A 144,179-nucleotide genomic window follows, 5' to 3' on the forward strand; every position below is an offset into this window, starting at 1 on the left:
ACTAATTAAACAGTCTTCCTAAGAAACCTTGCTTATCTGTCTCTGGAGCTTGTTTACTTTTTTTTTTTTTTTTCTGAAAAAAAAATAAAATATATATATATATATTGCTGTTTTCCCTTTTCTTTTAGTAGTAGTGATCGCTAAATGACAAAGTTCACTTTCACCTAAATTCCCTTCCGCTCAGCCAGTTCATGCCTACTAGTCAGCAGAAGATCTAAAATAGCCACTCCCTTAATAGTTTTCTTCACCTTCTGAAGAAAAAGCTGTCCCCAGCATATTCCAAGAACTTGTTGGACTGTCTCTGTCGTGTATTTCTTTTCCAGCAGAAAAAAAATAAAATTAATTCCAAGACGTAATTAAAGCTGTCAGGTTCTGTCCTTTTGGATGCTTCCTTTGCTTGATCAAAAAACAGTCTTCTCTCCACCCAATTAACTAGTGTATAATAAACTTCTATCATAATATACCCTGTTTTTTGCCTTTCATCTTCTTCCAGAGTTGTTTAACAAATCTTCATCTTACCCATTCTAGTTCTGCACAGCAACTTTTCTTGATATACAATGCACCTTTCTTCCTCTTTCTTTTTATTTAACTTTCATAAATAGTGGTGGTAAAGCATAAGGAAACTAAAAAAAAATGTTTAAATTCACTTGTTTGATAGTGTTGCTCAGTCAATAAATCTCGTGTTGCCAAAATTACAAGGATAAAATATTTCCTCTCACTACATCCTTTTTTTAAAAAAAGCTACATCATTCTATATCAATATTGTTCTCTCATCAAATACTTTTGATGCTGATTCAGATGTATTTCTAGTTCTGTACAAGATCTCCACATTTTTTTCCCTTTGCAAAGCAGTCTGGAATATATCACATTGTTTTATCATAAGCTTCTGATTTGAACAACTGAAAATAACAGCTAAATAACAATCAACAAGATTGCTTTAAGTGCACTTACCAAACATGTAAATAGCATATAATCATTAAAACACTGGGGGCAACTAGATCTATGAGAAATTAATAAATTATAGAAAAATAAAAATACATTTCATTTTCTTGACTTTTCCAGTCCTTTATGCAAAACAATTGTTTTAAAGAAATGAAGTTTCACAGTTTACCTTTATTTTGGCAAATAAGTTTGGTAACACTATTAAATAGTTAAAAAACAAAACAAACAAACAAAACAAAACAAAATGGCCAAAATATTTCTAGATGTTACTTCTGCAAAGTACTCTATATCTAGATTTATAAAATTCTGCGTATTCCTTTCATTTACCCAAGTAATGCAATCTGTACGTGGTTATGTTCGCACAATCAAATTTTGCTTGGATCTACGTAGGAGTTTGTCTGTAAATGAATGAAAACAGCTTCATTAGATTCCTGTTTATATTTATCTTTGAGTGTCTGTGCAGATCGACACTGAAGATTATCTGAGCTGTCATATTGCTTATACTACATGAAGCAGACAGCTGTGGCCATGATTTTATGACAGGTTTTTTATATATTTTGAAGGTTGTTTAAATTAATAAAGCAATGTGGCCAGTGTTCTTCCTATGGATGAAGAAGCAACTTCCTGAATGTTTGTTGCATTCGGTTCTCTTCAAATAAATAATAATTCAATTTGAGGACTAAATCACAGATACATGTGTATTTTTTAGTCATACAGTTTCAATAGGGATAACATGGATGCCAATACAAATAGAGGAGTCCTACTTGCAATAGCGCAAACTCAAATGACCTTAAATTATGTAGTTTACAGACAAATAGGCTTTAAGCTGATAGGTTCCCATTTAGTTAGGCTGAAATGTATTTGCTCCTGTAAAGAACAATTTTAAATTTAGATTGGCTTCTGCTGATAGTAAAATAAGTGAATGTAAATAGTGTTTTATTCCTTCATTATTTGTACATTTTCTCTTCACTAGGATCAATGATTACAAAAAATCTAGACTTTCAAATTCCTTGCAGGATATTTAGGTCTAAACAGTGTTTTTTTTGTTTTGTTTGTTTGTTTGTTTGTTTTTTCTAACAGTCCCATACGTGTGCTCTAACACTGTCTCCCTTCTTACATCAAGCTGTTGATTAGTCATTTTTTGAGTCCTATAACCAGGTACCTGTGTAAAGGTTTCTCAGGATTCTCCATCTAGATAAGAGTTCTCACACCTACTTGCTACCGGAACACAACCACTGCCTTTCACACAAAGATTCAGTCCTATGAAATGAATATTTAACTAAGAAAACTGGGTGGAGTACTTCTAACACCCAGGTGTGGCTATGGAAGCCCATTTTGATTCTGTGTCAAATTACTGGATTAAATGAGTTTATTCTATCACTGCCTTTGCCATATTCCTGAGACAGCAGATATACAGATCCAAAAGTCCTCCTGCCCTTTAACTCGTCTTACGAGATGATAAGCTAGTCAAGGTCTAGGATATTTTCAGTTTCAGATTCCTCATGTACTTCTTCAATTTCATTTCTGCCTTGCTCAGAGTAATGTTAGCAATCCAGCCCAGGTCCTCATAGTGTTTCTCCTTACAGTGTTTTATTTTCTCAAGAAATAACAAAACTGCCAGTTACAAATTGTGCAAGCAAAGCATTTTATACTGCTGCTTGATAAACTTCCAGTACCAAGTAAGCGAGAAAGCAGGTGAAGAGTAAGACAACAGAATTATCAGTCTGTGGATAAGTGAGCGGAGCCTGCCCTGAGGAGTGCAAGTCTTTGTCGTAAGGTTCACCACAGTTTTCAAGAGATAAGGCCTTTCAGTGGTTAACCAATCTCCTCCCAAAATTTCAGACGGAAAGAAGAAAAGGAATCCTTCTTTAGCCTGGAATCGAAAAGCTAAACAACATCCTATAGCCAAAGTCCTACCATTGAGTCATGCAAAGCCCAAGCGTATTTGCTTTTGTGTATTTTCTAGATGAGAAAAAAAATCGAGAAAGCACTTAACCTGCTTTGTGCAAACACTCGGGAAAAAGGAAGGGGAAGTTACATGACATTTTAGGACTTTTTTCCTTTGAGCTGAAGGGCAGGTACAGCAAGGCAACTACTAAAGAGGAGACTGGAAGGTGTGGATGGGCTTGATCTTGGTTTTGTTTTGTTCTCTTTTAAAATCTGGATAGGTCCTCAACTCTTTGGAATAAGCTATACCTTCCTAGCGGAGCAAATGTTGGAGCAGGACAAACTCTGTATTACCAAAACAAATAGTAATAATAAAAAAAAAAAAAACACCACCAGGGAAAATATTCTGCTTGGTGTTGTGCTGGACGTCAGAATTCTTTCTGGAGTTTCTATCGCCTTAATTATATTTATGCTCAATTGTTGTGTCAAGTAATGTACTTTAATTGTACTGAATTGTGTGTGTGTGTTTGTTTGTTTTCTCCTTCCTCTTCTTCAGTATAACCGTTGTGTTCTCTGCCTGGTAGAACTCCTGTCATTCCTAGCATGAGCAATATAGCAGAGGTCACTAAATCTGGGTTTCATGCCTCACTAGTACCGTGTGTTCAGTGCAGATAATTCACTGCTGCCGCATGATGCTTCCAGTCACCCTCCTCGCGACGGGTGTGACTTGTTTCCTTGAAATAATGGCACTTTCTACCCCCGAGGCTTAACGAGTTGAATCATATTCCTCTTCCCCCCACCCCCGTTACTAGGAAGATAGGTACAAAATCCCATGACCATCTCCACATAATATTCTTCAACAAAAAACTGGCATTTACTTATTCCCTTTTCAAATAATCATGCTTGTACTTACTCCAGTAGGCCTACTTTTTAATCATGATGCTCCCCAGTGTCACTACAGCAGAGATGAGAGTAGCCTCCCATATTTTAAATTTTAAAGCATAACTTTTAACCTCCGTAAATAACCAGATTTGTCTGTGATGGCCACCTGCATGCAGTGGGCCTCTAAGGCACTAATTTATGGGAAACCTGGAGAAATAAATTTCTATGCTTTAAGTGAACCAAAAATACAGCAATAGAGATTTTTATAGGCTAGAAAGGATATAAGTTTTTTATTTATATTTTTATATATCTATAGATGGATTTATATGTATTTGCATGTATGTATGACTTTATTAAAATTTGGGGGAAGTTTTCCATGAGCCATGGATTTGGGATCACCCTCTTGATGTATTTGTACGAATTGAAGCGAAGAGTGTACAGAGAGAATGGAAAAAGATCAAATATGATGAAGCATGGATCACATGAGAGTTCTCTTGACAAAATTTAGAATAGCTACATTATTCATTGTCTGTGTGGCTTATAATATGGATTTTAATAGGATGTTATTGTGCTGGCTGCCCAGCACATAATTCCTTATTGTGGTCAAAAAGTCTAGGAAAACATGAGAAAGTTATAATAGTTCATCTGAGTTGCTTTTTTTTTTTTTTTTCCTTTTATCCTATCTATGTAATTTGTACCTATTCTTAGGCTTCAACCATACTGTTGTTTGGGCAAGAAAGTGATGTTAATAGGAAAAGAGCACTGAAGTCTTTGCTTTGAAATTCATGGAGGAATAAATAAAAAAAAAAAAGTAATCAAATTTTCAAACCAAACCAGTTGAGTAGGGTGGAGAGATGTGGGAAGGGAAAAAGAATGCCTCATTTTGTCCTAGCCCTGCCAGCATTTCTTATATGGTTGACAAAGGATTTATACTACACTTGGCAAATATTTAATTTGCTCTGTCTGTTGTTTAAACTTTTAAAGTTTTTATAGGATGCTTAGCTCTGAGTCATGTTATGTTTTGCAATAGTTCAAGATGATTAATACTGAAATATTCTTTCAGAATGATTTAGTTGATAAATATGCAACTCATAATTAAAAAACCAACAACACAACAACCAATAAGAAACAAAATGTAAATAGGACTGAAGTCATCATGGAAGCCAGAAAGTACAGAACTGGGACAGAATTTAAAAGCTGACCACTTAAGTCACACCGATGTCTCCCACAGACACTTGTGCTCAGAGAAGCCACTGTATCTTAAATTACTTTTCAACAGTATTTGGTGAGTAGTGTCGTAACCACTAACCCAAAATGATCTGGTAAAGTGTTAAGATCAACAAAGGACTGCAGGGAGAGTAATTTGGAGATAGGTTCTGTCAGTAGGCTTTCCATTAAGACAATATTTAAGAGCACGGTCTACAGATGTAATAGCAGTGTTGACTACCATGAGTATACCTGACAGAAAGGGATGCTCAGTGTCATGTAGACGAGGCAAAACTGGCCCCAGCATGTACCGACAGCCATTATGTAATACCACCCGCTAGCAAGAACCCACATGTTGCCCTCTTCTTCCTAAAGAGGATGTTGGCCAGGTCTTCCCAAAGAACAGTGCTAAGTAGCAGTGGAAGACTGAACTGCATTTTTGTTAATTCTGTACTGTCTTTTAATATAAATATTTCTTAGCATTCACACTAAGAGCTAGAGAAGTAGCAAAGCCCCTGTACAACCAATTCACTTCTCGTAGCACAAGGGTACCAGCGTACCTGCAGGAAGGCTGAATCAGGGCAGCGGGACAGCCACCTGCAGCTGTAAGTCAACACTGGCGATGCTTCACAGGCTGATGGATCTCAGATATTGTGTCTGCAATAAAGAAAAAAAAAAAGATAAACACTATGAATGTGTGTACATTAGGCACTTCTGCTTTTGATGATTGCACTTCATTGCTTTATCTGTGTCTGTGCTTTGACAAGGCCTAAGTAAGACAGGAAAAGGGCACAAGAGGGATACCAGAGAGGAGAGAAAGAAAGGGTGGAACCAAAGAATGCCCGAACCAAAGTAACAGTAATTACTTGTTTGCAGATTAAATTCATAGCAGATAGGAAAGATAGCAAAACCAAAACCAAAGCAGGAGTGTTCAGAAGACACAGTAAGCTGTTACACTTCTCTAGGACTCTTCCAATAGGGTCTTAATGCAGATCTGATTTATTTTATGTCTCTGGTTAGAAGAATTACCATGGTAATTGCATCCCCAGAAATGTAAGCCACGCATACTAGAATTTTCCTTGAAGCATGATTGATGCGAGGTATACAACAGAGTAAGAATTACTGAGATAAGAGTACCCATAATAGTATGTGCCTTTGGTTAAGCATCGTTCCGCCTAGATTTCCCAGGACACAGCAAGCACACATAGTACTGCAGCAAAGATGCTCTGGATACAAAACTGTGGTTCGTTCACAGAAAAAAAAAAAATTGCTAGGTGGCCTCTATTCAACTGCATTTGTTAATAATGAAGGTAGAGGAATCCAGCAGCTAGGTATATACGCTCAGTCATACGTACTGTGTAGGGAGAGGCCGAAATTCTGAGAAGTCCTGATATCAAAATGCTTGGACACCAGGTGCACTACAAAACTATCTGATTATTATGAATTGGCTTTGTAACTGAATTGGCTTTTGCACACTGAAGACTTCTCATCCTTTTATCTTCCAAACCTCTTGAAATTTAGAGGTAATTAGAGCACAAGAGAGGTTCTCAGCTATCTGTGACAGAAGCTCTCTGAGCATTGCTCAACACAATTACTTCTCTGCTTAATAAAATACCATCCTGCTGACTAGATGGATGGCATCATTGCAATTTCCTTGTCATTCCACTTTTTTCCATATTCACAGCTTGTTACACCTTTTATCCCCATTTGAACCACAAATTCGTTTCTGTATTAACTTTAAAAGATGTTAATTTTGCTATTTGCAACCTGGCTTAAGACACTCTTATTTCCTAAAAGACTCTATAAGAGTCTCTTATTTCCTAAAAATAACCTTTAGGTTATGTCCAGTTCTTGCAGCTGGTTGAGTCCTTGAAAACATCTTACATGCTGTTTAAAAGAAAAAAACAGTAACATGTATCAGACAACATACATTTATTTACTCTTGGCTGGCAACTTAAGACAGGTGTCACTGAGAGCACTCTCCTTCCAAACACTTAAACACTTCTCCTCAAAACAGGAGAATTGTAAAGAAGCCATGTCCAACTTCACATTAGACTTGCATCACACATAGTCTTTGTGTTGAGCTATGCTTGGAATTTAATTTCATTTTAGTTATTACATGCGCCATGTAATGCTGTGAAGAAATTTAGGAGATGCAATGGGTGAAAATGTGTTAGAGATAGTTAGCAACTGCTTAAAAGGCAGCCACACGAGCAGTCATCCAGAATGTCTGATAGTGCTGAGTTCTTCAGAACCGAAGCACTGGATAATATGCAGCCTGTCCCTAAGCAGGGAGCCATTCATGCCTTGCAAAGCGGTGAGGAAGTCTGTCGTCAGTGATCAAATATGGACCGTACGTAATGAGCCTGGTAATGGTGACGCGGGAGCGCACGCCGGGCAGTCCAGCGTTATCAGTGGGCACCGTTTATCTACCCCACCTTCATGTATCATCATGCCAAACACCTAGCTGGGTAGCATTTCAACATCCCACTGGTGTTGCTCATGCTACCATATAAGTCTTTCTTAGGATGACACCAGGTGCTTTTCCACCTTCTTCCCAAAGGGCATACTCCTCCCTTCTCTTTCCCTCGGTAAGTACAGTCCTGTGAAGCTGCTGTTTGATTCACTGGGAGTTTGTCTCCGGCCTCCACGCGAGGCTATTGTGTAGTGATCCGTGTGGAGAGCTGCAGACTGCTTTGCATCATGCTTTTCTTGTACCACTTCCACACTTGTGCAATGTGTTGGAAAGGTTTTCGGGTCCTTGGCAGCCAGCTGTGCTCTCTCTCTGGGTGTAACCATATTTCCATTTTGCCATGGTACGTGATCAGGTGGCTCAGCATATCCACAGCACACCTGTGCACCCTCAGATCTGCAAAGATTGCAACACAAAGCTTTTAGTACGAGTTCACTCCTCCTGACCAGGCTTTTGCTCTGTTACACTCTATATAGTGTCTGGGACAACTAGGAAAGTGTGTGTATGTACGTAAATGATATATGTGTAATTTATTGCTCTGTAGTTCCAACTGCAGTATAATAATGGGTTTGCACAGGGCAGTCACAAAAAACTTCATCTTTCTGGTTATATCGTCCTGAGAACTGAATTATAGTGAATATGCCGAAATGTTTCTTCACTTATCCCTTGTGGGGATCCCAAGTGGAAAGAGTGATCCAGTTTAATTAAGAATTGCCTAAACTGTTTGAGTGAGATTTAGGGATTTTAAAATAATCCCATTCCTACAAACTAGCTTTATTCAGATAATTTTCTAAAGCAGAGTGGGTTACATTTCAACAGATAAGTTTTGAGTTTGTTGTGGTTGCAAACAATATCTGCAAATTTAAATAGAATATAATGTTTTATTTTATAAATGTTGCTTTTTAAAATGGGACATGACAAGGTAATTTCCTCTAAATTACACCTTATGACATGCAAGGAAAAACACAAACCTCTTTTTCTTTCCCATCTTTACCTCCCCCTCATTTTTTTTATTCTCTTTTTACCTATTTAATTTCTAAGGTATATTTGCTGAAAAAGAGAATAAGTTGTCTAGGAGGAGTATTGAAGAGCCTAGCTGTTGAGATGCCTTAAAAAGTCTGAACAGACTACATGGTAAATGTTTAGAAACCAGTATTTAGATAAAAAGAACATCAAGATCTGTTTACTTTTTGGTATTTCTTCTCGAGAAACTTGTGATTTTCAGAAGGCTTATCAGTGGTAGTTCTGAATGTGCACCTCCCCTCTTCTCCAGAGGTGTTTTGATTATTTTGCTTCTGGGAATGCTGAGGGTCTGTTTTTTTCTTTGGCATGTAGGACTTAATTTTGAACATGCAAGTTTACGACTTCTGGAGCCGGGGAAAAAAAAAAAAAAAAAAAAAAGAAAGAAAGAAAAAAACCCTTTCCAAACATAAGAAAGGTATATACAATTTGTGTCCTGTTTTTTTTTTAAGCAGCTACCCAGCGACAGAGCAGCTCACCCTGCCTGTTGCTGGCCACTGTTCAGGAGAGACTCATCAGGCTCCTCTCCTCGTGTGGCTGGCTGGGAAAGCCCGAGTTGCAGCAGAGACAGAAGCTGGAGTCACTTGCAGACAAAAAGGTTAGGTAGCTGGGGAAAGCTGCATGGCATAGCAGAGGTTTCTCTTCCCACCCCTTCCCAGCCAGCTGCCAGGAAGGCGTAGGAGGGGAGCGGTGGAGTAGGAACAGGAGAGAACACACACGCTCCTTGCTCCTGTGGACAGGAAGAACTTGGAGCCTCCCAGGTTTTCACCGGGCTGTCCCAGGTGCCTCCTGTGGCCTCAGGCACCGAGGATCAGTGGAGGGGGCTCGTACAAAGTGGTCCTCCCAGAGGTGCTAAGGGAGCAGTGCTTTTACCAGACATTTTTTAGAAAGGTTCTCAATCAGTTTGGGCTGCACACAGTGACTCTGGTGGTTAAAACTGTATTTGCTTAACCCTGATGCTTTTAATGGTTAACACAAAAAGTGCCTCTTGTAATGCCTCTTTGTTCTAAACCACAGGCATCAATGCAGTCCCAGAGCATGCTGGATTGGCCAGTGTCCAAACTAATATCTTTATTCAGAAATTGAAGTGTGGAATCAATAATCCTGTGTATTTCTTGACATTTCCTGGAAACGTTGGTATTTGTGAACTGCACAGCTTAAATCAGCTTGATGCACTTCCCTATTACATGATTCTCAATCAAAAAATATACACGCACCTGTTTTTTTTCCCCTCTTTTTAAGAATACCAGGTAGGAATATTTAACACTCATCCAATTATCCACTAGTAATACCAGTGAGATTCAGGTGCTGCTGTAGCTACATCTCTTTAGCAGTTAGCATTTAGTAGTCTGTGTGCACAGCAGGTTGATGCAGCATGTCTGTAATAATAGATCCTTAATAGCAGGAAGACATGCATCTCCCTTTTTCTTCAGAAGTAATAATATATCTGTTTTCCAGACAGGCACATATTGTTTATTTTAATGTTTTATATAATAATTACATCTGTTTGGAGCCTAATATAAACATACCTAAGAATATAAGTGCATTTCATTAAAAAGTTCTCTTAGAAGTTCCTGTTGCTTAATGGTAAATATTAAGTGATACTGATGTAACCATGGGATTAAGAGCAAAGAGTTGCCCACTGCAGGGAACCAGTGGGTCCTGAGTCACTCCTATCTTCTCTGTACTGGTTTTATAAAGTTTACTGTAATTAATAATAAGGCAATAATCTGTGACAATTATTATAATAATTAGTTTGAGGGAATTCTGGGAGCCTCAGGTGAACACTGTTATTTAGAATAAACACTAAATTATAACATTTATAACATTGTAATTCAAATGTAAAATGAGATGTCCAGCCATTTTTATAAAGTCAGGATAAGGTATTTTAGTAATAATAGTTCCCTGTACTTTAATACTCTTCATCTGTGCAAGATGAAAACTCTGTACATCAAAGAAGTTATCAAGGGATGTAAACACTCCTTATGTTTTAGAAGAGGTCTCTTTGAAGCACATAGACTATCAAGCCCAGATTTTCCAAAGCACCTGCTACGTTGGGTGCCTTCATACTGGGGGGGGGGGGGTTGACTTGAGACACCATTCAGTTGAAAGGTTCTGTTTGTTTAAAGATCCCAAATGGTACCCTGGGATAATTTGTAATGGAAGTTACGTTGCATGATTTTTATCTATTTAATGAGACTGTCTGTGGAGAGGAGAGATTCTATTAATTTCACACTTAAATACCCTTTGATTAAATATTGTCATTTTTCATCCTCCTGGATCGTTTTCAGTCATAAACATACACACAGCGACTTTTTCCTATTTCAGGACCATCACATCTACTTCCCAAAGCAAGCATGCCAAACATGCGGTTCTCTTTGTTGTTAGCTTTATGAAATTTGGGCTTGGTCAGATTAGCAGTCCAATTTGCAGTCCAATTTGTCTTTATTCTTTAGCAGTTTTACAGCCTTGCAATAACAAAGCAGAGCTTAGAAGGACAGCTTTCTGTCTCTTGCCCTGTGTGCCTCCGACAGCCTGTTTTCTACAGTGCCTGAGCTGGGGAAAAACCTTATGATGCTAGCAAAAGGACTTTCAGTTTTCTAGGTATTGTTTCAGACTGTTTCACACAGTGAACAGAACCCCAGTTTTCCAAGTTTCAAATGACATCACAAGTTATCATCACTAGGTATTCAGGACTAGTGCCAGTGGAAGACTAAAACATTTAGGTGTTTTAGTGTAACTCCTAGGCATATTTTCCCTAGGCTGAATTAGAACTGCAAGGACTTAGCTCTCCTACATAGTACAAGCAGAAAGTGAGCCAGCCTAAGTCCTTCATCTGGTGAGCGCTCAGGGCTAGCTAACAGCAGGTTGAGCATGGGAGTGCACTAGAAATGGAGCTACATGCAGGATCACATTGAGATGCCTGAGCTAGCCCAGGAGGAGCCAGCTCAGTTAGCCAGCACAGGGTGGCCACCATCAGTGCAGCGTTTGGCAAAGGCTTTTGCCAAATAGTATTTGTGGCTCCTTTATAGTATTTGTGGCTCCTTTGCCCAACAACCATTGAATATAAAAATGTATAAACTCTCTTGAGAAAGTGTTTTCAGTGTGCTTAATTTCAGAATCACACACGCACACAAGGGTTGAGGTTGGAAGGGACCTTAGGAGGCCATCTGCTCCAACCCCCTGCTCAAGCAGGGACACCCAGAGCTGCTTGCTCAGGACCATGTCCAGTTTTGTAGATCTCAAAGAGAGAGACTCCCCTTCTGAGAATACACATTAGTTTTACTCTGTGCTTAGCAAAGAAATCCAGACTGCTACTTAAAATGCCTTTTATTTGATTAGCAAGATACAGAATGGAAAACATAGTGAGTTGTCACTTGTACATTTTTAGCTGACCTAACTTGTGGGGTTTTGACCGACTGTAAGCTTGGTGGCACTAGTGAAAACTGCAGGTCTTTTTTTTTGTCTTTTTCAAAAGTAGCTGACTTTTGGTTGCCCATAGAATTTACTGATACTTTTATGAGATTCTTGTACATGCCCTGAAATGTTGCAAAACTTGTTCAAATGCCATGTACTTTCAGAACTGTGAAGCTCCTACTGACAGCAACAATTTTACATGAAAGCAAGGGGAAGAGATCAAGAGCAGCATTTGATGATGCTTAAGGAAGAAATGATTTCCAGACATTCATAGCTTAGTCTGTCGCAGACATGCTTAGATGTGGAGCAAAAGAAACCTGTTTCCAGTAATTACACATAAATAGTTAATCTATAAGGAATTGGGAAGTGTTACAGTGAGCTATCGGTCTAAATTAGACAGTTTATGGTAAACCTGTACTTACCAACAAATTATTTAGAGTTAGTGACAAGACGCTGTGCCTTCTCTCAAAACAGAAGAAAGATTGTAAAAACATTTACACATCAGATTCTTTATCTTTCTGAACTACATTCAGAATTTAAAAAACAAAAGGAAATGGGTTGTATTTATTAGCTGTGTCTTCTGTTTCCAGAGACCAAAGAGACTTCCAGGCCACTGTCTCTTCCCCTCCAAAATGCTTTTGCCATTTGTCCTCTATTGCTCAACAGACAGGCACTTTCAAGTTCCTGTATCTTAAAATGAAACACAGATAATATGAGTTTATTTTCACTCTTTACTTCAAATGCGGTGATGTCTTGCTGAGTCTTTAGACTGATTATCTAATGGTACAGCTCTGACCCAGCACCAAGGCTAGAAATGCTGAGAGCAAAGATGTGAGGTTAACTAATATCAAGCTTTCTCACCTTCTCCTACATTCAAACACAAGGACTTACTACTACTATAATTTATGTTAATGCTATTTTTTTTGCATATAATTTTATTTCTGGATGTCTTCCCAGTTCAGGAGAGTTTAAATGTTCTCTCAGTTCTTTAATGTTGAATGATTCCTGCTTGTACTTTTGGAGCTGCTTTTTTTCTGCTTTTTCAAATCCCTTCTTAGTTTCATTTTTTCTTGATACCCTAGAAAAATGCATAATTAAAATACCAGCTCAGGAAGGTGAAGAACCAAGGATGCCTGTATAAATCAATCTCTTACTGAATAAAGGCAGAAGTGATTTTTTTTTTTTTCTTTAGCCATCTTAAATGTGGATGAGAAAACTTGAATCAAGTTTGTGAGAACCAACGTGTGTGGTATATTTTTCCTGCTGTTGCATATCTACGTTCTAGTATTGCATGTTAATTAATGCATGTGAGGCTTTTGCCCAACACTAACTTCAGAGCTCTTCGCAACAGGTTCTCTGCGTCTGCTGAGGAGCTTGCTGAAGGACTTGCTGCCACCCCTCTGCAGCTCTTCCTGCTATCCTCTAATTGAGTCCCTTTCATAGCTATAATTTGTCTGCCAAATGACTTATCAGTTGGAAAGGCGCATTTCAGATACTACTTCCTTTTTTGCTTGTTTTTAACTGAGTGCTGCCAGAAGAAAGAAGGGGTTAAAGCGTGGGAGGATTGCTGAGAAAAAAAAGAAAGGGTTTGGTTAATGACACACAGGACTGCATCTCACACACCATAGTTTGTTTATTCTTCTGTAAACAGCAAAAAGAATTATCATCATCATGGTAAGGCGAACGGTACTCTTCTTTTTTCCCTTAAACCACCAGAAATCTTTGGGTTCCTATAGGATTAATTTTTTAAAATCATTAAATCGATTTGATCTCCAATATTTTTATAGAGTGTCTCTTTAAATAACAGATGCTGGTGTTGACAGAAGGGGAGGGGGTAAGGATTTTAGTGTATGGAAATAACTAGCTTTGGGGAAGAGGAGATGGGAACAGGCATGCCTTTTCTGACAAGCCTGTCTGTTTTTTTATCAAATTCCTTTCCTAAATACTGATGTAATGATCTGTTCAATTTTTATTTGTGCTTCTTTGCCTTTGCTGAGCTTTTTAGAAGTATTTCTATTTATTTGATTTTACATGATCTGCTTCTTTCAGGCTTACTGGTTGTTGTTGTTGTTTTGTCTGGATACATTCTAAATCTAAATCTCTCCTTTTGGCACCTAAGAAGTAATACGGGACTTACACTTATATTTGTGCTTCCTGAGCTGATTATTTTCATTCAAAAAACAAGTTAAATCTGTAGGCTCGGTGTTCTCGTTATTCTGTATGCTGTTCCAAAATAGTCAATTTTTACATTTGAACTAAAAATTTAGTTATACACTGAAAAAATAAATTGGAAATAGGTCCTATTCTCTTGAATACATGAACTGCTTTGCTAAAATATCCTTAGTGGAAAATAGGATACATAAATAGTTTGTGGAAAAATATGACTATTAGGAAAACTTCTGTTCATTTCACTTCACTCTGCTCAACAGTCTTGTATTTATAGCTCCTTGGTTATTCAGATAAGTTCCCCAATCAATTTAACTATGCTCCCTTTATACAGAGCTCAGGTAAAAATAAAACTGTTTAAAATCCAACTATTGCTGTTTCTATCCTATGTAAGCATACCAGTCAAAGAGCTGGCAGAGGGAGGGAGTAAATTCCATGCTCGGATAGACTTGTTAAATTTACAGTGCATTTCTTTCTCTGCCTCTGAGGAGGAAACTGTCAACCTGAAATCTGATACATTAAAAGAAATTCTAAAAATGTTTAGTGTTCGTGTGCCAAACTTTTGTTACTTGGAGGAAGGCAATGCATGGGCTAGAGGAACATAGTCTTACTTTTTAAGAAAGTAAGCCTTCTTTTGTGGCGTTGGGAAGGGTCAGCATAAACCAGGAAAAATATTTTACTGAACTGAATTAATTCATTCTAGTTTACTGATGGTAAGGTAACTAGTTAAGAATAGAAATCACTTAGGTTAACTTGAAATAAATAGCTTTCTTTTTGTCCTCTCGGTAAATTTCAAGAAAAAAAAAATTAGATCAAATGCTTTGTTATTTTTTCCCATGCGTTTTAAATAGGAACACAAGCAAAAGCAGCAAGCTTTTATGTCTGTCTACAGCTCCCTCTCTCAGTAGTTAGGGCACTCACCTGGGAAGTGGGAGAGTGGCATGAAATCTTCTCCCTGTAGGACTGGAAGCAGGGAATTGACTGGATCTTGTGCTGCTCAGACTTTTCTCCCTTAGCTTTTATTTGTACAGATTTCTCTCCAGTTTTCCTCCTACTACTTCTATAGCACATTGTGCTAGCAATACTCCAGCAGAATTTTCAGCCTTAATGAAGCCTGGCGCTGCAAGCATTGAATATTTGACTCTCAGTCGCTGTGCAGAATGCTAGAGCCTGAAGAGTTATAGCTTATTTATTTAAATGGTTTTGGCTAATGCACTTCTTGGGGTATCACATGACTGCTAGAAGTCAGGCTTTCTGTTTCTCATGATTGTGAGAATTATGACACTGTGATTTGAAGAGATCCAAAATTCCTGGCATTCCGGTATGAAATTGGGAGGTTCCTACATTGTTAGAATTGTTCAACATAGAAGGGTATCTAAAGTTCGCATGTTACTTGAAATCCAGTTATGTATGGTCTTCTAGTGAATGACAGAGGTCAAACCTACTTTTCACTAAATACTGTTTATTGCTTTTTTTCCTTCTGAAAGTGAACATATGCTAGCAAATGCACGTTTAATTTGCAGAACTGTTCATACTGGGTATTTCCACCTATTAGCTACCACAGAATTTCTAATGACTACTGAAAATACTTTTTTTTTTTTCAGTAATGCATGCTCTAAGAAGTGTTTTCAGTCATATTCAATTTACTCAGATGAACTAATCTGACAAACTAACACCCAATTGATCCCTCAAGACACAGCCTGAAGTTCTGATTCAACGAATCAGTCAAAGTTGCTTATGCTTTCTATCCGCTGGAGACCAGCAAAGCACATGTTTAATTACTCTGTTAAATTAGGGGTTTGGTTATGGCAGCTTACATTAGCTAATGAGAAAAAATAACCAGCCAAAAACAGAGGAAATATTTTGATGCTAACATAAACAGGTATGAATATAAATACAAACAAGATTTACATTTCTTGGTTAAGAAGAAGGCATTTTGCTTTCAGATTAGAACACAGCTTTAAAGATTCATGCAGTATACTTGAAACACCTTCCTGCATTCTGTCCAAGGAAAGAGTAGGCAACTCCTCTCTCTCTCTCTCCTTTTTTTTTTTTTTAAAGTTGGCCAAAGCCTTTGATCAGGGATTTCTGAAATGGCTAATTTCTCAAGGTTAAGACCGCTTAAGCTGAAACACATTGAAAGAGCCTGTTCAACAGCAAAAGGATACTTCTTGCCCTCTGAAAATCAAACATTTATGTGCTGTGCTCTGTCAGGTTGGGCCCCATGTTCTTGCATCTTGAGAACCCTGGTCTCTGTGCCCTCTTGCACTGGCAATACTGGCTCATCTACATTTATCTCAGTTAAAATACAAGCTCTTCAGGGCAAGTGCCTGGCCTTTTATGTGTTTTGAAAGAGCTGTATATAATTAAAGTACTTTGTATGAAGAAATTACTTCAAAACAGTTTACATAGGGCAGCTATTTCAAGATCAAGCAAAAATTTCTAGCCTCGTTCCCTGAGGAAACAAGGCTTATGTGACTGGACTGGCTGGCTGTCCCTCCTCCCTTCCATCCAACACCTTTTGAACTTGTTGGACAGTTTAAAGTACATTTGAAAGGGGGAGACGTCTCAAAGATAATTAAGTTCCCATGGACTTTATGAAAATCAACTGCTGGGAAGCAAGAAATCCAGATCCACAGTTCAAATAACTAATTTTTTTCCAAGTGTAATCTTGCAAACCCAAAGGTTGACTGCAAGTGTAATGACTGTCAGGTTGATAATGCAATCCCAACTAATTTAGAGGACTGGCAACTATTATTCAGTCAAATATTAAGATGCAGATTGGCACCATAATAAAGTTAAATTTCCCCTATTTTGGTATTTTGGCAGTTTTGAATATGACTAACGTAGTGCATCCTCCACACACTTGCAATTACTATGAATTTTCAGACGGTATTACTCATTGCTTATTGGCTTGCGTTAAGTGTTTGTGCAAATTTCACATTATTACTGTTTTTTAGCTAGCAATGTTCATTACTGTCTCCTTATGCCTTCTCTATAATTAGCTAGTACTGGCAATACATACGTAGAGTCAAGAAATTAGATAGTAATTGGGCTGCATTACTCATGATAGTTGTATCAGATATAGGGAAATTTGTAGTTGTTTTTGTTATCACAAAAGCATTTTAACTGTCTGAGCTGTATGAAGTTTATGCCGTCCTTGACGTTCCTCTTGGAGTGTTTTGGTTCTACCAGTTTAAAGAAATCAGTGAAGGGAGGGAAAGAAATTACACGAAATTTTCTCATTTGCAGATTATTTCATCAACTCTAAACACACATACACACAAAAACAAAGTAGGAAAAACAAACTTGAAGTCAGGGTCATGATCATTGACTTGGCTATTTGTCGGGCACTGGGGACAAGACCTTGCTGCTGGTACACTTGCTCACCAGTTGTATGAGCAAAACGCTTAAGAAAGGTGGGCAAAGACAAAGGATCACAGGTATTTTGTTTGGTTGCAGTATGATATGCTAACTATACGTATGAATTTCCTCGTTTGAGGCTTTCTGCATGTTTTCATGTGCTTGGGCAAGCTTAGCTGCTGCACATCGCTCCGCCAGCGTTAGATAGGGGCTCCCCAGGGGCCGAGACCACGTTTCCTAACTCCCGCTCGGAGGAGTTTTTATTCGAGGCCAGTCGCTGGCCTGCTGATGATGCAAAACCAAATAACCTGCTGCTTTTTCACCCGGGGGAGGAAGCGTAAAAAACGCCCCATCTCTTCGGTAGCCGGAGGCCCAGACTCGCTGCGGGCGGTTGACCTGTCGTCTCCGCCGCCCCCGCGCGGGGCCCTCAGAAGCGCCCGCGTGAGAGCGGCGCGGTCCTTCCCGTCGAGGCTGTTCCACTTCACAGCAGCCATTAAGCCTTAATTAGAAGACGACTACCTCAGCCCTCATTAAGCATTCGATACTAATTGAGCGCCCGGGGAGAGCGCCGGCACCACGAGGCGGCGGACTCACTCTCACGCCGCCCGGACCGGGGCCACCACCCCCCTGCAGCCCGGCCCCCGGCGCTCGGCCGCCCTCAGCATCTCCCTTCCCCCGGCCCGGCCCGGCCCGGCCCGGCTCGGCAGCGCCCCTCCGCGAAGGCTGAGCGCCCTGCCCGGCCAGGTGGAGCCGCTGCCCGCGGCACAGGGGCGGGCCGAGCCGGGGCGGGCCGGGGCGAGGCGAGGCGGAGCGGAGCGGGGCGCAGCGGGCAGACGGCCGGCGCCGGGCTTAGCGGCGCGGTGCGGGGCGGCAGCGCCGGGCCGGGCGGTGAGTGGCGAGGCGAGGCTCAACCGGGCTCAAAGGGGCTCAATGGGGCCGAGGCAGCCGCCTCGGAGACCGGGAGAAGCCTCCCGAGGCTCCGCGGGGAGGGGAAGGGCGCCGGCAGCAGCCCCCTTACGGGGGAGGCTCCCCCGGTAACACCGGGCGTGGAGGGCGCTGGGGCAGCCCGAGGGGCAGGAGGCGCGGCTGGACCCTGCTGCGAGGGTTCCCCAAATCGCTGCTTGGCGATGCGCGGCTGGTAAAGGCGGTGCTGGTCGCGGCGGCGTTTGCAAAGTGCTCGGGTATTAAAATGCAAATGCCCCCGTGCGCTCGGCGGGGCGGTTGCGTGTTTCCTGTTTACCGCGTTAATTAGAAGTTGCGAGGGTAACTTCGGCGAGGGTGATGCAGGGCAGCGCTTGACCCAGTAACGCGCGCTGACTGATGGACCGACTTTTCGTTGTTTTCGGCTTTCTGACCCAAAGCACAAACCAAATGCTTACAGGGCTTCGTTAAGGAAAAACGAAAATAGTGTAGCACGGCTTACACCTTTGAGATTCCTCTCTATAAGCAGAAGGCTCAAATCTAGCAGCCAACGTGGAAAGTTCATCTCCCCTCTCTTTTTCTAACGTGTAAAGCTTCAACCAAGCAGTACGTGTCCCCAGTCCTGCAAACTCAGAGATGCTTTCCTCTATTGCTTTGCACATTATTAACCAAATTGTGCATTAGTTTGAGATCTGGGACATATAACACAGGTGTTGTAAGACAAGATGAGCACACCTGTAAGCAAACACAGGCTAAGACCTACCGAATCCTGGGATCCTAACTGTTCCTGAGCTGGTTTGTTTGTTTTGAGAACTCGTATTTTTCAGTAAGCAGTTAGGCTTTTTTCTTGTTTGTTTTGTTTTCCCATTTATCATACCCTTTTAATTTCAAGGTGGTATTAGTGCAAACATACTTATTAAAGAAACGTGTTTGGCATTAACCAAATGTTTTGTTTGTTTGTTTTTATAGTCCACCTCGCAATTTCCAGATTGTTCGAGAGAAGAGCACAAAAAGAAACCGGTTTTGGAGAGACTTGGAAATCTGTTTGGTACAGGGAAAAGGAAAAATGTCAAAAGTTCGTTAGATCACACTTCCCATTGGAAAGGGGAGAGGTTGGTTTTGCCTCACAAAGTGCAGCCAATATACTGTAAACATCTAAAAGAAGGACCTGAAGCTCTTCCAGTACAGAAGCAAGTGAGAAACGTGAGTGGCGTCTCTGAGACACAGGAATATAATTTCAGTGGGGAAGCAGGAACTCTCTATCACGATACGATTTCAGAATGGAGTGGTAGAGGAGTCTCTTCTGACAGCGAGTGGTCACCAGACTGGAGCAGCAGCAGTGAAACCATTAAAAACTCTTTCTTTGAGAGTAACCTGAATTTGGAAACGTTGGAACCAGAGAGGGAGTCTGTCCCAGATATAAATAATTCCACAACTCCAGATTTTATAAAAAGCTTGAGGAATTTGTCTAGTGAAGATTTAGAAAAGAGTATCTTAAGCCACAAGCAGCTAGTGAACACGTGGGTGTCTGAGGAGCCTGGGCATGCAACGCCAAAGGATTTGCCATACAAGCTGGAAACTGTGGCAAGTGAACGCCCACATTCTGCTAGAGTGCTAACAGTTGATATCTATCTTAGAAAAACAGACGAACTCCTTAATGAACCTGTGACTGTTATATCAGAAGAAAGTTGTGGTGATTCGGACACGATGGATAAGAAATCTGCTAATAAAAGATCTGGGAAAAGAAGAAAATCTCAGTCATCTAGTGATATTCCAAATGGAGAGAGAAACCAGAACGAGAACACTGCAAGAGAAGACTCCGTTTTTGAGGATGATGTCCCTTCGGAGGTGTTTTCAGACAAGGTTATAAACTCGGAAAGAAAACTGAAGTCTCCTCAACAGACTCCTGAAAGGAATTCCTTTTCCCCAGGTAATAACCCGGACCTCAAAGCTGTATCTTCTCACAAAGGCACATCCAAAAATGAAACTGACAAATGTAAACAGCAGATCTCAACCACGACCCCCACAAGGAGAAGGTCATATAAAAAGAACCAGTTGGATGCTGTCCCCACTTCCCCTACTGGTTTGAAGAGTCAGATAAAAGATTACTCCTCGAAAAAGCAACCTTTAGCATCAACGGAGAGTACCCCAATGACAAAAAGAACTTCTGTGGAAAAGGGAACTACACCTGGCGCTTTTGGGGAAGACAGCTTGGAGTCTCCCAAAGCTTCTTTGGCCGATAAGACAGAAAACAACGCCTTGGTGTCTGCTGAAGGCAGAAATGAAACCAAGACAGGAAAGCATGGTAATGATTCTGATGGAAGAGCTTTCTCGCGTACCGATGGGATTAAAAATGGAGACCTATGTATGCCAGCTGAGAGACAGACAAGTTCTGATTTAGACAGCTTGAAGCTGAAGAGTTTGGATGCTTCCAAAATTGTCACGACAAAAATTAGCCTGTAAGTAACATAAACTACAGTTTACCTTCTCACTGTGGCTGTAATTTTGCCTATATTTGTATTTAAGATTGCATAGGAGCACTGGCTATGTATTTGCTATCTAGGTTATTTTCAGCTAATTAAAAAGTGGGGTTTGTTTGTTTGTTTTGGATCATATTTACAGTTACCACTTAACAAACACTGTAATATGCATGTGTTAGAAAAATAATTCTTTCATGTAGAGGCAGTTCATGTCAGTTTTGTTATATGGAATAATTTAATACACATAAAAACTGCTCTGTTGTCATTGTTGCCCCTTTTGTTGCTTGGATTAGCTCAGCTCTCATTGACCTTAATGTGGTTTTGCTGTTTCCAGTCAACTGAGGATCCGGTTGAAGATTTTGTACATTAAAATCCCCGAGTTAGGGATGTGTTCAGGTTATGCTTTGAAGCAGCAGTAGGTCTGCTCAGTTGTTATTTCCTGAAGAAAGGTAGGATGCAATATAGAACTTACTTGGTACTTCAAATGATATGGTAAATCCTACACCAGGAATTTGAATACTTATGACAGCAGTGAAATGGATGTACAGGATGAAGCACGTAAAATCTTACACATGGGCATAACATCAGGTATTTGCAGAATTATGCAGGTGTTAGTTTGCAGGATTTGGTTTTCAAGAGGTTGTCCTCTGTCAAGCAGATGTGATCTGCGCTTTCCTTAGTGTTATGAAGAGGCGGATGCATTTGTTGCTTGTGCTGTTATCAATAGTCTGATTCCAGCTATTGATTTCCTGGGTTCATTATAGTTTGGTCCTACGGTGAATCATCTTATTGCATTTTTTATTTCTGTTGTTTGACTTTCATGGGTACGTAATAGCAGGATTGCTGTCCTCCCTCTGCTGTATTGATTTGTAGGTCCTATCAGAGTCCACCTGAGGGACACTGAGTGTTCAGAATCGTCTTTTGCTTGTGTTAGAGGGTCAGGAAGTTCAACGTTACAGCTTAAGAAGCACACAGGCTTCTGGTTGTGCTTCTTCCTATCTGTGAAGTATAGGAACTTTAGGAGCTGTAGCAGTATATACTTTGCACAATTTGTGAAATGCTACATCTGACTTGTTCCTTTTTAACTGAATTAAAACCACCTCCTGATGGTTTAATTGTGGTATTTTTCTGTATGGTGATACTTTTCCATCTGGCAGCAGAGACTTAAAGTGTAAACTCTGAAGTTGTGTATCTTCACAGCTTTGAAGGAAAGTGGCCCGCATATTTTTCTCTTTGTGTCACTGTCATTAGTGCTGATAAAGTTACCAGTGCTCGCATAGCTGGATTTTGTTTTTCTGGGTATCTGCGTGGCTTGCTGTACAGGGAATTATCTTCTGCTGTGCTCTTAAAGTAGTAGCTGAGTACCCCTTCTGACAGCTTTCATTTTGATGATTAAACAGCCTGGTATGTTTCACCCGGTGTTGTGGGCTGTGTGGCACTTGGTGGCCTGACTTCAGCTGCTGCTGCTACAAGAACTTTAGCCCAGGGTGGGGACTGCCCTGGTGCTTCAAGGTTCCTGATGCACCCGACAGATACTATTGCACAGTTCCTGGCAGTTCCTTTAGCCAGAGGAATTGATATGGCCCAATTAACCAGTGTAATTTGTGGTCATTGCTGAGAACAAGTGAACTAGACAGCTGGATGTGAACTAAACTGCTATAAAATGGGAAAGGAAAAATGGAATGATGCCATTACTAGAAGGTTTGTTTGTGTTCTCTTCTTACTGCTTTGAACTAGAGAGCAGCTACTGTTTCCATTTTGTAAAGGTTAAAAATTACCTTTAGATACTCCATACCCTTGCTGTTTGAAAAACACTGATTCACTCAGACTCATTTGACTCCTATAAAATGTAATAACCAAAGTAGTTTTCACTTAAAATAAAAATACATCATGTCTGTTACTGATGACATTGTGCCAATTCTGGGCATCAAGGTACTTTAGGGACATTCTCAAAAGATGTTGGTTTTGCCAGTTCAAAGCAGTGATATAATTTTCTCTTTTCTCCTTTTATGTCTGTGTAAAGTGGGACTTGGAAGTCACAGGATACTTTGCTTTTAGCTTTTGAAAGCAGAATTTACCAGGCCTGAGATTAAATTTAGGTTTGTGTTACCTCTTATTCAGCACGTAAAACCTCAGGCAGTAGTCACTTTGATGTGCTTCACGAAATTCCTGGCTTTAGTTGTCATATTTGATTTTCAGACATGTTTTTTTAGTTGCCTTTGTGTCTATGCCCACTTGTTGAATTATTCTGCTCTGTTAACATGCCATTTTTCATTGCTTGCTTCAATCTGACGTTCTGGCATCAGTTACGTGCTTGAGAAGGTCTTTTGGACAGAAAGCTTCAGATACGTGAGTCACCTTCCGTTTCTGACTGTATTAGAAGAGGGTTAACTGCTTGCTTCTGCAGGTAAACTGCAAGGTATAGCCTAAGAGAAGGACGTTGGTATTTCTCTTGTTCTTGCTTGTTCCTGGCTAGCAAACAGTTTGCAGATCAGCAATGGGTGGCAGCGATCAGACACACCAGGAGGTGTGTAGGAGAGTGTTTGTACCATTACGTGAATCCATCTCTCGGTGTTTTCCCCCCATATTAGACGGGAGACTTAAAGGCTACTCAATCAGCTTGCCCTTCTTTTAAACAGGCTTAGAAGCTGAGAGATGCATCCTTCAGCTGCCTGGTAAATCAGCGTGGGGAGAGGTGTAATGAAAGGCTTAGCCACGCAAGGCCAGCCCTGCCGGATGGGGCTCCAAGGCTGAGCTTTCCACTGCTCTTCAGGCTGAGCTGTTTGGCTGCTGCTGTGCAGAAATACCGACGCGTAAAGTACAGGCTGCCGAAGCAGTTGTTAGCGTGAATTTGCAAAGCTCGAAAGTATACCTTTGAGGTGTCAGCTTCTCATTTCCATACGTTGTAGGTGCGGCTGATAACTCTCAGTGTTAACTGTTGCACTTGTTTGTGGCAAGGCGTACAAGGAAAGAAGGATTTTATCAGGAAGATGTGTGTTGTTTTGTTGAAACACATGTGATGGTGCAAGTGACGGGCTGACAAAAGGATGGTGTGGGAATGAGGCTGTTCAGATCCCCAGGCTGTTAGTGACACCCCTTGGAAGTACAGGCAGAAGGAAAGGAGAAGTACCACCATTGTGTAGTATGTAGTGTGGTGGGTGAAGCTGCAGCCTGGATGGGCAGGCTTAAGTGTAGGCTGGCAGGAGCACAGCCAGCAGGTCCAAGGAGAAGGGGTTTGGTGCTCATGAGGCTGAATCTGGGCCACGTCTGGGCTACCTTCCCTCCTCTTCCAGATCTGTTCCCCAGGCACAAGAGAGATGATCTCAAACTGTAATGAGCCTGGTGGCAGGCTGCTAAGAAGGTGGTGGCACTGGGGTACACCATGTGAGGAGAAGCTGGAGCACTTTGGTTTGTTCAGTGGGGAGAAGGATATGGGCAGATGTTAGCATCATCTCTGCTTATCTCCACGGGCATCAGGAAGGCAGAGCAGCTTCTTCTCTGGCGTGCACTGAAGGGACAATGGCTGCGGTTGCAAGTGACAACAATGCTCTTTTGATGGGATACCAGGCAAAAAACAGCTCAGAGGGGAAGTGGCTGACCTGCTGCAGTGCTCCTCTAGCGAGGCTGGGAAGTCTCCATCATGGGAGATGCTCAGAACTTGGGCAAACAAAGCCATTGGTAGCCTTGAAGCTGCCCCTGCTTGGAGCAGGAAGCTGGACTAGAAGTCCCTTTCTTGTACACATTTTCAAAAAAGAAAAAAAAAAAAAAACAACATACCATTAAGTAATTAAACTGTGAAAAGTTTAGGGAAAAACAGTTGTATTGGAAATGAAAACTAGGGTCTAAATATCTCAAATTTTGTGTTGTGTGATAGTGTCCTCTCCACCATCCTCCTCTCAGAAGGAGGACTTCAGCTTTCCAAGTGATTTTTATTAGCTTCTGTTTGAGGTATGGCCAGTCAGTCACTTTATAAGTTTGCTCTTTCGTGTTTTATTGGTCTTATGTTCTTCATTGGAGCCTTCCAGCCGTGAGCCAGCTGGAGCAGGCTGGTAGCTACAGTGAGCACTGCCAGGAAGTCTCCTAAAATACATGGGGATTGTAACAGCTACTTTCTGTATAGTTTCTTAGGCAGCTGATTTTGGGTTCCTTCTGGTGTGGTGGTAAGCTTTTCCCAAGAAAAGAAGCTTGTGCAACAGAGAGGTTTTGAAAGGGTTTCCTTTATTACTTGGGCCAGGTTTCTTGAGGAAGAAGAGACAGGAGTAGTTTCGGTGTTAGGATTTTTGTGTTAATTCATTCGTACCTCACACTTCATCGCTGGGCTGAAGAGCTGTCTGGCAGCTCCGTGAACAGTTCGTGTAGGAAAAAAGGAACAAAATGCACAAATACCAGAATCATTGATAGAGCTTATCAGGCCCCTGCAAGCTAATTTTTAATCATCTCCCACTGTTTTTAGTTTTGTTTCTGTAAATCCTCTTGCTGCTGAATGCCTCCAGATACCTTTTTGGAGAGCAGCTCTGACTGTGAGGTGGCAGTGGGCTGCTTGGCACTCCTATCTGACTGATAAAGCAGGGCACGTCCTCAAAGTTTTTCACAGCTGCTCATACTGTTCCTGCAGCAGCAGGCGACACAGACAAATGCAACGCTTTTCCCTGGATCTAGGTGTTCAGATGAAGGAGGTTTGAAATGGTCACCTGTGCATCAGCAGCCTTTTGCCACAGCATGCAAGTACTTTGCGCTGTGCCCTCATTTTCCAGCCACTCTGGTGGAGAAGTCTCTACAAGCGTTTCCCAATTCAGTTCTTGTAAATTCAGCAGGGTTAGTTTACACAATTTAAATTGTTAGCTGACTTTACCTGAAGGAAATGGGAGAGTCCTCACATGTGGTGTTGGTTTAGCCAAATAGTGATGAGCACCTGCAGTGGGTCGGGGACTATGATCTTTTCCACCAGCAATAATGAATCCAGAAGAGGTCTTTCACTTGATTTAAGGTTGCTTCTGCAGTAAAAGTACTGCAAAGAATCTGAGCAGATGTCTTCAGAACTTGTTGGAGAGGTATATTCAAATGTTAACCAACTCATTATCACCTTAATGAATTGGGATTTGTTTCCTAAGCTCTGTAGGGAATTGCATGTGTATAATTTATTCTGCCTATTCACTATTAAATTTTAATGTCTGTCAGTCATAAGTAGTTCTCTGCCTCATTTGCAGATGCTGTAGGCTGCTGTGTTTCTGTTTTACAGAGCATTAAAGTATTAGGTGCATGTTTGAAACGTATTCTTATTTAGTGTCTAATTTATTTTTGTTGCTGTTCACGTAGCTGCTCCTTTTTAAATTCCTTTTGAGAAACCGAAATTTGAACTGAATGTGACTATGGAAAAAATAATGATAATGCTGCATTTTGTTGTTTTAAAAACTGTTAAAAGTCTTTTCAAGGTTACTGAAAGATGTAACTATATCACTTTGCTTCCTGTAGTCCAGCCAAGCCGAAGAATGTAGAACTGAATTTTAAAGCACCTACAAATCAAGACAGTTTAGAAAGTGAGCAGGATACTCTTGAAAAACCAGTTAATAAAACTAATAGCAGCATTGCCAACAAAATCTCCTTGTTTGAAAATAAATGCGCTAACCAGAGCCAGAGGCCTCCTGACATCTCTGCTTCAAAAAATAGTACTGTACCAAGCACATTTGTTGGCAGAGCAAAGCTGAAATTTGGAAAACAACCTAAGGAAAGTGAATTGCCTGATAAAACGTTAAATAAGCAAAACAGTCGCCAGAAGATATTTGAGAATGGCACATCAGAGAAGGAAAGCACTGTGGAATTAAAAGGCAAAAACGAAGAAGGCTCTGCATCTCATGAGGATGTTGGGAAGGCAACGGAGCTTAAAGTAAAGGCTGCAATATCCCTTTTTAACCAAAGTAGCAAAATTGATGCTAGCAGTGTCTCTCTGAAGCAACTTGATCCAGAATTAACCACAGCTAAAAAAGAAAGTTCGCCTTTTAAACTGTCTTTGCTCTCACCTGTTAAAAGTGAAAGCGCTCAAGACAATTCCTCCCAGAGAAATAACACAAGCCCAGAATTCCCCAGAAATGAAGAAAAGGTGCTGTCAGACACAGAGGTTTTATCTCCTTGCAGCAATGATAAATGTCCTCTACAATCTCCTCAGGTTTCTAAATCAGAACCTCAGAAGATGGAAAATGGAGATAAGAAGGCGAAGCCCGGAGACCTGAGCTTTGAGGCACTGCAGCAAGATGACAGCAGTCTAGGTAATATATCGGTATCAGAGCAGAACAGCGATGCACAAACGAGCCCAGGCAAAACGTACAATGGCTCTGCTGAAGATGATAGCATTTTTGATTCCCCAACTGACATGAAGAAGTTTGCTGAAACAATAAAAAACTTAGACAGCTCAGTTTGTTTACCACAGAAGAAGAAAAGGTCGAAGCTTCCCAAGTCGCCAGCACCCCACTTTGCAATGCCTCCAATTCATGAAGACAACTTAGAGAAAGTATTTGATCCCAGTGTATTTACCTTTGGTTTGGGACTCAGAAGGGAAAAAACACAGGATCTGTTACCAGCCCAACAGATTAAAATGCAAAGTTTGGAAATGATAGCCAGAGTGAGGCCCAAGCGTGCATCAACAGAGCAGAGCATAATATTTAAAGCTCTGCAATCATGTAATAGAGATGAACCTGCCTTTACTCAGGAAATAAATGGAAAAGAGATCAATGATGGTACAGATGGTGAAATTAAGAGATCCCGCCTTGAAAAAAGCTCACTCTTCTCAAGCTTGCTGTCAGCTACATCTAAAGAAAAGTTCCTTAATCCTTCCATGACTTCAGTAAATAACACAACAGCTTTTACAGCTGAGTCCTCGGGGATGTCTTCTTTACAACAGGATGTTCCTGGGCCATTCAGCATGCCTCAAAAATCGGAGGTAATAAAGATCATTCATGAAATGCACCGATGTAAGATTCTGTTTAGCTGCTGGATGGCTGCTAATTTTGATTTTGCAATTCAGTGTCTTTCAGATATGAAGTTTCCAAGTTATGTGGAGAAGTACATGCAACCAGATAGCGCAAAAAAAGAACTAAGCTTACAAATGCCTAACTATGGGAACCCTGAGAAAAGTTTTTCCAGCTGGTTAGGGACAAACAGATATGAATCAAATGTCCCCACTGGTTTATTAGATGTGGATGTAAGTATCATGTCATTTAAAGTCTGTCTGGAAAGTTACCAACTTATACATTTTCTGTAGACAATATCTGTACGTTGTTTTTGTTTAGTTTCCCCTTTTGGTGGAATAGGCGTAGATTATAGCTGGACAAAATCAGCATGGATGTAGTAGCATTTTTATTTGATGTTTGCCACACAAAAATGAGGTGCATGCAATGGCATCTGTTAACACGATTGCATTTCTTTGTGGTGCCCCTATTCTGAGACTCTTCTCTATTATAAATTGTGTAAGTCTGTTTTTTATCGTAAATTGCTAGGATGCTTTCTGCAAACTTCAGAAAACTTGAATCTACTTCTTCTTTTGGTACTAATCCCTCTGTTCCTTTGGTAAGACATTCAGTCATTGCACTGTTAAATGAGTAGCAGAGCAAACTCTGTTAGTCTATCCTTTCTGCTCCCAGTATTCCCATACACTTGGTAGAAGGTATATACTCTGTAGGAGTAATTTGAGAATTGATTAGTAGTGCTTGTTGAAAGTGCTGCTGCAGTGGAAGGATGCCCCTTGGTCTGACTCTGAGCGTGTGTTCATCATGAATAGAGGCAGACCTGCATTTTCCCTCAGAGGCAACTTTACCCTAATGTGGGATAATTGATTTCGATCTTCAGAATTATGAATCAACATGCTATAGCATTCACTCTTTCTGTGGATGTTGGTCCTTGTTGTTGCCCAAGAGGAAAAATATGATGAGGAGATTGGAGAACATATTTCTTCCCATGGTTCCTCAAAGTTTAATAGTGATATTAATGTGATTTGTGGAAGTGAAGTAGCATATCATAAGCTTGAGAAATACTTTTTCAAAGCAGAAGATTATCTGCTGTTGCACTTCTACTAAAATGGATGGGAAAGTAGAAATAAATTCTTCCTTCTTTGCCTTGCAGATAGAAATCAGCCATCCTACCTTGTAGTTTTGAGGATGTAGATTTTCTGTCACGAGAAGTTTTTAATTAATGTGGGGATGTAAGTTAGGGGGTTTACTTGCAGTAGTGCAGGCTTATGCTGCCAGTTAAAAAGGGGCTCCTACTCTGGATGGTGCTGCTAGGATTTCAACACCTGAATTTGAAACTAAATGACTAATACTGATGTTTTGTCACTTAAATTGTTGTCCCAGAGTGAGCTGCAATATTTCATTAGAATATGGAGGCCTGATGTGGCAAGGGTGTGTATCCACACATAGGACTGCTCTTGGGAAAAACCCATTAGGCTCTGTAGGGTTTCAGGACTTCTGCAGCACTGTTGCTGACTCTGAAGTGTCTTGCTCAACTTAAACAGGAGTCAAAAATGTTTGGGTGACATCTTTCACTGACTAAGATGATGGTGATGAAGAGGCTAAAGGGTAGTGTGAAGGAAAACAGTAAGGGCAGCCTAAAACAATGACTTCAGCGTTCCTTAAAACACAGAGCGAGTTCTAACTGGAATTGAAGCACAGGCTGAAAAACCAGTCGTGCTTCAACTTGTCTTGATGATGCCTACAAGAATCTGATGGTGGTTAGGAGCTCTGTCCTGGGACCGCTGCCTTGCCCTGCATGGTGGCTAAAATGTTCTCGTTAATTCCCTGCACGTGTTGCTGGTTATCTTAGGCTGTGAGCTCTTTGGGGGCAGGTTCTCTCTTTTGGTTTGTATGAATATTATCTAGCAGAGCAAGACCCTGTCCAAGAATGAGCACTTCAGTCTTTGCTAGGAAACCAAACACCTAATTGCAACCCTTTCTTTATTTGTTTTGAGATTACATGATACAACCACAGCTTTTTCCTTATATTCTGTATGGTATAATTCACCACTGATGTAAAACTATTGCTTTAGATTTTGTATACCTGAGTGCGTTTCATTTGTTCTCAGCATTTTTAGTCTGTCATGTTGCACAGAGCCTCACACTTTTTGGAGAATACTTACCTTGCTACTCTTGTCTGAAGCTTCTGGAATACATAGAAAGATGATAAAAAGGATTTTAAAACATTTCAAATCTGAGATTACTTGTCTCCAGTGAGATGATAATTCAGAGTTTATTTAATAAAAAATTAAGTGTGTAATTCATACTAATATATAGCTCTTCAGAAAGAAGGAATTGAAGCAGGAAATAGGTTTAGGTGAAGTGTTACCAACTTTTTACTGTCCAGAATAACTTTTATTTTGTTTCACTAACTTATTTTAATAGCTGAGCATCTTTATTGAATAGATTTATGGTTTGTTTTGTATTTGTGACTTTTCTCTCCTTGCTGTCTGTTAGGCACTTTCAAGAAATGGACAAAGCAAAATCAATCCCAGACCTGGGAAGGTAAGATCAATTTTATGATCTTCACTGTTCCTCTCTATCTTGCTATGCTTTTAAATAAAGAATTATATGTTTTTGGTTTTGTTTTGTTTTAAACACAGTTGGTGATATACTGTGAATCAGACTATCAAGAGAATGGTATTGAAGTTTTCCATGACGTTGTGGATTGCAGTTCTTGGGTTCTGTCACCTACAATTTTAGTTAAAGTCATCAGAGGATGGTAAGAGAGAAGTTTTAATTCTTTATCACTGATCTGTCCAGAAATCCTTTGGAACAGTACAAGTAGTAATTCATAATAGGGCTACTTTGGAGGTGGCAATGTAATGTAGACACCTTTGAAAAGGAAATGTGGTATTTATTGTACCTCTAGCAATAAGAATGATCTGTGCTAGCTGACTTTGCTGATAATTGGATCTAGTGTTACCGTCTGGAGGAGTGCAACATTTTACCCTGGTGGGATGAAAAGACAGATTCTGTTCAGTTTCACTGCCCTTTTGACTCCTCTCTCCTTTATGGGTTCCTGGGTAGTATTTGAATTGGTGTAAAAGGCTAGCAAAGGATTTTAAAAGTTTTGATGTGGGTTTAGGCTGTGTTAACCTGGATGCAGAAGATGAATTCCTTGTCCAAAGGTATGAAACAATGCTATAAAGATATCAGGCTATTTCTGTGGTGAGTCCAGAGGAAATTTTTCTAAAAGCCAGGTTATATGAGAATAATTCAAAACAAGTTCATCTCCTACTTTCTTTGCAGTATTAAAGAACAGTCATTACTGGTGTGGATAGCATGGCAAGTTAAGTTGTGACAAGGCTATAATACAGTCAAACAGCAGGTTCTCAAAGGGAACGGTCCAATATAAAGCTGGAGCAACAAGGGCCAGCTGCAGTAGGAGATACTAGGAAGCATGCTGGTTTCTGAACGAAAGTCTTTTGGTCTGTGTGAACCAGGACTCTCTTCTTGTCCAGCATGTTTTCACTAGGAGCTACTAGGAGTTTCACTAAGAGCTATTTTTGTTTTTTTTCCTCCCCTGCAACTGAGAGCTCTAGGGGAGTGTTTTATAATTGCAGATGGATATAGTTTTTTATCTAGTTAGCTATTGAAACCTGCAGCTAAAAATGAAGTTGTACTTGTCTTCTGAACAGTCTTATCCTTCTGCACATCAATACCAGCCTGTGCAGAACTCCAGGCTGCTGTTCACAGGATTCAAGCAAGTATCTTGTCTGTTTATACATTACACAGCAGTCTGCAGTGTCAACATTTTCTGACCTACATATTGGTTCTGATTAATATCTCATGCAAAAGTCTGGTATACATAGACAGCACTCCTGTCCCAGATCATCAGTTTAAAGAGGGTGGAGGAGGAGTTTTTGATGAAATTACAAGTCAGCAGTAGGCATCTTTATTTTTATCATTGCTTTTAAAAATATCACAGAGACCAGAAGTGACTTGCATCAGCAGTGTTGGGTCATTTAGCTGTATTGGGGTGGCTTGGAGGGTCTAGAAATAATACTTCTTGTGGAAAAAAAGTTATTAAATGGGAGCTTGATTTTGGAAATCACACTTGGTAAAATGACATATAAAAATTAGAATTTTTTATTTTAAGCTGGATACTCTATGAGAAGCCAAATTTTGAAGGCCCCTCTGTTCCTCTGGAAGAAGGAGAGCTGGAACTCTCAGATATCTGGGGTGCGAGTGCTTCTGAAGAGCAAAATGAATGCAAATCTGTGGTGATTGGTTCAATAAGACATGTTGTTAAGGCAAGTAATGTAATTAAAGAAAATCTTACGCAAGTCTTAATGCTTGGTGAAGTTTTAGACTGATATAAAAATTCAGTCTTCGAGGTTGAATTTATTGTGTAATCACAAAATAAATGTGGATGGATGGGGGGTGGTTGTTGTTTTGTTTGGTTAATAATAGAAATTCTGGTAAAACTTACTAGAAGGATACATTGGGAAGAGAACAGTGTTCATCAGAATAGCCTCCAAAATGCTGCGGAAACTTAATATACAGTATATGCTTTTTAGCTTGGTAGGAAAAGCTTTCTAGAAAACTATCAGTAATTCCACAGACTCCTAATTTCAGAAGCGTGTGTAAGGTATTTTTGCTCATGTTTTTTTAGTGTATTTATCAAACTTACACCCAAGACAAAACACCCACAAAGCTTTTTTGATATTAAAAAAATACACATATATGCACAAACTAACCAGGGAGTTCCACACATGGTGGAGCAGCCTTCCTACCTGCACTTTAAACCTACCAGTAAGTATGTTTGCAGGTCACCAAAGTAAGCATGAACTATAAAGGTATTTGACTAGGAAAGAAAAAAGAGGAATATGTATTGCTTGTAACTACAATTCTTGTTTAAATTAATTCTTTTCAAGAATGTCTTGCTTGGTGTTATGTTAGCTTTCAATTTGCTAGAGGAGGTATTAAGTGGTGAAAGAAGGTGCATTCCTGCCTAGATGGCAGAAGGTAAACAAGGTACATGTTGGTTAAGAGGTTGACTGCTGTCTTTGTCCAAACAGAGACAGGCAACTGGACTAGTTTTACTTTTATGACAGGTGGCTGATAATAGCCATAATTGACAAGAGGGGAAACGATTTAAAACAAACAGGAGTTACAAAACTGTTATCCACATTAATTACAGAACTCACAGCACAGATGAAGTGATTATTGCAATCTTCTTCATTTTGTCAGGATTACAGGGTCAGCCGAATTGATTTGTACACAGAACCTGAAGGGCTGGGAATCGTGACTTCCTTTTTTGACGACACTGAAGAAACAGGGGTGTTTGGCACCACGCAGAAGACTTGTTCTATCAAAGTACACTGGGGCATGTAAGTGCATAGTTCTGTGTGAACGTGTACTGCTATGAAAGGAATTGGTTTTAAACCACAGGTTACACCTATCAGACGTTCAAGCAGACTATATTTATTCCAGTCATATATTTTGGTAGTTTTTGTTGACAGTAACGTTAGTACATCACTGTAATGCTTCACTCTTGGAGAGGCTGACCTCTGAAAATGTTTTGTGTTAGAGACAGGTTTTTTTAATTTGCATGGTGTAAAAAAAAAAATGTAGTAAAGGAATGAGTTTTTCTCTGCTGCTCTTTCTCATTCAGGCAAACTTATAAGAAATGAGAGGGGGGAGATGAAATGATATGATAAAACCATCTTTCCCACTTGCTTCCATTTCTAAACTTATACTAAAAGAAATTTTTAAGCTGTTATAAGATGTAGTGTCAAGTGTGGACTTGAGAAAGCATCCTTTTATTTCATGGTGCATTTTAGTTAGTGTTTTTATAGTGATGATTAAGAATGCATGTTATATCACCTGAAAACATCTGGCTATGTAAATCAGGAGTGTAATGTGTGCCATGAACTATGCAGATTTATGTTAAAAGAGACCTCCAAGAAACAATCCAGCTACTGTAGAAATGGCAATTTTGATACCTTAATAAGTAAACCTGTAAATCAGTACTGAAAATATTCCTCAAAGTGGCATGGGTAAAACAATGCAGGAGAGGTAGATTGCTTTCAGAACAAGTGAGAGAGTAGAACCACTCTCAGTAATCTTAGGTTCTTCAGAGCATTTTACAGGGTGTACAGACATTGGGTGCTACCTGTTGGCTGTGTCATGTTTGGGCTCTGGTAGCATTTGCCTTTCTCCAAATGTTTTATTTAACTACTGAAAACTACCCAGCTAAAGACGAATATTACATATTGCTGCAGAGATGTATTCAAATACGCCTCATGATGGATGAGACATTTTAGTTATCAGATAAAATACATTTATCTAATTAAATTTTTACATCTTGATTTAAGAGGAAAAAAAAAAGAAGCACTTGGGTATGTAGGAAAATTTTAAGATGTTCATATAACTGGTTCTCTGGCAGAAGTTTGTGTTGAACTGCAAGCAAATTACGTATCTGATTTTATTACTCTTGGCAGATACGTTATTTGGAGGTTGGTTATCAACTGATTCCATCTACCTCTCAGCTTTCCATCTCAGAGGGTGGTTGCACACTGGAACAGGCTCCCCAGGGAAGTGGTCACTGCACTGAGCCTGTCTGAATTTAAGAAGAGATTGGACTGTGCACTTAGTCACATGGTCTGAACTTTTGGGTAGACCTGTGCGGTGTCAAGAGTTGGACTTGATGATCCTTAAGGGTCCCTTCCAACTCAGGATATTCTATGATTCTATGATCTATCTCTCAACTTTATTTCTGTTTTTTATATCAGTGTGAGAGTGTTTTTTGCACTATATCTGTGTAAACTAGTAAAGTCTTAATTTCTCTCTGTTGCATTTGGCTCTCTTGAGGGAAAGAGGGCTAGTATTTCAATCAGGAAACGAAACAGTTGGAAAACAATCTCTTGGGTACTAGTCCAGTGTAGAAAGATGTCACTTCTTCTGCCAATTGCTTGCGTGAGAAATTCAGTAAATTGCTGCTGCTTTTCTGCATTTTGCAAGTTTTCTTTCCTTTAGTTTATAAGCATGACATAGTTCACTGTACTGGCAGTTGAGGCAGGCTTTGATTCTGAGTCACTTTGCCATGTGGGTGTGGTTGTATCTTAAGGTTTCCCAGTGTGCGTGCTTAATTATTGTTTATTAAAAGCTGCCAACAAAAATGAGGCAACGTACCATTATCTTCTGATTGTACTCTCTCTTTGGTCTCCCATGTGTTTAAATTCTTGCAGTGAAGCTGAGGGCTTACTGAGCAGGGGGCGACTATGAAGCACATAATGCATCTAATATTTGGCTATAGATACCAATAAAATTAAAGTTCTTTGTTTCTTTGGAACCATATGTCTGCAATGAAACTATGCTAACTCGTGCCAGTTAACATCAGCTCAGAACACGTCTTAAGTGATTACTGGTTAAAAAAGCTTTGAAAAACTTCTGTTGCTGTCCCGCTCAGTAATTTGGAAGTAGATTTCAAAGAAGTATTTTGTTGTTGTTGTTGTTTTTTTTTTTTTTTTTAACATATTAATTAGCAACAAAAGATTAGAGTTCTGTATCGATCAGATTTTGCAATAAATCCAAGTCTAGGGTAGCAGAGATTTTCAGCTTCTAGAAAATTTATTCTGAGTATTTTAAAGCTATTCTAAAAATAATACACAGTAACCTTAAATCTTGAAACTTCAGTCTAAAACTGATGATGCCCCCAGATAAGACGGAGTCAAATTCCTCACTGCCTGTTCACTGTACTGATTTTTTTAGCCTGCTCAAACAAAACATGCATTGTCAGTGGTTCCTGCACAGACACAGAAGTTTGCCAGTACACCAGCTTATAGTTGGGAACTTCAGTGGTAAAGACAAAGAAACAAAGGTTTTTTAGGAGTACAGTGATATTTTTTCTAAAGTAAACACTTTGTCTTGTTCTTTACTGTTTAGAAATGTTTTTATTTTAATTCTTGCTTTCCACTCCTCCTCTACTTTAGATGGCTAATTTATGAAGAACCTGGTTTCCAGGGAGTCCCTTTAATGCTGGAGCCTGGTGAATATCCTAATCTAGCTTTCTGGGAGAAGAAAGAAGCCTATATTAGGTCCATGAGGCCCTTGAAAATGGTAAAATGTTGTTATTACTTGCAAGCTACATTGCCTTTTATATGTTAGAAATAGTATGTTAAGGTGACTAAATCTCAAGCCTCACAGAAATGTCTTTAAAATAAAATAAAAATTTAGCCGATAAAATTCTTGAACTTTTAACATCTGATTGTGTCTATTTCTGCTTTTAATCTTCTTGTTCTCTATTTGTGGCCTACAAAAAAGATTTCATCCTAATTCCAGCTTCTTATGAAGAGTTGATGACAACTTGGTATAGGTGACTACTTATTTTTCTCTCTTTTTTATTTTCTTTCCTTTCCAACAGGGTGGTCGCAAAGTTGAATGTGCTGGAGAGCCAAAGGTAAAAATCAGTATTTATTTGATTCTTGAAAGGTATATTATCAACATACACATGAACTACATGTGGGTGGATAAATCTATCTTGATTGTGTACTGACTACTGATGGCTTAGAGGCTGGTCATGCGGCATGCGACCACACCATGAAACTGTAATTTCTGTAAAATTTTTGCATCTATCACATGTACATGACAGTACTAACATCTATCTGGATAATGCTGACAAGGAGTGAACATTTAAGCCCCAATGTTGTGTGTCTAAGGGAAGATGTCTTAAAAAGAGACCCCATTACTTAGTTTCAGTATCTTCTTCCTCTAGGCACCCATACAAAAGAAACTGACTGTTGTCAGAATCTATCATGCTCTGCAGCTTTTCTTTTACTTCATTTTTGTGACAGGTAGTCATTTATGAGAAGCCTTTCTTTGAAGGAAGACATGTGGAAGTAGAATCAGAGATCTTTATGCTCAATGACAAGGAATCAGAAGAAAAGAGAAGTCTTCCATTTACATCAGTGGGATCCATGAAAGTACTGGGAGGAATGTAAGTGGGAAAACGCCAGCACTATTTCCCCTTCAGCTGAAGTGGTAACTCTGTAGATTGGAATTTGCAGTAGATAAATTCAGTACCTGTTTGCTTTTGTCTTCCTAGTTTTGTTGTTGTTGATTTGGTTTAGTTTGTGGGTTTTTTTGTTTGTCTGAGGTAAGTTTGCAAACATTCACAGCAATGACTGCATTCTTTGTCACCCTGATTTCACGGTTGTGAGAGAAGGGGTAGAAAGGCTGCCAAGCTGACAGAACAGCCTAAGTCAGCTAACTTCCCTCTCTCCTGTTGTAGTGCTGTTTCCATGATTAACTGTTTTAAACCTCAGGTGTGGATTAGTTACAGAATTTCATTTGGCTTTGGTTAGCGAAGGTTTCTCAAATTAACTTGAAGTTCTTTATCATAACAAGCCAGGAAAGGTGTGGTGTGTGGTGTTTTGTTCTGTGTTTTTTTTTTTTGTGCCTTGTCTCTTCACCAAGAGTGGTCAACATAATGTCACTCTTCACTTTTTTGTTTTACCTCCGGGAAGTCTAGCAAGTATTTTTATTGGACTTTTTTCCTGTTTGAAAGGATTATATAATTATATTAATGTCAATGAAAAAAGTATTTAGGAGACTCCTATATATGCAATGGAAGAGAGGAAAAGAAAAGAACAAATTTCACAAATCTTTTTGTTCCCTGAAAAGACATAGTGGCAATTCATTTTCACACACAGATTCTGTTGTTGTTATTTAGCTGGGTTGCTTACGAGAAGCCTGGGTTTGAAGGCCATCAATATTTGCTGGAAGAAGGAGCGTATCGGGACTGGACGGACTGGGGTGGCTATGATGAAGAGTTGCAGTCACTGCGACCTGTTGTTGGTGTAAGTTCCAAGAACGTGCAGTAGAAATCTCCTGAGTGCATTGAAACATCATGTTGCATTTTCCTTATGGTGCTTCTCTTTTTTTTTTTTTTTTTTTTTTTTTTTTTTTTTTGAACAGGACTTCACAAGCTCCCATATGATAATGTACAGTGAAAAAGACTTTGGATCAAAGGGTTCCAACATTAATGTATTAGGAATTATTTCCAATTTGAAAGACACTGGATATGGGCTGAGAACACAATCCATAAATGTGCTAAGTGGCGTGTAAGTGATATTTTTAACTGTTGTTTAATTTTAAATATGCTTGTATACTTCTTAGAATTTCTGTGTTTGAAGATGTTTTTCTGTACTCTGATATCTAATGCCTCTGTGGAAACTTCAGATTAAATTTCCTGCCCTTGACTACAGCATGTTGGCTACAACATGGAAATGTTGGCTTGCTGACTTGCAAAGTATGATAGTATATGAGATAAGATCTCATCAGAGAGGTAAAAATAGTTTGTTCTTGTGGCTGTGTTTTTAAAAGCATTTCCATAACAGCAAAATTGTTATGGAACTAATTCTAGGCTTGGCATGATTGACCTGAGGCAAATTCCTTGCTTTTTCTCAGGGTTGTGTGTAAAATGAAGTTATTTTCTGGAAAGTAACATTGCTTTTGCAGTGAATCCCATAGGTTAATAGTTGTAGTAAAAAAAAAAAAAAAAAACTATTTTTATTTATTTTATTTATTTTTTTACATTGAGGTTCCTAAATCTTTTGGTTAAGACTACTCCTATTCCTGGTGCCTCTTGTGTTGTCACATGCAATTGATAAGTTTGTAAATCTTAATGTTTGATTTGTTGGGCACATCAATTGCAGGTTGAGTTCCACAGCCTTATAGACTGCATCAAAGTATTTTGGAAATATAAACAAATATTAGCAATCATGTCTCCAATACACAAACTCTAAGAGCACACAATATACAGTCTCTTTCCTTGTCTGGACTGCAGGTGACTTGCTGAAAGATCTGCCTTGCCCAGCCACACCCTAAATCTTTCCGTGTGTTATCTGTGTGATATCTCTGCAAATTTTGCCTGAGTAGAGACTGCAGAATCAAGCTCGGTGCATTCCAAAGGAATGCATTTGATTTGTGTACAATATGGTGTGACAGCAGTTTTTTCTGCACGGTGACCTTTGAAGCCACTGTGCCCTTTTGTCTTCTGTAATGTGCAAGGGAGATTCATGGGAAAGAGTCATCTCTGAAGGTTGGGAAACAAATTGTGGGTCACCTATCACACCCTCTGTGTAGTTGTTCTAGTAAATGTGACTGTTGCAGCTGAGATAGGAATCGTACTTTGTATGAGTATTCTAGTAATTAAGTGTGACTCCCATACTTTGATGGTAAAAGCGGCTAGAAGTTATTACAAACAAAATCTTTGTCCCACAGACTCTGCAATTGCTCCCGTAATCTCACCTTCTAGTCTCTTAAAGGTGTAATTTGTAGCATTAATTTTATTTTTTTATTTAGGTGTATTGTTTGTAACTGGTGACCACCACTCAGCTTTTACAGTCTTGTACGACCCTTTCGTTTGCGAAGAGGTTGCCAGCCTCTTAGAGTTTTGTGGTGGTGGTCTTAGTAAATGCTAGTGTGTCAGGTAGTTGAGTGAATCATGTTAAGTCATTCTTGGTAATAAAATATTTTATTTTAAGTGATAAGTAACTGTTCAGGTAGAAGAATTTTATATCTTCCCTTCCTATCAGTCATACGGTGGTGAATAATCCATTGAGCAATTCCCAGAGCTATTTAGACTAGAACATATATGATGTCACAGCGAACTGTTACAGGTTCAATAAAAGCTTGTCCTAAGCAACCTTCCTGGTATCATATTAAAAATACTTCATTAAAAAAAAAAAGTTAAACTGCAAGAAGCACTGAACCTTCCTTAACATTTTTTTTTAACTACAGGTATCTGTAGTAAGCAGTTACAGCAGTAACAGATAACCTATGATCTGTATTTCCCACATAATTAATTTGATTGCTCTGTAATTTAAAGGGTATATCAAAGAAAAGAAAGGCTTACAGTGCAGAACACAGATATTACTGAACAAGTTCTGAGGTAAACTGCATCTCTAAACTGTATGCTGAAGACAGCCTAGCTCCGCATTTGGAGAATGAATATTTCATTTTGGGGTAATGGGGAACTGGCTGCATTAAAATTTTTGGCTATAGATTCTGAGGGATGCTTCCAAGCAATATTTCAATGCCTTTGCTTAATCTATTGTAAAGACACATTGAAAAATATATCCAAAGATGGTGAGTGACTCCTTTTAAATTAAATTGACTCCTTTTAAATCAATAAATGATTTGCTTTTGAGCATTCTTCAGAAATTGGACAAGCACAAAATCCAGGGTATTTTATTCTTCTATCGTTTGGGGCGGGAGAAAGGAATTCAAACTACTTGAAAATAGGAGAGGCCTTTCTTTCTTAAGTAGGATTTGATCTTTACTCCAAAGTTGGCAAACTGTTAGTGGTGGAAAATGAAAGTATTTAGTAGCAAGAGGTAACACCCTTTACAAGTTTAAGCAAGTACTAAAAGGAACTGTGTTGTACAATTTTGACTTTCCTCTTTGCTTAATAATTCTTCAAGCTTATATTTAATAGTGATCAAAATCGCAAGAATTGTGTGCTTCAAAATGTGCCTTTTCTTTATCTGTAAACATGGAAAGCTTTTGCCAAAAATACTGAAAAAGCCCCTGTCTTTTAACTTGGTTGAAGAACTTCACAGATGTGTGTTCTTCCTAGGTGTTTGTTTTGCTGTGGTCCTGTAATTCTTACAGGTTTCCTTCCAATTTTCAAGTAATTAGTCCATAGTGCAGATTTGGCTGCTTCTAGTGCAAATATGTGTAGGGATATTGAGGAAACATTAAGTGATGAGTAGTTCATATGCAGGAGCCAGAATGTAATGTATTGAATCTAGACATACGCAGGGGGTAATGTAAGGGAAACTAAAGACGCTATGTACAAGAACAAACCTCCACTGAGAAGTTTGAAAAGGTTGAGAGCCCTTAGGTACTCTGCAGGAGGACATTTCAAACAAAGCTTCCTCTTCCCTCCACGTCTGAACTGAGCTGAGCTAACACTGAAGAGAACCTTTCAAGGAGTCACAAAATCCAAGTTCACAGGTCCGTTGGTACTAGAAATCACAAGCAAAAAGGGGTGCAGTAAATAACCTGTTTCCCCTCTTTCCTATGAAGAGAATTTTATTACCTCTTCCTCCCTGTTAGTCATGCTAAAAATCTGCAAGTGCCAGTTTTCTCCCTGGCCCCACGTGGTCTATGGTTACCTTATATAGGCTGATTTAAACCTGTTGTCTCCGTGTTGTATTTAAGGCTTAAATATTATGGATTCTATTTCAGACCTAAAGGAGTGCTTCTGTGTCTGAGACCTTAACTTTTTACAGCTTTGCCCTTTAGTTTAATGAAGATATTACCATTTCTTCTGTAGCTGAGAAAGAGATGTAGGCCCTTCCAGCAGGTAGTCTGTCCTATTGTAAGGTGAGTCTGAACAACACAAAAAGTGGGATTAGTCCTCTCAGCTGATTGTAGGAAGAGCATATGTAATAAGAAATGGCCAATGTTTTAAAAGACAAAGGTAGGTAAGATGAATCCTGAGCTGACCGTAGGAAAAGCCATCTTTTAGCAAGGTATCTGTCTCAGGATTCATTTCTTGGCTGTTCTTCCAGGGACTGTTTGGAGTTGCTCTTACTAGACATCCCATACTGAGGCTTTGGGGAAAGATACTCTGTCTGTACTATCACTTGCAGTATATAAGAGTCAGTTTTCTCTACCTGTCAGGTTCCAGTGGCACAGTTGGTGCAGATGCATGAGGCATTCAGCACGGTTCTGGCATTGACTTGGGCTGAGGCTGTTGCTAAGCCTGACTATGGCAATTTGTTGGGCTGGGGGTTACAGAATTACTGTGTTGAGAGAAGTTGCTCCCTGTGGGGTAGGGAGGTTGCTGCCACACTGCAGCGTAAAACTGGAGCTCTTGTGGTGCTTGGCAGCCGGGGTGCGACTCTTTCCCTCAGATATGGAGGTTGCCTCCTGCTCTCCAGGCCTCCCGGTTAGTCAGAAGCTGGATTAAAGCAACGCTTCATCCTGGGGATAGTTTTGAGGTCTGACAGGTTCAGCTGCTGCTGAATTCGGCTTCCTGTCCCTGGCGTCATTACCAGCACTCTTGGCAGCTTGCATGGGCTTCTGAACAAAGTGGAGAAGCACAAGTATTTCACCAGTAAGCCCTGGCTCTAGCAATCCTCCAACATGGGCTGACTTGCATGGGAGAGCAGTGCTTATTAATTTAAATCCCATTGTTTTCAGCAGAAATGTGCTTAAAGTGAAATACATTCATTACTTCTATATTCAGGCTTCTTTTTAGGTAGGAGGAAAATAAATTACTGCTTTTGAGAGAGTCTTAGCGGAGGGATCTGGCGTGTTTTATCATTCACTTAAAATCAGGAACACTTATTTTCATAGACGTTAATCAAGTTAAACTGCCATGCCTTCTAGTTATACCTTGGTGTCTGTGCACTTAAAAATCTAATAAGCATCTGCTCAAGAAATTGATTAAGGAAACCTCACAGTTTTTGGTATGTGTGGCATACAGGTCTAAACACACCTGAGACATCTGAACTTTCTGCTTAATTTATTGTACATACCAATGTCTCTTTAATGAATTACTGTGAGGTGATTTTGAAATGTGCCTTGAAATGTGCCTTAAGTAATTAGTGCATCACAATTTGGAATAATTGATTATATCTGAGGCAAACCAAGAGATGTGAGTAGTGATAAATGTGAATCACTATACGAGGACTTGCCATGGATGTATATGAAGTTGATACTTGCAGTATGTACATGTGAGACAGCTTTTATTTCAGTTTGAAGTTATCCCATTTTTTGTATCTGCAGAGACTCCAGCGTTTGTTCTTGGGCTAAAACTGCAGCTTAATACAATCTAGTTGCTCAGCAAATGTAAATCTTTTTGTGGTGAATTTAGATGGTGAGAGGTAGCCTACACTGCACATTCTAAATTCAGTAGTTTCACTGCTTTATGATATCAATTTTTTGTTAGTTTTGACATTCTGTATGAAGACTCCACTGAAAGTGGGTTTTGGCATAACCTATAGGATAACTCCTTATGTAACTCGTTGGCTAAATTATTCTATTCATAGTCAACCAGCTGTTATCTCATAGAACCAGGAAGATGTCCTGATCCCTGCGTGAATATAATGAATGAAGCTTGGCTGTTACTGTGGCCAGTTCTGATGTCTGTACGCTCCTCAAAAAAAAAGAAGTTTCCAAAAGAGCCAGAATGTAATTATTGGAAAGTTTTGGAAGTCTAGAAGTGTAAGGCAACAATTTCTGTAGGTTATGGCAAAAACAAAGGTAGTACTGATGCAGGAATACTTTATCTGGGCTTATAGTATGGACTCTGGGTTAGAAGCATGCTTTAATAGAAGGTTTCTTGAATGTAGCAGACTATGCATAGCAAGGCTAGCTGATAGTGGGTCCTTCAGAGTAGTAATAAAACATTGCAAGGGGCAACTGAATGTTGGAGAGACTTACGTGATTTGGTTGATTTTTCCAGTAGCTAGAGTGTTTATCTCATCTTTCAGGAAAGCATATGCTGGCTGAGACAGAAGTTATGGGTTTGCAGAAATCTGAGTTTGTGGCTTGTGGTAGGCATGAGGTCTACGTAGTCGTAATAATTGCTTTGAATTTATATACATTAATCTGGTTAAATTTTTGATTGCTTTAATGTTTAACTGCCAAGGATGTTCTTCCAGCTGATGTCTGTGATCCCAAGCAGGGAACAGTGTACCCTCATTAGCATATATACCTATTGCTGCAGCTTAACTTTCTGTTAAGTTCTCTGTGTGTTTGCTTAAAAAAAACTGAAGTTTATGAATACTATTTTTTTAATGTTGCCTGTATGTGTCTGTATTGTACAGATGACTTTTAGTTTATCCAAAACAGTTACATTCTGATATGTATCTGCTTTTCTAGAGAAGAACTTAATCTAGATAAAATAATAGAACTGTATCTCAGAATATTCTTCCTGGAGTATGTTCTAAAGGTGTCTCGCTGATGATGCATTTGATCTGGTGGTCTGCTTTAGTTGGTTCATGTTGACATGGTGGGGCTAATGGAAGTGAAATTTGCTGGAGTTCTGGAGTATCAGATGAATGTTTTTGTTTATTTAGGGTTTTAATAGCATTCGTTTGTCATTTTGGGGAGAATTTTTTTATTTGTTCTTACATTAAGATAATATATACTTTTTTTGTGAAAAAGTAGTATAATTTTTACTCATTGCTTTCTTCTCTTGCTCTTAGGTGGGTGGCATATGAGAATCCTGACTTTACAGGGGAGCAGTACATACTGGATAAAGGGCTCTATCCCAGCATTGAGGCATGGGGGGGGAAGAATTGCAAAATATCTTCAGTTCAACCCATTGTTATGGTAAGGAGTTCATTTTATTCTTGTTTTGCAAGTTTCTCTGAAGTATTTCTAGGTAGTCTTTTCTATCAAATCCAGTTTATGTATATTCTTTCAACAATAATTAGCAATAAGCTTTTGTGTATTTGTTAATTTAGTGCTTCTTAATTGTTTTTCTTATTGTTTTTTTCTCTTTTGTTCTCCAAACCTTTGTAGGATATTGTTGGAAGTGAAAGGGGCAAAGTCAAGGTAAGATACTTCTGTAAGTGCATGAATTGTACTATGTATTAGTAGCTGTGTAACACACAAATGGCCTCAGGCTTTTTCTATACTGTGTCACGCATATTTTTGCATGGATAGTTGACTAGTCAGACAAAGACTGAGAACTTCGTGAAGTGAAGAAGGAACACTGCTTTCTGAGCCTCGTAACTAAGGCATGTTGAACTCCAGGAAAGCTGGGATTTAATACCCAGCTGTTCCCCCCAAATTTTTTGGGGGCCCAGGCAATATTTTGGGTCCGCATGTGAGCGGTTTGGGGGTATCAGCAGTTGTTCTGAGGAGCTGAGGTCTGCAGCCACCTATGCAGAGCTTCAGTGTCCAATGAAGGTATCCGGAGCCTGTTACAAAGATAAAGGCTCTGCAAGTTAGACGTTGTTGTACACTTACAGTTGACAAGTGTTGTAAACTTACAGTTGACATTTAATTTGTTTAGAAATTAGTTCTTTGGTTAACAGTTCTGCTAATGGTGGTTATACTTGAAGTGAATCTCATTCAGTCACAAGTACTGCTTTCCTAGTGTGCTTAAAAGTTGAGGTTGTATTTGTCCATAATGAAGTGTAGGAAGTGACAGAGAACTTGTATTTTCAGTGAGTTAATGTATTTGTATGTTGGACTTTCTCCTGTGTGCAAGAATAATACTTTTTTTTTTTTTTTTTGACAGTGAGAGTAATGGGGAGCTTTTCATTCTTTCATAATTCCACTCCTTTTTGTCTTTTTCCCTTTACAAAGTTACTTTTATTTTTAGTCAAATTGTGAATAATGTCATGGAACTAAAAACCAAGGAGAAAAGTCTTGGCTGTCTCAATTTGCATTCTTAATTAGTAGCATGCCTCACTGGAATGTCCTGTATAAGGATGTATAAACTAGGGGGGATGAAAATCTTAAGGCTGCTTATTTTCTGCTGTATACATAAAAAAAAAAAAAAAAAAAAAAAATATTTACATCTATATATTATGTTTCCTATTAAGACATTATCCTAAGGAAACTAAGAAGTAATGGCTTGTAGTCAACAGACTGTATCCTTCGTCAGCATGTTCCTCTTTGGAAAGTGCTGTGCATGCCTGCACTTGTATCTCTGTTAAGAGCGAATAAAGCTGGTAGGCATGTGATAATGTGAATGACTTCTGTGTGATCAGGGCTAATTATCCTCTAACCAAATTAGCAGGTTCGCTGCTCAGAATTTTTTTTCTTCTTTTCAACAAGGACAAAAGACTCCAGGTGACTTATCCTTTCATACCCTCTCTTTCTCAGAGTGCAGAAAGAAAGAACTGACATGACTGTAACTGTAGTTATAACAGGCACATCAGTCCTGGGAATATATACCACACCTGTTGGCATGCTCCAGAGTACTTTGCCAAGATTATGCACCATTTATGTTCTGAGAAACAGACATCTTTCATTTAGTGAAAAGAGAATGCATTTGGAAGATTAAATGGCTTAGGAAACTAAAACAGAACAGTTTATCACCCTTTACTAATGATGTGCCTATTGTGACCATTCTGTGGGGATTTAAAAATAATCTCCAGTAGATAGTCAAAGCAGCTGCCTTTGTTATTGTTCTTGGAATTATTTTATATCTTACTAAACGATTTAACATCCAGTGGTAGCTTTTGGTATTGCAAACCTTGTTCAAGATACCAAGGTAACAACACAGGAGGTGTAACAAAAAATATATGTCACTGAGGGAATCTGGGTTTTAAGTATATTGTAACCTAGTCATTGAAATAATGGTAGAGACATGCTAATGAAGGTTAAAGAATAAAATGTTTTTAAATGTTTGTGGTTGTTTAAAGGTCCAGTTATTTTCAGAGCCTGAATTCAAGGGTAACTGCAAAATATTTGGAAAAAACACAAGATGTATTGATTCACTTGCAGTGAAGTCTTCAAAAGTTTTAGGTGGCAGGTAAGTTACATCAAATGAATATTGTGAAATCACTAAAATGGGAAAAGATTTTAAAAAGCAAACAGCTTTCTAACATCTGAAATGGTTTCATCTATGGGGAATTACAAAGAACAATGCTTTGCAGTATCAACCTTCAGCTTCTCAGGACAGAACATTGTAAATGATGTTTCTGTCAGTATTTCTTATCAAAGACCAAGAAATATAAGCATCAGTTTATTTTTTACAGTTTTATTAAAAGACAATTTCTTCTCCTTCCTGCAGCTGCATAGTGTTTGACCAGGAGGAATTCTCTGGTAACCAGTATGTGTTAGAAGAAGGAATCTATCCTGATCTGATGGCAATGGGTTGTTCACCCCAAACAGTTCTAAAATCATTACAGATTATAAATACTGTAAGTAAAGCAGATAAGTACCATGTCTCTGATCTCCCCATTTTTTTTGGTGACAATAAAAATGATAGGGATGGGTGGACAACAGAGCAGGGTTTTTTTTTTTTTTTTTTTTTTTTTCCCCTATGCTGTAGCAGTGAAATGTCCTATCTGCAGTCAGGTTTTGGACCCCTGTACTGTTTTTGCAAAGAAGAGTACCTCATGGAAGCAGCTGCCTGGCATTGCTCTTCCTAACAACAGCTTATGAAGGGACTTCTGTAAAATGAATTAAGGATGTCTCAGACGTTTTATTTCCCATTAGGAGATTAGGAGAGATCACTTAGAATAGTTTGAGAAATATCAGTAGGACAGACTGAAGTAATATCTGTACTATGGTCCTTGCTTTTAAGTGCATGTTAAAAAGAGCAGGCTTCAACTCAAGAATTTTGCATGAAATGCAAGCAATTATAAAACACCATTGCTAGCATCAGGGAAATGCAATTTGTGTTCATCATGAAACAATGTACCCTCCTAGATAAAGCAAAGCAACGCCCAAATGCCATTTGGCAAAATCAGACACACTGTTGTTATGTGGAGTGGATACAAATCTAAACAACATTTACATATTTTGTAACTCATCAGTGGTCAGAAACTAGTTTGTTCAAGCCTTTAACCAATCATTATGATAGATCACTTATGGAATCTGCAAGTAATTACTAGCAAAATGTAGTCAAGAATCCAGGAGCTTACTACAACTATGCGAAGAGGTGGTACTCATTTTAAAAATGGAAGACTGCATTATTGACTCTCTCCTTTGAATTTGGCAACTGTATTGCACTCCACTGTAATTTTGGTAACCTGTCAGTGATGTAGCAGTTAACGAAGGAGAACTGAAATGTGTCATCCTCTTTCAAGTCTCTGGAGCATTTTGATGTACAGTGTAAACAAACATTTGCATCAAGTATGTCTGCCTTCTGAACTCTTTGTCTGTCCAGTAGACAGATCATATTAAAAATAATAGAAGTGGTTCTAGCCAAACGTGGTGGATGATCACCATGTATTAAAACAGACTCTTCTGTACATGTCATTATCAAGTTCTTGGGTTTCAAATGCTTGTTTCATACTGGAAGGATCAGCTTTCTGTAGGAAAATTTATTTGCGACAGAGACTGTTGTGGTAAAACAGCCAAATGTGTCAGTTCTGTGCTTCTTGAAGTTCTGAAAGCTTCTGAAACTTGTTCTAGCCCTACAACTTGTCACGTTTCAATAGTAGTGCAGAGATGTGTCTATCTGCAAGTCATTTGCTGGTGCTTTCTTTTTCAGAGGCTTCTTAACCTGAGGAGAAGAGGAAAATGGGTTGCTTTGCTCAGTGGTTTAGTAGCAAACCAGAATACAGAGAGTAAGAATTTAGATGGAAATGGTCATATTATACTGTTCATTTTTCATGATTTAACAGAAGTTTGAACTAATTATTCTAGATACCAGTGTCACCTGTCATATTTACTTTGTGGCTGTTTTTTGGCAGTCTCAGTTTTAATTCCTCCCCACCATTTGCTGGTCCCACAACTTTCCCCATTACTTTTCTGTGACATTTCTATACAAGATGCACGGGTTTTTTTTGTTCAGAAGCTCAGTATCCTTGCTTCATTATGCTTGCTTTGCATGCTCCAACTAATTGTGTTGCAGATGGAAGAGTGTTCTTCCTTCTTGAATTTGCTATGTGTTCTGTTCCCTGAACATATTACAAAAACAACTGTGGGTGTGGCTTAGAGTCATGTTGTAAATACTCATTTTTAATGAGCAACTCTATGAAATAGCTAAATGTAGATATACATGGGAGCCAGCTCCATATAATACAGAACATGGGAAGAACTGCAAGTTAGAGAACTCTAAGCTGACCTTGCACTCCTTGCTGTGGGGAATGCTTCTATAAAAGTGTTACTGCTGAATCTTAAAAAATGCCCAGAGTGGAAGGTGTGGTTGAAAACTTGAGGATTTCCTTTTCTGTCTCTGTGCTTTCTTTTTAAGTAGGTTATTTCTGAACTATTGAATATGGCTCAAGGGTTGCTGTCTGACCAGTTTTCTATCACGGAAGGCAGGTGCTGAGGGTTCAGAGACACTGGGACATAATCATAGTTCATGTTGGGCTTTTTGCCTGTGATGATGCTTAATAGTCTAACTTGCATTAACCTTTGATGGTGGGATTAGTCTACTCTGATTTTGGAGTAAGCTAAAAGGCCTCTTTGGCATTTTCCACAAACTAATAACATGCACGCAAACAGGAGCATAGCTCTGCTGCTATGTGATAACCTGGGCTGCTGCTGAGATGATAATGCTACATTAGCATCACCATTATCTGAGCCCTTAACCGTCTGAAGGAAGGTTAAAGAGGAATTTAAGTAATGTCTAGAAATTGACATTAGATTTTTCCTGGTAAAGACATAACCTGCTGCTGTGTGCATATGAAGCCACCTCTGCTTTGACATGGCCTGTTTCCATGCCTGAGGCCAGCTGTGAGTCTGAGACCTTGCTTCACGTTGGGTGTTCCTGATCTGTTGATGTGTTTCAAGCATGCCGAAAACATGCCAGCAATAAAGAGCTCTTCTGGCTATGCCATTGGATTTACTCAGTTGTGACTGGAAGACTTGTGAGAAAGAAATGACTCTGCCACTCCCTATCTATGACTGTAAATTGTGACACCAGGACACTCCAGCTTAATTAATTTTACCCTGAGGGATTTCAAACCCTTACCTCCCAACTTCCAAGTAAGGGCCTTAATTGTGAGAAGCTGTTTCCAATCCACTACAGATACTTGCCACACAGAAGAGAATCCCAGGTTCATTATCCAGAAGTTATCCAGTTAAAATGGATTGATTCAGTGATACAGGGAGTTTCATGTGGGTAGGATCCTTTTGAAACCAGAAGCATTTTGACAGAAAGGGAGGAGAATCATCACCCTTGAGCCATTGGGAAGATTCAGATGTTTTTGCCTGAGTCATAAATTTCACCTCAGAAGTATGAATCTTGAAGCTTTTGTCTAGTGAGAGATTTTTATAGTAGGCTAAGCCAGTATCAGTTAAAAATGAAAACTGCAATAGGCAGTGTTGACAAGGCTGTCATCGTTTGAAACTGTAGAAATCAGTATTAGTTTACTGTGCGTTCAGATCTGAAGATGAAAATTCTTACAATGAATGGAGGTTAGTGCAATGGGAGAGGGATATTGCGTTAATTTAAATATGTTTTAAAATATCATTAAGATATGCAAGAATTGATCATGGAGACATTTGTATGTGTCATGATAAGGAAGTCTTATGTTGAATGGAAGAAGACTACTTGTGTGTTTTGTATAAGGTCTTTTTGTGGCATTTTTGTTTGTTTCCTTTAAGTAATCTACTGAAGAGCAAAAATATTTTTCAGGGTCTTTGAGCTGACACAATCGAGCAGAAAACTCTAATATTAAAGGGTCGCGTGGAGAAATGAAGTTCACAGTCACCGTTTGGACTTCTAACATCCTATAGAAATGCTCATCTTCTTTTTACAGGAGCTGTCTGAGCCGTGCATAGCTCTTTTTGAAAAGGTGCATTTCCAAGGAAAGAAAATCGAATTCAGTACAGAAATCTTAAATCTGCGGTTCCTGGGATATAATCCTCTAATAGCTTCAGTTCAAGTCCTTGGTGGCATGTAAGTTCAAAACCACATCTTGATTCTTTAGAATTATGTGCTTACTCAATAGAAAAAATACACGTGTTAGAGACCAAGGCAAATAAAATAAGATAATATGCTCAGTGCACATCGTACTTACAGAAATTTATTCTCTTCCTGTTTCTACAACGTAATTACTCACAAGAAAATGCCCTGTGCTTTTCTAAGAAGCTGCAATGAATTTGAATAAAGCTCACAATGAAACTGGTCCTATCTCTCCTACTACATTATAAAAGGTAGTTTGTATAGGCAGCAACCTTAAAACGAACTCCTGTGCTCTTGGTTTACGTCTTGATCATACCAAATCATGCAGTTCATGATCTGTATCCTACATTCAAAATGTAGGTTCAAGATGTTTTAATAAGCTTTGTATTCATTCTTTTTCCTAGATGTTATGGACACAGATACAATCAGATCATGACCTGCCCTTTTTGGCATTAGTAACTCCTCATTAGTAAATCCTTTCACTTCAGGAACTGGGTCAAACTTTTGGATATACATTTATCAGTTAAATTCATAAGCTATTTTTAAGCAGATTTGTTCTCTGAATTTACTCCAGAAGATCACGTTAAGAAAACTAATCTGTGATGGTTAAAAACTGTCTGGAAGTATTTTGAAAACTATTCTGCTAGCTTCTTCTAGTACCTCAGCAGTTTTGTTAAATTTCTTTTCTTGTGTTTTTCTGATGCAAGCCTTTACCTCCAGGATACTTGCTGTAAGTTTTTTCTAACTTGAAGAATCATGCTTCTTTTTTAAATGATATGTCCGTGTTGCTTTGCATTTCAATGTGTTCTTTTGAAGAGGTAAATTTCTGAAGCATATGTATGAGATGCTGTTGAACAGCTTAATACCGCCCTCAAGTGGATAGTTCAAACCAGGTCTTTAGCACAAACCATTCTGCCCATCTGGATAAATGGGTCAAGGATTTCCTTAGCTCATTGAACGGAAGTTTGAAACCCAAAGGTCTTGAGAAAAGCTGTGCAGAAGATACACGTGCTATATCTTTGAGTATCCTGAGATTTTTTGCATCTCTCACCATAACCACGATGTAGCTGATTCTCACTTTCTATAAGGGGAAATAACATGAAGCCAAGTATCAGGTTGTTTCTTTGCCAAGAACATGGTTATTATGGTTCCAGGTAATGGAGTGGTGGATTGTGTAGGTTTCCTGTCCAGCGAATGTAGAAGTCTTTTCTGGTTGATCACTGTGATCATTGTGAAGGTACAGACTGTGATATAAAAATTCTGATTTCATTGTAGTAGTGTCAGCTGCTGGTCTGAATCACAGGACAGCTTAGGTTGGAAAGGACCTCTGGAGTTTATCTGGCTTTCGAGTGCACTTGTTCCTAATGTGTCTCCCCATTTTAAGAGGGTCTTCTTAGTGAAGAGAGATCCATTTATAATTCTCTTACTTTCACATATGGGGATAAATGTGTAGCAGGCCATAAGAAAGCTCCAAAATTAAGGTGAGCGTGTTCCTGAAAACATGAAACTTCAAATCACTGTTCTTCCTTTAAGACAAGAAAATGTTTTGTTTTCATTCAACTTGTAATTTTTAAATAACAAGACTTTAAAATGTGAAATCCTGTATACCCATCTTAATGCTGTTGATCTAAATCAGAACATGATTTTATTATTTATGGGTCATTGGCTTAAGTACTTAAAAACTACTATCTTGTGAGTCAGATTTGTGTTATATCTATTTATTGATTCTAAAGCAGGATTTGGCAGCAAAAGCATTGTGTTTTTTCTTTTTTTTTTTTTCCCCTCATAGATGGATAATCTATGAGCATAGTAATTACAGGGGGCGTCAGATGTTTTTATCACCAAGTGAAATTCCGGATTGGTATAAACTGAGTGGCTGTCATCAGATAGGTTCTCTGAGACCTTTACTGCAGGTGAGTGGGCTCTGAAGGGAAGTTGTGAAGTACCAATTTGTATTGGGTAATGGAGTGGTGGGATATTATGCAGATGAAAGCAACATTAAAATCTTGATGCACGTCACAAGCTTCATCAATGCCAGTTGTATACAGAAATCACTCTACAGTTTCATTTTAGTAAAAGTTATTTGAATATGCTACATGGTTTTGCATTTCTACTGCTTAAACTGTTCATTAAACGTGGTCTAAACCAAAATATTGAAGACAGCATGTAAGGTTTGGCTAAATAATTTGAACTAACAAATAAATCAAACAAATAATGGATATAACTACTTCATAAAAATTATTTCAAGTTGCTTTATAATTAACTCCCAAACTGGTCACTGGTATACTGTCTGTACTATCTACGTTATTTTCGGAGCAACAAGAAAACTGGTCAATAATGTTGGATTACTTCAAGTAGCAGTGATAAGATGTTGATTTAGGGGATGAAAAGTCCTTCTGTGCTTACTATGTAGCAGAATAATTTTCAAATCTCATGCAAAACTTCTCGTGTTGTTATTTTTGTGTTGCTCTCTAAATAGAGACCATGTGATTTGGTCCAAATGCTGTGGCAGTCCTCTGAGCTTTAACATTAGAAGTTCTTGCTGGGCTGTATTTTTTTGAGGAGACAACTTTTTATAACTCACAGATTATTTACACTGGTAAGAAAGGCATTTGCTTACTGTCAGAGAGTTGTCTTTGTATAGCCGTAAGCAGAGTTAGGAATAATGTATTTTGACTGCCCTGGCTGAGAGCTTGTCTAAACAGAAATGTGAATATGAAACAAGCCGCAGCATGAATGTGCACTGTAATAGCTGCTGCCAGTGACATAAGCAGCACTGCACAAGTGCACCCTTTGTGAAGCATCTATCTATACTAGAATTTAACACAGTAAAGTCGGTGCTGTTCTGAATTCAAAACTTTCTTAGCCTTCCACTGTGTATAGGCAAGCTTAAAACTAAGTGTCTGAGCAGAATATAAAATCTTGACTTGTCTTAAGTAAGGATAATAAATAAAATCCTCAAATAAATTAGTAATAAGAGTAAAAAAGTAAATAAGTAATAAATAATAAAATTCTCAAACAGAAAAGTTAAGCTTTGTGAAAGACACTCACCAGGTTTAGAACTGAGTAGCAACTGCTCTGAAGTTAACCAGTGCAGGATGTGTTCTGCACTAAAGAGATTGTGGTTAGAGTTCTGGTTTTGTTTATTTATTCACTTTCTCTGCAGAAACGTGTGTACTTCAGGCTCCGTAACAAGGAAACGGGGAAATTTGTGTCAATGGATGGAAATTTAGACAACTTGAATCTTCTCAGAATACAGGTTGCCGAAGATACAGACTCGGAAGATCAAATCTGGGTTTATCAGGATGGATTCATAAGATGCCGGGTAGGGTTCAATTTCAATATGAATTATCTCTTTTGCTCTTCAGTAGCAGGACTCACCGAATTTGGTTGTTATTATATTGTCTTAATTTTTCTAAGAATTCTAGCTATAGAACTTTTTTTTTTTTTTAATGGAGTTTTTGGTTGTTCTTGTTGGTTTGGTATGTTTTTTTTATTTTGATTTTCATTGACCTCTGGCTTTTTCAGGTGACATAAACTTGTTGTATGACACCTTTGCTTGATGTAATAGAAATTCTGAGACTTTAGTTGTGATTTACCCTAAAGAACTGTAGCTTTATAAACACAGTCAACACTGGAAGATCATTGTGCTTTTCACAAGCTCCTTCTACTTTCTCCACGGTGAAAATATCACAAAAAATATCAAAGCTAGGGAGACCTTTTAAAATGCAGAACCTTCCTGATAATCAATTGTACACCTGCAGCTACGTGTAGTTCTTTGTGGTGGGTAGATTAGTCTGCTGTAGGTTATATCCTCTTCTGCATTCAGCAAGCTTAAAGATCAAATCCTACTTTTTCCCCTCCGTTGCTCGTAATTCCATATTTGTCAAATTCCACCCTTTTTCCATTCCTCCATGCAAGTTTCCAAATGAGGTCCTACTTTTCTCACAGTCCATAAAACTAATCATGTGTGAATTGTCATTGAGGTGAGCAGAGGTATTTGCAGCTCATAATGTTTAAGCATGAACAGTCCTAGGTAGGGATGCAGGCCAAAGAAAATTAAGTTACTTTAATACTGTTAAACAGCTTGACTGCAAAGAATCATGTGAACTTTTTCTATAGGATTGTATAACTTCAAAGGAGAGGTTTATAACCACGTCATCTATGCTGGAGGGGAGAATCTTGCTGTTAATAAGCGAAGGCATTGTTTGGACATGTTTACAGGACACAGGCAGTGGTGAAAGGCATTTATGCAGACAGTGAAATGGTGCTCAGTAAGCTAAAAGCTTTAATATCACACACAAAACTTCTGTCGTGACGGCCTCTCTCAAACATGTTGTTGGAAATAGTATATTCATATCACAACAGTGTGATAGTACATGATTATGGATAAATGCTCTTTGGTTTCTTTTCACTGTCAATGTAGTCCATAGCATAATTTTGCTGTGCACGGAAAATGCACAGCGTGTGCTGTTAGGCAGTCCTGTTAGCTGAGTATGGAGTGTAGGATGACAATGTTGATCTTAAATCACTGAACTCTTCATGGAGCTCTGCCATCTCTCAATTGAATGGCAGAAAAATCTTTGTATTTTGCACAAACAGGTGGTTTTCACTGCATTTCAGAAAAAAATAAGCTCATGGATGGGTAGGTGCGTGCACACAGGCAGACATAGCTCCTTGGAAGAGCTTCTGCCTTTGTGCCTGTAAGTTAGGTCATCTTACTGACTCAGGGTCACTGTATCAACTTGAGCTGTGCCTGACGTTTTTAGGTAGGTGAGATAACCAAGCAGGATATCAAAATCATTCCTCTCATTTGTCACAATCAGATACAAATAGCAGGGAAGAACTTGTGTCTCCTCAGTCGAGATGAGTCTTAGAGATGTATGAAGCAGGCACCTCATGAACCTTTGTAAGGTGCATGCTTTGAATCCTCCAACATCCCAGTAGAAAAAAAATTAGTTAGTGATGAGAACTAAATTGACCAACATTATAGTTGTATTTCAATTCTGGGTTGTGACAGGAGGAAGTTCTACAATCTCAAAACTGTGTATTTAATAATTTAGGGTCATACTGACGATGGCACTTGGATGTTTAAAACTGCTGTCAATACAGAAGTTAAAAGAAGGCTCGTGGTGATGTATTGAAAATCAGTTCCCACAAAATAGTTCACTACAATTTACTGCTAATACAGCCTTGACATTCTTGCTAAGTAACCTTGATTTTTGCCAGTGTTTTTTTTTTTTTTTTTTTTTTTTTAACCAATAAAGAAATTTGCAGAGTTTTGACATCCAGTAGTACAGATGCCTAGGAAAAGAATCACAGAACAGAGAACAAAATACCATTGTGATGTACTGTGAAATTCAGACACTTCATTACCGTGCCCAGTTTTGTCCTTTCTCTACCTCAAAGTGTTATTGCAGAACTAGAAAAGACTAAAGAAAAATGACAACAACAACAAAAAAAAATCAAAGGAGGTGGATTGCCTCCATGTGAGGAAGAGACTAAGTAGGTATGACTACAGGTAGTGTGGACAAGCCATCCCCTAAAATAAGGGGCGGTGCAGCAAGGAGACCATCAAATAAAGCCTGTAGCTGTGTATCAAAGATATGATTTTTTTTATAGTAGTAGCAAAGATGTGGAACTATTTGCTACAGAAAGGTTATGATACGGAAGAGTGTACATGTAAAAGGGTTACATTGATCTCAGTAAGTAGTGAGTAACAAACTCATACATGGGGCAGAAAACGTCCAGATATTAAGGATACCGGCTCTGCATGGAAAAGTCCCTGGGCTAGAAATTGCTGCAGACAGGGAGAGCATAGCAGGAATATGCAGCATACAAGAACAGAGTGAATGTAATCTTCCATAGCATCTGTTATTGGCCACTGCTAGAGGCAGGTGCTAATTGCACCTTTTGATCTGATACAACATGGTTATTTTAATATTCTTATGTAGTGGAGAGTGTCAGCAGAAACAGGAACAAAAGGAAAAATAAATAGTCTGGAGTTTAGGGGAAAAATGCATTCCTTTAGGGGAAAGTCGGTCTTACATTCTGTTCTCGCCTGCTTACGTCCCTCCCTCCTATCTGATTAAAAACCAGTGGATATTAGAAATAAGGGCTTTTGAGTAATTGCTGTTGCCTTTCTGGTTATATAGATGGCAGAGGATTGCTGCTTGACAATTGTTGGAAATCTTATAACTCCTGGCTCTAAACTCGGTCTGTCATTTGAGCGGAATGAAGACAAACAGTATTGGCATATTAGTCCTGATGGCAGGATTTACAGCAAGATGAAGCCGAAGCTGGTTTTAGATATCAAAGGTAAGCAAATGTGTTATCTCATTACATTGTGTCTTAATTACATGGTGTTTACAGTGGGATAGGCACTAAACGTGCCTATAAATTAAGGATGGTGTTAGAGCTACTTTAATCTAGAATCAGAGAAGACCCGATTAGCTAGTCTGACCTCCTGAATTATACAGGCCCTAGGACTTCATCTCATTTTTCCTACACAGAGTTTAGTAACTCACAGTACTTGCTTATCTTGTATTCCTGGTGTCCACTCAGTGTAGATACCCTCAGCTAATTTTACTTGGCACTGGGCGATGTGAATATAATTAAATTATTCAAAAATGCTGAAGCTAGGTTTCTCTTACCTAGCTTTTCATTAACTTTAATTTGTGCAGAGCAAATTTTCTTATATAGTAGTTGGAGATGCAATAGCCAAGGGATATTAGGAAAGCAAAGGCAGGCTTGTACGCTGATGTGATTAGATGCAAAAAGTTTTTTTTGTTTGTTTGTTAATGGCTATACCTTTATTGTCAACATCAGATTCCGTTGTAGCAGCCTAATTCTGTGCATGTTGTACTGTAGCTGTTGTCACAGCAATTTGTTTCGTGTAGATACTGCTTCTGAACTGCGTTGGCTTTCATAATTTCATAGGTCTGATAAAGCAGCAAATGGAATGATTAGCAAAATTATGATTAGATGTTCCTACATAACTCTGCATTTTGGGGATATTAATCATATAGCTGTTAATTCTTTAGTAATTTAAGAAGTAATTTTGGATTAATGCTGTGACACATTAGCTATAACAATTGCAAAAGAAACAAACACAACAACAACAACAAAAAAGACAATTCCCAGTCAACAGTCAGCACTTTGGGACTAACAGGGACGGGACTGGCAGAACTGTGAGGTAAGGGCTATGTGATGTCTGACCGTGATACAACACTGGCACTAATACTCATAAATTCGCTTTACTGCCATATAAAGCTAGTGACAATTAACTTAAAATTTATCAGAAAGACCCTAAGAGGAGACAAAGGAGAGTCTTTTTTTTTAAAGTCAGTTCTGAGTTGCTCCAAAAAGTAGGAGTACTGCTGCACCAACTTGTCTTCAGTTAATCATGTTAAAAGCACATTACATATTCTGCACTAATTGAAGGACTTCACCATGGGTAGGTCTGATGACAAAAGTTCAGATGCATTCAGCAGAATTATGTAGGATCATAATTTTGCTAATCTATTCCATTTAGCCTTTATGTGAGAAAGTGTAGTAGGAACTTCATCTGTTTCTGCCAGTTTTGCTGATCCGTTCTTGACCACAAACTGAGCTTTGACGAATTCTTCAGCAAATGAATGTGCTCGACCGTGCGTTACCAATGCCACCTTGTGGATACCCGGCATCGTGCAGTGCCTTGCCCAGAGCACGGCTCCATCAAAGGAACCCGGCACTCCGCTGAAAGAAATCTTATCTTTTCCCTTTATTACCTGTTTATAGTCTACCAGATACTGCTTACAACGGACTGTTTGCCCTGGCAGTGATAACTGAGCTACATGACTAACGTTATTTTTTTTTTTATAGCTGCTGGTTAAAGTTTTTTCCTGTTCCCGAAGAGCTTTCAAATGTTTCTGCTGTGTATCTCCACTGTTGTTTAATACTTGGTTGGTGATGGGAAGGAGGCAAATCATGTTGCTGTTAACCTTCTCAGAGACCCTTGATGATCTGGGATGGTGATGATTTTGGAATCCTCCCCCAGATTCCTAAAGGGGAGATCAGCTACGGTGCCTGAGGTGGCATTTCCGTCGTACAGAAGAGCTGCTATTAAATGTGCTTGACCAAGTAGGGCTCAGTACTTAGCATACGTCTCTGGGATCTGCTGTAATCTGTATTTGTGATGCTCAGAGCAGCCTTTCAGCTGCCGGGCACATCTTTTGCTCATTCTGGGAAGGGGAGACTGGAGGAAGGCATGGGAGAGGAGGTGCAGAAGGAAGGAGGGTGTCCGTGGGAGCATCCTGGTGCTCTGTGTAGGCAGCTGCTTCAGCTCTTCTACAGGAACATGTTTGGCATTGCATAAAGTGAGTAAACTAAGCCCGTCGAAGAAATGTAAGCATTTTGCAGTCAGGTGCACTCAGCTACCAGTGGGAACAGCTGGACATCGGGTGATGGGCTGTGTACAGCAACTTGTGATGCGGCTGGTCAAAATACAGGGTTACAGTGGTTACGCATAAATAAGTACCAGGCCTCATCCCTTGGCTTATTTTGTATTTATTTTTTGTATGGTTTTGCTCAAGCTGTTAACAGCAGGACTACTTTTGTAGTGTAAACATCACCTTGAGAGCAAAGTGACAGCTGTTCTGGGGAAACCAAACTTTGACTTCTGGGAAGTGGCCATTGTAACAGAGTTAGACCTGACAGTATTCGTGTTTTCTTCAGCCTGAACAGGAAGGGAAGCGCTGACTTACTGAAGGGGGGTGGAGAGGAGCAGGCAGGCCTCCCTGTTTCAAAAGAAATGCCAAAAGCAGGCGGTGATGAAAATGAGTTTGTCTTTACAGTGCCTTGGGGAGAGGGAGAAACTGCCTGCATCAGCACTTAGAGCAGCCCTGAAACCAAGAGTAGGAGCTGCCTCTGGTTTCACAGACTGTGCTCTCTGCATTTTCCTTTGCAGGGGGCTCGCAGTACGATCGCGATCACGTCGTCGTCAACACAGTCAACGAAGAAAGGCTGACGCAGTGCTGGGAACCACTCGTCGTGTAACTCCAGACGAGCAGCGGCGACGTGCGGATCGGGCGCTATTCTGGACGCTAGCATCGGCACTGCCATCCTGGAAGGATGCAGGATCAACAACGAGAGCTCTGTCTTTTCTTTGCAGTTAAAAAGAGCAAGCAACAGAATGACTTCACACCTCGCTAGCTATCATTATTAACCCCATGAAAGCTTGAGTATCTCTCGGCCTTTTTGTAATCGTCACAGTGCAAAGGGAGATAGGGAATGGTGGCATGCCTCAGGCCAGCGTGGATGAACTAGAGGTGGGAGAGACCCCACAGTTACAATCATGTCAGGGAGTAGCTAATCCAGAATAGTCAAGAAGTGTAATTTTAAATTATTTTTTAAAGTTTCTTTTTTAACTGAGAGAAGGGCTAAAAACATTAATTAAAGCTTATTTTATAAAGGACAGGAGTGCAATGTGTATGTGGGTATAGCGACTTAGGCCTATGGGCTGTAGTATAGAGGAATATTCACTACTGAAAATTAATATATTTGTTTCACTGGAACAAACTTATGTTTACTGAAAGCTTAAAGACTTCTAGCACACAGCAAATCCAAAGAATTTTTAACACGTGCCTTCAAATCTTTGCTAATAGTATGCTAAAACAGTAAGTCCTAAATTAAGAAAAAATAAATATGATTTTCTCATGTAGAGAGAAGATATAAACAAGTAGATGTGTTTTAGAAAAATACAGGGCTGACAAAATAATTTATAAGAATGTGAAGAACTTGCCTGCCTGATACTTTGTTACAAGTATTTTATTTCTTTGCCAAGTCAAGTTTTTACCTTTTAAAACAGCTGCAGTAAATGTAGTCTTCCTGAACTCTAGAATAATTTGTCATATTTGTCCAAAAAAAAAAAAAACCAAAAACAAAACTTAAGGAAACTATCATTAAACATGACTGCAAAAGCATCTAAGCACAGTGCCCTTTTTAGCCACCACCTTTTGGCCTGTGCTCTGGCTTACTGTGTAGGATGCCAGACTCCCTGGTAGTCCGGGTGATGTTTGAGTGTCTGTGGTGGGCTGCTGGAAGGAGCCCTCAGCCTGCCAAGCTTGGATACTTGTCATGGGCACAGGGGCAGCACCCGTTCGGAGTTAAGCACTGCAGGTTTAGTGAAGAACTTGTGGCAAGTGAGAGGTACTCAGGTGACTCCTGGAGGTTCCTCCATTGCCCGATGCTGAACCTATTTGTTAGTGTTCCTTAATGATGTTGGCAGAAAAGTAAAACACGAAGAAACTTTTGTACATGCTGCTGTGTTTTGTTCTGGCTTGGACCAGTGTTACTACATGCTGCTCCTAGGAGCATCAGGCCTTTGGCTGGCACAATGAGTCTGTCCGAAAGTAACGCTTTCGTGACTGTTGTGTTGCCTCAGAGGGTACTGGTGCTTTCGTTGTTACCACCACGGAGGAAGTGCTTCGCTAATTTTCTTCCTTTTGTACAGAAGTTTTGTTCCTTCTCGTGTGTTGCTTTTAGTTCTTCATAGCGAATGTGTTATTGGTTCCAAGCAGTGGCACTTTGTCATGTTGATGTGCTCTTGCTATATATAATATAGCATTTCATAAATAAATATAAGTTAGGTAACACTTCATTGAAATTATTTTTAAGTTAAAAATCTAACATTCAACAGTTTTGCTTCTGTCTCGTTTCTCTGGCTGTAATTATTCTGCTGCAGCTGCCTAATGACTGAGCACAGGGTGGGGAATAGCTGTGGGCTCTGAGGAAGGGCTGCCTCCCTTACACAACCAGCTGCTCAGTGCACTTGCAGATGGGGCCGCAGATCCCATGGCTGCTGCTTCTGTCCCCTGGTAGGAGCACTGCGTGATGTGGTTTTTCCACCCTCATCGCTGCACCACATTAAATGTGCAGGTCTCAACTCAGAGGTTAGTGCTTCCCCTTGCTCTACCTGCACAGCTGCATGGAAACAACTCCCTCCCACCTCTGACAAGAAGGCAAATCTAAAAACAGACCAAGGGCCACATACCCCTCAAACTCTGCGACTCCAGCAGCAGTGATATGGAAGGAACCAGGTCTAATTACTGACAAAATCATGTCTGCCCTACCCACCTGAACACTGTAGTCAGCTGAATCTGTACTGAGAGTTAGACAATTAGAATAATTACCAGTTACAGACTGATTTTGTTCATGCTTCTGCTCAGATTAGTTATGTCATGAGTGATTTGGTCCAAGTGCATCAAGCTTGAAGTAGTCCTGAGACAGCACCATGGCTACTTCACGCAGGTCCTGAGAATGAACTGGGCAGATTATTAATATCTGTTACTCTATATAAGAACAACGGTGACCAGAACTGAGGAAAGGGAAAAAAAGACTACACAAGTTTCATATTGACAATCCAATGGAAGTGTCTCAACATTTAGCTAAAAATACATAGAAAACAAAAGTTCCAAAGACCTATAAATTGAAAATGCTGCTGTGCTCCTCATGTCCCAAGACTGAGGAATGTTCTGCAACAGTCACAACTGCACTTGCAACATGTTTCTCGTATAGAAACACCTGAAGAGACAGTATTTCTTGTCTGAGTACTCGCAGTTAGTAAGAATATAAAGTAATCAGTGACTTTTCTAAAACAAGGTCATTTTTTTAAAACAATGCATCTTTTAAGAGCTTTGTAAGAAAAAACAGTTGCTCCATACCACTTCATGTTCAAGTGTCATTTACCAGTTAAGGATGACCGAAGGCAGTACAGTGATTAGCGATATTTTATTTTTTATTAACAACATCGATCACCGTTTTTCCACGTGCATGTCCTTCTTCCAATTTCAGAAAGGCCTTGGGAACTTCAGAAAAAGGGAAGACTTGATCGATAACTGGTTGAATCTGCAGGGTAAAGCGTTACTACATTAGGAATAAAATAACATACTTGCAGCACCTTCGCACTTCAAAGCTGTATAAAGGAAGGGGAAGGTTTCTCAGTAGTATTTAAGGCAGAAGTTGCTTGATGTAGTGACTAGCTTTTAACTTCTTTTCCGCGGTCCCTTCTCTGCCCAAGTTTTGAGACCTCTTTAGTAGCACAGATCAGAGCCCTACCTTGTGCCTCTAAAAATAAAGTCACCATGCAAGGCTCTAAACTCTTATTTCTATAAGGGTTTTATTTTTAAACCCAAGAATTTTCAAAGGGTTGGATGTTTTGAAGATACCTGTGAAGCCAGTGCCCATCTGCATCAGTACGTGCCTTGGTATCTTCAAAAGGCCTGGCCACAAATGAAGCACAAAAAAAAAAGTACACTAATGTTTGTTGCTGAATCATTCAGATGCACTTGAAAACTCAGCCACTGTGTATTCCAGTGGGCATAGATCATTAAGCCCAGCTTGCATCAATTGCTATTTTGGCATTAATTTTGTAGAGTAGCTTTCTGGATTGTTTTAGAGCAATTGCTAATAAGGAAGGTGAAATTACCATATTCGCTGTGCCCATCATGGACTAAAGAGCCAGAAAACCCTACCAGCATTTTCTTTAGATCCCACAGTGGAGGGAGAAGAAATCCCAGCTGCTTCTGAAAAATATTTGTCACTGCCAGTCCAAGAGAAGAGACTGTCATTACATTCTGAATCATCCTTCCGGAGGCCAACAAAAGCTCTGCATACAAAACTGCCTCCCAGAGCTGGGTCTCTTACCTTGGACCTTGATATCAGCCCAGAGCACACTTTTACTTTGATCCACTGCTCCTAATCCTCTCACCAGAGGAAAACATTAACACTAGCTGGGGGTGCAGCTAGCTCTTCTAAACTGAAGACAAAATCCCATTTAGCCAGCGTACAGCACAGAGGCGTCATCTCAGGCCTCAGCAAAGTCAGGGACGGGGCCCCCTGGCAGCAAGAAGACTTGGATGAGATAATGTCTTGGGGTAAGGCGAGCAGCTGAGCGAACGGCGTGACAATGGGCAGGAGGCACGTGCTGCTCAGCAGGGCCTGTTGGGAAGAAGCCCGACCCCTTCATAACCTTGTGGGGCCGTGCACGAGTGCAGTGCCTGCACAAGCAGCTCTTGTCAACGGCGGCTAACAAAGCCCTGCTTCACGCCCCGAAAAGAATCCAGGAACGTTTGGGAGCTGAGAAAAAAAGACAGGACCATTAAACCCTTAGGGTGGTTTAGTTACCGTGGGCTGCAGCTTATATCCCGGAGAGCGCCCTGCGCCCTAGGCACAGCTCAGGGCACCCCATCTGCAAAGTGGTGACACGGCGATTCAGAGGAACCCCAAATTCAGCCCAGCGGTTCCAAACCACAGCCCCCCAACCCCGAGAGCCCATCTGCTGCCACGCTGCTGTCACCCCTCGTGCCATTTAAGCGCCGGCTGTAGGCAATGCTACAGAGGGCCGTGACTACTGAACTGATGATCCTGACAATCTAGAGCATTAAAGGTTTTATCTGGCTGGCTGCTCAGCGCCATTGTTTGAATAACCCCGAAAGGGCTGACCGTGTTGCGGCACAGTGATTCACTCAGCCTTTACCATAATCCACTGACTAAGATAAAATTTCTTCCTGTGAGCAGACAAACAAGCAGGGAAGCGTCTGCTGTTTGTTGAATGTGCGATGAAAAATGGAGATTAACCGGATAATAAAAACACTGCCTATTTACAGCCGCACATCAGTTCCTTGCCAGGGGACACCTATTTGTTCAGGGAAAAGGGATTAAGCTAAAGTCTGGGAGAGAAAGGATTACACACGCACGCACTGAAATGTTTATCTGAAAACACATTGGGACTGAAAGATGTTTTCTTCCTCTTCACTCTCTCTGATGCAGAACATATAGAAATAAATCTTAGGTCTCTTGAAACAAACTCATGTGTTTCAAAAAATGAAGAGAGTAATTGCTGGTGCTGATTAAGGCAGAGAGCACTGATGTGGCCTCATACCCAATCCCCCTGTGAGCACGGCAGGCTGTGAGCAGACCTTGCAGGAGCTGACTGGTCAGCAGAAACGCTCCAGCTAACGGCAAAGTCAAGCCCACCCTCGGAGGTCTCCATTTCTGTGCTAGCGAGGCTCCACTTTGAATTAATTAGGAGGGGAGAAGCAAGAAAGCATGAAGGGAATGACAAAAGCTTTGACCCTCGCTATTAACAAGTTGTGAGTCAGTCTGGAGCCGCTGCCTGCCGCTGGAGGGAGACCTAGAGCCTTGAACTTCTCAGAAGGGAGAAAAACCAAACCCCAGAGACCCACAGAGAAACAAAAAGACAGAAACAAAAAGACAGAAGTCCTCTGACTCCAAGGGCGATGACGGAGCGTTGGCTCTTCCCCAGGTTTGTGAAGGGTGGCCTTGCTCAGCAGAGCGCCTCCCTCCAGCTGCTGCCCCCCAGCACACGAGCTGTGCCTTGGCACGACCCTGCTCACGGCCTGGGCGATGTGCTCCACCGTGCTCAACGTCCTCCAGGGCTTCCTTTGACGGAGAAGGCCAGCCGGCCGCTGTGACTTCACCGAGCAGGAGGATGAAGAAATTACCTTGCCCAAACGTGCTGCGTGAGCCGAGGCACGAATGCAGAGGCTGATACCCTGCTTTGGCCTTCAGTGAGTCTCCCCCTTCAAGATGCTGAGCTCTGTTCCCGACAGAAACTGCTGGTTCTGTCATTTCTTCCCTTTAGCTGAGCGCACCCTTCCCCAGTGTACTTTCCCTCCATGCACATTAAGGACACTGGGCATGTTCACACAAACACTTAACAGAAGAAAAAGCGATCCAACGCAGTTGTCACGGGCACCCAGGAGGAGAATGGTGGTGAGGTGGTGCAGAGCCAGAAGTGGAAGGCAGGTGCCTTGGGGTCTACTCCCACAGTTGTCTTACCAACAACTGTTTTACCAAACTCTGTTCGTTTTTCAAGCCAAGGTGCATTCTGTAATATCAAACATCTCACAGTAGCCCACAGTAACTCCGAGTATCAACTCCAAGTATTAAAATACCGGAAGATAAATCCTAGTTAAGCAGGCTATGGTTCAGAGTGTGAAGAGGTTTAAAAACCTCTCGTTCCTTACCTGGCCCTGGCAACAGCTTCTACACAACACAATGAAGAGCAGTAAGAACCTGGAGCACGCCCAGAAGGGGTTGTGTGCCAGCTTAGTCCAAATATTTAGTATGAAATATAGAAAAGCATGCTATATATTTTACAGATTTTATAAAAACATTCCCTTATGGCCTGCATCTCCTTAGGCCTCAGCAAATTAAACCCACAGCAGACAGGAGCTGTCTTCTCGGCCCTGTATTCACTGCTTTGCTGGGCATAGCTCCCCACTAGGAGATGGTGGGGAGCTCACTTTCTACAAAATACACAATTACATCAGGCTGAGGCAGCACATTTGATTAAACACCAGGTATCAGCCGAATTTTTTCCAGACCTCCTCACAGTTTACGCGAGCTCACACACTCAAATGCTATTTCTCCAGTTTGCAAGGTTTCCATCAGTCTTCCTCACAGACGTTTTGTGACATAATCCCACTCCACCTTCGTAAAGAGAATGAGCAAACCGCATCACTCGTAGGCAGAGAAGCAGATGAGTTTTAATAAAAATCACTGCTTTTTGTTGGCCATAATTAAATGCAGAGAGAGGCTGCTTTCTGAAGAGACAGGACTGAACGGAGTCTTTGGCAACCTCTCCTTGGTTATCAACTCTGGGCTCTAGCCAACAACCCACCCTGGCAAGCAAAAGCACTGCAACAAGAAGACACAAAATTAAAGTAAAAGCTACAAGCTTCGCAATTCAGCACGGAGAAGGATGCTCGTGGGAATGAGTGTGTACAGCACTGCACTGGAAGAGGCACAGCAGGGCCGAAGAACAGCGAGCATCCTGTCCTTGGATCCACAAAAGCAGGCTGCTAAGTCAGGCAACCAGACTCTGCAGCAAAAAGTATACACAGTATCACACCCGTGTTACACCAGGTACAAGCAATTGCTTTCCTTAGGTGTGCCTGTGCTCTAACATCTATTTGGAAAGGCAACAATAGAGGGTGATCCTCTCGTGATCTGAGACCTTATTTTTTCCTTTAGCCTCCCTTCTCTGAAATCACACTAACCCACACTCTGCCATGGTCCAGCAAGAACATAGCAACCTACTTTCCCCTTATTACACTCATGAGCCTGCCTTCCTCCACCAGGCTTTACAAAAGGCAAAGTGTGTGCTCGGTTATAAATTAAAGGTTTTCTACCAATTTATACGAGGTTGATACATTTTCACCAGGGACTAAGTGGCACAACTTCAGAAAGGAGCAAGAAGTTAAGCAGCAAAAATCGAGACTGTCAATGTCAAAGCCACAACACTCATCACAAATACATCAAACTAATCCCTACCAAGCCTTTCAGTGACAACGCTGCCAGCAGAGACCGGTGGCAATGCTTCAGCGAATGGTATGCCAGCAAATCTATGTCCTGAACCAAAGACTCTATTGATTGCAGCTGTCTTGAGCTGAGAGCCTCGCAATTTGTAAGGAATGCTCTGCCATGGGAAGAGATCCCCAGCTCCTGCCATTCGTTTCATCAATTGATTTGGTGGGCTCCATGTTAAGCCAATCCTCACTGGCTTGTAATTAACTGGCTGAGTTGAACCCCCCGAAGAGACATCACAACAGATATAAAAGTAGCCACCATCGCTAAAATTGACAATAAAGTATTTGATTTTCTGCCTGTCCACTGCTGTTGCAACAGCTTCCTGGCCCATCAGCCTCACAACGATCTCTTGGCGAGATGTTATGCTGCAAGGCAGTGAAAACAGCTCATAAGCTGAAAATGGTTTTACAGTCCCCAGAACTGAGCTGATGTGCAGGTAAATTACAAAAAGAAAACGATGCTCCTCCTTTGCCCTACCAGCTCATCAAATTCCTTCTTTCTCCTCCCCGTTAAAAAAGGCTGCTCGAAGAACCCTTCCTCAGAGCGGACATTTTGCAAATCTCTTACTCCTCATTGCAAAAATCACCTGTGTGAAACCCAAGTATCTTCAAACAGAACACCCCTTTGTGCCTGTTCTTCAGCCTTTGTGCCTATTCTGAAGGACAGGGATTCCTTTTGCTTTCACAAAGGAAGATGCTGGAACACATCAGAACTAAAAATCTGTGTTGGTGCAAAAGGACTAAAGAAAGAGCACCTGACAGATATCTGCAGCTGCTTCAGGAGTGTGCTCTTCAAAGCTTCACTTGCTATAACATCATCTCTCTACACCATCAGCTCTTTGCAATTTCCTTCATTTAAATCCTCCCTCATGATTTATGCTGTCCTGAAAAATGCCTCTCTTTCAGAAGCTCTCCTATTCAGACATCACACAATCCCAAAATTAAGATGTTTGTAACAGAAGAAAGGAAAATTCACTGAAATTTCAACGTAACCAAATCTGCAATACTCCAATCTGTACTCACTCAAAACTAGGTCCAACTACGTGAGCTCACTCTGCTGGCTTTCCCAAGTCTTCTTGCTACATTCTAACATTTTATTTATTTATTTCTTCCCTAAAATCCTCATTTATTTTGCTCCAATTCAAACACTAACGTTTATTCGTCACTTAGTTACAGGAAATTATGGTATAGTGCCTCCAACATCTCCCACCTCCCCTGTTTCCAAACACCTACTCTTCTGAATGGACGATCTGTCCGTTTAAGAAAACTCTTGTCTCTTGACAATAAAACTCATTCTTGTTAACGTGTATAAATGGAACACATCTCGGGGATACAAGGCTGTTGACAACACAGGTGTTTACAATATTTTACAAAATCAAGCAAAATCCTGGTAGAGCAATGACTATGCAGATAAACAGCCTGACATTATGACCTGTTCTAGCAGACAGAATAATAACTGGAAAAAAAAACCTCACAAGCAAACATCTTTATCCCCACGATCATCTTACAACAAAAAGCACATCAGGACATTCATGTATGCATGACGTACATTTTAAAAGGCATTACAGTTCACCTGTCCAGATTATTAGGCAGACGAACACTGGTTAAGCCCCATCTCTATTGCATAAACAGGTGTTTTCCAAGAAGCTTTCACGGGCATATTCTGCATTTCTGTTTTGCATACAAGGCAGGAGCAGAACACAAAACAAGTTGCTAAGGATCAGGACAAATGGTAGGAACGAAGACAAGGACATTTCGGTTCCTTAGTCAACTGTGATTTAGTTGTGTGTTTGGATGAGATCATAGGATGAGAAGCATCTTCCAGGGTTTCTTCCTAGACTATGGAATAAGGCCTTAGGCACTGCTCAAAGTGCAATGCAGAATTGTGTAAAACTAACCAGAATCAACTTCACCACAGCGTATTTGCTGCTACAGGCTCTGTGTATGAGTAGGCAACTTTTTATGAAACACAGACTCTCCCCTGGCTGTATCAGCCGCACCCCAGTCACAACAGAGGGGTAGGAGTGGCTGAATTTGGGATTTTCACTCTGACCAGCAGCACTGAGAGGGAAATAGAGGCAAACAGGTCATAAAAATATGACAGAAATGTATTTGCTGAAATGTACAAAATTTGGGAACATAATACATAGAGAAAAGGGAGATCTAAACTCAAAGTGTCTTCAAGAGTGCTAGATTTTTCTAACTGTGCCCAGCCCTTGAGCACAAGACGGCCTGGCAGTTCACATACTGCAATTCTGAGCTGTCAGGGCAGACCCAACTTCCTCCTCTACTTAGGCTCCACATAAAAAGATTACCAGCCCGTATTCTCTGCTCTAGAGATTTTGCCACCATGAAATCCTCCAGGAGAGAAGACTGCCAGGACCGAGAGCACCACACATTGCCAGGAACAGGTGATAAAGTGCTCGCACACACCTCTTCTACAAAGCTCATAAACCTGGAAAGATCAGGAAAGCAGTAACCTATCTGCTACTTCTATCTGCTAGTTCGTGCCTCTCCTCTGAGATGCCCCCAAACCTTACCAACACTCAAAAGGTATCAGCTCGCTGGGCTGAATCACCACAAACATTATACTCCAAAGCAGTGGGATAATTCGACACCACTTTGCCAAAGCAGATCATCTCCGACCTGAAATAACCCAAATTTTCTCATTCTGCACACATTAAGTGCAAGGCTCCTGATCATCCAGCCTAGGGAACTTCGCATATGCAGGCATACGCACAGTCGTGTTCATCCTCACCAAACGAACCAAATGAGGCCTCTAAAAGAGTTTAATTTTCAACAGTTCATGCTAAATGACTCCCATTGGCACTAAAACCAAGCGCTGGATGTTCTTTCCTTGTAACCTTCTGTGTTTTTTAAAAGGGTGAGAAGGAGAGGGAGAAGGCAGAACACCCTTAGGGATTATAAATACCTAAATTCATTGCTGAAGGCAGAAACCAGAAACTGTAACAAATCAATTGTTAACTAGTTTTCTTCATTGTGACTCATAACATTTTATTCCTCAGCTGTGAATTACACTGTTTTTGAGTCAAAGCAGTACCTCTTTCAGCAGAGAAACACAAATAACTGACATACCTTTCCCGAATCAACCAGTTCTGCTATTTCATCCAAACTCGGGCCACTTGGCATAAAAAATGCCCACCGATAATGGACTCCTTTAAGAAGGTGCTGCAAGAAAAATCACAAACATATTTTTAAAATCATGAGAAGAAACTGAAATGGGAAACAGAAGTAAGAACAGAAGCACTACAAAAACAACTTAAGTAAAATAACAGAACAAAAACAAAACAAAAAAAAACACTGAAATAATTTGCCAGTGTCTGAAAAAAAACACGTTACCTAAGCATATGGATTAAATGTACAGACAGAGATGTTGTATTACCACAATAGGATCAGGGTGAATTTTGTGTCCAATTGCACAAGTCAGCTAGTTGAGAAAAACAACGACCTTGTCTCCACAGCCACAAATGGCATTATTTCTTACGTAACAGAGAGACGGTGCTCTATGTTTATGCACGTGCAGAAAGTGGTTGAAACAAACCCTCCAATACGACATTCAGAACCTTCCGCCTCAGAGCCAGCGATTAAATGTTCCACCATCACATCTGCCAAAGCCATCACCATCAGATGACAGATGGCAGCTCATGTGAAAAGCATTTTAGGAGGATCACACGAGCACAAGTCAAGAGCGCTTCCTTTGAGAAAGTTGTTATAAGAGTCTTCATCCACCACAGAGAGTTGATTTTTAATACATGGCATGCAATGAGGACATCATGGAAACTTGCAAAATGATGCATAATGTTGCATGATTTCTTTCCAGGCTTTTCATTTCATTTTTGAGCTTTCCTTTGAAAATATTGGTCCTGGACCTAGAATCTCATTCAGCCATTCTATCACAGGAAAACCATGGCAACAGCTTGAAAAGCACTCATTTGGAGAGCAAGTACACATGTTGAGAGAAGAAAGGGAAAAGTTCTAAAAAGCCTCGCTGAACTGGCCACTGGGAGACTGGTTTAAACGAGAAAAATCAATATCACCATCCAGACACATGAACATGAAAGAGATGAAAGACTTTTTAGCCACCCTCAACCACTTTTATTACTGGCTGGTGCTGGAATAGGATGAAGAGAATCAGTCATGGAACAATGTTTGAGAGAAACCCTGACCAGCCTAAAGCAAGCAGCAAAACCCCTCCCTCACTTCAATGGGGCAGGGATTTGTTCTGTTTACCATAAAACACTAGCTGTCAGCGGGACTCACCAGGAGGCCATATGGAAAAGGCTACAATGAAAAGCACAACAAGGACTCAGAACTTCAAAGCACCCCAAACTACCACATATACCAATCAGCATCATCCCAAATATTATTATTTTTTTGGTGCAAGAAAGAAGGAAAGAATAAAAATGCATCTGTAGGTTAAAGATCTATGAGGAAAATAAGGTAGATGCCTCCGGATGAACCACCTCACTAGAATCCAAGCCACAAAGGAAGCCATGAGGAGATAACATAACTTTCAAGTATACAGAAATGTGTCAAATACCTTTACAGTTTTGGAACCTATCGTGACTCCTGTTTGCAACATGCCATCAGCTACTCCAAGTTTGTCCATGTTGATCAAGAAAGGTGTCACCAAGGTAACGTATGTTGCTCCCGACCATTTCTTCAGGAGATCGAGAGCCCACTTCTCAGTGGATCCGCCGACATTGTCTAGGATGAAATCAAATCTGTAGACATGTAAAGAACAGCCTTGAAATCATGACATAGGGAAAATGATCGTGATTAAAATAAGGCATATCAGAAATTAGATGTTGCATTTCTGCTTGTCATGGCAATACATTAAAACAATCTGCCTGCAAGACTTCAACTAAATGCCAGTTTTACTGTAGAGAGGGAGTTAAAATCGCAGGTTATTGCCTGTTCACTGCACAGCAGATACAGGTTGTTTAGATAATTAAACTGCTCTTAAACTCCAAAAAGCAGACTTTTTGAGGAACAGATGCACTCCCTCTAAAGCCCTCTAGAGCCTTCTCCCTTCATCCCTCCCACTGAGACCACTGGGAGAGGCTTGAGGTCTGGTCCTACCATTCAGTGGTGTGCTGTGTGCATCTGAACACTCGTCTGGACTCCTGCCCTGACCAGGAACATCTCCTGTTCATGCTGCCTTCACGTGGAAGCCAGTTCCAGTGGCCAAAGTTACTTAAACAAATGAATCAACTGACATTTCATCTCCACTAACTGCTCTCTTCTCTGCATCTACCTATTTGAAGTAGAACCTAACAACACAAAGGGTCTAAAATGTCACAGAATGGGTATATGCAGCCTCTGGCGCCAAGCCACAGTTTGAGCATTCATTCTCATCTATCCCAGCATACGAACCTGTGACGGATGAATATGGCAACTGGGAGCTATGCAAATACCTATTCTGTTAGGTGCACAGCTCATTCTCATCTGTAAATGCCCAGATTGGAATAGAAACACTTATGTGTGTACACATATATCTCATTTAGCTAACCCACAAACATGAGGAAAAATCCTTTATGCAAATGAAAAGTTCTTATCTCTAGAAAGGTTTTCCTGCCTGTCTTCCAAGGGTGTGATTTCACGTTATTCTTCAGTCAACCTGACAGCTGTCAACAAAATAGGAATTAAAACAGGGAAAACTAATGGCCTGGAAAAAAAGCAGCTTGCCACGGAGTCTGAAGAGTCAGTCCAACTGAAAGGGAGAAGGTTGTAGGACCATCCCTCTCAGTACACCTGACCGATGGGCTTGGCTGTACTGTGAAACTGCACCCTGATAAAGCGCTGTTCATAGTTCCTAAAATCAGTCGCTCACTAGATCGGGTGATTAGCATTTAAGATGTTTAGCACAATTTAGCACTGCTTGCAAACTGCTAAGTTCATTTTTGCATGTTCTGCCCAAACAGACAGAGCCAATATCCCCCCGATTGATCTCAGGCCTGCCAGCAATCACACCGCAGATAATGGGCACAGGCCTTCTCAGCACAGTTATTAACTAAGACTCTTTCATAGATTGAACAATTTCTATTTCTCCTCCCAAATTAATTCCATCTAGCTAAGAACAGCAACGTGAGTACCATCTTCAAATGAAAGCCACAGCAGACCATGTTTAAACAGATGGAAAGATTACAAAGGCAAAAAAAGCTTCAGTTCAGGAGAAACCCCCCAGCTACTTTAAACATAACTGTTGTGACAAGATAAATGCGATTATTCATCAGAGGCAGCTGTACTCAACGTTACAAGAGAGAAATTTACTCCCAGTTATGTAGTACAGCGGCTAGAAGACTTCAGGCAAGTCACTTAACTGCTTTATGACACACTTCTTCCCTATACAAGATCAATTTTGCTATTTACTAACATCACACAGGATTCCTGAGACTTGTTTTAATTTATTCATGCGTTTTAAGTGCTCCAAGATCCTAGAATGGAAACTGCCAGAACTGTTCAAATCACAGTCTTTGAAGAGAAGCATGCAGAAGTGTGAGCTTGCCTCCACAATCCCAATTAACTGGCTTAATCTGACAATGAAATCTGTGCCTGCAATACCCACTTGGCAAATTACATTTGAAAAGGGCCGGGATAAATTTGCTTTAGAAAGTAAGGCTTTAGAAACAGAGAAAAAAAAAAATGGAGAAGAGGGAGTCCTGATAGACTGGAGCCAAGAAATCAAAAGGCAGAAAGACCAACCGCCAGTTCCTTCATCTCAGTATTAAGCAATGCAAACACGTACAAGGGCAATGTTTTAAGCTGCTCTTCCAAATTTCCAGATTTGTAATCAATCACATCATCTGCTCCAAGCTTTTTCATCAGCGTGCTAGCATCATGAGAACACACCGCTGTCACGTGAGCACCCCAGGCCTTCACTAGCTAAAAACAAGATGGAAAAAAAGGGTGAAAAGTATAGAATTTAGTGAAACAATGAATCAACTTAAAAAGACAAAATCTCATTATATTTGTATAGTAAGTGAGTAGTTTTATTGGGGAGTGGGGGGACTGTTCCAACACAGAGTGACTTGTCACACGGTTAGAATTTATTCATATTTAAGGCATTTTTAAGGAGTGAGGAGCTGGTGTGGGCGAGGAGGGTGGTTTTTTAATGCTGCTTGAAAATACCAGGTCTCAGGGTAAGTAAGACTTCAAATAAAATGCTCAGTTTGCTTTCTGAATCCGGTAACTCAGACAATAACTCTTACTCTACAGTTATATAGCTAACAATCTGTAAACCTGTCAGCAGATCAACCACTGTAGGGATTAAAACATTTTATCTTTGTACCTGCTCATTAAGTATTCCATACCTCTATCTCACCGTAAATAAATACAATTTTAATACTAAGAAATAATCACCTCTGATTTACCACAGAGAGGATGTCAGGTCATCTTCTACTCCCAAAGTAAAAGCAGAGCAAGGACTTTTGCTAGGTATTTATCTCTTCTGTAATTCTCATTTTCATTCACAGTAATCTTTTTTTTTTTTTTTTTTTTTTTAAATATACTCTGGTTTAATTACATAGTTTAATCAGCATGAATCGGGTATAAATTACAAGTAGCCAGTGGTTGGCTGGCCTTTTCTACAGCCACTTGCTTCATCATGGATCAGGCAAAGACCATATCACTAAAAATTCTCTTATGAGCCTCTTCAAACCATTTTGCTTATGGTCCAGTAACACAGAACACAGTGATGCAAGCACAGAACCCACACTTTTTCCACACTCTCAAGAGGAAGATGGTTGCACCTGATGACACCACTGAGGATCAAAATCCCCCAGTTAAATGGGAGCATGAAAAGAGGATGTCCCACAGTTAATGGATCAACACAAGACTATGTTGGCTCTCCAAAGTTCAGGACTAATGGAATGAAGGAAGGCAAAAAGGCAGCAGGGCAAAGAGTGAGGGAACATTAATCTAAGCCATTCCATACACTGCACATAAAAGCCTCGTGCCTCTTACATATTCTGACCACCCACAGCAGCTACACATAGTAAGAGATTACAGAAAATCACAACTGCAATCATCTACATTCTCCGTCATTTTTCTCCTCATACATCAAGTTCTTTTCATATTTATGGAGCAGAGCTGACTGAAAGATAATGAAAACAGGCTACATATTACAGGTTTCACAAATCAAGAGATTTCCTGTTCCTGAACTGTGAAGTGCAATCTTTCACTGCCTACACTCACGCCTTTCTTTGAAACTCCCTGCTTCCTACTTTAACCTACTACAATATAACAAAGGGAGAGGAATAAATTTCAAGATATTTCACTTTTGGAGATCCAACAGATCAGTTGGTAGCTCGGTATTTCATTTCTCCTTCCCTCAATTCCCTTGTTAAATTTTGTTTGTACTGAATGGTTTGAAGATGTACCCTGTGCGTGCTGTGCTCTATTACCTGTACAGCAAACGTACCGACTCCTCCTGAAGCTCCCAATATCAACACTCTGTAAGAGAAAATTAAAATTTATTAAATACTTCAAATATTTGGCATAGTAACTACATATTCTAATGCTTCTTCTTCATCTCCAAGATTACTCTAAGGAAAAGATGGTATTTTTCACTCAGTGTTACTTAACAGTGAACTCTTCAGATACCTAGTAATGTGACTTAACGTCTCTGATCTTGTTTCCTGTGCCATCACCATTCCCTCAGCCCAGCCAAAGAGACCTCCTCACATATGCTTTCCATTCAATCCAGGCAACGGAGCTGTCAGCATTAATACTGATCACCAGAAAATCCTGTTCCCATCCACACTTTCCCAAAAATAATTGCTTAGTTCAGAACGAAGTCAGTAAGAATGTTTCCATCTCACAGATTCCACTGTCATATTTCCTAAATTAAAAAAAAAAAAAAAAAAGAAAAAAGATTTGCTAACATTTTAACATAAATTGATGCTATCTAACAGAAGACTGGTTTAGCATCCTATTACTTAGAGGGACTGGGGACTTCAGAATATATGGAACATAATTTTCCAGCGTATCGCTGAGTATTTATCTAGAAGAAAGTGAAGAAGCACCACAAACAAGTTCTATTAAACTGTCTTTTTCTTCAGATAAAGGCAGAAGAATTTTTCTAGTTCAGTATATCTCGACAAGACACTGTAAAATGCCCGTTTGTTTTAATAGATACACAAGCAAGAAAATAAAGCATTTATTACCAAGGTATTATCCAGTGAAAGTTCCTTTTAACTGAACATACTCTCCTAAATTTTATAGATAAGAATTCAACTTAAGGGGTGTGAGAAATTTACTGTTAGCAGCCTAATCACTGCTCAAAAATTTCATTAGTATTTTAATCTATAAAGTAAACTTCAGAAAGAGAATTAGTAAGAAAGCCTTGCAGATGAAGCCACAGTGCACCAACTTTGGACCCATTTGCTAATTCCAGAACAAAAGAAACATCCAAAATGCAGTTTTGGCATAGGGCTGTGAAGCATCATGTTGCTCAAAACTTCAGTTTGCCAGAAAAATTTCAGTACCTTCAAAAGCTGGTGATCTTCCTGTTTTAAATCTCCCTGTGCTGGATGTTGAGGGAAATTGCTTTTACAGTCAAAATTGCGCTATACAATCTGGAGTTTCAGTTTACAAAAATTCTTTGAAATAACCTAAGAGACTTGGCTTTGGTAACAATACCCATTCTAAAAGGGATACTCTTTTGTAACTCATCAGATTCCGTTCCCTATTTCACTGATCCAAACCGCAAAAATTCAGATGAAGAATCTGAAACCACAATGCCTGCCACTTTAAAATCTGCCAAAATGTACTTATGCTCAGAACCATGCTTCTAACAACAGATGTCTGAAGCAATATTTATATTCAGATTATCCTTGAAAAGACTCCGGGATGCTACAAAGGACAGTCACAGTTACTCCTTTCAAAAAACCAAACCAAACCAAACCAAACAAAACAAAACAATAACAAACAAACAAACAAAACTTGTTAAACTGTGTTTCCAAAGCTCTAATTTCAAGACTTACATCCTGCTCAAGGATTTACATAGCAAGAATAGTTACAGTTGTGGGGAGCTGCTTGGCTACAACTTCAATAGACACACTTACGATTCCTGAGGTTGAAATCTGGTCCAGATTTGCTTTCTTCCTACATTACATGGGCTATTTCCTACCAAAATTTCTCATTATTAAAGCTCCCTCAAACATAGTGACTTTAAGAAAGCTCTTTATTTCAGAGACAGACTGTGCCTACACCCCACAGAGCAATCTAGCACCCTCCAGGCCAAGTGTCAAGTGACTGCCACCCACACTGCTCACAGGTCACCTGCAGGAGACTGTCAGCACACTCCACAGCACTTGCCCTGGGCTGCGTGTGTGCTGCTGTGGCTGTCACGCATCTGCATGCAGGGACTTTTTTCAGCTCAAAAGCCCTTGTAAAAACAGGAGATCGTGTGCCACAGCTCAACAGCTGAGTGTTTTTACAGTGCTGGGGACAAGGCATTCTGTTTGGCATAACTTAAGGACGTGGGAAGTGTTTGAAGGTGCAGGAGCTGTTACAATATAAAATAAAGTTCCATTTGCTTAAGCCAACAAAATCTCCCTAACAGTTAATTTTGTATTAAGAAGCATTTACCCTATCAAGAAATATTACAACCTACACTCACTTTGTACTTCTCAACAGATAAAATGATGAAATAACAAACAGCCTTTGAAAAAAACACATTTTCTTGGGGTACTATATTATTTAATTTTTCACTGCAAAAATATGAATGAGAAGTGTAATGTTACCAGCTTAGAGTAGCAGAATCTTGATGTCTCTCTCCCCACCATACTCACATGTATGAAATGTTGACTTTGTATTTTAGATAAAGATTCTTGTTTCATATCAACATAAAGTTTTCCAGGACTTCTCTAATTGTCAGGTTTGCTTTTAGCATGCTTTTTGCATGCAAGATTTGGCAGCTATTGCTGACAGGCATATCTCCTTTCTACTGAAACAGGGCCCTCACACACATGAGCTCTCCAGGTTGTTATCCACAGAGAACTTCAAAACAACGGAGTCATTCTGAACACTGTGGGTAACAAGCACATTCACTTTTACCTTGTGCAAGAATATTTACATATATCACAGTGGTTTATAACTTGTAAAAGTTTGTGAAAGCATGTGCAGATGCAGAAGGTAATCCTGACAGACCAAAATACAATCAGTGTTGGACTGATAACAAGCATTCCTAGTTAGCCCACCCTTCCACTTTAAAAAGGCAAAGAAAACAATACACACCAATAGAAAAACTTGCTGTTTTTAAGATGTCTTAACACTGCAATAAAGTATCAGTGAAGGAGCTTTCATCAAGGAATACAGATGCTCTTTCAATATAAGACACACTCGTGTGAGTATAAACACCCTCCTACATAGCTATTTACAAACACCTACAGGAGACAAAAAGACCAACATAAAATTACTGATGTAGGTAACTCCTTACTAATATGTTCAATTATTTCAAGAAATTAAGAAACATGATGTAAATTCTTGCCTTATAAGATTACTGCCTTGCAAGATTAATGTAAAGTTCATGAAATATATTTCTGCATAGCTGCTTTACTGCGTTATATGCATTTTTCTACAAGAAACTTTTCATGGAAAAAAAAAATCACATAACTCATTCTTTGCTGTTTTTACAACTCAAAAGTTCTAGATGAGAAACACCATAATTTTATAAGTACATAAAAATGTTTTTGCTGACAGAATATTTAAATACTCACTGGGAACATAAAAGTAAATGTTAAAGGTAAAGATGTGATGTAAATGGAGTTTGCATTTCACTTTGAGCAATCAAAACGCTTATCTGAATATTGGAAAGATACTTTAAACAAGGCTAGCCTACCAACATTAATTCTATTTACATATGGAAGACAAAATAATCTAAATACTTAAGAAATAAAAAGGGAGATGATACATTCGGAATTTTATTACTAGCTCAAGTTAATTTCAGTAACAACTCTGGCATTGTTTCAAATTTTGCCATTTATTTTCTCAATACATTGTTTATCTTTAGAGCAAACAATCATTTTATATTTTCATGATGAAATTCACTGTGGTACATGAACAACCCCTCCCTCTATTACCTTCTAAAGAGGTGGGTGAAGAATTTCAGTAAGTCTAGTGTCCTTTACAATGTGTTGCATTACAACAGTAACACCCAAGATAAAACGTCAGGTAACCAGACTCCTACTGCCCCATTACTCTTTTATGACTTAAACTTTTGATGCAGCAAGGCTGTTTTAACTATTATTTTTCAGCTTCAGTACTTTTACTTTTGCCCTTCTTTCAGTTCAGAACATTTTGCTATCTTCTAACACAAACATCTGAAGGCCAAAATAGCAGCAAACTTCCCTTATCAGGAGAAAAATGGTACCTGCTCCAATTTTTCAATGCATTTTTCTTCTGCTCCTTCATCTGCTATTGTCAGATTAACAGGGCGATAAACAAAGCCAATTTCTTCTATTTGGCTGCTAGTCTTGCCTGTTTTCCCCTCCTCTTCTACCTTCCTAACCTTATTAAAGTTCTGTCCCACGGGTCAAATGAGACCCAGTCACCCGTTTTTTTCTAAAAATCTGGAAAACCAGCCTGCCCCAAATGGTTCCTGAGTGCAGGCATCGAGCAACTAAATGAACAGCACTGTGATTAAGAAGGCCTTTTGTGAGCTGTCAAGATAACTGAGAGAGAATTATTTTGGGATAGCTGTCCTAGCAAGCAGAAAGGCAAAGTCCTGATACCATCCTTAAATTCTAAAGGATTAATATCCTTAAATTCTAAAGATACCATCCTTCAATTCTCTATATAGTCAAATACAGTACACATACCTTATATTATACACAAGGGAAGTGCGGCTTCCCCTACCTATGACTAGTAAAACTTCACTTAGGCTCCACATCTCAATCTCCCTCTAGAGTAGCCCCTTCCTTAGCATTTGTACAGTCTGACCCTAACATCTTCAGGCCATCTGATCTTTGTGGATGTCACAACAGCCTTCAGCACTGCCAGACTCGTCTTACAAGCTGCTAATCAGTATAAAAATTAAACATTTAAGTTTTAGCACCAGAACAGGTTACTTACCTTTTCCCACTACAATTACTTTGGTTCAGTCCTCCAACTTTGTTAATGGCAGACCAGGCAGTAAGACCTACATATGGTAAGGAGGCAGCTTCTGTGTGACTGAGACATTTGGGCTTAAAAGACACCTGAAATAAAATCAACCTTATCTAAGTCACCCAGTGGATCCTGTGTGACACTGAAATACTTAAACAAGCTTTACTGAATTGCAGATCGTGTATTCCACGTTTTCAACTATCATGAAGATTCAAAACTAGCAGGAGTCGAGATCAATCCAAGCATTAAGAAACAGTTATTTATGCACCGAAGGGGAAAAAAAAAAAAAAAAGAAAAAAAAAAGAAAAAAAAAAAGAACAGCAGTATTCACAGTTTGAGCTTTTTGTCTGTTAGTCACATTTTTGCAGGTTTACCTCATTTGCACTAGCTACCACAAACTCTGAGAGAGTGCCTTGTTTCCATGGAGGAATTGCTGCCCATACCTAAAAACAAACAGAAAAAGAACAATCAACTTTTGTGACTTTAGAAAAGATTATACCTATATCAAAAAGTCACATTCATTAAAGATTTTTTTTTTCTCCAATTTGCAGAATGTCTTCACTGTTGCTCATTAGATGCCAGTTTAGCTTATTCTTTAAACAAAAAACATCAAAAGAGCAAGTCAAGGAAGGATTGCTGAGTTATATAAGTAAACTATACCATGTATAAAATACACTTTTTCAAAAAAAAAAAAAAAAAAAAAAAGAACTACTTCTATAGCAGGAAAGTCTTTGGGGGGGAGGGGTAGGGAAGGCAAAATTTGCTATAATAAAACCGGTGAAAGGTGAACAACAGGTAGAGGTGAAAGCAAGTAATACCAGTATTTGCGTGGGCACTAAGGAAGTAATTCTTCAGAGTTCCTACCTTTACTAATTAAATTACTCAAGAAAAAAAAAAAAAGAAAAAAAAAAGAAAAAAAAAGGATAAAAAACCTCCTTCCCCTTAGAATTCCAACTTCAGTAAAAAAAATTGAAGCCACACCTTGAGTGCACTTAAGAATATTTAAGTCCCTCTCTTGCTACCACTGAAACAGACCAAAAATTAAAAATCAGAAAGGAAATTAGCTTGCAGAAGCAAGTCAGGGAAAGGTGATGTTTTTGAGAGAAAGAATTGCGGAAGAAAGCATTCTAAAAATTTATTGCAAGACAATTTTCATTCAGAGTGCAACAACATAAGAAAATAATTTTTGTAAGAGGGAAATGAAAGCTGAACAGCTCATGGTATATTTTAACTACATGCTTGTAGTAAACATCAGATTAGTGACATCACCTCATCTCCAGGTTTGAAATAAGACACACTTATTCCACATTCCATGACAACACCAGAGACATCTCGACCGAGTGTTAGTGGAAATTCATTTTCTGTGCTTTTGATTTTCAGGGGATCCCGCTTCATATTTAATGCTGTTGCACCATAACCACCTAAAAAACATGAAATTAATTAATTAACTGGACAACTCATTTTAGAAGGCATAGTATGTACATAATATGCCTCATTTTCAGTAAACTCTGTATTTCTTTTATGATTTAAGCATGTACAAAATATTCAGTATTTTTACAGATTTTACTAATAAAGAGTAAACCTCAATTAAGGCCTATTTGCTTTCCCCCCATGAAGAGTACACAGTACATGCTAGAACACAAATCGCCACATAACAATTTAATACTGTTGTCATGATTTAATCACTCCAAACAAAATGGCTTTTTGTTATAAAAAATATTTAATACACAGTAACAGTCAGAAATTCTAAAAATTCTGCTGGACATGCTCCATTTTCCAACAACATCATGCAGCTAGGAATCCAAAAGAACTCCAAACTTTCAATTCACCTTTTCAAGTAGAGTACTGTAAACAAAGCAACATAAACACCATTGCAAAAATTAAGGAACATATATTAAGATGAGTAATCTTAACTTCTATTGAGCATGCAATAGCTAAATGCTGTGGTGTCCAGAAACTACACATCCAATAACAATTCCCAGCCTCAAAACAATAAAAATAAGAATAAATCTGCATTTGGGCATGTATGTCCTTTCAAGTTATTTGGAAAAGTCTGCCTATGTGACCTATTGTGCTAGAAAGTGTTTTAATACTGAAATGAAATGGGTTCAAAAGCTGACACCTGTGAAGCAGGATGAAAATGTAGTTACTTCCTAATAACTTAAATTGAACTCAAAATACCAGTTGCATCCCAGTAGCTCACGTGGGTGACAACTGCAATCCTCAGATAGCAAATGTCACATAATGAAAGTCAAGATTATACACGAGGATGTCTTAAAATTCATTTGTTAAAGACCCAAAACACACATTACAGCTCTGCCAGCGGGCTTTTTGCAGGTGCTGCTGAATCTAACAGACAGGATCCCTTCTCAGCATGAAGCACGAGGCCTTCCTCACTGCAGCCTTCCTGCAATTTGAAGCCTGAAACTGAGGAAAAATCAGATGAAACGTGTCAAGTACAGAGTCACCCAAAGCTATGGGCTTCCTGGGTCAGCTCATGGTGCCAGCTGGGGATGACGGGAGAAGGCAACGTGCGGCATGGCTCGGGGCAGCTCACCCACACTGAGGTGCTTTTGACCTTCAGCCTCCCTGACCCCAAAGAGAGGGGAATTTGGGAGCCTCCCAGGGGAGGCCACCCCTTGCTAACACCCCTGTGGCAGGGCAGAGGGCCAGGAGCCGAGCGGGAGCTGCCCGGGGCGACACGCGAGGATTTCACCTCACGGCCCCACCGAAGCCGCCCCGGGGGGCCCCGTCCCCGTCACTTACTTCTCATGCTAAGGTCTATGGGGTTGAGGCTGGCGGCGTGCACCCGGACAACCACCTCGTTGGGGAACTGGATGGCGGGGAGGGCCATCTCCCTGCTGAAGCGCAGCACCTCGTTGCGGCCGTAGCGGTCGATCACCCAGGAGGGCATGGCGGAGCGCGCCCGCGGAGAGCCGCCGAAGCAGCGCACCGGCACCCGCACCAGCACCAGCAGGGCCGGCAGCCGCCCCATCCTCCCCGGGGTCCCGATCCCAATCCCGATTCCAATCCCGGTCCCGATCCCGATCCCGGTCCCGATCCCGATCCCGGTGCCGGCCCCGCCGCCCTCCTCCCTCGCCCCGCAGCCCAATGCGCGGCCGGCGCCTCGCTGCCGCCGCCAATGGCGCCGCTGGGGGCTGCCACAAGATGGCGGCGCCCAGGCGCTGAGGAGAAGAAGGAGGAGGAGTGGTGGTGGTGGTCACAGGGAAGCAATGCTGCGAGCTTCCCTCCGCCAGGTGAGCGGCCCAGGGCCAGGGAGGTCGTGGTGGTAATATTATTATTAATAATAATGATGGTGGTGGTGGTTGGGAGGTGTTTTAGCACACGCGCAGCGTGCCGCTGAAAAGGGCGAATATCCTTCCAGGTTTCGGCAGCGCTGAAGGAAGGACAGGTCACTCCGACGGAGCTGTGCCACAAGTGCCTGGCTCTCATCAAAAGCACCAAGCTGCTTAACGCCTACATTACCGTCGCTGAAGAAACCGCCCTGAAGCAGGCTGAGGAATCAGAGGAAAGATACCGAAGAGGTACGTTGGCTTGCTTGCAGCTGATAGCAATCCTTAAAAAACTCTTGTGGAGGAGCTTACCGTGGTAGATAAAGTGATTTTTCTTTCCGACACAGGTGTTTGTGCAGCTCGTTTGACTGTTAGGGGATGGGGTTTGCAGCTGGGGTTTCTGTGGGTGTTTGTGGGGTGTGCATGCTTTGGCATTCAGCAGCGTGTTCAGTTCAAAAACCAAAAGCAAGACTTGCTCCAAAACAGGCACCTTATTTCAAAGGCAGGTGTTGCAGGTTATATATGCTCTGTAGTTATCAGACAGCACTGTCACTGGTTGCATTTATTTTCAGAAGTTTGATTTAGATTGGTAGCCAGTGATTACAATGAGCAGGCACGTGCAGTGGCCTTCTTCTTGTAGGCCTGCTGTAGGTGCAGTCCTTTTGTAGGACACCAAAGTAGACAAACATCCACCTAAGCCTGGCAGGTTTTAAATTTAAAAAAGCAAATGAAAGGAAAGCAGCTTTAATTTCAGTTGTTGAGTAAAAAGAACAGCGTTAAATCCTGTTATCTACAGCGTTTAGAGGCAGAGGTGCCACCCTGACCATCCTCATTTTCCTTTGTGTTTCCTGAAAGATAGAAAAGGGAACTTTTCACCTAATAGGGTAATTTTTTTTTCTTTTTCTTTTTTTTTTGTTTCTTTCCCTTCCTGACTGACACTTTTTATCCCCTGACAGCTTAAGAAAATTGCCAGCCAGGAAGTTTAGCTTCCTAGTATCTTTTTTTTTTCCTGCACGGTGGATAATTAATCACTTAGGGAAAGCTTTCTCTGCTTCAGGATTATTATTATTATTAGTTTTGGTTAAATCTACTGTGTATGTCAGGTAGGCAGAACTTTTGGCCACCTGCCTAGGGAGGAAGTAGATTTAGACAGCACCTAAGGCTGAAATAAGCATTGTGTGGTCACTTTTGAAGAAGTAAACATTTAAACATTCCTTTGAGCTAGCTATCCTATCCAAAAGCAGCTGCCTGCAGGCATAGAGACATTTGCAGAGCTGTGTTCTGCAGGTATGGGTCTGGTCTGGGCAGGCGTAATTCTTAATAGTAGTTTTAGATGATGAGTCTTGAAAACGTAATAGACAACCATCAGATGTTAAGTGGATAACATTATTCCAAAAAGCACCAGGAGTGACACGTAAAATAAATTGTAAGTGATGAGAAGACTGTGTATGTAGCACATTGATTTAATCTCTGCTTTCTTTGCATTAATTCCTAATGCAGGTCAGCCACTTGGTGTTTTAGATGGAATTCCTATTGCAGTAAAGGACAACTTTAATACAGCTGGCATTGAGACAACATGTGCATCAAACATGCTAAAAGGTACAGTAGAGCTTTTAAAGTAAAATTGGATCTTATTTCAGAGCTCTTCTCCCTACAGGTTTAATACTCTTCCAGAGATCTAAATATTTTCAAAAAAAAAAAAAAAAAAAAAAAAGAAAAGAAAAAGCAGAATTGATTTCAGAAAATGTGTTTATCTGATTTCTTCTGCCAAGATCATCTAGTATTAGATATACCTTTTTTCTTGTGTATTATGTCCTTTCATATTGTTCCATTGCTTTTAACAATGCAATGTTTATTCTAGGTCTTATATTAAAATGGAATTATTCCATAGCTCACGCTTTTTCATGTTGCTTTTAGATTTACAGAAGAGCAGTCAGTACTTTTTGCTGCTATTGTGTCTAGCAAAATGCAGACAATTTATTTGTTCTGTTTATAATTGTTGACTTACATAGTGTTTTCATATTGCTGAAGGAACAGTAGATAGTAATGTGTTTTTGTCTCTACATTCCTGACTTATAAACATGTTCTGTAAGACCTAAATTTTTTGAAATTTCCTAAGCTTATTGTTTCTTTTAGCACTCCATCAAAACTTTCAAGGCATTCTAATGTTTCCACAGTAAAAGGAATAGTAGAAAACATTTCTTATATCAGCTTTATTCTGCACGAAGTAAAACTGGCAAGTTTTGAGGAAGATAGGATTAGTTCAAGAAATCAGAAGTCTATTACACTTTTTCAAGCAGAAGAAACAAAACATGACGTTGCCATTTAAATAAAGTGTTATTACCTGAGGTGCTTTTCCTTATGCATATTCTTAGGCCCTTCGTGGCTGATTGTAGTATTGTGGCTGAGAGTATCAGGAGTGGTGATGTCCTTGTCCCATTTGAGTGTGGGGGTGGAGAAATCCCTGTCACTATTAACAAAAGAATTGGTTGCTACCTGGGATTTCATGTAAGTGACACAATTCTCATAGTAGTTTATATAAGGTCAAAGTGCTTAAGGGTACACATTCGTTCACAGGATAGTCAGTTAGTATTTTAGCTTGTGGCTAACCATATGCACCCATATCTCATGATAATGGGAATATTTCAAGATAAATTAGCACTCATCTGTAAAGAGGTATTTCTCATTTCTCCTCCTTTTAGACAGCTCCTGCAAATTGCCTGAATGCAGTAATTCAGCCAACCTTGTGGTAACTCATTTGTGTAAAGTCTTAGCTCCACAATGTAAAAATGTATAATCCAGAATTACTGGATGATAAATTGCGGAGGGGAAAAAAAAAAAAGACACTGGAGACAAAACAGTAGTTGGTTTATTTTGAGATTATTTTAAATTTTGAGAATTACTGATATTGCCTTGAAGCAAAATTTGGGCACTGCCTTGATAGTTCTTATACATTAATAATGGCAAGGTTGAAGTGTTCAGAGGAGTAGCTATTTTTAAAAATCAACCATATATCACTAATCACTCCCTTAACTGTTCTGATTGTTTTCAGGTTATATTCCTCCTTACAATGCTACAGTCGTTCAGAAATTACAGGATCAGGGAGCTGTGCTTTTAGGAAAAACAAACCTAGATGAATTTGCAATGGGGTGAGTGTTGTTTATTATTTTCAACATGTGGTTTCACCTCATCTGCTCTGATCTATCTGTAATCCTTAAACTTCTCTTTGTATCAGGTTAGAAAATGCTGAGTGCTTATCTGCAAAGAGTGTTTAGAGTTCCACGAATTTCTCAAACGTTGCATGAACTTTTATACTGTTGGGTAAATGGTACGAATGTCAATTTTTATGAATGTAATGTTCAATTATGGCTGTGCTTGAGAGGGAGGAAGTGGCACAGCCTTAGCAGAAGGCCACAGACAAGTAGACTTCAGATTCAGAAGTGTGTTGTTAGAATTGGTTACTACACCTGTTATTTGTTGCCTTTTCTCTTTCTTTACTGGTGGTTTCTGTCCTTAGCTAATTATCGTCACGCCCATGATGGCAGTTACTGCCTGTATCAGTGCTGGAGTAGCATTGTATGAGTACTCCCTGATTTGCTGTGAACAGGATAAATTAGAGCAACACTTTAATTTGCCTATGCTAAAGCCAAAGAGGTATATTTGATTGGGTGAAAATACTTTGCTTGAATCATTCTGGGTAAAGTCAGAGACATGCCTCAGAGGAAGGGCAGGAAAAAAACTCATCATGCAGTGTTACAAGTAGTCTGAGCTCATTAAAGCCCCGGATTCTGCTAAAACGGATTTTCTCACCCCAGGCCTCATCTCTGGACTGTGTGTTTGCTTGTTCTGTTATGCTAGCACCAAAGTGGCTGCGCCATGAAGCTTGATCAGGGAGCTGATCCAGCTTAGAAGTAATGTCTCAATTAGGTTAATTTTCAACTGTGTGAACTGCCAGCTCTGGTGATTTGGCTAATAACACTGACGCTGTGGAGTCAGGGAACGTGAGGTGGCAGTTGTGAGGAAGGTGGAAAGTCCCTCCCTCCTGGTGGCAGCCCACACTTAGGTTACCTCAGGCTGGCTGAAACCAGATTCTGAGGAGCCAGGCTAGCACTCCCAACCAACGGGCTGTGGTCTCAGGAGAAGGCTGTAAAGTAATAGTATGTTATTTACAGAGGAGTGCTTGTTTCTGCCATTGTAGAGCTTTGCCCCTCACCTCTAACGGGGTGGTTTCCCACATCACTGTGGCCATCCTTTGCCTTTTCCAAACGCAGGCCAGGGAAACCAGAAGGCCTGTGTTTTGTAGCAGACCTACAGATTTACTGTTATGTACTGTAATTCAGTTTTATTTTTTAGTGATTACATTCTTTCCAGTGGCATTAGCAGAGGTTAGAAAGAAGAACAACTGAGGTTCTGTGGCAGAAAAGGATGAAGATCCCTTTTTACAGTTTACAACACTGTGGAAGTTGACTGCACGAGGATGTACATACACCAGTCTTTTTGCATTGAGATTGGATTTATTAGGGTGAAGGATGAAGAACTGTGTAAAGAAAAGCTTGGTGAAAGCAATGTGCCATCTGTCACTCCTGTCTGTGTTTGTCCTATCTAACTGTTTCAGATCTGGGAGTACGGATGGGGTATTTGGACCAGTCAGAAATCCATGGAGTTATTCAAGACAGTACAAGGAAAAATCTGCACCAAAATCTGATCCTGAGCATGAAGAGTTCAAATGGGTAATAACAGGAGGGAGCTCGGGAGGCAGCGCGGCTGCTGTATCATCTTTCACGTGTTTTGCGTAAGAGGTTTTTTAGAGTTGTTTTTAATTAAATGTCTTGAAATATGTTGCAAAGCTTTCATTTTGTAATTTTCTAATCATGTAGTGTATAGATCAGGTTTTCAAAAAGATATTGATCTTGTTTGAAATGCAAGCATTATTTGTACTGGCAGGCAGGAATTTATTTCAACATCCCTGGTTTATTCATGGCATAGCATGAAGCCAGCATAATTCCCTGTAGGCAAATTGAGGCTTACTCATTTTAAGTGTTATTCAGCATACTGATATGACCACTTTGCACTTCATGAAGTGAAATGATAATGGCAGTAAAGGAGTGACGATTTCATTGTTATTCCCACATACTTTCTTAAAAATAACATGGGGCTTGAGACACATCCTCTGCCTCATTAAGCGCATTACACAAACACACACTGAAAACTTAATTGAGCAAATGATGAGATCCCTCAACTTGTAACAGTATAGTAGTCTTTCCTCCCCACCTTTGTTTTTATAGCAAAGTATGTAATAATACAGATACCTGAGATTTGGCGTCTAAAAGCTTTCAAATCTCTGACTTAACAAAAGACAGCCAGCTACAAGGATACTAAGAAACTTGTCTGCTTTTTTTAAAAAAAAAAAAAGTGAGTGGAGTTTTAGTTTATTTAAAATAACAAATAAACAAGCTGTATTTTTTTACAGCAATTATCTGCATGGAATACTGAACGCTATTTAACAAATGAATTGTTTATACCATCTTCCCCATCCTGCTGTTAAAGGAAATCTGTTACTTAAAACTTCACACCTTTCATTTTATACAGTTTTGAGAGCTACATAGCAGAGCACATTTTATAAAGGATGACTTAATTTCTGTGAATTTAACTGGAAGATATTTAAAATGCTCTATAGTTGCTATGTTTTTTTTTACCCATACATATTATATGTATCTATCTTGTTAAAAGATTTTTACTCATATTGATTTTTTTTATTATTATTTTTTTAATATACAAACCTGATTTTTGCCTTTCTTTTTGATTATACCTCTCTACATCTCACTACCCTTCACTAGGATGCAGTCTACTCAAAGATTTAATGTTGTTTAAACTGAACTCAGTGCAGCCATCCCTGAGGACTGCTGGTCCTTGTTGTGAGGCAGAATGGCCTGATCCTGAGGTGGCCTAGCATCTTCCTTTATTTTGCTGGGCATGCAACAAAACTTCCATTTTGCACTGCTCAGCATTTTGTCAGATCAGGGCGATTCTTTGTCCAGCTATTTTATTGCCTGAAACCTATTGTATATCCACTCTATTGATTTCTTTCAAGCAGCAGAAATGCTGCCAGTCTCTCTTTTCAGTTTTAGATTTGGATATACAGAAATGCTACAGAAAGAAGGATTTCTTTTTGTATCAGTATAAAAGCTTAAAAAAAAACACTTCATCAAAGTTCAACCAAAGTGGATTTCGTTCAGCCATCTCAGAAATGGATACCTGTAGGAAAAGTCTCATACCAACCTTAGTAAAAATTCTCTCTCCTTCCTGACTTTTATTTTGGCTAAGCTTTTGGTAAAAGCAGGCTTATTTTTAAAATGGTGTTTGAGTTTAAAGTCATTAAAAACAGAAAAATAATTTTCATTTCAACATGACTTCCCAATTCCATTACAATTTTTGAAATAAAAATTTTCAGTTTAGGACAAGGTTTCATCTGTGAAAGAGCAATAAAAAGACAACCTTAAAAAAAGAGCTGAAGTTCAATTTTAGAACACAGCGACTCTAAACTGGGCATTCTGATGCTATTTTTTGTAGGCTTGGAAACAGGAAAAGCATCCTAGACCTTGGAAAGCATGCCTTGTTATTGGGGGTAAAAAGCATACTGTGTCACTGCATCCTCGTATGCTGCAATGTGCTACTTCATAGTGTGTGAACACAAATATCTGGAAATTGTAGGCTACAACATGAGACATATCATTCAGAGACCACAGAATTGGAACAGACCAACAGAGAAGCAGGAAGTAGGTATTTAGGGCCTTACTCAGAGCGCCTAAATTCCACATATTTACCTGTTTGTAGAGAGGACTGAGCTTTCCTGATGGCCAATTCAGAGGACCTAAGAAAAATACTGATGAAAAGTAGTGGACAAATGGAGCTGACTAAAACATGTTTTTTGTGGTTATGACTTTTAATCTGGGAAGAGCTCACACATTTTTAAATCCATATAAAAGACATGAATATTTTCTTTTTTTTGGAAATGTTCCGAATCATTTTACTAATGGTAATCCTTTTGAAACCATAGAGCTTTAGGGTCAGACACAGGAGGATCTACCAGAAACCCTGCTGCTCACTGTGGTGTAGTAGGTTTAAAGCCAACATATGGACTGATATCTCGCCATGGTCTCATTCCTCTAGTGAACTCCATGGATGTGCCAGGAATCTTAACCAGATGTGTGGATGATGCTGCAGTTGTATTAGGTATTACTGTTACCCATGTCTTTGTATACATGTCTTTGTTCAAAAGCAAACTGCATTCCAGCTACACAGTGTACGTTCTCTTGTTTTTCATGTCATATTTCAGGCACACTTGCTGGACACGATCCTAAAGACTCTACCACAATTCAGGATGTCTTCCAGCCATTTGAGCTGCCCAACATGCCTGATGTCAGCAAGCTGTGTATAGGGATTCCTAAGGTAACACTTAAATCCTGTCAACAATTGTGGATTGGAACAGCAAATAGCACTTCTAAAACAAAATCTGTGTGTCTTGACCATCACCTCACAGTGTCTCATGATATAAAATAGTGAAGATAGTATGAGAAATTCCAGAAAAAGAGCATCATGTGCTCTGTTGCCTGTGTAGGTAATTCAGTGAGCGTGTGCTAGTGCTTTATCTAAAATGTTCTGTCATTGTTGTGGGAAACACTGTCAGGAAGTTCCAGGGGAAATGGGGAACTTAATTTCTTGCTTCTCTCTGTGGCATTTCCTTCAGTCACTTCTGTAGCCTCCCACAAGTTGCTCTTGGTGACTTCCCATACAGTGAGGTTAGCACTGGTTTGTGTGGTGTTTTTGAATCCTTGTCTACATGGTGCTGTGTTAAAACATATATTTTTTTTTTTTTTGAACATTTGAATGGCACAAAGAGCCATGACTCACAGTGCTCCAGTAGGTGTTGAAGGAAAACTTTATTGTAGCCATTAATGTTTTTATCAAAATGAAAGATTGACATGGTAAAAAGATGCCTACTGACCAGTTAATTAATGAGAATCTCTGAAAGGCAAACAGTGTATCTTTAGAAAACTAGTTAGCTGCATACTGTTTTGATTTTGGCAAATCTAAAATAGTGGCATGGATAAATTATTCATATCTCTTGGACAGTTGTCTTCTGTTGCTACAGATTATCCTAAACAGGTACATGCATATTTTAACATGAGTTGTAGCTATTCAGAGATCAGACAGTACTTTAACCCACATATTGAGAGTTAGAACTAATGCTGATATCTTCAAAAGTAGAGAATTTTAATAATGCCTTTAACTTAGCTCTTAAAACAGGAGTGTAGCTTATCTAAGGCTTATCCTAACCTTGTGATTGTAGTTCTTTGGTGGGTTGTTTTGTTTGACTGAGGCATGCTAATTGCAACTGATGTACTGCAGTCATAGCATAGGTAGTTAAGCTACATCGTCCCTGCTTAGTAGCCACAGTATTAGGGTTTAGACTCAAAGAGTTTCTACCCATGAACTGCAAGGCAGTACAGAATGGTCTCTGCCCAGTTATCCCCTTAGTCGTCTATTAACAATCTCCTCCAGAAAAGAACTGCAATTTTATTATGGAATGAGTTATACAAAAGTCTATAATAAAATTTACAAACATTCAAAAACGTATAGTGCTGAGCAAATAGTTTAAAAGTATTTTTAGCAAAAATAATATTGTGTTGGTTGTCAGTAAAAGTAAACTGGTATATAAAATCACTCACCTTAATTCTTGTTTTTCTCTAAGGAGTACAATGCACCAGGGCTTTCTAGTGAAATTCTGGCTGTTTGGTCAAAAGCTGCTGACCTCTTTAAGAATGCAGGTGCTAAAGTAATTGAAGTGAGTTTACCACACACTCCTTACTCAATTGTCTGCTATCATGTGCTGTGCACAGCAGAAGTGGCATCAAATATGGCCAGGTTTGATGGACTGGAATATGGTAAGGCCTTTGAATTTTTTGTTGTTGTTGTTCTCAGACGATAAAAACCTTGCTGGATGGCATTTAAAAGTATAGCTTTGATAGATACACATTTCATGGTTGAACGTTTGCTGATTGTTTCTTTGAGTTGGAATAGAATAAAAACCCTGTGCAAATAAAAGTTGGAGTAAAAGCATAAATGTTTTATTTCATTTGTAGACACATGAGTATCTTGGGGTAAAATCTTTTTAATATCTCCGTAGTAAAATAGGAAGATGCTTTGATGGTTTTCCAGAACAGTAGCATGTCAGACTGCAGCAAACAGTGGCTTATTGTATTATTAAGTGTATCACTATTTTATGTTGCTAAATCTTAAGGATCACAAATCTTAATTTCTAAATTGCTTTTTCTTTACAGGACATCGTTCTGGTGTGAACGAGTCCACAGAGAGTATGTATGCTGCAACACGACGAGAAGGCTTTAATGATGTTGTAAGAGGAAGAATTCTATCAGGAAACTACTTCCTCTTGAAACAGTAAGTGGAACGCATCTTGAAAATCAAATCTATTAAGTTACTTTTTCATGTCTTGATAAGCAATTCATCACCATTTCCTTAACAAATTAATGTCCTCACACTAGTGACTACTTCTAATATAATTATTGCTTTACCTATGTAATACCTAGTGAACTGTTAATAGTGAACAAAAATGCTTTCCCTTAGTTATACCAGTGTGACCCTTCTGAATTAAGTACAACAGCTTTACAGTTTTATTCCCCAACAGATTGTGACCTGTTAGTTAAACTAAGGAAAAATCTATCCCATAGCATGACATTGAAATCATAGTGCAGCCATCGCTGTTGTAGCATTAAAAGTTCTATAGGTGTTAATCTCATTAAAGCTGCACAGAAAAACTGCTGATACATTCTACTGAGATCTTCTAGAGCAAGTCAGGTGATATGGCAATTAAATTAACTATAGCTTTCTGCCTTAGTACACAAGGAAGCGAAGGCACTGGCAGAGGTACTGAATTAATGTTTTTATAGACGATAGGTTTTTATCCAGCTCATGTAGAGAATCTGATCAATTTGATTTTTTTCCTTCTCAGTTTTCACCCCCCATTTAGCAGTCCTAATTTATGAGAGAAAATAGGAGTCATAGTTAATTTGTTTTGTTACTAACAGAAAAACTGGTCATGTAATTGGTCTCAAAACAAATGCACCACTGAAAGAACTCTGTCAGCAACAGTATTCATCAGAAGTGACTTCTGCTTGCTCTCAGACAGGAATGTTGTCAGTCAGTATGTAACAACCAGCTTTTATGGAATGCTGATATTCTTGCCAAGTGTGTTCCTTCTGGACACAACTGTCCTGATCAACTTTCCTAAGGCTGCTTTAAAATTCATGCAGCTCACTTTTCTTTGTGAAGGAACGTAAGATTGGCTTCCATCAGGATTGAACAAGAGAGTCCTGTTCCTGTTGACAGTAAATTAGATTTGAAGTAATCCAGGCTTCAGAAAGCATTCTTGGTATAAATACTAAAGTACAAACATCTGTGTCTCCTGCAAATGTTGCATTTTACAGATTATTTTTGTCTTGCTTTTGAAATCTGTAAAATAACTAGGTGGTCGTTCATGAAATAATCATTGCTTCTAAAGCTTCTAAACATTGAATCAGAATTAACAGAGTATGTGTTTTGATTTATTGGTGTTTTTTCACTTCTTTCAAACATCCAAAATAGCGTTTCCAATGTTATTAAAGTATTATTTGAGGCCCTTTTTGTTCCTTTTACTGTTTCCTGAAGTTAATAGATAGGATGACCTCAGAAATTACTCTAGAATGGCTAATTTCAATACTGTAACTTCTTAACTAGATTCTGCTGTCTCCTATTCTTTGCAACCATTTTCATTACAGTATTTCAGAAAGTTAAATCTTTAGATTATGCTGACAAATAAGCTTTTGGTCATTTTCAGTTATTCTACTTACATGCATTTCAGTATGTATTGATTTTTCTACTTCCTTACGATAGTTTTTAATATCCCTTCTCCCCCTCCTTTTTTCTGAAGTGTAGCTGCTGGTGTAGATGGTGATTGCTTTTGAAACCAAACTTCTCTGAATTTAAGAATTCCATTGAACATCTACCAGTTTTGCCTGTGAAGTTAAAAGGACAAGAAAACATAAAAGCTAATTATTTTAGTTTCTTTCTGTTTCAGAATTGTATAAAGACAATCTAGAAAGACATAAATCACATATTCACTTAAGGGAAAAAAAAATCAGGGAAAGATAAGGTCTTTGTAATGGTCTGTGAAGAAGTATGCTAGAAATACATACCTGGTTTTCAGTCCGTTCAGAGATCTCAGTAGATGATGGGACTCTTTCAAACACTTTAAGTATCTATCTGGATTGAATCCTAAATGACTAATGCCTATTTTGAAAGCCTGCTTTATTTCTATATTATTTCTAGGCTTTGTGCTGTTCTGCTGTGAAATTCAATGTGCGGTTTGGTTTCAGAAAGGCCATGCAAGTATTCTGATTCTTAGTTGAGCGTTTTTAACTAGGGTTTTGTTTTCCCTTCACCTTTTTTCAACAGAATTTCCATGTCTCTTCCTTCTCTGACAGCTTCGTGGCTATGAGAGCATAAACACTAAACTTCTTAACCTGATGACTAGGACTGTGGTATATCAAAAACTCAAGTATCAGTGTTACCAGGCAGAATAGTGGGCTTGTCTTTTCTATGGTAACTGAGAAAATGTTCAGCATTTTCAGAATTAAAGCATCCTGCTCTCACATCTGTGTTTTTTTTTTTTCTTCTAGAAACTATGAGGATTACTTTGTCAAGGCACAGAAAGTCAGACGTCTCATTGCCAATGACTTTGTGAAAGTTTTTAGAAGCGGTGTTGATATTTTACTCACTCCTACCACTCTGAGCGATGCAGTCCCATATATAGAATTCATCAAAGAAGACAACAGAACCCGCAGCACACAAGATGATATCTTAACACAGGCTGCAAATATGGCTGGTGAGTAGGGACAGGAATTCAACTGTTTTCTCCTGTCTAGTCAGTTTTAACGTCTATTCCCTTCAGCTTTTAACCTAATCTGTAGATTTAAGATATCTCACCCCTCTCTTGTATTATCTTCCAAGGATAACCAGGTAGGTATCATTTATTTATAAAGTGCAGATAAGGTGAATTCATTCAGGTTCCAGAGACCAAAATCTTGTTTTGAGGAAAGTTGGTTCTCCTCTGAGAGTATGCTGACTCCTTCAGTTGATCTAATTCATTTTTTGTGACACTCCATAGTTAATTTATTCAAATGATCTTAAGTAGTCTTTTTCTTCTGTGTAACTTGTTCTAGTTCTCTCAGAATTGCTACAAAAATGACTCTTAACTGGATTTTTTTTTTTTTAATAGTAAATCTTTGTATGCATAACTTCTTTTGTTTCAGGATTGCCAGCCATAAGTGTTCCTACAGCTCTTTCAGAGAGAGGCTTGCCAGTTGGGCTCCAGTTCATTGGGCGTTCATTCCAGGAGAAGCAGCTTCTCACTGTAGCCAAGTGGTTTGAAAAACAAGTAAAATTCCCAATGATCCAGCTAGAAGAAGTGAAAGGGGCATGACCACGGTGTCTTTCAGCATCAGAAATCTGCTTCTTTTTCATAAGATGAGACTTGCTGGTCAGCTAAAGCAAGAAAGCTGTAGGGATGGTCTAAAAATGTACTTCTGCAGGTATCTGCTGCAGAAATAATAACTCAGTTTGAGAAGACCACAAGCAGGATGGAATCATGAGAGCTTATTTCTGTGTAATTAAGGCAAAGTGAATCATTAAGTACACGTCTGTGTTACTAAAAGCCATTTTCTAACTGATATTAAAAACATCAGATTGAAATTATTTATCTTACATCTGTGGAGCTGCCTTTTTTTCCATCCCCAGAGGGCATGTAAGGTATCTGGCTCATTAAAGAACTAACCTGAACTTTCGTGTGAAAATTGCATGGTTGCCAAAGGGCTTGGCTTCCCTCTGGAACGTGGGCTTTTGTAATGGAAACAACCAGACAGCTGTAATGGAACAAAGTTACCAAGGGTCTGTTTGCCAACAGAATTGTGAGAATCTCATGTAGATGGTTCATTTATTTATTTTTAATAAACAGAAAACAACCCCACCTTTCTTCTAGCGAACTCTTAGCAGATGAAGTAACCTCCAGGTATAGGGATCTTGCAGATGACTCTGGTTACTTCCATCATAAGAGGGATGAATTCCAGATTTCTTTGGAGGAAAGATGCCAACTAGTCCTTGACTAACTGTTTTCTTCTTCACTGCTGTTCTCTGTAATCAGCACTTAATTTCTTAATTAATATTAATTTTCTGGTGTGTAATTCTCCATAAGCGTAATACCAGCTATTCCTTCATGGATGTTTATTCAACACAATAGTTGTTAGAAATAGATTTCCAAACCATAGTATTAGTTACTGGCAGAACTACTAAACTAATAAGTTGTCAATGTTGTAGTTTCTGTTTTTCCAAAGTTGGAAAAAGTATGGAGGGTTACATTTATAGATCTGGTTTTGCATCAGATGTGTTTTCAGTCATAGTTTACAGTTTTCACGGAGTGTAGACTGAGGGGGAAAATGACTGTAATGTGCTAACATAAAGAATCTTCCTCAATTACCATAAAATACCTCAATTACTCTTGTCTTAGACCATACTGTCACAGCTGGGAAAAAAAAAACACACATTAGAAATGGGCTAAAAATCACAAATGATGGTGTATCTTCTAAACCCCAACATCAGCTATACCAATACCTTTCCCACACAATTAAGCACTGCACAATTAAAAAATTCCCACATGATTAATAATGTATATGTATATACTAAACGTTATTTAAAAAGGTATGCTTTGTTTTTAATCTAGTGCTCTCTTTCTTCTTGCCATAGATCAGTCTTCAGGGAAATTGCTTTTTCCACAGTGGGTGATGATAAATGGTAGTCCCAAAAGACTACTTTAACCACTGTCTTATTAAATATTTTTGGTGTACTTTAATTGTTCTGTCACTGTACCTGTCTTATCCTCTAGCTGCCTAACACCCAGATCTTTCAGTGAGATTATCCACTAACCAAGTTGAAGTCCCTGCTCTTCAATTTGCAGTCAGGCCCCAAACCCAGATCTCCCGCCTACTTACTGTTTCCTAAATCAAGGATCAGTGTCTTTTGCTGAGAGATTGAGATAAAATCCTGATTGTGGAGGGTATTCCTGGAGGGACACAAAGAGCTCTGGAGTGTCATGGGAAAAAAAACAGGCAAAGAAGAAATTGTGATCTCCACTAGGAACTAATTCTGCACTGATTTCTGACCCAGCAGAAAGTGCCTTTCTATACTAGACAACCTTTCTCTTTAAGCTTCCCCCTGAAGTTAAATCTGATGGAAAAACTGGATCAAGGCAAAGAGCCTCACCCTATGTGTGCCAAGCAGCTAGAGGAGGGGTAGGTGAAGGGAAAATCTTCTTACACCTTCTTACCTTATAACTTCTTTTTAAAGTGGCGTTCTGAATCCAGCCTCCAGCATCCTCCAAGTGTTCAGATGATCAAGGCAGTTGGTTCTTCTGACACGAGTCCTTCACAGTTTCTTCTGTTAATAGATGCCAAGTGGGGAATAGCTATGCAGAGAAGCATGCAGCCAGGTACAACCAGACAGACATCCATCCTACAACCCTGAATAGCGTGGCATGTAGAACTTTGTTAGTGGTTGAGACCCATCTCTTTGAATTATACATTGCAAAGACTTGGAAATTGAACTCCTGGTTAGATTGGTGCATTTCTGGGCCTTTCATTTCAAGGCATCCTCATTGAGGCTCCTGTCCTCCTCCCACTCCCTGCTGTTTTGTGGTTTTGGGGACCATGTACCAGATGCTTTTCCTGCACTCCCCTCTTGAATACTGGGATTTCACCAAGCCAGAGGTGAGAGCTTAGGAACCAGCATGGTTGAGGAGCTTCAGGATGTAAACAAGAGGACCTCAATTTTCATATGGTATCTAAGACGATTTTGCTGTCTTTGTGTTAAAAAACTGTATCTAAGTAGCTGGTTCTGTGCCCCTCAGCATTTCCTGAAGTAGCTTAACACCCTGACTTACCTCTAGGTGATACAATGGTTGCAAGCAGTCTCTCTGAGCAGATCTTCCTGCAGCTGCTACCAGTGCCAAGTCCTGGCTTCAGAGTTGCAAACAGTGAAGTTTCTATGATGGGTTATTAAAAGCTCAAAAACCGTTGTTACAGAAGTAGAGGAATTTTAGAACACAGGAAGGTCTGGGGGGAAAAAATAGGCCTATGAACATTTTGTACAGCTGTCTTGAAAAACAATTTGCTGAAATAATAGAGTTGAAACTTTTATGACATTGTAGCACAGCCACAGCAGGTGGCTAGGTGTAACCCTATCACACAGGGAGCACTGTGAAGGATTTGTAGCTAGAGGATAATTCCAGTGCTTCCTGAAGGAAACAAAAGCTGGAGCTTTAACAAACAAGTTTTGTTAAAGCTCAATTTTGTCAAAGCACTCAAATGTTTGGAGTGTGATTTTTTTTTTTTTTTTTTTTTCCTCCAGGCAATGGGAAATTGTAAGGGCATTATATAGTGGAGAAGTTATTTTGAGAAGAAAATTAAGACCTTTCCCTGTAAGGTGTTTTTAAATACAACTGCAGTGTGGTGTTGCAGTTCATGCCATTTCCATATACCTGTTTTTCTCCTCACTCTGCTTAATAGGCTCGCAGTAAGGGCAAATTCAAAACAAGCTGATGATTGCAGCTATTTCGCTATTACTACGTTTCTCAGTTTTGAGATGCAGGTCACTTAACAGTTACTGCAACTTCATTGTTGCTTCCCCTTACATGCTGTTAATCATTTTGCCACTTTTACCGTTCACCTAAGAACTCACATGGTCTGGAAAACTACAATGAGAAATGGGCTTTGCAGCCTGCCAGCACCAATGCCTGGGGCATCCCAGGGGCTCCCCCTTCTGCTCTGGCCCCCCAGAATACTATTCCATTTGAGAGCAGTAACACTGGGTTCACACAGGATATGGGCCACTGAAAAAGGATGAAGAGGTGTGCACAGCATGTCTAAAAATGTGAGACCCTGATAGGGTTATATGACAGTCATACTTCCTTTTAAACTAGTGACCAGAATGCTACCAGAGAGGCTATGCAAAAGAAGCGAAAAAGTCAGAGGAGCAAAAAAGGTTATCTACATTTGTTATTTTTCATTAAGTCTCTCAAATAAAGAGGAAGGTATCCAATTACATGAATGTTAGAAAGAGGCAGGAAATGAAAAACACTCATAATCATCTTAATTAGCTTACCACACCTTTGGCTGATTAATGTCCAGATGCAATTAAGGGATTCCAAGCTAATTTTTTTTTTGAAACAGGATTTTTTTTTTTTTTCCCCCGCCCAGCATGGGCATCCTCCCATGCTTCCTGTTGAACAGTGGTAAACAGATTTTTCAGCTCAGCCATGCAGGGCACTCAGAGGAGCAAGCAGGAACCCAGCCAAGGGGCTTTGACTTATCCTGCGAGTGGTTTTACAGCTCTGTCTACAGTATGACTGTCAAATGTGGCATAGTATGTGCTGAAATGGCCTTCAAAGCACTGGGAACAGGGGCTGTTTAGCCAGGAGGGCTGTCCTTGTACATCAGCACGTTGGTTGGTGGTGGGATTGGTGTATCCTGCCTCGCCGCACTGCTCTGCAGCAGGCAGGTGCAGAAGGTGCAGCAGTGAGGAGCAGGAGCGGTGGTGGGAAGGTGGTGAGTACCTGCTGGCACCTCCTGTGCTGTGTTGTGGTTGCTGCAGCTGATGGGATGTGACTGCTGCTGGACGATGCTAATCCCAACAGGGACATGAGCTTAAGTAAAAAGCATTAGGCACTTCATTGTGCCACCCAAAATGTGACGTTTCAGCTCAGGAGGAGACAGAGAAATACAGGAAGTTGTCTAGGCACGCTGTGAAACAAAGAGATAGAAAACACGTGGAAGAGGAGACAAAGCTGGAGACCCAGGACAAGAAGATTGAGGAGATGAAGGACATGGGGATGAGGAAGCAGAACTGTTCTGGTAAAGGAGGTTCCCTGGCTTCATGTTCTGAAGTTGGAACCTTTGAAGTTGGGTACATTTTTGAATTGTACCTCTCTGAACTAGACAGTCTGCTTGATTTGCTCCAAGATCAGAGCATTTAGGACATGCATTGCAAGTGTTTGGTCCAAAAGGGCGTGCTACTGTCTGAGAAAGGTAGACACAATATCTGCTTAACAGAAATCAAAATGAAAACATTGCTAACAGCAGGGAGCCTAGGAACACACTGAAAAAGGACCTGTGGACCAAATTTCCCTTTATAGGTAACTATTTTCTGCAGTCATCTCCATAAATTCATCAAAATTTGTCTAATCTAAAGGATATTCTGGTTTATTTCTCCCATCCAGAACCTTCTGTTAAAAACTTTGATTGCAGCCAAGCCACACACACCTGTTTGCCCGAGGCAATATTGTTCTTTTGTTTAAATGTGCCTTCTCACTCCTTGTGTTTAATTCACTATTGTATTTATAGAACGCAGTGGTGTTCTTCCTTAGCCTTTATTCTGCGAGGACGAATAAGTCAAGCTCTTCCAGTTTACTCCTGCGTGTTTGACTGCCCACTGCTAATCCCCATAGCTGCTCACTGCACCTGCTCCAGCTGAATTCATCTGTGTCTGACATGGGTGACTAGTACTGTAAAGACGATTCCAGGTGCAGTTTTACAAGCACAACGGCCTTAATATTTCTTCATCTCTCTTGAAAAGTTCCTCCCCAGAAAACTGGAATTGCACTCATGTTTTGCTCAGATGCTTTACACCAGACCAGTAGCCCAAAGCGAGTTCATGATTAACCAGTGCACTCAGGGCTTTCTCTATGTCCACAGCTTTCAGGGGCTAAGCATTTCTGGTATGAGCTGAAAGCTCATTATTAAACCTCCAGGTTCGCAACCCCACACTCTTTCTCCTTAATGCTGTTCATATTATCAGCGTTGTCCAGTTTTTCCTGTAGAGTCCAAATCTTCACTGTTTTGACAGCAACTCCCACCTTCATGTCATCAGAAACAAAGAACACGTCCTTCAAATCACTTTTACTTATCACCATAAACTTAACCTCACTGCAACAAGCCGTTGTTGCCGATGGACTCAGAGGACAATGGAATTCAGCTTCTCATCTGTAAGTGTCACCTGTGCCCTGATGGACTGGGACAACGCACTGCCTATTGGTAACAGCTAGCTATAGGCTGAGGAGCTCCAACCACCCGTAACAAAAACTTGAGTTTTGGTCCCCTCTCTGCTTCATTGTGACTTGCTTTGAAGGCTACAAGCAAACAGAGCCCCTCCATGATGAACATTGTTCAAGAATATTGAGAACCTGCCTTTTGAAAGATCTTCCATCTTTTGTGCATCTGTCCAACCCCTCTTTCTCCCACCCCACCCATAACAAGAGCAGTAAACCACCCAGGATAATAAACTATTCTGAACAAGAGCTGCCTGTTTGCTTTGTATCCACAGCACTGGAAACGTAAGAGCCTGAATGATGTACGCTCAGCTGTGAACAATGGAAATGCTGAAGCACTAAAACCAAACCTCCTATAGACAAAATGAAGCCTTGTTTCTAAGATGAACTGCTAACAGCAAGCTGAGCTGAACCTGCACTGAACTAGCACCCTAACTGAAAATGAAGTCAATATTACAGATTAAATAATTTGCTCTTCTTCTTTAAAAGTGAGACCCTTTGACAAATGACAGCATCAAGGATCTTCATGGAGCTATTGCTTTGCTCTGGGTGACAGCTGCACTTTACAAGTAGACCATCTCTGATTACTGCTCTTCCCCTCTGACACTTCACTGCCAATAAGTGTATTCCTTTTAAAAATAAGATTTCCTAATGAATTTGGCCAATAAACATGGATTTCACTGACAGACAAGATGGTGGAGGAAAAGTGAGAAGAAAACTTGTTCTACTTACTGTCAATAAACTGGATGTGCTGTTGACAAGACAAAACATCTCACAGTCAGTAACCATAGTAATGTATGTGCTCGCCTAACACAGGTGTCCAAAAATCTCCTCCTGCCATTCTCCCTGAAAGCACAGAAAGCACAGACATTCCCTAAACCATCACTTCTGGTTTTCATGACCAAACTCACTAAATGAACATCATATTTCTACACTACCTGGTATTACTAACGTAAATGCGCTAATGAATTAACACCACTTTGGAGCCATTTTAGAATGTATTTCGATATTATTTAAGATATAAGAATTTAACCCATCTCAGACTCCATTTCTCACAATCAGAAATTGCTGCCATTGCCTTAAGTATCAGCCCAGTGGACGGGTGGGAAACAGGAAAACTAAATACTGCTTGACTACTCTTTTTATCTATTCCATTTTTAAGTCTTTTTCTAAAACCTGCTGCAAGCTGTAACCTTTATCTGTAATTACCATTAAGGAGCACTGGCATTAAATAATATTGAAAAATTATAAACTCAGGACATGAAAATGAAATCTGAAAATGAGTTTAATTATTCATGAATAGCCTTTGGAGATATCCACCTATTTCAATAAGGCCAATGCTGTTGGGTCCCTACCTATATACCTCTTTTATAACACCTGGATACCTCTATTCAATATACGGATAGGTGGGAGGCACTGATTTTTCTCAGCTTTATAGAGGAAGAGCAGCTGCACAGGGAAACTAAAGATGCCATTTTCAAAGTGATCTTTTTCAGAAGTGACTTAGCTCTGTACTTACGGCAGGAGTTTTAAGAATGGGTATGTGATTTACTCCAATTAATTGCACAGCTTGTGGCAGAGCCAAGCGCTGAATCTGGTGTCCCAAATTGGGAGCTGATCTCTATTCATTACTCTTTCAGTCCTTTCCCGGGAGAAGAGAGCAATTTGCTGTCATACCCAATAACCTTCTAGACTTGTGACAAAATCTGCCTTAACACAGCAGGTGTGTTCTTCTTTTGCAGTCACTCTCATAGCTTGGCTCCAGAGGATCTTCCAAGCCCTTCTTGTGCCAAGCCACCACAGAGGGAATCAGTGACAGCCTTGCATGGCCACCCCCATCTCCCCCTGTTCACCTGCTGGGGGACACACGGTGCCTGTGACACTCACAGCACAGCGTATCCAGCAGATCCTTCACCATTGCCACCTCCTCCTCTGCCTATGGAAACCAAGTTTCCTCCCAGTGAATTTCTACCCATGTTTATTCAGATCAAAGCAGAAGGCAAACAAAAGCATCTGCTTGATTGCAACTTCCCCAAGTCATCCAAATTGCTTTCAATCAGCAGTTGTCCTCCTCTCTGCACCCTTCTGAAAGCTTGATCAGCTGTCAGACTTCAGGTTGCCTCCCAGGAGCCTGATGAAAATGTTACAAAGACAAGGACAACACTCAGAAGCCACACCAGCACCACTTCATGACAAATAATTTTTCTTACCATCCTGCTGAAGTGGGCCAGCTAGCCATGTTTACTTTAGTCCATGTCAAATACCATCCAAGAAAAAAAAAATCCCTCTACAAATCTAAATATATTGTGGCAGCATTACTTTTATTACCCACCTTTTATAACAAGAGCACAAAAGTCTCAGATTACTTGGACAGGAAGCATTTTTCTAATTTTAAGTATTTTTAAAGCATTATATCCATCTACTCCCACATCATGCTTTCTACTATTTTTCCTGGGACTAAGACCCAACAGGGTTATGACTGACTGTGCCTATTTAAATAACATGTTACCTTCCTTCCTTCCTTCCTTCCTTCCTTCCTTCCTTCCTTCCTTCCTTCCTTCCTTCCTTCCTTCCTTCCTTCCTTCCTTCCTTCCTTCCTTCCTTCCTTCCTTCCTTCCTTCCTTCCTTCCTTCCTTCCTTCCTTCCTTCCTTCCTTCCTTCCTTCCTTCCTTCCTTCCTAGCAACTTCCCCAGTGACCACACTAACGCTCACAAAAGCCTCTCTGTTTTCTGGAAGCTGCACATTTTTAAATGTTTATCTCTTATTTAGTGTTCTCCCAAATTATTACAGGAAGAGAAGATACTGCACAGTCACGTGGCAGGTTTATAGCATCCTTGGTTTGTATTTGTAAGTATATTTAAGTGCTTACCCTGCTGTTACTGACTCCCACTTTGCCAATGGCACTGGTAGGCAACCAGGAGCTCTGTTAGGCTGAGAAGGGAAGGTTGATTTCTGTTCTTAAGAAAGCTTAGGGTTCAACTATTTAATGCTGTACCGTATCTCAAATGTTTTGTAACTTACCTTATGGAAAGACCTGGATCAGCTTTTTCAGTTACAAGTTTCTGTTTTATATTTTTCAGTATCAGCTTCCCTATCCTTCTATTTATCATGCATTCACAGAGAGAAGGAGTATTGTTTTAACAGCTCCCTCTCAGCCAGGATGTTGTTTTTGTTGAAACTAGCATACCCTGTTTTCCCCCTCAATTACAGCTTATTAGGCAACCTGTAAAATATTCTTTGACATTTTCTAAGTACCATTTACATTCTTCTTCCTTCCCAGCTGACTTAGCCCAGAATTGTTTTCAGCACTGTGAAATTACATCAGCTGAAGCTACTTATTTGCATTGTGTTTGCCTTCAACAGATGTAATCAAATTATGAACATTTTTGCTTTTTATACCATTATGTCTTACTGTGATTCATTCCCTCTGCTAAGTCAAAAGTCTAGCCTAGAGTTTCACTGGTCTCTGGTGCAATACTTTTTTAACAAGAAAATTAAGAGTGCTATTTAGTGATTCTGAAGATGCTTCAGTCCTGGCCACATGAGACTGCCAGCATATATCATTTGGATTAACATCTCCCACGAAGATGCATGTTTCTTTTTCCTACTATACATTATAGATGGTAGTTCAAGAAGCCAGTCGTCTGTTCCTCCATAAAAACTGCTGTTCTCTCACAGACAGCAACTAATACTCCATTTTGTGTGTTTCATGGTGGGAAATCAATCCATGAGATCATTTCTTTGTCATTTGTCACTAGTAAATAAATCATGCTTTTTCTCTTTTCTGTTATAGGATGCCATTTCTCATCTTCTTCTGCCCACTAAACCTTTCTAAAGAGGTTATAACTAGTGATTTAGAGATTTCAGTCACAAAAAATCTCCCATCAAGTTTCAGCAATGCCATCTCTATTGAATTTATGCTCATAAATGAGCAATTCCAGTTCCTCTGTTTATTATCTAGGCTCCTCACATTAGTTTAAGCAGCTAAATGATTTCTCCTCATCATGTCCTTGGCCATTTGGGTTGGTGTTATTCACCCCAGCGTGGTTTAGGGGCTAAGGGGGTACTCATTTGTTTCTCCTTTTTACTTTTTACAAGTGCTGGAGCTGTCAGAGATCCCATGTTGGCAGCTGTGGGTCCCTTCCCCACAAAGGGAAGAAGCAGCAGATTTTCCCCCAGCCCTTGGATCAGGCTCTGCCTGCTCATTCAGAAACCTCAGAGAAGAGAACAGCCTCCTTCCTCAAACAAAGCCAGGAGACATTAAACACAACTCTAATACTACACCCAGGGTTCATGCTGGTACTGCCTGAAAAATTCTCTCTTTGAAGCCATTTTATAGCTGCTCCTTTCTGCCTGGTATGAATTTGTGCCTGCAGGCTTGCTTAGGCATGCACAAGTGGTTTCTGTTGTTACTCTGATTAATATTTGACAATGTGATGCTTTGCCTCTTCCACCCCCCTTAAAAAATAATAAATAAATAAGTAAATAAATTACACTGCCACATGAGTAGTTTTGCACCTCAGAGGAGAGTAGACAGGAATGAGCCCCTCTGAAGCCAAAATCATTCTTTGTATGTTTCCATATCCTGGCTGCTTCTCTTAGTTTTCATTGTTGTATAGGAAAAGTGTCACTAGAAATACTGGAGGCCAGTTAAAGGATAAAAGTGTTTTATTCTGCATAAATTCAGTCTTTAATAAGTGTGGTTTTGTCCCCTGATTTTTAGTATTATACAAAATTTGATCAGGATGGTTGTCCTGCACAAATAGTCAAAGCTGCAGAAGCCCATGCTTCTTGGAATCAGTACCTCATCTGGTCTGAGATGTATTGGACATTGAACGAGAACAGCTTTTGCAATCTTCTGTCAATGCCTTGTAAAATGGTTCTTTTACAGGATGTGCTTTAAAACAGGACCAATTATTCTTGCAGATTGTAATACAAATCGTAGTGTAATTAGTACTTAACGGCAATAATAAAAGAAAGTGAGAAAAATGGTGAAAGAAAAAGAGAGAAAAAGCAATTTATTCGAAGTAATTGCACTTCCACCTATTTATTTAATGTGTTTGCCACTTTGAAGTCTTGTCGTCCTGCCAATACAGTAGCACAATGTTCTACTTCTAGCCCTTTATATGTCTTCGCAGAAAAAAAATCTCAGCTGCAGTATTCTCTTACTCTCGGAGGAGAAATGATTCCTTCCTAATCCAAATCTTCTAATGGCTCAGCATTTTGTGTTGAGAGATCTTACATCATCTTGGGAGATCAAAAAAGCAACTTTTCAGATGAGTGTCCTAAAGGAACCATTGTCTATACAGTCGCTTTAAAAGCTGAGACTTCTTTTTCCTCCCACATCTGAAGCATTTTCTTACTTAGGAGATGTTTATTGCATTCTCTGTAACCACTTCTTACTCAGCTTGCTTAGCCCGATACAAACTCACATTTAATGACCTCCTTATTATTTCAAATGCCTCAAGAAACTTGATTTAATTCAAAGCCAGTACTGCCACAAGGGTATTGCAGGTCTCAAAGATCTCCTTGCGAGTCTGCTGGAAGAAAGAAAAAAGGGGAAAAAAGAAAGGCAAAACAAAAAGCACTAGAAAATAGCCACAAAGAACAAAGGTACAGGCTGCACTAACAAGCGTGTCTGAATGAGATCCAGGACTTTACACTCTTTCATCAGTACTCCATGGAGCTCAGGATTCCCAAATCCTCCAATATTTAAGGGCTTCTTTATGTGTTTGGATCTAAGTCTCCAGATCTATGGCTATGGAAACATGAAACAAGTGCAAACCGCTACAGTGCTAATTCCCAAAGTTGGCAGAGTGGCTGAATCGATGGTGTTCCGAAAGCGTGAACTGCCTCACGCATTTCAATGGACTGCTTGGTCTCATAACTGCCGGCAACCATTTGAATAAGGAGGTTTCCAGCTGTCTCATCACTGGTCATGACACTAAAATCATTGAGATAATGTATCCTCTCTATATGCCAGTTGCTTTCTGGTCAGTGGTCAAAACCCTCCAGGTTCATCCCTCACAACTCCTATGGCATATGAATGAGCTGGTAATGTGAACATTTTTGAAAGCACAAAACCTAGACACAACACATAATATACAAGAAGCATCTGGAGAGCCATCAGGGTAGCAAATGTATGAATGAATTGTTTACAGCTGTGCAGAAACTCATTGATTTTCAGCAAGGCTGCTTGGACTTTCCAGCCCACCCCAACCTGGTGTCACGGCAGCCAGGAGCCTTGAAGCACCATTCAGATCCTGCTTGCCACCAAGGACCCAGGTGTGCTTGTCATGTGTAAACTGGTCTGTCATAAAAGCAAAACAAAACAAAACAAACAAACAAAGTTTTTGAAATCTCGTCTGTTTTCTCCAGTGCACCAATTGCTATAATAAGAATTGTGACTTTTCTGTCTACCTTGCTTTAGTTTTATTGTACCCACACTGACCTTGTACCATTTTATCTGCCATGACATGCCATAACAGAATAAACTGTGCACCGTAGGCATGTCCTAAGGAGCACGAAAGGTGAAACTACAGCAGGTACCTGCATTTCTGAGCTGCATTTTAATCAAAAGTTACTGCCTGCCTCTTCCGTGGCCAGCCCATAGACAGGGTGATTTATTTCCTGAAGCTTTTGATGGTTTTGAAAGAGCTGCTGAGCCCCAGGCTCGTCCCCAGGGCTGCAGGGAGCCAGCATACCCGTCCGTGTGTCCTTGTGCCCAGGCAGTCCTCACTGTGTTCTCCTGCACGTGATCAGTTGTGCAAGCATTTTGCCCTTCCAGATCAAATAACACGACCCAAGGTGTCTCACATGATGGGACTCAGGAAAAATGAGAAGCCTGAATTGCTATGGTTTCACCTTTCTGAAGTGAAGCGCCTGAACCAACAACATTTTTTACTCTTCTGGAACCTGGGGACATGCATTTTTTGATCATCCCTCTGAAAAAATGCAGTAGGACTGTTTTTCACAGAAATGAGCTGAGAACAAAAAAAAAAACTGACACCAAAACAAAATTATTAGTATTGAGAGCATAAATGTATGATATGGCTGAAGGAGTAGAGAGAGATCTAACTGAAAATGCCATGCAGTTATCTTCTGGTTATCTCCAGAAGAAAGTCCCAAAGCAGAACATCCTGTCCCACCTGCAAATAGAAAAGCATCCCTAAATGCCCACAGCAGGCTGCAAGCTAAGCAGAACTGATCTGCTGACTTTGTGAATGTGCATTTGGTGTGATGTAATTATCATATCATTTTGCAGGGCACCATCAAGAATATGAGTAGGAGGAGCTTCGTCTTCCCTGCTGCATAGCTTAAAAGCCAGTAAAAATACTTAGTTCACTTTCTCCAAGCAGCACTGCCACTGTGAGTTTTAAAGTGACAATGACTAAAGGGATTAATCCTTATTAATCATAGTAATCTTGACTTAACACTGCACATTTACTTGGATTCAGGGAAGAAATAAAGCCTTTAATCTTCCAGCAATTCAGCCAACTCAAAAATAGAAATACACTGGAAATATATTTGAGAGTGTAAAACTGAAACATGCTTCCTTGCCACCTCCAATTCTGCTCTCAGCTACAAAGTGAAGGATCAGAATATTACAAGTATTCATGTGGTGTTTCTGTCCAAGGCAGGAGATAGAGTGCCTTGCTCCTATCATCCTGCTGTATTGCTGACATTCTTGATACCTGAGCAGCTGTGATGTTTTGACAATTTTAAAACAACAGCTGGCTGTTTATATCTCATAAGCATATGTAGTTTTTTTTCTCTGAAAATGCATCATCTGAAAGTCCAGGTTGGCCAAAAAAATCAAGCCTGGTCCCGTAATGGCTTTCAAAGTGGATACTCTACAATTCCTAGTATTGCTTTCCTGTCCCAGTCTCAGGGATAAAAAATGCAATGGGAACTGGCTGTTTTTTGGAAACACCAGCAGCTGCTTTAAAGTGATAGCATAGATGCATAAAAGTGAGGCAGGAGTAATTAAATATACTCATTAGGAGTTATTGACTACCCAACATGATCTTAAAATTCAAATTCCATTTTACGTGACAGAGCATGTATTCAGGACATCTGGGATTTGAAAGTTTTGACATTTGTTTTGGACAAGAGAGATGCTGTGTTGAGATTTCATGCTTCACCATGAGACTTTCCTCTCACACCCCAAGACCTGTCCTGAGTTGTCTTTCACTTTCACTGTTTTTTCGCAGCTCTTCCTGCAAGTGCTGAAGCAGCTCCGAGTCTCCATAAAGTGGCTAGCAACTTTATCAAGCACCTGTGTCCAGTGTGTATTAATTTCATGAGAATTAGCCTGTCATTGATTGCTATTTGCTGCCACAGCAAGTTCAACAGTTGCCATTTGTTGCTTGCTTCCAGTTCCCCCAATGCCCATTAACACACTTGCCACTGTATGGACAGCAAAAAGAGGTTGTGTCTGTGGGAGCAGCTGCCTTGCCTCGTCACTGCTGCTACCATCATTTCTTCTGATGGCAAAAATCCAGAGACTGAGCCCTCTATGGGCTGAAGCTTCCTCTGGTGGGGATGCACTGCAGACTACTTCTGGAAAGTGCCACCGTGGATGCCTTGGCACATCAGGCCAAGCCCTACTGATACACAACACTGTGCTAGAACAGCTGTGTTTACGTTAGGGATTTCGCCAAAGGAGTATCGACATTAAATCATGCTGTACGTGGCATTACAATAACAGCAAGATCTGATCTGTAGCCCAAGCCTTCATTAATCTGCTGTGCCTAATAAAACCCCCCGCAGTTCCCAGCCTGTTAAGCATCCTGCTGCAAGCCCAGGTGCCCTGGGGTGCTGTCCCCTTCCTCACAACATGATGCTCCCGATGGGGCTCCCCAGCAGCCCCCCATGTCCAGACCGGGTGTGATCTCCTGCAGAGAGCCCGTCTGCCCCAGGAGCTGCGGTGCTGCCAATGTCACCTTACCCCTCATTTCTCTTTCCAGATCATTAACTGTTAAAGAGGGAGAGAAAGCAGAAACGAGTCCTGCTGCCCTGAGAATGGTGTAACGTCAGAAGGGGATCGCTACACGTCATCAATCCTTTGCTAAAGGGAGCGTAGGGGACACCTTTGCCAAAAAACAGCACGAAGAGTGAGGGCACATCTACAGCAACCCCAACCCCACTCCCCTCAGGGCCTTTGTGGCTTTCTTCTGCCTCCATGAGGCCATGTAAGCCAGGCCTCTGCAGCCAGTCCCGACTAAATTTGCACACCCAGGCCCCATGGTGACCATCCCTGGTGTGCCAGCAGCTGTCTGGAGGTGCCTGGATGGGAGAGGAGCCTTGGCCCTGGCACAGGCCGCACGGTGCAGCCATGCAGTCGATGTCTGGCTTAGACTCAGGGTTTTCAGTGGACTGCAGCGAAGCCTCAAGGTGCCTGCGCTGCTTCAACTTCATCCCCAAACCCGGCTTTTTGTCTTCTCAAAGCCCTCTGAAGAACGTGAGAGTTCCCGTGTAATGGATGGCTGTACCCCTGCTGCCTCACTGTTTTCAGCACAAAACAGTTTCCAATTTAATGTCCCAAGTGGGAATTTCCAGCTGTAAGCTGGCTGCGCTTTTACTGCAGCGAGCGAGCAGGCTGACTTGCAGCCACATGATTTGCTTTTGACATTGAACTGTTTGTTCTTTTCACATCCTGGCCACTTCTACCGTGCCTAAGCATCACTCATAAAATATAAGGGCTTGAAAACATAACCTCCAAAAAGCAGTGGAGCTGTTTGGCTTGCACTTCTCAACAATTAGATCCTTTTAAACACTATTAGCCTTTGTTTCTAAGGGTTTGTGTACCCCAAACACACCGTGCTGCTGTATTCTTTTCACACAGCTCAGTGTTAGAAGCTTGGCATGGTGCTGCACCCAGCTACGTGCCTCCTGCACCAGAAGTTTCTGATGCAACTGCATTGATCAAAAAAGGTGAAACCAGGGAATACCCAGTTATCAGTCTCAACTATCTTAACCTGTATGAATCATTGTTGAAGACTGTGGAAAGCCCTATGCAAAATCTTCAGAAGCTCCCTTTGACTTTAAGGATACCAAAGGATCCAGGTACACCTGCAGGAGGTAGTAGAGGAGAGGAGCAGGAGAAGACAGGCTTTGCCATCTGCTTCTAAAAGCCAGCCAACACTCTGGATTAACAGACGGAGAGAGTGCAACCCCATCTCTACCTCCTCCCTGCACATCTGGGGTGGTTTGCATTCCTGGAGGCACTAAAAGGAAGCAGCCTCCATACTCTCCAGTGTTAGGTCTGCAGTCACAAGAACTTATCTAATCATTGCAAATAAATTTTTTTGGAATCCTTCTTTTGCGCTGGACGAGAATCAGGCATTGGCTCCTGAAATGACTGAGGTACACTTCTTCAGTCCCATTTCTGGCACTGTTCCAGGCTTATATAAAGATGACTTATAACACCAAGACTTGTGAAAAGCATTGAGAAAAAATGCTGATCAGGAAGTTTAGTGTAATTTCTTGGCAAAGTTCTTGGCAAAACTCGAGAAAGGAAGGATAGTTTAATTTTTATAGATTTATGGTTGCCTATAAGAAGGGGAAAGGCTTGATGTGGCTGTAGTTCAAATAACTAATTTTCAGTGAATTATATCTGCATCCTATATTTTATCTGATTGATCCCTACTATGTATCTTGAGTCCTTCAGAGTCTGTCCTCTCAGACACAGTGCCAGATTCCAGTATGGATATTCACGAGGGAGAAAAAATACAATACAAATTCAAACTGAATTGAATTTCTGCTCCAGTATAGTCTCCCATTAAGACTGCATTGGCAGTAGTTGCCAAAGTCCTTGCATTACCCACACCACAGACTGCAGCCAGTCTGAAGGCAAAACTGTCTTCTCCCTTCATCTCTTTAAGCACTCTGCTGCCATCATCAATAGTCCTACAGCAGTGCCGTTGTATAAAACATTTATTTTGTTATTTGTTTTGAGCCTAAAGTGAAAAAACACACTGGTTAACCAACAAATCCCTAAACGTCTGTACTACATTTGTTAACTTTTACATTAATATACATATTTGATGTTATTAGAAAGTTACTAACTATATTCAGTTAGAAATTAAGTAAGCCCTTACAAAATAACTATAAATTCCTCACTTATAAATCAATTGGTAAACTTCCATTCATTCTCACTTATTCTGGTCTTTTCAAAGAGATTGTCCTTTTTCAGTATAATGGAGCAAAGACAAGCTTGCATTTACTACTAGTTAAATGCCACATAAATAGAAGCAACAGCAAGAACAGCAACAACAACAGCAACAAGCACAAAGCACTAAAACATACTCTGAGGAATGTCAAGATATCACTGTTTAGATAAGCATAAAGCAATCCCAACGTCTTCAGAAAGCACACAGAAAGCAAGTTAATTGTCTGGTTGCTAAAGAAGGTTGTCAGGTATGACCTGAGAAAGTTATAGGTCATTCCACATAATTTCAAAATTTTAAGTGTCAAAGCGAATCACAAACTAACTAGAAGTTAACATCACTAAAGCTAGATGCCACCTGGTGAAGCACAGGCAAAGAACAGGGCTTCTTACTGATGAATAAAAAAATTATTTAGAACATGTTTTAAAACTACTGTGCTTGTCTGATTTTCCCCAAATGGGGTGGACTTTGAAAGAGAAAAACAAATGGATTAAAATCTGATCCTGAGATAGGAGGCCATGACTCTAAAAATGACATATTGCCAAAACCAGTGAAATTCTCAACACAAGACATTCATTTTCAGCCATAAGCCCTTCTCCACTTGAAATTACAATCACATGAAGACAAGTTGCTTTAAGAAGAACACACGAGACTCCATTTAGCTCTGTGGCATACATGTTTCATATATTACATGTTGGTATTTAAGAGGCAGCTAAATTCATCCTGGTTATTCGGACCCATCTGTAGTCCAGATAGCCCATAAAGGCTGGTTTTATGAACCTGCACTGCCTGGGAATAAACTACTAGTAGTTGCCCAGTTTACTTACTCCAAAGGGTAAAAGCCCCATTTAGAGCTGTTTTGACTCTGCAGTAAGACTGTGGAGGAAACCCCCCATTTGGGGATTTCCACACTCAGTCTTCAAGCAAGAGGAAAGCATGTCTATGAATAATGGCCACAAGTACAGCTCTGTGAGGTGCTTTAGCTCATGGGTAAATAGTTGACTCATTGCTAGTGATGCAGAAACCTCAAGGCTATAACCAAAGTGGCATAGGGTTTTCACAGGGTTTTCTGTGAAAGCAAGTGGTATAGGATGACAGTCTTTTCTGAAAAGGAGTAAAGACCAACCACATGAGGGGTGAGAAGAAAAAAAAAGAAAAAGCCAAGAGGATCCCAGGAAATAATTTACAGTTCTCCTTCAGAGTTAACCCCGGTTTATGTATTTAATTCCTGCTACTTGTCTAATCTGTTCTATACAGTTGGAAGTCTAGAAACTTTGACAGACCTCTCAGGTAATCTGCTCCACTACTTCACTAGTTTTACCATTGAAAAGCTTTTCCCATTGACTAACCTTGCAGTAATCTGAGAAGTATTTCTTGTCATATCTCCCCCAGACAGAATAAACCATTCATTTCCCTTTGCAAAAGTCTTTCTCATTGACAAAGTTCTATTTAAGAGGGATTTTAGGAAAATATGTCTCAACGGATCAGGTAGTTTTCTGGCAAGTGTATGTTTTATGCTCTCAAATACAAGTATGTATTACTTAAAGTAACAGTTATCCATTTTAGATTTTTTTTAAATCTATTCCATACACATGAAATAGAAATTAGTTCAAAGTTAACCTTAGTACAATCATTATTTATCAGGTTATGTCCAAATTAGTTTACCCAGGGGAAATATTCTTTTAACTACCAGGTCAGGAGTAGATACAAATGTAGTCTTTATAGACTTTATTAAGTAACCAAGAAAATGAGGCTTAACAGATAAGAAATTATTGTATTTCCTACATCAGTGCTCCCACAGCATGTAAACACAAACTCCCCAGTCTCTCAGCATGTCATACTCATCACACAAACACAGCATCCAACCTTCTGTCAAGTCTGTATGCGTTAGTGACCAGCAGAATTGCCTGAACTCTACATGTTTTTTCCAGAGAAAGTGGTTGAATTAAACTAAGACAGTGCTTTCTTAAAATGGAAAGGAAGTCAGAAATTTCAGAGGTAGCGTAGACTATCACGTAAAATGTGTTTGTATCTTACTGGGCAATGATGTGTTTTTGTATGGGTACACTTATATTCAAAATATTTGTCATCAGTTCTTTAATGATCTAATGTATTTATAGAAGTTCTTCTAACATATCACAGTCAAGATGCAATTATTTTAATTTTAAGGCTATCGTAAAACATTTGGTGTGCTGTTAAAGAGAAGCATTATGCAATCAGTGAAAGAGGCTCTTCATCATCCTTAATAAACAAACTTTAATTATTGTAGCCTCACTTAATGTGCAGAAATAACTTACAGGAGCTGTAAAATATTTTAAGATCATGCTCATTACAGGTTAGAGAGATAAACATCTTAGTAGGGTGTGCCTCAATGATTCCATGCATTGAAGGCTGACAGAATGATTCTAAAACTTTGTTCTGAGGATCTCCAGAAAAGCGATCAAAATGCAATCAAAGCTATATCAATTTCAGGAGTAAGTTTGCCCCCTGATTTATGCTGCCTATGATCTAGAAAAGTAGCTGGAAGAAAGTATTGCTTCTTATTGACCACTAATTTATAGAGAAAAGGGTGTTTTCAAAATAAGACATTAGCTGTAGCAACTGCAAGCAATAGTACATCAGTAAAATTCATATAATTTGTTTGTATCACTTTTTTTAATTTTTAGATATTCATAATGCTGTTTCATGGAGGTCTCAAAAACACTCAATTACAGAGCAGATTATTCTTTTCTACCTACCTAACAATAAACATTTCAAACATTTGAATATTTCCAGGGTTTTGAGGCATCAGCAGTCACAATATTTAATTGTTTTCTAAATTGAAAGAAGATCATGTTATTCACAGTAAATGAAGCTTTCACTCTGAAAAGCTAGTCTCCTTCAGAAATGGGTAGAAAATGTTATTGCATTTGCTGTCATAATCAAGAGATTTATACAAATGGCTGCAGAGTACTATTGTTGCTTGTTGCTTTTACAGTGCTTCTTTTTGTTGTTCTCTCTAAAAACCTATTGAGTTTTGTTTGTAGAAGCTATTAAAATCATTATTTTTTTTCTGATCTATTCCATTTTCCTGTGTTTTTACATCTGACAAGACCCCAACAGCCACAAAAAAATAATTATATATATATATATATATATATATATATATATGTATGTTTTTTGTGTGTGTGCTGATAAGCCTTACCTCCATGAACTGCAAAGTAATTTCTCTGCTCAGGAAGAGTGGATAGCATTTCTCATGCAATGCAGAGCATCTCTTCCCACACAGACATGAATGGACATACTAGTGGAAATGCTACTGTGGTAGTCATGGGCATGATCCACAGAGACTCATGAAACCAATGACATATCACTAATTTTTCAAAACGGTGTTGTTTCATAAACAGCCTGCACTCTGCAGAAATACTCTACTTGATCAATATACAAGACTTGAGAGATAGGATTAAAGTCACTCATCGATCCTGGAAGTTCAAGCATTTGAATATAATCACAAGTTCTAGTTTTTTACATAGGCTATAGCTATTTTGGAGACAAAAGTCAAATTAAAACATACTTTGGTGTGAGATCAATGAAGTTTGAGATCTTTTTCAAAGAATCACAGAATCAAGAACCATTTAGGTTGGAAAAGACCTCTAAGATCAGATCCAGCTGTTAACCTAATCTAGCCATTAACCACTGCCAAGCCTACCACTAAAATATGTCCCTAAGCACCACATTTACATGTCTTTTGAAGACCTTCGGGGATGGTGACTCAGCCATTTCCCTGGGCAGCCTGTTTGAATGCCTCACAACCATTTTAGCTAAAAAATCTTTGCTAATATCTAACCTAAACCTCCCCTGGTGCAACTTGAGGCCATTTCTTCTTGTTCTATTGCTTGTTGCTTGGGAGAAGTGTCTGACACCCACCCCGCTACAACCTTTTTTGAGGTAGTTGTAGAGAGCAATAAAGTCTATCTCAAGGAACTTCGTGTCACAACAAGGAGGGGTACCTGGCCTTCTGGCACTGTCTGACAGAAAGAAAACTTTTCCAGAGCAGTAAAACCTTATCCATCTTTTCCAGACTTTCACCTTTGCCCATCCAGGTCTTCCATGCTCAAACACAAGCCTTCGGACAGCATCCAGGGAGCCCCCACTCCAGGTCTTCTGAAGGTGTCCTGTCCCTCGTGTCTTTTCTGAACTCTTGCTCCTTTCTTCTCCTGAGCTCTGAGAGTAATGTTTTTCTCCTTCCAGTTCCATGACTAAATTGTTAAACTCTCCTTTTACAACTTCCCTCGGAGCTCAGAAAGTGCCAGCAACACAGTAACTCTTTATGGGCTGGAGGCCTCTGCTATTTATAGGCTGCGAAATGAACATTTCCAGAGAGCCGTGTTATGACTTCTGCACAGAAGTTTCCATGTCATGCCAGAGAGAATTGGCATGCTATCACACTCCGGTGCAACACCCTTCATGAAATACTGAATTGACTTTTGCAATAAAGCATATTATGTTTGCCATTTACATAGTAATTAATACAACTTTTCAGAAGTTTTCCTCAAAGTAGATTTCTTTACCGGGGACGCAGGTACAACACTTGATGCATAGCATAATATAATATTTAATGGGTAAAGTTTGGCATCCTCAGTCATGATTTAGTAGCTTATTCTGTAGAAGACAGATTCTTCTTGTTTTTTATCCAAAAACTGACTCCTCATGCTGATGAGGAGTGTCTTCATAGAAGACAGTTCACACTGAAGATAGATCCTTAACCAGTAACTAGAGCATGCCTTACCTGGAGTCTCACAGTGAGAATTGGCCCCCTACCACTTAACATCACACACAAATGGAGCAAGGAATGTCTCTGAAAATAAGCAGGGGCTGGTCACGCACTCCCAGTATGTAGTAGGGAAGCACTAGCACAGATCAGAGCTAGCAGTTTCTGCAAGCCCTCCCTTCACTCAGCTCTGACTCTTGTTCAGCTGCGTGTAAGAGGGCCGATCAACCCACTTGCCTAGGAGGTGAAATACAACTTGCCCATCTATCTGTCACCTGTCATCTGCATGTGAGGGGCCTGCCCGGCGCTCACTGTGCTGAGGACTTCTGTTTACTGTGCTGTTCCTCAATCTCTTTTGCTACAAGGTTTGTCTTTCATGCCATCTCTCTGTGACAGAGAAAGCACCACATACTCATGAAACTCATCTGGCAGTGGCAGTCCTCTGTCCCTGTCTAAGCCCTTCCAGACAGGTTGTCCTGCTCTGCTGTCTCTATGCCCTGCAAGAACTGCTGTCTATATGATGCACTAAAGACACAGGAGTTAAAACAAATACCCCACACTCATCTTTACACAACAATATTGGATCTGTGAGCAAAGAGGGGATGATGCTACAAGAAGAAAGGAAAAGCCCAAAGAAGATAAACCAATCCATTTTTTAGAGGTCATGGAAAAGCAAGACAACAGGTTATTTCTGTCTTCCAAAGCACAGCATTAATTTCAAAATTGTTAATGAGATTTCTAGAGTGATTTCTAGGAAGAAAGAAAGAAAGAAAGAAAGAAAGAAAGAAAGAAAGAAAGAAAGAAAGAAAGAAAGAAAGAAAGAAAGAAAGAAAGAAAGAAAGAAAGAAAGAAAGAAAGAAAAAGAAAGAAAGTAAAATACCTGGCCTTTTATTAGAAGAATCATGCAGATTCTAAAGCCTGCATTGGATTATCTTAATCCAACAAAGTTTTAATCTAAAACTTAATTTCTCAAGATTTTATGGACATTTGAAAGTAGAAGTATCTGGATTTATAAGACCTGTTATTAGGAACATTTAGCCAATGTACATCAGGCCTTATGAGTTGAGGTCAGTAACATTTACTGCAAGTAATTATTCACAAGTCTTTTTAATAGAGTTTAAGTCCCAGAGCAACCTTTATATGAATTCCAGCCCTTCCTAAACAGCAGGTATTTTACTAAATTAAAGACTTTTTATAACTGAATAACCACTCATGCTTATGTAAGCATTTTCAATGGCCCTACACATTTTATTTCTGGTATAATTCTTCTAGTTTCAGCACTAGACTTTCCTATGACCACCTTCTAAGCTGAAGGACTCTCTATTATAAGAAGGTTTCTCTCCATGAGGTAATGAGGTGTTCTGGACAACACACTTGCTATAACCAGTGTGCCAGGTGCAATACCACCAATATTGTAGAGAATAGTAATGAATTACCAAGCTTTAACTAACTTCACTAATGTTTTCTTTCTGTTCATTCAATTCTTGTTTCACTCCCCCTGTTCTCCCAGGAGCACTGATCAGTTGATGCACAACTTTGCCCTTATGTTAGAGTGGATACAAAGGTGTTTCATGACAAAAGGGAACCCATGGACAGCCTTTGCTGTGGACTAAAAGACAACCTCCTCTTCCAAGAGGGCAAGGCATTGTCATCCAGCACAAAATGCAGTTGAGGTTTTCTGGAGTTGCCTGGCCCTGGTTTAGCTGCAAATGTTGGTGAGACAGCTCTTCCTGTGGGAAATAGTGACAGCCTTTTAGGACTCATTGCAAAGGAGTCACAGAAACTTACCCTGGTTTTGTGTTTTGTTTTTTTTTTTGTTTCTACATCATAGCTAGTGAGAGACCTACATGTCAGTCTCTGCCCTCATTTGAGCTTATATATTCATTTTATGCGAATCTGCAGCTGAGGAAATAATTTGTTCCAGCATCCAAAGTTTAACTATTCTGCTCATAAATGTACCACTTTATAAATCCAGTTTATCTATCCAGAGATTTTCAGATTCTGGTCATTAAAAAATAAATAAGTACACACATACCTTTATTCCTGCCTATTCTGCAAAGGTAAAGTTTTTGATCAAGAGACCCTGGATTTCAGTGATAATAAGCACTCAGTTCAGTGGTTCTTCCCTTATGCTCTGGAGTTGGTGATTGTTCCTGTCTTCTGAGAAATGAGGCCCTGAACATACACACACAGCAGCTCCACAGCTGAGTAGAATGGTCTGACACTTGCAGAGCAATCTTCAAAATGCTCGTTCATGGGTTGCACTACTGAGCATCTACCCCTGAACTAAATACATGTAACAAGGTTAAAAGTATAACACACCAATGTGTCTCTGAGGCATATGAAGATCTAATCTTTTATGGAAGTCCTCAGTAACTGAGAGGATATATAAAAAGTTAAGACAGATTTGGTATTACTTATTCATCTCCTTCTCTAGGCTTAAAATAAGATTTATAACTACTGTACAAATATCTTCCTGACATCTTAGCACGTAAGACAAACTATTCTAAGAGAAAAATACATTATAAATAAGGAAAAAAATACAGACATAATCAATCATACTCAACTATAATTTAATTCTCTTGCACTTTACCTTCTTCTCCCCACCTCAAAATGAAAGGATGACTAAAAGTCTCCAGCATATTCAGTATCAACAGGAGATAATTTGGTTCATATCTGACCAATATATAATTTGCTAGGAAATAAAACCAATGCATACAAACATTGTCATTGAAATTCTAACTACAAAGAAAAGTTTTCATCCCCTCATCACTTGGGCAATTTGGGCTCTCTTATAGAAAATCCAGCAAAAATATTTCTTCTCCATCAAAAAAATAAAAACAAACAAACAAACAAAAACAAACAAACAAACAAAAAACTTTTCCAGTGATTCTTTACTCTTTTCCAGTCAACTGTCTTGAAATCAAGAAACAGTTTTTTAGAAAGTACGTAAAAACCTATTAAATAGGAACATGAATCAACAATTGGAGAGAGAATTAGTGAAAGCAAAGAATATTAAACAAGACCACTATTTTACTCAAAATATACAATTATTAAACTAACATGTTTTCTTTGGTGACAACATTTAATGTTTTAAAATGTATATTGAAAGCACAGTCTTAAATAAATACTCAGTTACATAGCTCCTTGTGTATATTTTTTAATAAGATTCCAGTAATTTTACCCTGAAATTCAAAATTTCAAATTGGTTTAATCTGAATTACAAAGTTTGCATATCAAACCTTCTTAATTAGTGTCAAGAATAAAAGATTTTAGGATTATAAAAAAATACTTGCTTGGCCTTATTGCTTTTCTGACAGAAGGTTAAGGTCTGTAAAACACCTTATATGTGATATACGTGTATGTGATATGTGTATGTCTTCATACAGAAACCACACACAAGACAGACAGAGGAGACACTGAGCAGTTTTCCTGAGCATCATCCTCAGCCTATTCCACCCTGGGGCATGAGACTCATTACCTTACTGTCATAACACAGGAAAGCCTCATATTTCAAACAGGCTTTTCCGTGAAAGGGCTGTTCAGAGAAGTACCACAACTATACTTCCAGCCATTCTGATACCAGCTAGGTTATGCTGCTTCCACCCAACTCTTTACCCTAAGTACATTCTTCATCTAGGGTTTATGAAGACTGCTGCATACTGAACCCTCTTCTATCTTACTATTTCTACTTTGGAGACATAACAAGTTAAGAAGGTTGGTGATAGAGACTACTCTAAATGCCTATAGGTTTTTCAAAAGCCCACTGAAATGATATCTCCCTGAAGAGAGTTTCCAATCTCCATCCTTCCAGTTTCCTGCAACCCCGTGTCAACTAATAGAATTACCCATTTTGCATGGGAACCAAATTTGTATCTGTCTTCAGCGTTTTTAGCCTGTCTTCTCCTATACTTTCAGTCCAAAAGTGTCATTTAACTTCTTAAATAAAGATATCTTAAAATATGAAACTCTGTGAAGAAAACATCAGCCTTTCAAAACAGTTTCATCCCCAGCAGAATTTAAAACTCACTGTTACTAACGAAATATTTTATATCTACCAAATAGCACCAAAGAGCCCCTGCTTGGCCAGGTTCCCTGGAGCTGGAAACTTCCAAGCCCTGGGTACCTGCCAGAGGAACCAGGAAAACAAGCTGTTTGGAGTCAGAAGAGGGTTGAGAGGAAATCTGGTTCGTGGGGACCCAAGCACCACAGGCATATTCGTGACTCTGGGAGTCCTCACCAAACCCAGCCATAGATGTAGAAGAGGCCACTGTTTCCCAGGACTTTCTTGCCCAAGTGTTTTCTCATTCATTTAAAGCATATTTAAGCAATCAAGCTCATTATCCCCATCCACACTTTTAATTTGCCAGGATAGATTTTGCAGGAAGAGTATCAGGGAGCACTTGGCCAGGAGCTCAGCTGGGAGGCAGCACATGGCAGAGGAGCTGCAACAGACCTTTTCATCAAGCACAGTGGTCCTGGGAGAGAATATCTGTTTGCAGCTTCCACTGAATCAGAAGCATCTCCACGTAACATTTTAATTTTGACAAAAGTCAATAAATTCTGTTGAGTAGGTGTTATATTGATTTTTTTTTTCTTAACCAGCTGTACAATTGCTAAGAAACTGATGTACTGTCAGACATTTCAGTGACTAAGTAATGAATAATTGGTACTTAATCCAACCAACTGTCACATTAGGCAGACTCTGAAAGCCTGTTCACAGTAAATACTAGTTTTGAGTGGGGAGTTGCAGGTACAAATATTCCCAAAGGGCATTTCTTGATTCTTTCTTCTTCAACTATTGTCTCCAAATAAGCTCATCTCTCCTTTATGTACACTGTAGCATTTTAGTTCTGTGACATTTTCAGCCTAGAAAAAGAAATCTCACAAATACTTGCCTGTAGAGAATTCTTAGATCGTTATAACCATAATAAAGAGCTTGATTCTGCCCAGAGAACCCTATAGGAATAAGGTTATTGTATGAAAACAACTGCTTCTCAGCTTTCCTCAAAACAAGTTGCATATGCTATGGCCAGACAGACAAGACTATGGGACTTACTCCGTAGTTAATGTTCACAGCCACACTTGTGGCATCATTTGAAACTTCCTGAGAAGAGCAAATAGACACAGAATTTGAGATTTGGATATCTGGATCCTTCAAATTCACTTTCCTAGGAACATATGGTTTTTCATATTCCCTTCTTCAGGCCGCTAGGAAAAGTTTTCAATGACAAAATCTTTATTGCTATATCAGAATATGAGTCCAAATGATTACATGAATTACCTCTGTACTTGTGCCTTGCACAAAAGAAGTTAATGAATGCTACTATTACTACTACTACTACTATTACTAGTAGTAGTAAAAGATCATCTATATATTTGGTCTTGAATGATCAGTATCATATTCTTTTAAAATATTTAGGAAAACAAAACAAAATCTTCCTTGTATGTAACAAAGCAGTCTTGGCAAGGAGAATTATTTTCTCCCAGCATCTTATCCTGAGACACTTGTTTGCAATGTACCTGTTTAGTTCAGAGAATTAAACTTTCCTTCCTCCATGTTCTGTAAGAATGAACGAACCTTGCTACTCACAGCAAAACACCGATCTTGCTCCACACACACCTCCACAGCCCTGCTAATTTTGGTGCAAAATGTTTGAAGGAGTTCATTGAAGAAAAGGTTATTAAGGAACAACAAACCCTCATTTCCTTTCAGCTCGCAAGGTAATTAGAGTGGCAAAGCAGTTACAGTGTTAATTTATTCTTGGCAGATGAATTAAGTGCTTCTTTGCAGACACCGGAGGAATGACTCACGTCATTAACAGACAACCTCATTAACAACAGTCTTTCCCTTCTCCCCCCTCCCACCTTTTCCCTTGGGCACAATACTAGGACTGGAAGGTGAGCTTTGCTGTGTTTCACAGTGTTTTCAGGCATGGTCTCTATCTCCTACTTCTAGTCCCAGGGTCCAGCCCCAGTGAAATTTAGGAGCCTTCTTCTGCTCCAGGAGCAAACGATCGGCTCTGACAGGAGCCTGGCCAGGACCTTTATCACTTCATCGTTTTTCATGATAAGCTATATATCAGCAAGACCTCCTTGCCACAGTGCAACTCTGCCAGGAATGTTATTAGGATCTGATTTTTAGGTGTTTTTACACAAAACACAGCTAAGAAAGTTTCCTATAGACCAAAATTAGAGGACTTTGCCCTTCAAGCAGCCATTCACACAAGCAGCCCCTTACCTGCAAGCTTCATCAATGGCACTATTCACGTGAGATTTTTATGGTTTACGGGATTAGACACTGTATGTAATGTCTCGGGCTGAGACGGAGCCACACACCCCGTGCATGGCTGAAACCCAGCCTCACAGCACGGCCTTCTGCCCCCTCTCCATCAACAGCGGAGGGATTCTGAAGGGCAAATATGAAAAAATAAAAACGTGAATGGAAGTTGCCTTTTAAATACTCGGTTTCGTCATCACTCAGAAAAACCAAACTGCTCCTGAGGTGTGTGCAGGCTGCCTTTAAGCCCACCACGATGAATTCAGCCTTCACACAGGCCTGCATTGTAAGCTGTGGTAAATAAATTACTGCTAGCTGTACATAACTGGTGAATTCATTCTCTAGCCTTGCCAACATGACATGTCTCAACAGGCTTGCATTCAGTTTTAAAAGGTATCATGTTAATATGTTTGTATATTTTTTTTGTACACAATTACCAGCAGAGACAGGGACTGTTTTTAAGGACTTCCGTTACTGTAGATGCCAGCTTCTCTTTGTCACAGGACCCCTACCTATTTGCCTCTGGGCTCAGCAAAATAAGCCTCTTGCCACATCAATAAAATTTCAGGTTCTGTTGTTTTTTAGGTTAAACAATATGCCACAGCAATGCTAAATAGCACCCATTATGCTGGCTCATGTCTGCCCCATGGTATGCATGATTCAGGTGCTTAGCTGAATTAACAGGGAGTATGAAGGAGGTCCTTGTACCCTAACTCTCTGCAGCCTCATGGAAAGAAGACTGTTCAGGCCCATGTTTCACTTGTGACACTACCATGGAATAAAGATTATTACTCTGCAAATTAAAATTATGGCTACCGTGTCTCTTGAGGGAATGTTCACCTCATCTGCTCTTAGACAAGATTCTACAATAAAAACACTGCACAGTGGGATTTGTAGCGGGCTGCAGTGGTGACCATGCTGTGGCTGTGACAAGGAACAAGAGACATCCCCCTCAACCCATCTGGTCCATGGTTCTGGTCACACCTTGGCACTTCTCAGTGAGTGGTTCAATACGCAGACATCCTCCTCAGGAGGAAATAGGGAGTTGGGAAAGGAGGAAGGGCTATCTTCCAGGACATCAGCCAGGTTTGACTGTCTTCCAAAATGGGATGGGATCCGGACACAAGGTAGTGGAAGCCCTACTTTTGACACCTAACCATGCCTCTAAATTCTGGTTCCGTTGGCTTTGAAGTGTAATGCACCCCAAACCTTAGTTCCTTCACAACCATAACTTGACTGCTAGCCCAGATCATGTGTGATTTTTACTTTCTCATTAGCATCAACAAGAGAATTGGCAACAAATGAGAAAAGAAACGGCACTGAATACAATGAGCTACAGTGTACTTAAAAAAATAAAAATAAATAAATTAGGCACCAGGCTCCAAAAACATTCACTGTCATTTGGCATAAAGCCAGCACCGGATCAGGCTGGGGTAATAGGATGACTGATTGCAGTGGGATTAGGGCTAAGTTTAGAGTTAGCAGTTAGGAAAGCAGGGAGTGAAGAGTTTGGTTTATGTTAAGGAGAAAGTGATTCGAATGGTCTATGGAGCGGGAGGTTTAACTTCAGCTTTTAGGCTGAAAAAGGGTTAGAGTTACCAACAGCAGAGTCCAAAGTTTACAGCCAAATCCTGGAAAACTCAAAAACCAGTGTGTGAGGGCTACAGCTTAGCTCAGGTGTGAGTAGGGCTCATTTGCCTGTCAGGGTAGCAGTAAGTAAGTAAGAGGGGCTGGACAGCAGGGACATGGACAGCTAGGACGAGGAGAAAACTTACTGTTCACAGGAGGGATGCTGCTGCTCCCCTCGTGCTAATAAATTCGGGAAGGTTCAAATGTAGAGCATGGAAGGTGGAGGAGCTAGGTGTATTGCCTGCTGGCCTAATACAGCAGCATTATCAGGGTGGAGAATGGCTTACATTTGTGTTGGTCCAGATGGGGGTTACTGGGGTAGGTCTGAGGATATTACTGTGAGAGTCTACTTTTTAAATCAGAGCCCTTACATGCTTTGAAAATTAATCCTCTGCACACAGCTTTGGTGCATGTAAATAGACTCCTTTCAGACAAAACAAATCTGAAAAATCCCCTGCCAGTGTACATCAGGTGTCCTTCCACCCTTCATGGGGACATGTGGGTCTGTTATCCTGTCTGGCCAATACACCAAAATCTGCAGGACAGTCTGTACCTAGAGGTTCCTAAAGAAGACTTTGCAGTACATAACAAGCTGCAAAGGGAGGCATTGTTATTCAGATAGTATTATGGGTCTCAAAACAACCTGGCCAGATAAACTGTTATGCAAGGACCTGGGAAAAACCTGACCTTGTAACAGAAAAAGTCTTGCTTGTGTTTAACCTAGCTCTGTAAGAACTTAAACTGGATGGAGGCGGTTTGGAGACTGTAACAAGTAAAAAGAAATGCCAAGTGAGAGTCAAATATCTAGAGTAGATGTGATAAAACCTGTGACAGGATGCAAAAAAAGCAGTTTAGTATAGCACATAGGAGCACGTAAAGAGTGATTGATAGGGAGAGCTGAGTGGAGAAGAAAACTAAAGAGAGAAGATCAGGACCAAAAATGTCAAGGAGCATTGCCAGGACCTGAGAAACCACACAAGAATCTGGGATGCTCTATGATGATGTGTAAAATCTTACCAAGTCTCATTTAACTATAGTTTTGCTTATTTGTAATAGACACAAAGTTAATCTAATACATCTCATAGTTCTCAATAAGGAAATTACACGTTAGCTGACCAGTGGCAGTGTGTCACTGTATTTGCACTTTGTCGTGTGATGGTAGACCATGACAATTACTCCTCCACTGCAGGGACACTTGTCACCTCCCCACATAGCTGGCAACTCTTCCCTTGGCTGGCTGGCCCAGATGGTGAGCCATGGAGGCTGCAGCACTCACCAAGGCTGGTGCTTGCTGCTCTACCTACCCCAGGCCAGACAGTGGGTGGGACTGGATCTTGTGAAAAGCACCAGTACTTCCTGACAACTCAAGGAAAAGAAATGCTTTGATGAGTTCCTATATGTTTCCCACTCTCACTACCCAAAGGTAGAGAATCTGGGGAATAGTTTCAGAAACTTTTACCACAACTTTGTCAAGAGTGGATTTGCCTACCCCTGCTGGTTCAACAGACACTCGCGGTAAGAGTCAGTGGCTATGAGATTTCATGGGGAAATAGCAACTCTGCAGCACAGACACATCAACATTTCATCCAGTAAATGTGCAATTGTAATGCCAGCAAGAAGCCTTGCCTGTGGCCTTTGCAGAAAGAAGTTTTGCACCCCTTGCAGATCATACTATGTCTCCGGGACAATGGGATTCCACTAGTCTAAGCTCCTCTGCTGGGCCCAGATTGTCCATATGGCCAGCAGAAAAGCCACAAAGACTCGTGGGAACACACTATCCATGTCTTCTTCCTGAAGCAAAAGCAACATCCGGAAGGTCTGGAAACCATTCATCAGGGGTGTTTTCCTGGATCAGATGCTATATTTATAGGATTAAGCCTACTGCTCTCCCACACGATGTCTTTGGCCAAAGACCAGACTCAAAGGTGGAACAGCAACCTTGGTGTCAATTGTAGGGCAGGAAGAAAATGAGCCAGAACAGAGGTATGACATGAACATTTGCAGCAGTGGAGGCGAGGCTCATTTCTGCATGGTTCACTGATGTGGAAAGCAAATGTGGTCAGAAGAAGGAAGGAAAAATGTGTATGTTTTTTTGCTAGTGCAGGTAGATATTTCTGGGATATATTTAGTTCCATGGTTAGAACTGGTGCTGGAGATAGGGTTGCAAAGAACAGACAGATGAAGGTCAAAGTAAAATGCAACACCCTCTGAACTGGAACAAGGGTCAGTGCTGAAATTAAATTGTTCTTGCTGTGATAGGGATCTTTCCAGCTGCAGGTAAGCCTAGCTTCAGGATGGTCTTAGATGTGAGGCTCTGGACTGGAAAGAACAAATTCCTAGGATATTTGCTAGGTCCTACTTGGACCTAGTTTCTGGAATGCTAGTGAATGCTAGTGAAGAAAGTTTAGGGTAGTGGTTAGGGTTACAATTACTGAAAGGAGGAACAGCTTTTTCACAGAATCACAGAATTTCCTAGGTTGGAAGAGACCTCAAGGTCATCGAGTCCAACCTCCAACCTAACGCTAACAGCCCTCCACTAAACCATATCCCTAAGCTCTACATCTAAACGTCTTTTGAAGACTTCCAGGGATGGTGACTCCACCACTTCCCTGGGCAGCCTGTTCCAGTGGATATGTCATTTTCATGGATATGTCATTTGCAGAGAAAAAATAAACTGTTTTAAGTCTAAAAATGGCAAGTCCATTCCTGGAAGCTAGACCGATTTTTACATTTCTTGGATAATTTTTACATCTAAGAATAAGACTGGAGAGAGGACGAGGGTTATGGAAAAGGGACTGAAGATCTAACTCAGTGGTGTAGGATTCAATGACAGAGGACGAGATGTAGGGCCATGGGAGAGAATGGTTTCTTTGTTAATCTAAATTTGAGGGAGAACTAAAGGGAAGAGGCAGTTCTGGGCTATAATAACTAAGTCAAGATTCAACTGAAGAGTTAGTTTGATTTACAGATCCTGAAATGCCTGTGGACTGGAATGCTACCAATAGGAAAGCATATCCTTTCTTCTTGTTTGGATAAGCTGTTTATTATTATTAAGCCTGTGGCTAGGGTTGAGGTTATGGTTACAGTTAGGGTTGGGTTATAGAGACTGAAGGACTCAGTTTATACTTGGTCTTGGCAAGTCTAATGGATTAGGACGAGGTCTGGTGCCAAAAGGAAGCAAACTCCTTATGAATGCGTCTGCTTCTGGGAGATGTTTCTTGGTATGTTTGGCATTAGGGGTGTGGGTAGCATGTGGCTGCTGGACAACAGGAGTGGGGAAACAATTCCTCTGCCATTCATTCTAGAGTAGTGTTTTAGAAAATGAGTTGACAAGACTTTGGCTTAGGCTAGTCCTATATACTAAATATATATAATCCTACATACTAAAAGTTCAACTTTATTCCCAGCCATGAATTTAGGAACCAGTCTTAACACAGAGAGAACAAGCTGGAAAAAAGAAATCTGTAAGTTATTGTTCCCTTCTAGAAATTCTCTTCATTATAAGTGATCAAGCCTTGAATTCTATAGAAATGAGTATACCTCTTCAGGTCCCGCTGTTAATACCTCTACCAGCCCTAGCACAAAGAGGGTTATTATCCCCTTAACCAAACAGAGAAAATAAATGAAGTACACATGTATACATGCATGTGTATAATTTATGTGTGTGTGTACAGTCTTCTGCAAGAGGCTGAAGTAATATGAAGACCATGCTCCACTTTTTGCACAGCTCTTCATCTTAGACTTAGAGTCTGCACAAACTTGTAATAAGCCAAGCTCTCCAGGGCCTGGCACTCAAACCCCCAGACTCCACCTGGAATAGTTGTAGACTGTGTTATGCAACTGCAAAAGCTATACCTGCCTGACCCCTAGACCATAGCACTTTAAGGACTCAAATAGTAAAACCAGTATTTCAAACTCTGCTGTTCCCAACCCCAAAGTTGATTATATCTTTGAAACTCTTTTGCAGGCTGTGGAGAAGCACAGAGTATTCTTGCCTTCTGGCACAAGCCTGTGTCTTTGTCCACAGTGCCTTCTGTACGGTACCTTTAAATGCCACTCTTCTGGCCCTGCCTTCTGTTGCACTAACCTGATGTCTGGCCACAGTTAGGAGCACCGAGATACTATCACAGCTAGAAGGAATGAGCTTTTCCCTTCTGTCCGCCAGTTCCAACCCTAAACTGCTGTATAGACACTTACTTCCCATCAGGCCCTGCTAACCATTGCCCCCACCTTAGCTGTAGGCCACAGAAAGGCAGAAAACCAGCTTGCCTTACGAAACCAGCCTGTAACCCAGTGATATCTCTGCTACAGCTAAATGCCTAACTGTTGCAGCTCTCCATTGCCTTAAGGAGAAGCCAAACCTTGTTCCCAAACTTAGCTATAACCCCTGCAACTGTCGTTGGAGCCCCACATTAGCCTCCCTCCAAAAGCCAGTTTGTCCATCTGCAAACATCTAGCATTTGTTGCTCTGACTGATTTGAACAGCAAATGAAGCCAAAGAGTAGCCTTAACTAAATCCCAAGTCAACCCTACTCCACGGAGCACTCTACGTTATTAACCTGTCTCTTCAGGTACCATACATCATGTCTAAACATGAGTATCTGGCAAGACCCAGTCATAAAATTAATTCTTCAGCATTCATCTTCCAAACCTGAAAGTTGCTCTCGTTTCCAACCCTGGTACTAAATAAAGTTCAGTGACCGCTAGAGTCTTCAGAAGAATATTTTAATATTTGTTGCCTCCTAGAAAGAGCCGTAAGTGCCTCACTTGCAGGCCTTGCAGAGTCTCATGGTAGAAGCAGACTATACTGTCTCAGATGCTCAGAGTTATAGGATGATGACATTCTCTGGAGCATGAAGACACTACGATCTAGATTATGTGAGCCAGCAGATTCTCACCTGCACCAAAACTAAGAAGAAATTTGTGATTCTGTCTCAGCATCACCTCCAGCCACAGGTCAGTGGTTTCTTAGGTTTCTCAGAGGGGTGGTATGGAAGCAGAAGTCATATCCAAACAAGCAAAACTCAACACAGCTCCCTAATAGAGCAGTCTTAGTCTTTGAGGGAAAAGGGGAGGTGCAGGGTTTCATAAACTGGTTTTGCTTCTCTTGGTTTTGCAGTGCAAATAAGGACAGCATCACAGGTTCTTTCAGTCGTAGTAACATTTAGGCAGTGTGAAATCACTGATAATGAGAGACATTTCACTTTGGTTCTGATGTAGATAATTATACTGCAGATGTCTAGACACTCTGGGATTCCTTTGCATCTGATGGAGGAAAATGGGTGGTTTGAAGGAACAGTTCCTCTAAGTTAAATTTAGAAATCTACTCTAAGATGACATGAATCTTACACATCATGAATTTTATTCATCTACAACTCTATCTCTGTCAGCTATAAAGACAGCTGAAGGTGAGTAGCTCAGATGTAGACATCTACATTTAGTAGATAAATATTTTAAACTTGCTTACTAACCTGCAAGATCAGGATCTTGAATAATCAGCAAATTTCCATACATGCTGCTTTTATGGCATCATGATTTATAGCCTCATTAAAAAAGGACTTTCAAGGGCATGACATAACATAGGATTTCTTTTATCAGTTGCAAGGAACAGTTTTTTATTACCTCCATTTCAGAATTAAATCCATCCATGATACAAGAGAATCCACTCTAATTACATATTTGTGATAATTACAAAATCAGTTTAGGTCTGCTAATCAGGTAGCAAAGACTGGCCTAGAGAAGCTGAGAATCAGCAGAGCAGTGACAGTTAGTAGCATATGAGCATATGAGCATCTGGCCTCGGATTCCTTTCCACCTTTCAAGAACCAGAGGAAGGTTACTAGAAGATCCCACCACCTGGAGTGGCTACATATCATAAAGGCACCAGTGGGGAGTGCTTCAAAGCAAATAGCCTAGCTTCCGTGAATCGTAAAAATGCTCCTCTACCTTTTACTAGGGTTTAGTCACCTGCTATATGTAATACATACTTCTTACATATTATACTTAATGCTGGAAAGAGCTATCCTGTATTCAATACATGAAGACAGCTGCGGTTGTTCATCTTGAAGAAGAGAAGGCTCTGGGGAGACCTCAGTGCAGCCATCCAGTACCTAAAGGGGGCCTACAGGAAAGCTGGGCAGGGACTCTTTGTCAGGAAGTGCAGTGATAGGACAAGGGATAATGGTTTTAAACTAAAAGAGGGTAGATTTAGATTAGATATAAGGAAGAAATTCTTCACTCAGAGGGTGGTGAGGGAGTGGCACAGGCTGCTCAGAGAAGCTGTGGATGTCCCATCCCTGGAGGTGCTCAAGGCCAGGCTGGATGGGGCTTTGGGCAACCTGGTGTGGTGGGAGGTGTCCCTCACCATGGCAGGGGGGTTGTAAAAAGATGGTCTTAAGGCCCTTTCCAACTCAAACCATCCTGTGATTCTGTGATTCTATGATGTGCAACAGTAGGATCAGGGCTTCTTAGCTGATACTTAGAAAGGGAGATACATTTTTCTAATGCTCATTGTTTCCCAGCCATGGTTAGTTAGACAATGAGATTCAAAATATGTATGGCAAGAGCACTGACCTCCCCTTCTTCCACAGTGTCTGATTAAGGGATATGCAGCTGTAAGAGTGACTAGTTTCTAAGTATAAACTTGGTGCCCATTCATCTGCTATGGGCCAAGCAGGAGGCTGCTTCACAGTGATATATTTATGTCATGTAGTGATATTTCAATTCATATTACCAAATACATTTAGTTTCTCTCTTAATGAAAATTAATCTAACCAACTGTATTTTCACTTAATTTTAGTGCACTGCCATAGCTTTTTTCTTCCTTAACTGTCAGTTAAAAATCCATACATATCAACAATGATATTAAAATTTTCATACATGATACTCCAAGCCATACGAGCTTACTGATTACTGAATATTGAAAGGGGGGAAGGCAGGGAAGTAGTTGTCCATCGTTGGACCTGAGAGTCACACTCCATTTATTTTCCAGGAAGCAGAATTAGCTCCACATGAATATTTCAAAACACTGCCCATTAAATGAGTGCTAAGACTGTGTGAGTTGCAGCTTTACTAGATGTGATCAGGCTGGCTGGCTCAGGTGCTACATACAAAGTACCTGAAGTAGTACTGAGCACAGCACAGGCTGCAAACCCTCCTTAGACCAGGAACAAATGCTCTTAATTCAATACTGTGCTGCCACAGTTATACTATCTGCTAGGCCCAAATAGCTAGCCTGAAGCTATATTTATCTAATTTCTGCCTTCCTATCACAGTCTTCTCATCTCTTTTTCCCGGTTTAAATGGATTAAATGAAGAAAAGATGAACTAAAAGAATGGAACTGTCCACTTTTAAATCACAGCCAATATTTATTGAGGAACTGTTGTCCTATATTAAAAGCACACATGATGTTCCCTGCAGAAGAAAAATCAATCTATTAATAAGAAGTTTAAAGTGCCCTTGGAGATGAGGTGTGCTTCTCCTTGTTTGCTACATGCAAGAGATCTTGCCTGGCTGATAATGATAAGTAGGAGACATTTCTTTTTCCAACTCCTCTATAATCTAACCTCAAACTATCCTCTGTAGACAGGTGGAGACACAGCCTCTTTGACTTCAAACAACGTGTAAAATATAGTACAGAGCTTGTCAACCTGGAAACCAGCCAGATTTTTTTTTCTTTTTTTAGGATTGCCATAGGGAATATAAGAGTTCAGGTAATTACTTTAAAATCACTCCAAGGTAAACAAGGTTAAACTAAAAGCAAATAAAAGTACTTGTCTACAAAATTTAAACTAAAAATAGAGGTGCACACATTGTAGGGGCAAATAAACAAGTACGAAAAGGGTGTGTGTGTGTTTCTATTTCCTCCTAGAGTTTGGGTTATACTCAAGGACACCAAGCCCTCCTGGAGCTGTTGGGCAGCAATCAGTGATAGGTGAGAAAGGAGGCTGGGGCACTTCTATGGGCCAGTAAATAGCAAACTGGAAGCAAGGAGAGGAAAAAGCCTTGAATACAAACAGTTGTCAAAGGTTTGGGCTGTGGAGGAAAATCGCATTTTCCTTCTACAAATGTAACCTGAGCAATGAATGGAAAGTAGTCCTCAGACAGAGTTGCTGTGGATCATCCTCCAGATCATCTACCATATTATATAGACTGTGAGCTGTCTTTAGAGTTAGGATTTAGTACAGTATGGTGTTACTCTAGTTATTCAAAGGCACCAGGATTTTACCACATGTGCCCAAGACCCATTAGCAATCATTTTCCTATTTTATTCTATGTATGATGGAAATGGAATTGTGATATTCAGGTCTATTCATATTACCAAACAATTTGATTCAGATCAAGTCCTGACATAGCAGGTTATTTCTTTCTCTAAACAAAGTTTCACAAATGTTTATTTACAGCATATGATTATAATTTTCAAGGCAAGTCCTGACTACAGATTTCCCTAGATTTTAGCAGGGTTTCTTTGTCTCCTCACTCGGCAAAGAAATTTCCAAGTTAATACTGCCATCTAAAAAGATGTTTTCCACTAAAACCCCATGCAACCAACTTTCAACAGGCTTGGCAGTCATGTTATGAACTTCCTTTCATGTGAAATTATTTCCCCGACTTTACTATTAGTTTTATCATAGCTATTCAGCTAGGTCTTTTTAAAGTTTCATTTTAATAAGAAAACAATTTGGTACATAGTGTCATTTTCAAATTCAAGGTCTTATCAACTTTTATTAATACAATTCATGGACCTGGGGGCAATTCATGATTAGAAAGCAGACATCTGACTGCAGAGACAGTTTCTCCATTTCTCCTTTCTTACAAAAGACTTTTTGGTGTTGATAGAGAAAAAGCAATGCTGAGAGGCAAAGTGGCAAAATGCCATTATAAATTGGAAATCACATTCTCTTTCAAGAGAATATAGCCTTTAAACTTTAGATTCCAATTTACAATTCCTTATGATTTTGTCATTGCTATTTTAATTATGCTCTATGTTGTATTCTCTTGAAGTATAAACACTAAAACTATTCAGATCTGTGGAAATTTTAACAACATACATTAGGGTTTTTTTTGTTGTTTTTGTTTTTCATGTACTACTATATTCCCATTTAAGTGCAAGCTTTAAACAAAAATGCACTGGATGTGAAATACAGCTGAGCATTCACCCTTGAAGACGGAACAGAACTGCTTATAGATAATTTAAAAGTGCAATCATATTATGTTTAGCTTTCTCAGGAGTAATCAGAGAGATGCCAGCTAGTTTGCACCAACTATTTCAACGTAATTTAATACATAATGCATTCTAAACATATAACACAGTGTGTGGGAAAACTGACAATTCTGTATTGAGTTACTATATAAAGAAGAAGGAAAAAAGTTATGAAAACTGCTTGTCAAGACATTTATTCCAGTGGCATATGCCAATGCTGAACTGAAAAATGAGCAGCATCAATGGCGTGTTCATAAGATGTGATTTAGAATGTAGGAAGTGATGGTAAGTGGTGGAAGCAATTTGCTTCCATTAATGTTACAAATATATTTTTTTCAGACACATGATGTATTGACTTTTATTGTAAGCTTGAGAATATTTTATTGAAAAAAGCCTTCTGCAGTCATGGGAGAGCATAGAGTAAGATATATAGAGTAGCATTTTTTTTGAACAGAGGGGAGTTAAATGACAGCAGAATATTTCTCTGCTCGGTTTGTGACTTATTTATACTAAGATTACCTGGGGGATAAGAGCAGGGGAGGTGGCAGATGAGATTTTCACAGTCATGTACACGTGTGCACATAAAGCTATCCTCCTGACCAACCTCAACATGGGTCACACTCTCTGAGAGAGCTTTCACTGTTATTCCAAAGAGATGGGCTGATAGAAATTTTTCAACATAGAGAAAAAAAAAAAAAAAAACAAAACAAAACAGTGTCTCTTATCATAAAGGAAAAATAGAAAGGCACTGTCCTACAGTATCTCCCACCACATCCTCATCTGATGTCTTTGGTGGTCCTGATGATGGCAATGACAATGAAGAAGATTCCTTCACACTACCTGAACAGGTATCCAGAAAGTGACTGGAATAAGTTGTCAAAGCCATAAATATGCAACTCTGAAATTAAATATCAAGAGGAATATGTCTGCCTTTCTGTGGCAAACACAAGAACTAACCTCTAGGAAATGACAGGTGGGTAGGAGCTCTGAATGAAGTGGCTGGTGGCTATGATGAGCGCAGCACTCCATGATAAGCCCTGATGCGGAGAGCTAAATTTGGCATTGGCTATGCTGTTTATTATGTAAGAGAGAATGCAAGTCAGCAGATAAGATGCCAAGGTACAGGGAAACAAGCAGACCTGGACCCATTCCTACTTCTTAGTGTGATCAAGACCTTCAACCTTTATGCCACAGCATCTTTTTGCATAAAAATGAACAAACAAACACCTGCCCAACCAAACAACCCAGAAACCTCCTCTTATGTGATTTTATAGAAAAATGAGAGATCTACATAGGATCTTTGAAAGCACCTTAGGAGAGAGTTTCAGCAATGATCTAATATAAACCACTGAATAAGCACAGGAAAATAGACAAAATTATGTCTCAAATGGTCTCTGTAACACAAGCTGATGTTCCAGCACAGGCTCTGACTATTATTTGCAGATAACAGCTCTGCATGAAGCTTCAAAATCCCCATTGTCAGTTGTTTTCTGCAATCTTTCTGGATTGCTGAAAGTTGTGCAGACATTCCTAGAGAAGACTTTGCCTTTATACAGAGACACCAATGGAGAAAAACTGTGGTTTTCACCAGACTATGTCTTTCATTTCCAGTTGCTTTTTTTTTTTTTTTTTCAGTTGAGTTTACACCCAAGTTTAAGGCTTCCAAGAAACAGATATTTCCAAGGAAGCTTTAAATGAGTGTTTTTATGTATTAAACCAGGTGTACAGTTCTGTGTAGTGTGTAGCACGTGTGTATAGTGACAAGTGTATATTGTGGCAAGCACAAGCCAAAGTCAGTGAAGGCAGTACTTCATGCTGTTGCATTCAGTTAGCATCTGGTGAAAGGAAAATCATATTTAGGACTGAACCTTCAAAAAATTTACCTTGGCAGTAGCAGATTGCTCCATGGGAAGCATTCCGACATGTCATATGATGGTATGATTAAATAATAAGTCTATCTTGAAGGCTTAAGTATTGGTGACTGGAGCTCCAAATTGTTTCAGTGTAAAACACAGGTACGAGTTTATTTTTTTTAGAAGATTACTGAATCTTTTGTTCTTCCACACTTGAAGATGCAAAAAAGCAACTCACCACAGACTTGTAAGAGGAAAAACTATTGTCATCTTAAATTCTTTTATTATTCAACTTCACATCTTACCTTCTTGTATGCTTTTCAGGAAGCTATTTATCACCTGAATTTACATGCTGTATATTCTTACCTTCAGCATGCCTAGATCTCCCATTCAAGGGCCCCTGGAGTCTTGCTTTTTTTTTTTTTAATTCATCTTTGCATATTCTTTTTTTCTTCTAGAGTTTATACAGCTGCATTTCGAACAAATTTCTAACTTTCATTATATCCTGTGTCAGAAGTTTCACAGCTCATTTATGTGAATGATTTGTTTTGTTTGTTTGGAATATGTTGCACACTGGTTTCTTTGGAGGACTCCTACCTTTTGTGCTGTGAGATACAATAAGAAATTTTTCATTAACCTTGTTCCTCATACCCTCTAGCAATATTATAGACAGCTTTCAGACCCTCCCTCAGATGTGTAATTTCCAGGCTGAGAGGGCCACATCTATTTAGTCATTTCTCATTTGGTTCAGGTTTTCACTCCCTCTTCTCTGCCTTTTCCAGTTCTGTTATACCTTTTCAGAGAGCTGGGACAGGTTTCATGATGCTGAAACATCAGAGCAGTATGCAACGTCATAATAACAACAACAACAAAAATCTGTTTAGTTCTCCTTTGCCAAGTTTCCTAGCAATGTCTATGTAACAACATCTCATTTCTACAGCTTACAATCCAACATGGTAAAATTAGAATTGTATTTTGCCCTCATTTTACATTTATCTATATTGAATTTCACCTGCTGCTTTATCACCCAGTATTAGCAGATTCTTCACTTTTTGCACTCTGCCTTTATTATCCTGAATATCTTACCACCAGTTTGTCCACTGTCTGCCTGTTCAACCCCTTTGGTGGCATTGAACCCCAGTCCTCCCCAACATGAAGTCATATTAGGCCCCGCAGGCCTAATATTCTTCCACTGGGAGAGCTCTCCATGACTCTTAAATACTTTTCACTCCTCATTTATCTAGTTTCATATTTATGAGGATGAATATCCATAGCAGCCTAGTTTCTTTAAGATCCTTGTTGCATGCCTTTTGATAGCTGAAGCAGGCTTTGTCAGCTGGATCTCCTGTATCAATGTCCCTGCTGACCTCTTCAGAATAAAATAAAATAAAATAAAATAAAATAAAATAAAATAAAATAAAATAAAATAAAATAAAATAAAATAAAATAAAATAAAATAAAATAAAATAAAATAAATAAAACTATGATGCATTAATAAGCATTAAACATTTGCAGTGTTTGCTCCTCTCCTATATATCATATTTACCCATGCAGATACCGACTTTTCCTTAGTGCAGTTCCTAGTGATTTGTTTGGTACAGACATAGCAGATATATTTATCCATAGATTACCAGATCTCCTCTGAAATGCATTTGAAAACTGGTGTCATAATAATAACCTTCCATTATTTACATACCAGTGAGTTTATAAATAGGAAGCCATTAATTTCTGAGTTTCTTTAGAAAACATGATGAGTTAATGATAAAAGTAAGTTTCCAAGCCCCTGACACTTGGACATTTCAGAAGAATTTGAAGTTTTTGCTTTGTGCCTTATAAAATATCATTTCTGTCAATGCAGTTACCTTTAATTAGGTGTTCTTCACCTTCTGCCACTTCCACGTTGGACTCTTGCAAGCTTTTATTCTACTCAAGTATTTTTTCTAAGAAATCCATCTGCATTAGACATACCTGAGCACTGATACTTCTGTCTTGTGCTGCCACGTGCCCCTAGTTCCTTTTCTGCTTTTCTCATTTGTTGGCCAAAGTCAATTAAAACATTAAGAACCATTTAGTGCTAGTGAAAACTGCCAGGCTAAGAACACTCATAATATTTATCCAAAAACAAAAACTGCATGGGCAGCACCGGTAAAGCACAATTTAGCCTTGACCTGAAGGAACCTGGAGCGTAAAGTGAAATCCATCAACAGATTTTTAAAGCCAGCAGGGAACGCTGTAAGGATCAAGTCGAACTTCTCACATAAGTCAAGCCAACAGCGTTTCTGTTTCACTGCAATCTTTTAATCTTCATTGCTGTATTTGAATCCTGCTTTGCAATGCCAAGATCATGCCAATCAATCTGAACCTCCCGTTCTGTGTAAGTACTTGCTCTGATTCAGCAGTCACTCATATCAGTGGGACCATGTATTTTCCCATGTAAAAGGCTTGCAGCACTTTTTTCTAAAGAACTCTCTCTCAGACCTATTTCTCATTTCCTAATCCCTGAGAATACTTTGTATTCTGGGTTTATGGATGTTGTTGCAGCCTTGGACTGAAGTGCAATGTGCAATTATAGTAAGACCAGTGAAGCTGGCATCCCTACAGAGCAGCAGAAAGCATGCACAGACTAGTTGGCCCCAACTAGACCCACACTTCTCATCCCCTGAATTTATGTGATCTCCCCCTTCCAAGGTTCAAACTGGCTAGCTGCTTCTATAAGCTCTGCACACTGCTCCAGATCAATAGGACTGGATTCTGAAAATCCCATTAGAGAAAAGCAAATGTCAACAACAGAATTAGAACCCTTTCATTTCTCCCTGGAAAATAGAAAACAAACATTGTAAATTGCCCATCAATTACTCAAATGCAAATGCTTGAAGTTCTTTTCCCCTCTGCAATTATAAAAGTTGTTCTATGCAATAAAAGGTTATTAAGGCAATACTTAATGGCCTTATTCATAATTCTAAGCCAGCTTCATTTAAAATTTAAACCTACCAGACTGTTTGAATGTAAATTGTGATGCTCTAGAGTATAAAAAAATGTGATAACACCATAAATTTCAAGTATTTTCAGACATGTCTATTCCCATCATTTTTGTTACATCAGCTTTACCGCTCATTCCCTCTCTCTCAATTAGATCATTCAATATTCTTCTAGCAGTGCTCTCTGTGTGTTTTTTCCATTCTTGGTTGAATAACTCTCCAAATACTACCATGGGGGAGGGGAGGAAGCTGCCTTTCCTGGAATCTGCTTACTTATCAGCATGGGCGTCTAAATGGTCTCAGAGAAAAATCTGATGCTATCGGGCCATTACAAGATAGGTTCCTGAGATCATTAGGTAAAGTCTGGCCATAGTTCCGTTTTCACAGAGGTGGTCAGTTGTGCAGCCACTCTCAGGACAAGGACCTGTAATCCTTTCCTGTTGAAACTTCGTTCTCAGCTACAAAATTTTCTATTTGGCTTTTATTAAATGGTATGGTGAAAGGCAGAAATCAAGCCAGAAGAAGCCAGTTTATGATTAACTTAGGCCAGACTATGCAGACCTTATCTCAGACCATAGTTAGCATGGTTATTTTTTTGGAATACTGCCTGGTAACAAACCTGCATACACAAGTAAACTTCTCCCACTCTGAAGCCTTTGCCAACTTCATTTGAGAAGCATCTAAATTGTTTGAGCTAAGAGATACCAGCATACAAAAAGGACAGGAAAAGAATAAGACACTTTAATTTTTCTTTTGATCTCAGAGGCAGAAAGGTTTCCAGGAACAGAGCACGATACGGTTCACCAGTTTCAGTCTCACAAACAGCACATCTACAGTAGGAATAGGTCTTTTGATAGGTTCCATGACAAATCAATAAGAATTACTCCACAGGGGGTTCAGCAAGTACTGGAATATATCCAGTTAGTTGCTAGGTAAATGCACATATTTTTTGTATTCTAAATCAGTTTTTCTCTTTCCTGGATGAACTCCCTGTACAAGGAGCAATATGAATGAACAAATGAATGCTATTACAGCCAGAGCAATCTTTTCATTCAGGTAAGTGTTGGCATTATCATGGCTTCTTTTCATCTCTGCTGCTACAGAGTGATGAGGTGAAGTGTGCTTTAGATTCCTGTGCATAATTACTTTATCACACCACCTGGTCTCTTCTGTCTCTCTGACTTGAAATACAGACATTGAAGACAGACTGCAGAGTATCCCTAGTGCATATTAAGCTTCCTGTTCTGACGAATACTAGGACCTCTGAAAAGGGCTGAATCTCTCAGAGAAAGGTCAGAAAGATCAGAGATGAGATTCTTCCTTCCCTATTTATTAACCAGAAGAAAAAAACAGATAGGCAGAGGACAAAACTACATCCCGCAAAGAAAGAAGTAGGAAGAAGGGGGCCTATATTATTATTACTACTTAGAATAGTTATTATGCTTTAACATAGAAAAATAGTGTTTTTACAAGACAGCGGAGAACTATCATGAAAGACATACATTTACTTAATATATCCCTAGACCAAGAATACTGTTTTAGAGAAGACTTAAAGGAAGTTTTTCTAATTCCCAAAACAGGTACTGCAGGGTGAGGTTTGGGTACAGTGGTAAGTGCTTGCCCCTCTGCACCTAATTGCTCTACGCTGAACAACAAAGGAGGTATGGATTGTATGTACCTTTTTGCCTACCATAATACTGAGTGCAATCACATTATTCCTTTAAAAACAAACAAACAAAACAAAACAAAAACACAACAATTCAGTCTATGTCAGGAAGTCTGTCATTCTATGTCTCACTTCTATGTGTTCTTCTTAAGATGCAGACAGGTTTCATGGCTCTGTGATATGCTCTCCCCAGAGAGTGATGTGTACATCATTTTCCATTCTGATTCTTCAAAGGAGTTTGCCACATGGTCATTTGTTCAAACTTATATATTTAATTTCCAAACCTATTAGATGATAGAATTAGAAAAAGCAGAGCTGGCAAATAGAAATATTGAAAAATTGAAATAGTGTGACCCTTTTCCTTCCCAAAACACTCCCTTTTCTAAGTACTACGTGCCAATAGGCAAACCCAAGAGCAGTGTACATACTGTACTGTGTGGATTGCAAACATTTCCAGGAAGGTAATCTTCTTGTAAGGTACCTGAACTGTTTTTTACTTTATTCTATAAGTTGGCAGAATAAAGGAAGATGCTAAAAAACAGACACCCTATGCACAAGTTTTAAAACATTCATCATATCAGATATGACAGCGAAACCAAAGTTTAAGACTTCTTTCACCCCTGATGGATTAGGTGATCTGTGACAGTGAGAGAGAAGGAAGAGGGCTCTGGGACACAATAGGAAACCTATCTCACACTATGCTGTTTCAGCATGGGTTTTCTTCACAGCTGTAATCAAAATCCTCCTATTAAATTGTCAGAGACACAAGATACCCATCAGTCTACTGTGGGTCTGGTCAGTGCAGAGCTTTCCTCCTTGGCTTGCACCAAAAGTGGCTTCGATATTTAGTGGTAATGGTACTCTCGGTGTTGTTTATTCCAGTTACAGGACTATTGGCCAAAGAGGTATTGTGCCTGGAAAACTAGTCAACAGTCTCCTGTTATCATCACCACGGGCTATACCTCAGTGTTGTGGTTACTGTCCAGTACAGCAGCACAGGAACAGCAGCGATGCCCTGGGTGCCTGCCAGCCCACATGGATGGCCATAGCTGTTATCAAAATGTTCCCAGGCATAGCAAAGCAAAATGATAAGCAGTAGAAAAATAAAACAACAGAAGAAAAAGCAGCTATGAACGAGCACTGGACTCTAACATACAGTAAGGCAAGCAAGCCCCATGGCAAGCACAGGAGCCTGCCAATTAGCAACTAAACAGCTATAGCATCTATAAATTTCACAGAATCACAGAATCATCTAGGTTGGAAGAGACCTCCAAGATCACCTAGTCCAATTTGGAGTAGCACACTCCATGCTGCAATTAAATCTGTCATCATTGCAAACCCTTCTGGTCCCATGCTGAGTGTCAGAAAGGACTTGTGGTTTAACCCCATTAGGCAGCTCAGCCCCACACAGCTGCTCACTCACTGCCCCTGGTTGGATGGGGGAGAGAACTGGAGAGGTAAGAGTGCCAGACCTCATGGGTTCAGACCAAGACAGCTCGTTAGGCAAAGCAAAAGCCACGCACAAGCACAGCAGAACAAGGAATCCACTCGCTGCTTCCCATCAGCAGGCAGGGGCTCAGCCACCTCCAGGAGCGCAGGGCTCACCCTGCAGCACGGCTTCTTGGGAAAACAAATGCCATCGCCTCAATGTCCCCCTTGCCTCCTCCTTTCCCCCAGCTGCTGTCGCTGAGCACAGCACCACATGGTGTGGGACATCCCTTTGGGCAGCCTGGGCCAGCTGTCCTGGCCGTGTCCCCTCACAGCTCCTGGGGCACCCCCAGCCTCCTCGCTGGCCGGGCAGCACCAGGAGCAGGAGAGGCCTCATCTCTGTGCGAGCACTGCTCTGCAGCAACTGGAACATCCCCACGTTATCACCCCTGTTGTCATCACAAATCCAAAGCACAGCACTGTGTGACCCTCTGCAAAGAAATCAACTCCATCCCAGCCCAAACCATGACAATATCCACCCCTAGAAGAGCATGGTAGTGCATGTCTCCTGAGGAGGCCTAGTCAGTGGTAGGCTCTCCACACAGCCCAGAGCTTACCAGAACTTGACTCCAAATATTACGCCACAGCTTTAATTAGTCAGTTTTGCCATTAAGCCATGGGCCATCAAGTTTTAATGCAATCCTACACTGTTGATTAAAAGAGTGTGTTATTTCCTGAATGTCAAACAACATATGACAATAAAGTAGGCATAAAAGATTAGGAAAACAAATGTTCAGCTACTTCTGTACTGAAAGCAAAGCACAAATGACTGGTCTTTGAATGCTTTTGCATTTGCTTGAAGCTTTGTAACACTAAAATTGATGATGGTAATTAGTATGCCTTTCAGAAGAATGAAATTTGAATATTTCTGAATCCTCCTGGGCTCAACGGCCTCCAGCTTAAGCCTATTAACTCGCTTTCTATGGCTCTTCCATAAGTGCTGGTACTGTATTTCTTTAAAAGCAAGGACTGAAGTAGCCCCAAAACTCTATTTCTGAAAACAAGTTCAGACATGCTTGATGAACAGTTGTCTGATCTAACATAGACATCTTGAAGATATCCAAGTCCTCTTGGGCTTCGCTTATACTGAATAGGGAGCAACAGGTACCTTGACAGAATGAAAGAGATAAATATAAAGAGATGTAACTAGAGTAGGCCTGATGAATTACCTTCTAACTGGGGCTATTTCTCTCCCGTGATGTAAATAAAGCTCAAGGTGACTAGCTTAGACTTAGTGTGATAAAGTTCAGACATATATTTGGTGACAACTGTTTGTCTTTTTTTCTTCTGAAAATATGTATTATATACATATTATAGCACTTCAGGTTAAGAAAATGTCTTCAGAGGCATAAGACAGGTAGCTGGCTTCAAATTTGTTTATTATTCTGTCTCTTTAAATACGTTAAATAAATGATTATCTTCCCTCCTGGTACACTTGTAGTGATGTCTGCACCCAGCTGAATCAGATGCTGCAGGGGGAACACAAAAGCCATCATTTTCCCTGACTTTGAGGAGTTTCTGGACATCATCTACAACCAGGACTGAGAAAAAAAAATGACCCACTGAAGAACAACCCACTGGAGAGCAGCAGCCTCCAGAACAAAGAACCTCTGGAAAGGAAGGTTAAAATCATACATCTCTTTTTGTGCCTGCAAATAGTTGTCAGGAAAAACAAACAAACAAACAAACAAAAACCTTCACACAAAAACAGTTTAACTGTTTACCTATATACCATGCTATAATCAGCTAATTAAAAAGTGCTGTCATTAAGAAGCCTCCCTTCTCTCCTCCCCATTTCTCACATCTATCTGCCCGATGTTATTCCTCACCTATAACTGGGTTACTTGCTCTGAGCAATCACTGACCTTCCCCAAGTTGGGAAATA

At 39.9% G+C, this 144,179-nt stretch overlaps 3 protein-coding genes across 3 annotated transcripts; 2 read left to right on the top strand and 1 right to left on the bottom strand.

The window, feature by feature from the left end:
• The first annotated feature begins 19,853 nt into the window (after positions 1-19,853).
• Positions 19,854-59,436, top strand: CRYBG1 (crystallin beta-gamma domain containing 1). The gene is made up of 22 exons (XM_032183592.1): positions 19,854-20,736; positions 25,758-25,808; positions 26,230-27,691; positions 27,776-27,952; positions 30,216-30,263; positions 30,362-30,480; positions 31,861-32,014; positions 32,955-33,094; positions 35,699-35,825; positions 36,130-36,165; positions 36,560-36,702; positions 37,438-37,564; positions 37,683-37,828; positions 43,934-44,060; positions 44,253-44,285; positions 46,109-46,218; positions 46,480-46,609; positions 50,126-50,265; positions 52,061-52,184; positions 53,438-53,596; positions 56,427-56,589; positions 59,219-59,436. The coding sequence occupies exons 1-22, from the start codon at positions 19,985-19,987 to the stop codon at positions 59,305-59,307; spliced, it is 4,557 nt and encodes a 1,518-aa protein (XP_032039483.1). The 5' UTR covers positions 19,854-19,984; the 3' UTR covers positions 59,308-59,436.
• Positions 59,437-62,017: 2,581 nt separating this feature from the next.
• RTN4IP1 (reticulon 4 interacting protein 1) lies at positions 62,018-82,790 on the bottom strand. The gene is made up of 9 exons (XM_032185189.1): positions 82,542-82,790; positions 81,045-81,196; positions 80,150-80,218; positions 79,743-79,867; positions 75,071-75,119; positions 73,414-73,550; positions 71,206-71,389; positions 69,741-69,833; positions 62,018-62,157 (listed from the first exon to the last, which is right to left on the bottom strand). Exons 1-9 carry the CDS (start codon positions 82,768-82,770, stop codon positions 62,041-62,043), a joined length of 1,155 nt encoding a protein of 384 aa, XP_032041080.1. The 5' UTR covers positions 82,771-82,790; the 3' UTR covers positions 62,018-62,040.
• Positions 82,791-82,972: 182 nt separating this feature from the next.
• QRSL1 (glutaminyl-tRNA amidotransferase subunit QRSL1) lies at positions 82,973-95,962 on the top strand. The gene is made up of 11 exons (XM_032185228.1): positions 82,973-83,032; positions 83,161-83,320; positions 84,569-84,667; positions 86,121-86,217; positions 87,684-87,860; positions 90,126-90,301; positions 90,405-90,517; positions 91,821-92,013; positions 92,410-92,527; positions 94,804-95,009; positions 95,437-95,962. Exons 1-11 carry the CDS (start codon positions 83,009-83,011, stop codon positions 95,604-95,606), a joined length of 1,533 nt encoding a protein of 510 aa, XP_032041119.1. The 5' UTR covers positions 82,973-83,008; the 3' UTR covers positions 95,607-95,962.
• The last annotated feature ends 48,217 nt before the right edge of the window (positions 95,963-144,179 follow it).

This window comes from Aythya fuligula, chromosome 3, assembly GCF_009819795.1.
Source record: "Aythya fuligula isolate bAytFul2 chromosome 3, bAytFul2.pri, whole genome shotgun sequence".
In the NCBI taxonomy this organism is placed as follows: Eukaryota; Metazoa; Chordata; class Aves; order Anseriformes; family Anatidae; genus Aythya; species Aythya fuligula.

Coding starts and splice junctions, on each gene's coding strand:
- RTN4IP1 (XM_032185189.1), bottom strand. CDS start 82,770: ATGGGGCGGCTGCCGGCCCTGCTGGTGCTGGTGCGGGTGCCGGTGCGC. Junction 80,219..81,044: donor ATTTCAAACCTGGAGATGAG/GTGATGTCACTA, acceptor GTTTGTTTTTAG/GTATGGGCAGCAATTCCTCC. Junction 69,834..71,205: donor TAGGTTCCAAAACTGTAAAG/GTATTTGACACA, acceptor TTTTTCTTGCAG/CACCTTCTTAAAGGAGTCCA.
- CRYBG1 (XM_032183592.1), top strand. CDS start 19,985: ATGGATAAGAAATCTGCTAATAAAAGATCTGGGAAAAGAAGAAAATCT. Junction 35,826..36,129: donor CCATGAGGCCCTTGAAAATG/GTAAAATGTTGT, acceptor CCTTTCCAACAG/GGTGGTCGCAAAGTTGAATG. Junction 36,703..37,437: donor ATGAAAGTACTGGGAGGAAT/GTAAGTGGGAAA, acceptor GTTGTTATTTAG/CTGGGTTGCTTACGAGAAGC.
- QRSL1 (XM_032185228.1), top strand. CDS start 83,009: ATGCTGCGAGCTTCCCTCCGCCAG. Junction 92,014..92,409: donor GTTTGATGGACTGGAATATG/GTAAGGCCTTTG, acceptor TTTTCTTTACAG/GACATCGTTCTGGTGTGAAC. Junction 95,010..95,436: donor ACAGGCTGCAAATATGGCTG/GTGAGTAGGGAC, acceptor CTTTTGTTTCAG/GATTGCCAGCCATAAGTGTT.